This window comes from Taudactylus pleione, unplaced genomic scaffold (assembly GCF_031769625.1).
Source record: "Taudactylus pleione unplaced genomic scaffold, aTauple2 ptg000122l, whole genome shotgun sequence".
Classification (NCBI taxonomy): domain Eukaryota; kingdom Metazoa; phylum Chordata; class Amphibia; order Anura; family Myobatrachidae; genus Taudactylus; species Taudactylus pleione.
Window position 1 is genome coordinate 13540026 of NW_028284524.1, and position 144179 is coordinate 13684204.

Genomic DNA, 144179 nt, shown 5'->3' on the forward strand with positions numbered 1-144179 from the left:
TTTAACTGCAGACTTTCAGATTTAATTTGAGGGTAATTACATCCAAATCGGGTGAACGGTGTAGGAATTACAACAGTTTCAATATGTGCCTCCCACTTTTTAAGGGGCCAAAGTAATGGGACTATCAACTCAAAAGCTATTTCATGGACAGGTGTGGGCTATTCACTCGTTATTTCATTATCAATTAAGCAGGTAAAAGGTCTGGAGTTGATTCTAGGTGTGACATTTCCATTTGGAATCATTTGCTGTCAACTCTCAATATGAGATCCAAAGAGCTGTCACTATCAGTGAAGCAAGCCATCATTAGGCTGAAAAATCAAAACAAACCCATCAGAGATAGCAAAAACATTAGGTGTGGCCAAATCAACTGTTTGGAACATTCTTAAAAAGAAAGAATGCACCGGAGAGCTCAGCAACACCAAAAGACCCAGAAGACCACGGAAAACAACTGTGGTGGATGACAAAATAATTATTTCCCTGGTGAAGAAAAACCCCTTCACAACAGTTGGCCAAATCAAGAACACTCTCCAGGAGGTAGATGTATATGTGTAAAAGTCAACAATCAAGAGAAGACTTCACAAGAGTGAATATAGAGGGTTCACCACAAGATGCAAACCATTGGTGAGCCACAAAAACAGGAAGACCAGATTAGAGTTTGCCAAACAACATTTAAAAAAGCCATTACAGTTCTGGAACAACATCCTATGGACAGATGAGACAAAGGTCAACTTGAACCAGAGTGATGGGAAGAGAAGGAAAGGAACTGCTCATGATCCAAAACATACCACCTCATCAGTGAAGCATGGTGGTGGTAGTGTCATGGCGTGGGCATGTATGGCTGCCAATGGAACTGGTTCCCTTGTATTTATTGATGATGTGACTGCTGACAAAAGCAGCAGAATGAATTCTGAAGTGTTTCGGGCAATATTATATGCTCATATTCAGTCAAATGGTTCAGAAATCATTGGACAGCGCTTCACAGTGCAGATGGACAATGACCCGAAGCATGCTGCAAAAGCAACCAAAGAGTTTTTTAAGGCTAAAAAGTGGAATGTTATGCAATGGCCAAGTCAATCCCCTGACCTGAATCCGATTGAGCATGCATTTCACTTGATGAAGACAAAACTGAAGGGAAAATGCCCCGAGAACAAGCAGGAACTGAAGACATTTGCAGTAGAGGCCTGGCAGAGGATGTTTTTCAGCCTAATGATGGCTTGCTTCACTGATAGTGACAGCTCTTTGGATCTCATATTGAGAGTCGACAGCAACTGATTCCAAACGCAAATGTCACACCTAGAATCAACTCCAGACGTTTTGCCTGCTTAATTGATAATGAAATAACGAGTGAATAGCCCACACCTGTCCATGAAATAGCTTTTGAGTTGATAGTCCCATTACTTTTGGCCCCTTAAAAAGTGGGAGGCACATATAGAAACCGTTGTAATTCCTACACCGTTCACCTGATTTGGATGTAATTACCCTCAAATTAAATCTGAAAGTCTGCAGTTAAAGCACATCTTGTTTGTTTCATTTCAAAGCCATTGTGGTGGTGAATAGAGGCCAAAATATGAAAATTCCGTCAATGTCCCAATATTTATGGACCTGTGTGTGTGTGTGTGTGTGTGTGTGTGTATATATATATATATATATATATATATATATATATATATATATATATATATATACACACACACACAGTTTTTTAGTATAGAGTATATCAAAAGGTAAGGGGTTTAGTGGACAGCTAATTTTTATTAGTCAATCTAATTAAATATAATAAGAGATAAGGTAAGAACTTACCTTTGTTTATCACTATTTCTACGAAGTCCATAGGGTTCCACAGGGTACCTTGGGGTATAGGTGATGACATCAGGCATCGGGCACCACAGAGTAGAGTTTCTTCATCCTCCCAGGATGCACTGGGGTCCCTCTCCTATACCCCGCCCCCGAGCCTCAGGCACCTCAGTTACGTTACAAGCCATAGGCCAAAGGAGGAGAAAGAGAGAGAGAAGAAAGTCTGTACACACAAGGAATCACATTCTCACCAGAAGGAGACGGAAAAACCGGTGACCTGAGCAAGCCCATCTGCAGTACAGGTGCGACAGGGCGGAAGTCCTGTGGAACCCTATGGACTTCGTAGAAATAGAGATAACAAGGGTAAGTTCTTACCATATCTCTTATTTTCTACTGCAAGGTCCATAGGATATCCACAGGATACCTTGGGGATGTCCCAAAGCAGTATCCTTTAAGGGTGGGGACGCTCCTGCGCTGTAAGGAGAATCCGCCGCCCGAAGAAAGCATCCTGAGAGGCGTAGGTGTCAAAAGCATAATACTGTACGAACATATGGACAGATGACCACGTGGCTGCCTTGCAAAGCTGAACCGCTGAGGCGCCACGTCAAGCTGCCCACGAAGGACCCACAGACCTAGTGGAATGAGCCCTGACCGAAGATAGAACGGGAAGACCTTCATGAGCATAAGCTTCAGAAATAGCCAGGCGAATCCATCCTGCCAACGTTTGCTTAGTGGCAGGCCAAGCCTTCTTCCGGAAGCCATAAAGGACAAACAACGAGTCCGACTTCCGAAAAGAAGCAATGCGGTCAACATAGAGTTTTAAGGCCTGCCCCACATCCAAGGTGGCCTCACCAACCGAAAGGTCCGGTGAATTAAAGGCCGGTACAATAATTTCCTCGTTGATATGGAAACTAGTTACCACCTTCGGAAGAAATCGAGGACGGGTGCGAAGCACAGCCCTGTTCCTATGAAAAATAAGAAATGGAGGTCTGCATGACAGAGCTCCCAATTCCAAAACCCTTCTGGCCGAGGCAATTGCCAGAAAGAAAACTGTCTTAAGCGGAAGCCATTTCAAATGTATTGAGCCCAGTGGTTCAAATGGCGGTCCTTGAAGAGCCCTTAGCACCATAGCCAGATCCCAAGGTGCCACAGATGGAACAGAGGGAGGCTGAATACGCAGTATACCTTACATAAAGGTGCAGACATCAGGGAGCGTAGCAATCCTACGATGAACCAGACTGACAGGGCAGACACCTGCACCTTCAGAGAGGCAAGGCGAAGACCATGATCTAAGCCTGCCTGTAGGAAAGCCATACTCTGGATAGCCGCAACACCCAAGGAGCATAGCCTCTAGGGCGACACCACTGAAAGAAAGTATGCCACACACGATGGTAAATTCTTGCAGAAGGTTTCCGAGCTCTTAGCATAGTTTGCACTACAGAGCCGGAAAAAACCCTGGACCTCAAGAGGGCAGTCTCAATAGCCATGCCGTCAAAGACAGCCGATCCAGGTACGGATAAAGACAAGGGCCCTGAGATAACAGGTCCGGACGTTGAGGCAACAGCATCGGAGTGTCCACTGAGAGACTCCGAAGGTCTGAGTACCAGAGCCGTCTGGGCCACGCTGGAGCTATCAGCAGGAGCATGCCACCTTCTTGCTTGAATTTTTGTAGCACTCAAGGAAGAAGGGAAACGGAGGGAAGAGGTACGCATACTGGACCGACAGAGCGTACATTAGACAAGCCTTTGAGTCTCTTGTCCTTGGCCCGAACACCGGCAGTTTGTTGTTGTGTCAGGAGGCCATGAGATCTATCTCTGGAAGGCCCCACCTGTTCACTGCTGAAACACCTCCTGGTGAAGAGACCACTCTCCTGGATGCACGTCTTGACGACTGAGAAAGTCTGCTTCCCAGTTGAGGACTCCTAGTATGAACACTGCTGATATGGCAGGGAGATTTCCTTCAGCCCAAGCCAGAATGCGGAACACCTCTGTCAGAGCCGCCTGATTGCGGGTCCCTCCTTGGCGGTTTATGTAAGCCACCGCAGTGTTGTTGTCTGACTGTACCTGCACCGGTTTTCCATGCAGGACCGGTCTTGCTTGCTGGAGAGCCTTGAACACTGCCCGAAGTTCCAATATGTTTATTGGAAGAACAGCCTCTGCTGGCGTCTACCTTCCCCGAAAGAAGTGAGGACCAGTCACTGCTCCCCGGCCTCGGAGACTTACGTCTGTCGTCTGAAGGACCCAGTCCGCAATCCAAATGGGGCGCCCCTGATTCAGGTGAGCAGTCTGTAGCCACCAGGCCAGAGACCGACGTTCCTCCAGTGACAGCACCATTGTTTGTGACTGTATCCGTTGGGGCAACCCATTCCACTTGGAGAGAGTTAACCTCTGCAGAGGCCTGGAGTGGAACTGGGCAAACTCCATCATGTCGAATATTGACACCATGGAACCCAGCGACTCTGCAGGCAAATGCGAATCTTTGCATGTAATGCTGAGATCTTGTCCTCTGTCACAAAGATCCTCTGATGTTGCGAGTCCAACAGAGCTCCGAGATGGATCATCCTCTGTGATGGAACCAGGGAGGATTTCTTCCAATTTATCAGCCAGCCATGAGTCTGCAACACCGAGACCGTCAGTTGCAGATGGTGCTGAAGTATCTCTGGAGACTCTGCCAACAGCAGGAGGTCGTCCAGATAGGGTAACAAGCAAACCCCCTGCATCCGCAGGTGAGCTGCCATAACTTTGGTAAACACACGAGGTGCCTTGGACAGACCAAAAGGCAGCGCTTGAAACTGGAAATGGTCGTTGACCACTGCAAACCTGAGGAAGCGCTGGTGCGCTGAGGCAATGGGGATATGCAGGTAAGCATCCTGAATATCCAGTGATACCAAGTATTGGCCGGGAGGACCCATTTTGCTTCTGTACTAGAAAAAGATTGGAGTAATACCCCAATCACCTCAGAGAAAGGAACCGGCGCTATGACCCCAGCCTGGAGCATAGTGTGCAATACCCTCCGGAAGTCCAAGGCCTTGTCCTGATTGAACTGAAGACCCGTGGTGAAAAACCAGCTGGGTGGCCTCCGCCGGAAGGAGAGGGCGTACCCCTGAGAAACTACTTCTCTTACCCAAGTGTCTGAAGTGGTCAGACGCCAGAATTGGGCGAATCAAAGAAATTGACCTCCCACTTTGGGGGCCCCCAAAGAGGCCCGTTCCGTCAGGCCGAAGGCTTGTCATCAGACTTGGGAGCAGGACGTTTTGTACTCCAAGCCTGTTTCTTTGGCTTTGCAGTCCTCTTGACTCCTGCCTGTCTCAGAAAGGGCTGTACCTTGGACTTACCCTGGGTTATATAAGGCCGAAAGGACGAAGGACACGAAGCTGATGTGACCGTAGCCGATGGCAGACATGCAGACTTCGCTGCCGCTATAGTGGCCACAATTTTGTCCAGATCAGGTCCAAATAGGACGTCCATTAAAAGGCAAGCATTCCAAACCCCGCTTTGAATCTGCATCCGCCTTCCAAGACCGCAACCATAAGGTGCAGCCAGCTGCCACTGCTGCCGAGGAGATCCTGGAAGCAAGAAGACCGATATCTAAGGCCATCTCATTAATACAAGTGGCTGAATCTCTTGAGTTACCCACTAACTCCACCTGTTCAGGTGACGAGTCAGTGTTCAGAGACGCCTCCAAGGTATCAGCCCAGCGCTCCATGGCACTAGACACCCAGCCGGCCTGGATGCCCCCCAGCAAGGGAATAAATGGACTTCAGGCATATTTCCACCTTACGATCCATGGCATCCTTTAAGCAGGACATGGATGGCATGGGCAGTGTAACACTCTTCACAAGGCGTGTGATGAGAATCCACCTGAGGGGTTTCCCATTTTGAGAAATAATTGTCTGCAAAGGGGTATGCAACAGCCAAACGTCTTTGCGGCTGGTAACGCCTACCCAGATAGGGGAAAAACAGTGGTATCACCCTTAATATCCTTAAAGATGCCTGGGGAACCCCTGTATGGGAGACAACACCATTGAGTGCTGTGAGAAGCCCATCTACGGTAACGCAGGGGGCGTCACCAGCTGGCCCACCAGGGTAGTAAGTGCCTTAGCAAAACAGGCCCATGGTGGCTCCTGCACAGGTGCAGTGACAGAAATCGGGCGTGACATTAAAATGCACGCCTTACATAGCCCCTCTGCATTTCCATCACCCTCCGCCAATTGTACCTGACATATGGTACACTTTGGCCTCAGAGGAAAATTGCGCTATCAGACATTCTGGGGTAGTGAACAGCGCTGTATGTGACACACCTCACCAAACAATCTGCACAGTGAGGTAATAACGCCCTGCAACACCGCACCGCAAGGGCTTTTAGCAGAGAAGACAGGGATAGGTAAAACGGCAGTACTAGCATTAAGTCACATACAATGCAGGATAACCCTGCACTATTAGCACTGGACTACACAGGACACAGAGCCTGGTAGGAAACAGCGCTGCATACACAGACCTGTGCCATCAGAGGAAAGGTATGCAGGGGGGACCTGGACCGCTTGGCACCGCATCCAGCGACGTTTGCCATGTGTTAGATAAAATGCCCGCCGAGGAGCAGAAGGAGGCCGGCCCGGGGGAGGAGCAGCTGCACTGGCTCAGACCGCTGTGGAGAGGCCGTGTGCAGCGGGGGAGGTCGCCAGCTGCTATGCAGGGAAGGCGCACTCCCCTGGCCTGCATTTAACCCCCAGGATGCCAGAGCATTTTCTCACCGCCGCGGACAGCTGTCCCAGGGGGTAAGTGGAAGGGCAGAATCAGTACCTGGCTCCACGCTGCTACCAGTCCCCAAGGAGCCCCCTGCTTGGGGACTCAGGACTGTGTTACCAGCGCGGGACCCTGCCGCTTACCTGCGTCCCCGTAGATCCGGCCACAGTCCATGGTAACCGGGGTCACCAACCAGCATCTCCGGATTAGTACCGGCGGGGTGGAGGAGTGACAGCATGGACGTCAGTACTGACTGTCCATGCTGTACACTCTTAGTGTGCAGCCACAGCTTCTCAAGGAAAAACTTCAGGGGCCTTGACAGACCACCCCCCCCCCCACACACACACCCCCCTGTAGCAGTGCATCTGACTCCGTGCCGGCCACCAACGAAAACTGAGGTGCCTGAGGCTCGGGGGTGGGGTATAGGAGAGGGACCCCAGTGCTTCCTGGGAGGATCAAGAAACTTAACTCTATGGTGCCCGATATCATCACCTATACCCCAAAGGTATCCTGTGGATACCCTATGGACCCTGCAGTAGAAATTTGTGTATAGACACACATTCCTGCAGTCTCTGGTTTACGCTCTGTCTCCTTCATTAGGAATATACAGCTGATTCAATTAGCCAGAAGAAGCCAGCAGCTTCTGGGACGGGTGTCTGTTGCAGATTTCTGTGCAGGTGTGAGCAGATCTCAAGTACTTTAATGGGCCGATATACTATCTGTGCAGCATGAGCTGCCGGCGGCTAATTGAATCTGGCAGAGCTGCCAAATTTAGTAAGTCAGAGAACAAATTAAGCATCGTAAAACGTATTTACAAGTAACCTAGCAAAAGGCCATGTGCTCCTCCTCAGGGAGTACTTATTTCCATCGTCAGTTCATAGGTTCTGGATGTTGGATTACATTTTTACACTTTATTGATTATGTGACAGAAACATCAATATCTCATGACCCAAATATGTGCATTCAGACTCCCAGACAAGTTCACTACCCCACCTGCATAATCTAATTACATAGAATGTCATTATCCTTATAGAGCACCAAACCTACATTGGCTCCTCTCATCCTCCTCTTCTGTCTTTTCCCAGTTATATATTAAAATATATATATTTTTGAAAGTAATAGGATTAAGATATTTGGTTGGACAACCCCACCCAGTGATCTACCAGGAGAGTAAGGGCCACTTAATCCTGCTTCAGTTGTCCCCCTAATACACTTTACAATATCTCCTAAACTTTCTCTTTCCTGTCAACCAAGTACAGTATTACTACGTGATAATCAAAACTTTCTGCGAACCTTGTATAAGACAGTTCATCTCCAAGTCTATTGGTTTGTTGTTGCACTTGAAACATTGTAAAGTCACAGGAAATACAGAGCAGACTTATGTTTTTATGTATAACTAATACTATGTAATACAGATTTTACTAAACATGCATTAAAAAATAAAATAAAAAGCCAATGGCCCCAAACCAGTATTTATTAAAACCTGTAACATGTGAAGAAACAGTAGATTTTGTATATGGTTTGAAAGTAGTCTTTTGCCAAAACAGTTTAGTGCATTGTTGTTTGTTTTTAAAAACTGCTTCATACTTAAAAATAAAAAAATAATAATTTTCTTAATCTTTATTATCTGTTTAGACACAGCTAGAAGCATAGGAAGAAGTCTAGAGAAAAGGCAGGCAGTGGATGATGCATTTAGGGTCAGGCTGAGCTCATTACACCTATAACACTGCTCCAGATGGAACGGTAAGGGTAATAAACTTATTATTTTGTAAACAGTAAGAATCAGAATAGATATCCATAACTCAGACCCGAAGAGTCAACTCTTGATCAACAAGAATCCCATGTTTCCTTATGGTCTTGTACTCTGTAGTGGCCTTCCTAATGCTGGTGTAACAGCCTGGATCCTTTGCTAGATGGCACGTTACACCCACCATTCCTCATAGCAGAGTCCTCATCAATGAGAGATATCTGGAACTATCATTTGAAAATTGATAGTTTACTCTTTCACTGTTCAATATGCCTTCATTTCCAGTCATGTGCTGTGCACGCTGGAGTAGCTGCGTCACATCACCTTCACGGGTGGTCACTGGGGAGGAAGGGGTATTCCCCTAGGGTCAGTGACTTGACCTTCTTGCAGGTTCTTAACCAGCTGAGCCAGCCAGCGTTTGGTTGTGGTGTCATCCTTCAGTACCTGGGCGAATGTTGTGTCTTTCAGCTGGTCAGGGAGACACTGCCTCAGCGCCTCACGGGCTCTGTAACACAGCACGGACTGGTCAATTTTTCATATTGCTTATAAAGAAGTAATAACAGATTGTTTAGTACTTAAAGAATGCAGTGGTTGTAGAGACTGAGATCGTAGTACGACAAACACTTAAAATAAAGTTTTGGCTTTTAAAAACGATGGAAATATGTACTGGCTGGTAGTCTCTGTAATGGTAATGTCCAGTGTAAAATATTCACCCCCACTGGAACAGTGTTTCCCAACCTCAGTCCTCAAGGCACACCAACAGTCCATGTTTTTGTGATATCCATGCTTGAGCACAGATGGTTAAATCAAAATATCTAAGGTACTAATTAAGACACCTGTGCTTCACTGTGGCTATCCTTAAAACCTGGACTGTTAGTGTGCCTTGAGGACCGTGGTTAGGAACCCCTGCTCTGGAACTTTCACATTTTCATTTATTGAAAAAAAGAATTTACTTAGAAATTACCACTGATAAACACAAAATACTTAGTATTGTAAGTAAAATATTAAATGGGGCAGTCATTGACATCTTTTACTTTAGGACATTGTCCTAATGAGATATAAATCTTCTCTTACATGTATGTGCTAGGTCTCTTGCAGGTTGAGTTGAGTTAGATTTTTTTTTTTCAAGATTGGTTTATATCCTACAGAATTCACTATGAAAGAGAGGAGATTCCACATAACATTATGTTCCCAATGGGTGTGCATCAAAGATCTACTGTAAAAAGGCAGACAATTTCTAGATAGACACCAGATGTTAGACAGTCAATAGGTTGACAGGCACAAAAGGTCAACATATAAGACGGTCGGCCGGTACAAATGGTCGACAGGATCAAAAAGTCAACTCTTTTTTTTTTTTTATCTAACCCTAATCTTCACCCTAACCCTCCCTCCTGGTGCCTAACCCAAACTGACGGGTTAAGGTTCCAAACCTAACCCACCAGTAAGTGGCAAACCCTACAAAAAAAAAAATTATATTATATCAAATATATATATATTTGACCATTTTTGTGTCGACTTTTTGTTCCTGTCAACCTATTGACTGTCTAACATCCGGTGTCTATCTAGACCAGGGATGAGGAACCTCAGGCCCGGGGGCCATATAATTTACATTTGGTCAGGCCCCCTGAGCTTTTTTTTTTGCTAACCTAATCTGGCTATCAGGGTGCCTTTGCGTTTAATTGAATCGTATCCAACGAATGTGAAAGGGAGTGGATAATAGTTACAAAACACTGTATGTGGACAATACTATGCAATTTAGATTGTTAGAAAATGCTATTCTGAAAGGTACTGCTTTACTCTAATGTCTTTCAGGGTTATCCATGGCAGGCTTAACTAGCGTACTAAAAGGCATATTAAAAGCCAAAATATGAGTCAAGGACATCCACTGTCCTGTTTTGCCTTTCCTGCATTGTAAACCATTATATGCTGAGTCCTCCCTGTCTCATGTCTTCCCCATCTCCATCAACATTGTATGTCCTTGCTCAGTTTCTATGAATGTTATACAGACTGTCCGACACTGTGTAGTGCCATATGAATAAACAATGATGTTAAACACAGCTTACATGGAGGGAAAATAGCCAGCATTAAACGCAGCAGGTATACTCACAGGGGGTCACTTATAAATAAAATGACTGTCAGTAAACACTGCCTGTACTATTTTTTTATAAAAATACAGAGTATAGACAATGCATTTAACATTTTTTTTTTACTTGATTCAAGCAATGTCACCATACAGTAAAAGCAGGGCAAAATACAGTTATATGATAAAACACGAACAACAACGTATCCTTAAGACAAAGAGCCCCTTAAAACAAATATTTTTTTTTAGGAAACACTACATAGGATATTGGTAAGAGATTAATGCTCAGTTATTACAATCTATTTCTCACTTCAATCACCTGCAGAAAATGGTAATCATATTATTTACCAGCTAATACATTTGGGACAGACTGAAACTCTTTTAGTTAGATGGATTCCAAACTAGTAATAAACCAGCCCCCCAAGCTTTTATTGCATTCCCCAGTCACCGTGACATGTGTATACGAATATGATGCATAAATAATAATGGGCCTGATGCAGAGGTGGACGCAGTGCAGAAGTTTGTGCATTTGAGAGTGATTTTTTTTTTTTTTGCTAGTGCGCAAATGCAAAGAGTTTAGAAAACCCTTACTGCACGCACGCAAACCTAGGTGTGTGATGGTGTACACAGTTGCGTACGACGTCACTATAATTAGAAACAGCATCTGAAATTCATAAGAGTTTCAGCGAGGAGACTGGGAGGTATATTTACTAAAGTGAGAGTTTTTAGAATTGGAGATGTTGCCCATAGCAACTAATCAGATTCTACTTAACATTTAACTAGCACATTCTAGAAGATAATAGCTAGAATCTGGTTGCTATGGGCAACATCTCCACTTCTAAAAACTCTCACTTTAGTAAATTTACCCCTGGGAGTTGACCTCAAGTGGATGCATAAAGGAGTATCACAGGCGTGATTCGGCATATGGCTGCGTTCTCTTTTGCAGCACCGTAGCCACAGCAGCCATATTTTAAGAAAGTTAAAAGGAAGATACTGCACGTGGATATGACGTTCCGGTGCGTCGGTGGTGGAGCGGTTGGATTCATCAGCGGACCTGAGCAAAATGGGCGTCACTGGGTATGTTCAGTCCTTCTCATGTTACTGCACAGGGAAAATGCTTAAACTGGTATTTGCATATTTTCACAGTTGCAAATCTGTAAGGAATTGCATCCGCTTGTGAATAGTGTCCACCTCTGAATCAGGTCCAGTGTTTCTCGTACAATGTATAACAAAAATAAAAGCATGTACAAAAGAATACAAAACAAGTAAAGGCTGTACCGTGGGTTGTCAGAGAGACGGAGGTAACAGCGGACAACGTGTTTCAGCAACCTAGCGGATGGCTCTTTTGAAAGCTGCAGCACCATTTTGCCCTACACGATAGAGGACAGAGATTAGTACCCTGTACTTTACAGGAGACAATGAATCAAAAGCAGTATAAGAACGGAGTGAGAGGTAACACTACTACTGCATTCCTAAATGGTAGATGCATATGTAATAAGCAAGAGTGCACACAAAGATATAAATGAGTAAAAGGAATAGGCTCTGCAGTCATTACATGATGGTCTCAGTAAGAAAAGCTTTCATTAAAAATAATTGTGTTGCAAATAAAACCTAAAAACATTTCTGTTGTTTTGACAGCATATTTACAGTACATACTAGCATTGAATAAATGTATTAATTAATTTTTGCAACTATAACCTTACCAAAATCATAGCCACATGGGAGAATCGCTCGTAGGTCTGACATATGTATGCCAAGCCAGTGTCGTCCAGAAGAATCTTCTGGAGAATAAATGTGGCAACCTTGAAAGTAAAAGATTACATTTATAAAGAAGTGATAAGCAGCATAAAGCAACAGGCTCTATCTAGATATCCTAGCATTAGGCTTCCAGTTTAGTCTATTATTTCTAAATAATCAGTTATGGTATAGCAAACCTTAGTTAAGACTTTCTTCTTCAGGTTCCATAGGGTCCACAGGAACTACCTTGTAGTTGGAGTAATCCATTGAACCAAACAGCTATAGCTTTCAAGCTCCCAGCATGCATAGGGCCTCCTCCCTATATACCCCTCCCCCAGCCACAGGCATTCAGTTTGTGAACAAGCCTAACGGCAAGAGACGGAGAAGGAAGTACAATATACACAAGAAACCCTCTCAAAAAAACAAAGAGGTAATCAGTGGCACACAAAGAAAATAACAGATTCCAACTGAGGCCAGGTGCATCAGGGTGGGTGCCTTGCGGACCCTATGAACCTTGAAGAAAAATAGTTAACTAAGGTATGTTATATTACAACTCTTATTTTCTTCTTCAGGGTCCATAGGAACTACCTTAGAGATTTCCTAAAGCAGTTCCCAAAAGGGTGGGGACGCTCTTGAGCAGAAAGGAGAATCCGCCGCCCAAAGGAAGCATCCCGGAAAGCAAAAGTGTCAAATGCATACAATTTGATGAAAGAGTGGACCGAAGATCAAGTCGCCGCCTTGCACAATTGTTCTGCAGAGACCCAATATCTAAACGCCGACGATGGTCCTACAGACGGAGTAGAATGTGATGTCATCGTGTTTGGGACAGGGAGATCAGCCTGAGTATAAGCATGAGAAATAGTCATACGCAGCCACCAAGCCAGAGTCTGCTTGTAAGCTGTCCAGCCTCGTTTATGAAAACCATACAACACAAAATATGCATCTGATTTCCTGATTTAGTTGGTACGATCCACGTAGATACAAAGAGCTCGAACCACATCCAGTGACACTTCACCTACAGAAAGGCCAGAAGACTGAAAGGCTGGGACTACAATTTCTTCATTTATATGAAAAAGAGATACCACTTTTAGAAAATGTAACCCTCCCTTGTAGGGAGGACAGCTCTATTCTGCTGAAAAAAATCTAAAATGAAAAGTGACATGAAAGTGCTGCCAAATCAGAAACTCTGCAAGCTGAGTAGATAGAGGAGAAAAAGGGTCTTCGCTGTGAACCATTTGAGGTCCACTGCGTCTAAGGGTTCAAAGGGCGGAGCCTGCAGTGCCCTGAGAACTAAGGATAAATCCCATGGTGCCACTGGAGGGACAAACTGAGGTTTCAGATGGAGAACACCCAATTCTGCGCTGGAACTAAACTGACAATGCAGAAACCTGAGCTCTCAAGGTAGCCAGACTAAATGAGTCATCTGCACAAGGGAGGGGCGAACTTCTGGCGACATGCGGATCATTTGAGACTTTATCAGATGATACTGGCCATCCCAATGAGACAGAATCCATTGTTGCATGGTCCTAGAATGGAACTGGGCATAAGCCACCATGTCAAAGGTGGATACCATGGACCCCAATACCTGTATTGCTAAGTAAACTGATACTTTCTTATTGCGGAGCAGTTTGCATACCCGTACTTGTAGGGCAGCAATCTTGTACACTGGTAAAAGAATTCTTTGTCCCAGAGAATCCATCAGCGCCTCCAAATGTACCATCTGCTGAGTTGGAGAAAGAAGACTTATCCAGAAGATTATCCAGTTGTGCTCTTGCAGGCAGGAAATGGTCATTTGGAGATGGTGTTTTAAAACCTCTGGACATTGGGGGTCATTCAGACCCACTCGCGAGCGGCAGTACGCTCGCAAGTGGGTCGATGTTCCCCACTGCGCATGCGCACGACGGATGGAGCTCCGTCGTGCGCATGAGCGAGACCCGGGGAGCGACGGGCTTCCCATCGATCCGGGTCTCGCACCAAAGGGGGCGTGTTGTAGATGTTGATTGACAGCACGCCCCCTTTGGTGGGCTTGCCTGCCAGACGGAGGCGTTCCCATGGGAGCGCCTACCGTCTCACTAGTGATGTCAGTGGGTCAGATCACTCCAGGGCTTGTGGCAGGGAGACCCTACCGCAGGGTCTCCGTCGCAAGTCCGATGGTCGCGATGGTCAAGACCATCGCGACCATCTTTTTGGACGCTCGTATATGCTGTGGGTGGTGACCCACAACTATACGAGGGTCCAGGAGGATGCTCCATTTTCATGGAGGAGGGCCCTGATTCAGAGCGAGCGCTCTGGTCAGAGCGTCCGGCTCTGAATCAGGCCCATTGTGCCAATATCAGGAGGTATGGTATGGTATGTATCCTGACTCCTTGTCACCCGAGATGAGCTGCCATGACTGCCATAATCTTGGTGAATACCTGAGGTGCTGTAGACAGACCAAAGGGCAGAGCCTGAAATTGATAATGTTGCTGACCTACCGCAAACCTCAAACTTTTGGTGGGAATGTGCAATGGGTACATGCAGATACACATCCTGTAAGTCTAGGGAAACCATTAAATCTCCAGGCTCCATTGCTAGCATAATTGACCGTAGGGTTTCCATACGGAATTTGGGCACATGGATGAATTTGACTTTAAATTCAGAATAGGACGATTAGAACGATTTTGTTTCAGAATCAGAAATTTGAATAATAACCCCTACCCCTTCCCTGTTGCGTCACAAGAATGGGGATTATAACCCCTGACCTCAGGCGGGACCAAAGAGCTTCTTGGAGGGGCAAAGCCTTGACTGGGTCTGAAGGAAGATTTGTACAAAAAAAAAAAAAAAAAAACTTCTGAGGGGGGTACCTCAGGAACGTGAGGGCGTACCCATGGAACAACACTTCTCGAACCCAAGCATCCATAGTTGTCTGATGCCAGGAGTAAGAAAACTGGAGAAGTCGGCCTCCTACCTTGAGATCCCCAGGGAAAGGCCCGCTCCATCAGGCAGCGGGCTTACCGTCCGACTTGGAAGCTGGACATTTGACTGACCAGGATTTCCTGGTCTGCGATTTCTAGCGGGAAAGGTCCTGTCTAGAGAAAGACTGTCCCTTCACCCTCTCTGGTAGCATTTGGCATACTATCTTTCAGAGACATCGTCCATTCTTCCATAGCCTTGGCCACCCAGGCTATAGCCATATCCGGCCTGGTAATAGCTCAAGATAATGAAAAACATTATTTTAAATAGTTTTGTATCTGTAACCTCCTTAAGTGAGGATGCGGCAGGAAAAAGAAATGTAGAACTCCGCATCAATCTTGTCACATGAGCATCTACCGTTGGAAGAACTTCCCATTTGCTACACTCACCCAGTAAAAATGGGTACAGAGAAGTTAAATTCTTTGTCTCATAGAAACTCCTATCTGGAGTATTCCATGCTTCAGACATGAGATCCGTCAGTTGTTCAGACTGAGGGAAATAATCCTTTTCCACCTTCTGATGCCTAAAGACCGGAGTCTTAGATTTAGGCAGAACCTCCTCTTCCTCTATACTTATGACAGACCTAACTGCTCTCACCAGAGAGGGGACATCTACAAAGGATTAGTGGTCTTCCTCAAACGAGTAAGAACCGGAACTCTCAGTATCACAGTGTGATGACGATGCAGCGTGAGGATCCTGTGGAAATGCCTGAAGGGATACCCTCTAATGTTTTTGTTTTACCACAACTGGACTATTCGCTTGCATTGCTTGCTGAGCGGCTAGAGACGGCAGCATACTCTGCCTAGAGTGAGCATAAGCATCAAACCAAAAAGGATTAGTGGGAGACATATACATAGTAGGAAGTAAATGTTGTGGGTATCCCAGAGGGATTCAGCACCACTGCAGGAGCCTGTGAAGCTGCTGCACGGTCCACTAAATTTGACAAAACCTGAGACCAAGAGGCCACCCAAGGTGTACAGGTGCTGGTGTACCGGATTGGAGAAGAGGCTGTTTATAAACAGGCCCTACGCAAACCATCTTTCTGACAAGCCTGCTGAACAGGATCTACATGATACCAGCATTGGAGGCTCAACCTCCTTCTTTTCCGTGCTTTTAGACATAAAAATGTATCACAGGTATATGGTATAAATGCAATGTGACCGTCTTCACAAATAAATGTGAAAGACAATGAAAAACCCCACACACCTGTACAGAGGGATGAGGAGAAACAACAAGAGATATGGTAAGAACTTACCTTTGTTATCTCTGTTTCTACGAAGTCCATAGGGTCCACAGGGTTGACCTTGGGGTATAGCTGGATCTGGATCCACGGGCACCACGCAGTTAAAGCTTTGCTGCTCCCAGGATGCACTTGGGTCCGTCCTCCTCTATACCCCGCCCCGGCCACAGGCACCTCAGTTGGTAAGCAGCTAAGGCCGGAGGAGGAGACTAAACAGAGAGAAGGAAGACTGGAACACACAAGAAACCATACTCACAGAAATGGGAGACAGAAAACCGGTGACCAGCCACACAGCCCATTTGAAGCCAGGTGCGTCAGGGCGGGCGCCCTGTGGACCCTATGGACTTCGTAGAAACAGAGATAACAAAGGTAAGTTCTTACCATATCTCTTGTTTTCTACTTCAGGGTCCATAGGGGGTCCACAGGGTTGACCTTGGGGATGTCCCAAAGCAGTTCAACTAAGGGCGGGGACGCTCCTGTGCTGAAAGGAGTACCCGGCGCCCAAAGGATGCATCCTGAGAGGCGAAGGTGTCAAACGCATAAAACCTCAAAAACGTCTGAATTGAAGACCAAGTAGCCGCCTTACACAGCTGAACAGCGGAGGCGCCACGTCTAGCAGCCCAAGAGGGACCCACAGAACGAGTGGAATGAGCCTTAACAGAGGCTGGCACAGGTAAACCCTCCTGCGCATAAGCCTCACAAATAACTGAACGAAGCCAACGGGCTAACGTTTGCTTGTTGGCAGGCCAACCCCTCTTGTGAAAACCAAAGAGGACAAACAAAGAATCCGACTTCCTAACCGAAGCAGTCCGGTCCACATAGATTCTAAGTGCCCGGACCACATCCAAGGAAGCCTCACCAGCAGAAAGATCAGGTGACTGAAAAGCTGGCACAACAAGTTCCTGATTAATGTGGAACTTTGAAACCACTTTGGGCAAAAACTCAGGACGCGTGTGGAGCACTGCCCTGTCCTGGTGAAAAATCAGAAAAGGAGGGCGACAGGAAAGCGCCCCCAATTCTGAAACCCTCCTGGCCGAAGCAATTGCCTGGAGAAAAATGGTCTTAAACGTCAGCCACTTGAGCTCCACCGACTCAAGCGGCTCAAAAGGAGGACCCTGCAAGACCCTCAGTACCACCGTCAAGTCCCACGGAGCCACCGGAGGCACGAAGGGAGGCTGGATCCTGAGAACACCTTGGAAAAAGGTGTAAACATCTGGCAGTGTAGCAATCCGTCGCTGAAACCACACGGACAAAGCAGACACATGAACCTTCAGAGAGGCCAGGCGTAAGCCGAGGTCCAAACCCGATTGAAGAAATTCCAAGATTCTGGAAACCCGGAACACCTGCGGATCATAGTTTCTGGATTCACACCATTGAAAATAAGTGCGCCACACCCTGTGGTAAATCCGCGCGGAAGCAGGCTTGCGTGCCCTAAGCATGGTACCAATCACTGAACTGGAGAAACCCCTAGACCTCAAGACGGCTGTCTCAAGAGCCACGCCGTCAAAGACAGCCGACCCAGATCCGGGTAAAGGCAGGGCCCCTGAGACAACAGGTCCCGACGCTGAGGAAGAAGGTACGGAGCGTCGATGGAGAGGCACCTCAGATCGGAGTACCAAGGACGTCTGGGCCACGCCGGAGCCACCAGCACGAGCGTGCCGCCGTCCTGCTTGAATTTCCGCAGAACCCGAGGAAGTAAGGATATCGGAGGAAACAGATACGCCAGGTGAAACGTCCATTTCACCGACAGAGCGTCTACCAGACAGGCGCCTGCGTCTCTTGTCCTTGACCCGTAAACGGGCAACTTGTGATTGTGACGGGAGGCCATCAAGTCCAGCTCCGGCAGCCCCCACCTGTCCACGAGTAGCTGAAACACCTCTGGGTGAAGCGACCATTCCCCGGGATGCACATCGTGACGGCTGAGGAAGTCCGCCTCCCAATTGAGGACTCCGGGAATGAAGACTGCCGAGATCGCTGGAACGTGATACTCCGCCCAAGCAAGAATGCGAGACACCTCCGACATTGCTGCCCGACTGCGAGTTCCCCCTTGGTGGTTGATGTACGCCACCGTGGTGGCGTTGTCGGACTGCACCTGAACCGTCCTTCCGTGAAGAGCGGGGCCGGACGACTGCAGGGCCCTGTACACAGCCCGCAGTTCCAGGATGTTGATGGGGAGAAGTGCTTCTTCCGCGGACCAACGACCCTGAAGCGATAATGAGCCGGTCACTGCCCCCCAACCCCGAAGACTGGCATCCGTCGTGAGCAGGACCCAGTCCGGGATCCAAAAGGGGCGCCCCTCGACCAGATGCGCCGTCTGAAGCCACCAAGCCAAAGACTGCCGAACCTCCGCGGACAACACCAGCATCTGAGAGCGGATCCGGTGAGGTAACCCGTTCCATTCCGATAGAATCAGCCCCTGCAGGGGCCGGGAATGGAACTGGGCAAATTCCACCATGTCGAATGTCGACACCATGGACCCCAGAACTCTCATAGCTGAATGGACCGACAGGCGGCAACTGCTCAGGCAACTGTGTATCCGCAGCTGCAGGGAGGAGACCTTCTCTGGAGTCAGGAAAATCCGCTGCTGACGAGAATCCAGCAGGGCTCCCAAATGAGCCATCCGCTGTGATGGAATCAGGGAGGACTTCTTCCAGTTTATCAACCACCCGTGTGCTTGAAGACAAGCAATGGTCAGGTGGAGATGTCGAAGAAGCACCTCCGGGGAGCTCGCCAGCAGCAGAAGATCGTCCAGGTACGGCAACAGACGTAGACCCTGACCCCGAAGGTGGGCAGCCATAACCGCCATCACCTTGGTGAACACCCTCGGAGCCGTGGAAAGGCCAAAAGGCAACGCCCGAAATTGGTAGTGATGGTTCAGGATAGCAAACCTCAGATACCGCTGATGTGCCGGTGCTATGGGCACATGGAGATAGGCGTCCTGGATATCGAGGGAGACCATATAATCCCCGGGTTCCATCGCCAGAATGATGGAACGTAACGTTTCCATCCTGAACCTGGGAACTCTGAGGTATCTGTTCAGAGACTTCAAATTCAGGATAGGGCGATGAGAACCATTGGTAGAATAGTACCCCGTCCCGCGCTGAGACTGCGGAACGGGAACAATGACCCCTGCTTGTAGCAAGGATTCTATAGCTACCTGAATCTGACCAGCTTTGGTCTTGTCCAGAGAAGGACTCGTACAGAAAAACTGGTGGGGCGGCCTGAACCGAAAAGACAGGGCGTACCCCTGAGAGACTACTTCTCGAACCCAGGCATCCGTGGTGGTATTGTGCCAACACTGGGCGAATTGGAGAAGTCGGCCTCCCACTCTGGGGTCCCCCAGAGAGAGGCCCGTCCCATCAGGCAGCAGGCTTATCCTCCTGCTTGGAAGAAGGGCGCCGAGCACTTCATGCCTGCTTCTTGGGCTTGGGTGCGGCCTTGGTCGCCGAATGTCTCGGGAAGGACTGGCCCTTGGCCTTACCCTGAACCCGAAAGGACCGAAAGGCAGAGCTCCTCACTTTAGCCGGCGCAGAGGCCGAAGGGAGAAAAGCCGACTTGGACTTAGCCAAAGTATCCACTATTCTGTCCAAATCCGGACCAAATAGTAAATCACCATTAAAAGGCAAGGCCTCCAGACCCTTTTTTGAATCTGCATCAGCCCTCCAGGACCTCAGCCACAGGGAGCGCCGAGCAGACACCGCTGCAGCCGACACCCTAGAAGTGAGCAGGCTGGCATCCAAAGACGCTTCCCCAATATAGGAAGCTGCATCCCGCATCTGTCCCACTAACGCTCTCTGGATATCCGGAGCCTCATCAGGAAAGGTATCCTCCAAGGCATTGGCCCATGCCTCAATGGCTTTAGCCACCCAGGAGATAGCCATGGACGGGCGAGCCACCGCCCCGGAAAGAGAATAAATGGACTTTAAACAAGTCTCCACCTTCCTGTCCGTGGGATCCTTCAAAGAGGAGATAGACGGCAATGGCAGCGTCGCGCTTTTGATCAAGCGGGTAACGTGGGAATCCACCGCCGGCGGAGTTTCCCATTTCCTGCAATGAGCTTCAGGAAAAGGATAGTTCGCCGCCAACCTCTTCTGTGGATGGAACCTCTTACTAGGTAATTGCCAGGCCGCCGCCATATGATCCGATAATTGATCAGACAGGGGGAACACAGTTGAGGTCACCTTGGCCTTTTTAAAATTAGGAAACTTCGACCTAGGAGCCGGCGCATCATCCTCAACATGTAGGATAGCCCGCACCGCCCTAACTAAGGCTGGAACATTAATGGAGGACTTAGCTTCCACCTCCTGCCCCATGACATCAGAGTCAGAGTCCTCATGGATTTCTCCATCATCTGAGGACACTTCCAAGTCCGACAACTGCGCAGCTAGTGAACTCACAACCGGACGTTTAGACACCCTTGGTTGCACATCACCTTGCAACATGGACTGAAACGCCGAGGATGAAGCCGCCAGACTCTGTACGGAGCTGGATAGAACATCCACCCAAGGCGGAGGAGCCGTCGGAGCAAAACTCTGCAAAGGCACTACAGACTGACGCGTCCCTGGGGAAGACTGCACATACACAGGCAGTCCCGAGTACGGACCTACAGTCTGGGCCCCGGGGGAAGACCGCAACATTTGTGGAACCCTCGGGGAATGGGGGATGGTGGGCTGCGGTAACGCCCTAGAAGGGACCGCTGATGGGACCGATAACCGGTCCGCAATAGACGCCAGCACCTGTGAAAACATCGCCCAAGGAGGGTCCTGTGATACAGGGGGGTTGGAGGGGCCCGGTACCAGCTGGCACCGCCCGCACAGACCATCCTGAGATAAGTCCTCCCCATCAACTCCAGCAGCACAACGTCTGCAGGAAAATAGCACAGGAGCCACAGAGCGCTCAGTCTCCTCATCAGACATGATACCGTAAATCACAAGAAATAGGTATCACCAGAGGAATTACGGTTTTAACACCCGCGCACTCACCAGTATGCGACACAACAGCCCAGATATGGTACTGTGTAGCACACAACAGTATGTGACTGACCCCACAAATACGTGTTTTATATAAGTGAGGGTCTCAGAAAAACGCCCTTCCCCCACACACCTGCCGGGCCGTAGGAGAAGGAAAGGGATAGTTATAAGCTGACAGTAAGGAGAATAAGTCACAGACAGGCAGCACTAGCAATAGTCACATACAATGCAGAAAAGTTAGTACTCACTGCACCTTCCGCTACAATCAACCGCCCAGATTCAGTGTCTGGGAGGGCTATAGCGCTGTGTACACTGTCCTTTTGCAGGGGAGCGGTACACAGGGGGACCGGTCCACTTGATACCGCCTGGGAGTCTGCAATGTGCCAGTAAAGATGGCCGCCGGAGACCTCAGAGGAGGAGTGGCCGAGAGATAAGAGCAGCTCAGCGACGCCAGACTCCTAGTTGAAAGGCGCGCTGAGCTGAGGGGAGGAGCCGCTAGACAGGGAAGGCTGCCTCCCCTGGCTAGCAATTAACCCCCGGGTTGCCGGTCCCGCTACCAGCCTGATACCCTGGTGGTCTAGCGTACACGCGGGGTATTCCTCAATTGAGGGGGAGCCCGCCGCCGCCGCTAGCGCCTCCGGTCTGTCCCCAGAGACCGGAGGCTCCTGACTGCATTGAAGTATCCGCGGCCCGCCGCATGCGGCGACCCGCGGCTTACCTGATCCCCGTCGCGTCCGGCAGCAGTCAAGGGAGTCCCCAGAGCCCGGCTAGTACAGGGTCTGGGGTCCCGCCGCGATCCCCAGAGCTGTACTGGCGTCGCTGCGCCAGCGGGGAGAAGGAGCGGCAGCGTGGACGTCCTAAAGGACAGTCTGATGCTGCCGCTCTAACAGTGTAAAAAAAGTAGAAAAAAAATAAAAAATTTCTCTTTTAAAATAAAGCTTAGGGGCTGCTCCTGCAGCCCCACTGCGACAGGGTGACCCGACTCCGGCCGGGCACCAACTAAAACTGAGGTGCCTGTGGCCGGGGCGGGGTATAGAGGAGGACGGACCCAAGTGCATCCTGGGAGCAGCAAAGCTTTAACTAGGTGGTGCCCGTGGATCCAGATCCAGCTATACCCCAAGGTCAACCCTGTGGACCCCCTATGGACCCTGAAGTAGAAATAGTGATAGATATATCTGACAGTTTAGAAAACGAAAGACAGTGCCAATACAGCAACTAGCATTAAAGTCACATACAACGCAAATATAATTTCATATGCCAATGCAAATGGGCTCTGAATCAACTGACCAAACCCCCTGGGGCTTTGTAGGATACAAAGCAGTGATTGCGGTGAGTGACAAAATATGTGGGTCCCAGGGACTCTCCACTTTAAAAAAAAAAAAAAAAAAATGGGGTCCTTCATGACCGTTTGTGGGTCCCACAATAATTTATGCTTTAGAGCTCCCCATGTAACTCTCAGACCTCCCCTAACCCCTTACAAATGATGCCACACAGCCATGCCCGGCCTTTAAACATTATGCCGCACATTAATGCTCAGTCTTTACACATTATGCCACGCAGTAATGCCCCTTACAAAATGATGCCACACAGCCATCCTTGGCCTTTACACATTATGCTGCACATTAATGCCCTTTAGTCCCCCTATGCATTGGCCCCAGTAGTAGTCCCCCCCCCCCTATGCATTGCCCCCAGTAGTAATCCCCCTATGCATATCCCCAGTAGCAATCCTCCCTATGCAGTGCCCCCAGTAGTAATCGCCCCTATGCAGTGCCCCCAGTAGTAATCCCCTCTATGCAGTGCCCCCCTATTTGCCCTTTAGTGACCTGGGCCTAATGCCCGGGTCACTCACACCTATTTGTGGGGCAGATACCTTCAATTGGGCCTAATGCCCCCTATGTAGCCCGGGCCTTGTGCCCACCTATATACCCACAGGCCTATTGCCTGAATTTATGCCACGGGCCTAGTGCCCGACAACCCTGATGGTTTAGGGAGGGGTTAACTAACGGTGGCCCATGGCCGCCTACCTGTACGGTGGAAGAGGCTACGGCTCTTTTCCTTTCCACCCCCACAGTCCTCTCCGGTCCTCAGCTTCATTCTTCTGCCGCTGGCCTGTCCTGGCCAGTGGTGCTGCTTCTTCCTTTCTTCCTACTTGATCAAGCCATCTTCTGGCCTCTTGCGCGGCCGTCGGAACTGTTGCCGCGCCGCTCTGCACTTCGGGAGGTCTTCACTCCTCTCCTCCGCCGCTACTGAAGTTTCCCGCTCGGCGGCGTCTAACTCAAGATGCAGCGAGTGGGTGGGGCTATGACGCGGTGAGCCGTGTTTAGCTCGTCGCGTCTGCCTCCTATTGGCTGCTGGACCGCAAGCCGTGTTTGGCTTGAGGCCAGTGCCAAACAACCGCTGCCGCTACTTGGCTTCCGGGCAGCAAGCTCCGCTTATCTTGCGCCTGGAGTCAAGCTTCTCCCGCCGCCACTTTACCGCCGACGCTGGTGGAAGGGTCCAGGCGGTCTCTTCACCAGGTACCCGCCGCGATGGCTTACCCGGTGCTGGGAACAAACGCACTGTCCCAGCGCGGGCACGCCTGCTGTGCGGATGCTGGGATCAGACACTTGATCCCAGCCCGGCTTTCCACAGCAGGAGCCAATGAGAGTCTATCTGACTCTCATTGGCTGCTATAACAGACAGCGCTGTGGCTTTCTCAGGGGGACGCGCTGTGCTGCAGCCAGCTGTCAGGGAGTGGTCACAGCACAGAGCGTCCCCGAGGACCCGGCTACTTTATAAAAGTGAGTCCCCAGTGCTCGATATCGGGTAAAATACGCGCTGTAGTGCGTATTTGCGAACACTGTAGAGCATTGTATACCTGACCAAAGGGAGAGGCGTACAGGGAGACTGACCCACACATCTGAGAATCTACGGCTTTCAGCAGCGCACACTAGGTGAACTGCGAGCATCTCAATACACAAGGTGGTCATAAATAACAAAGTAGACGCGGGAACCCACACAGGAAGTTGCGTCTGGGTTGGGCGAGCGCTCATCTCCCCTAAGCTGCGATTTTGACGGCTGGGTACGCTGACCTCACAGTAGTAGACGCTTATTAGTGCGTCTACTACCCATCCCCGGTGTCAGGCGATAAGGCCCCGGTGGCCTTAGTGAGGCACTCTGACGAGCCCTTCATCCGCAGCAGTCTCAGATGCATCTCCTACACTGAAAGCGAGGAGTGCAGCGCACGATTCCCCGCAAGCGAGGAATCGTCTTACCTTGTCATCTCCTTGGATCCGATTGTAGTCCGGTCCCCAGTGTCGCTGCTAGCTAAGCTTTGCGGAGACCCGCCGAAATCCCAAGGCTGGCGTTTCGGCATCAGCGGAGGTAGGAGTCGTGGTACATGCGTCCCTTTGGATGCTTAGTACTAACTCTACTCAGTAGTATATAAAAAGGAAGGTAAATCAAAAAGTGAAAAAAGCCTAGGACTGCCTAAGCTGTCCTGCTGTTACAAGAGGTGCGTCTGGACACTTGCCGAGAACCAAACAAAAAAACAATGCCTGTGGCTGGGTATATATAGGGAGGAGGCCCTATGCATGCTGGGAGCTTGAAAGCTGTAGCTGTTTGGTGCAATGGATTACTCAAACTACATACCCCCAAGGTAGTTCCTGTGGACCCTATGGAACCTGAAGAAGAAAATAAGTTTTATGTTAGTAAACAAATATATTGCACACATCTCAGTCTAAGTTCTACACAGTAGGGAGACTGGAAGACGCCAAGCATTGGAAATAAGAATTCATAAAAGCCATGACTTCCTAATTAGTGGAAAGTAACAATTATTCGCAACAGGAAAGGAAGTGAAAATCAGCGTACAGTTTTAGAGAGTTCACTTCCAGACTCCATAATCCGCAGGCACAGCGGTATAATTTCTGTGGTTAGGAGGAAATTGATGACTTCTTGTTCATCCGTCTTCACTAGGGCTCCTGTTTACACACAGCAAATAGGGACATAACTATTAAACCTGGATATAGCGCACAGAAGATCAAACCACCCAAGGGGGTTTAAGAATAAAATTAGGTCAGACAAAAAACCTGAGAACAAAGAAAGCAATAAATAGGATTTAACTCAAATGCTTAACTTTTATGCCCATTTGTGAAGGATAAAATTAGCAAACTTGTACTATATATGTATACAAAAAAAGCCACACGCATATGCATATTTCTCTGCATCCGACACTCGCTTCTGCTTGCAACTGGAGAAATGAGACTAGGGTTGTGGGTGAGATCATCTGCTTTTTATTTTGTCACATTGATACTGTGAGTTTAATTACCTATATGTCCAATACAAAAGTATAGTGACATTTTGATTATATATTTAATAAATACCTTTTATTTAATTTTTATGCCATATATGTATATCACTACCATCCGATATATGTAACTCACGTTTAGCACTACTACTTGTTTTGCGATTTCTATATTTGCTAGGGAGTGACTATCCCTTTTTTTTTAGTAGCGGCTTGGTTGAACCATTCATTTCAGTGCCTGTTCAATACCGTATTGGTATCCATTTTTTAGGGGAAAGAAGGGTCTGTCTAATGTAGACCAGTAAAGTAAGCACATGCTTGCGTAATGGAATATCTTCCATCATTTTCCATTTGGTCGAAAATGCCTGCCACCAGCTACATCTATTGTGGGTGTCTGAGGAGAAGGAGGATTGCAAACACTAAGCAGCAGCTTCGGGGTGCCTTATTCTACCCAGAAGCTTATGTGTTTTCATTGATCATGCCTGAATTCTAGAATTTGAGGCATATTTTAAAAGTAGACAGACACAATAATCACCCAAGCGCAAATGGAATACAGATACTGAAATACCACAATGGGATAGTGAAAGCAAAGTCATTGATTATATGAAAGATCCCCAGGATAAAAGTCCAAAAAACGTCCAAAAAAAAGGGAGGAAAGTTTCTTGTCTTGTTTTTTTGGCGTTTTATCCTGGGGATCTTTCATATAACCAAGGGCTTTACTTTCACTATCCCATTGTGGTAATTCAGTATCTGTATTCCGTTTGCGCTCGGGTGACTATTGTGTCTTTGTCTACAAGTTTTTTGGGGTATTTATAGGGATTACCTACTGACACCCTTCAGCTGCATCTAGTGGAGCGCAGGTTTCTTTACCCCTTATATACCTACATATTTTAAAAGTAATTTTATGCTACATTCATTTATACATGAGAAGGATTATTATATAGGTTTTTTTTTTTTTTTACATAAAACAGAATATGGAACAAACTGTTCTTGTGCTTATGACAGGTAGGGTATGCCTGATGTGTACCAGTCACATTTACTACTGGTACACATATGGATGCATTTTATAATCTAACACCTAAGCATATGGGTTTAAATTTTATCTGCAGCTTTTTGGAGTGTAAATTATGAATGTCATAACTTACACTCTATATCATATTATTAGTATCAGGTCATGTAAGAGGAATACACCTAAACCCTACAAAACACAACATAGCATGAAACCCCTGTAACCTTCTGAGGGATAGTGCATTTTTGTCTATCCCTATACAGGCCATATTTCAAGAATCAGGTCTTATGATTGAACTAAAGAAGCTTTTGATGGTTTTTAAATGGACACAATAAGCAAATATTTAATTGCAATATTTCAAATTAATGCAGTTTTGTAAACTATAATGGAGTGTGGCTCAGCTACACTTGCACCTGTGTAAGTCTTAAACTAGTGGAGCCAGTCATCAGATCTCAAGAAGCCAATGTTTTAAGTACTATGTATTTATAGTGGATCATTTTCTTGGGTTTTGCTTTAATAGTGTGGCTGGTCATATAAAATGTACTTCTTACCAATTACTCCTAGGCTGGTGAGACGTAGATATTCAAAGGGCCGGGTTTTGCTGACTGTGTGAAGGAAAGGATACAGGAACAGGGGAATGTGTGCAGCAAGAAATGCAGACCTGGAACACATTAAATATGGAAAGGAAGTAAAAGGACTAAGATTTTACAAAAGGCAAGACAGTCAGGTCTGGGTTCCCATTATGTGATTGTGTACTTTGCAATATTTGCATATATTGCTTAAACCAGTAATCCTGTGATTTTTTTTTTTTTAATCAGAAGAATCTTAGTAAATATAATTTTCCTCCCTATAATCAAGTGGATATATAGAACACAATATATTCTTTGTGCTCACAATATGCATCCCTTAGAGCGGATGCAATACTTTATTTTCATCTATACTCAATTTCACTGAGTCATTGTGCCTACCCGCTCACCTTTGTCCAATGCTTAGGTATGATGGAGGCAGCAGCAGTCAGTGACTTGTAAGCGCTCAGTCTATATTTTCTTAATATTTCTGTAATCACCAGAAAGCTGTGTGATCACAATTTTTTTTTTTTTTACCAAACTGACCTGTTTATGTATCTTACAACAACGGTCTGCTTGCTCTAAAATATATGTTGAATTGTTTTAGACTTGTGCATCTAAGTAAATAAGAGTACTGCATCACAGTGGCTGACAATCTCTGTATTTGAACTCATTTCTCTGCGGTGTAATTGAACAAGTTATATAGAGAATACCCAGAGGAATGTGGTATTAATCACTCTATTGGATTTACTATAAGTAACAAGTGAAAAATTGACAATTATCTGGAAAAATATTTGCAGGCTCAAATGGCGTTTTTTTAAAACTCTCATTTGTTGCCTTTCCCTATCACATCCCTCACATATTTTCGCCCTCACCATGTCTAGTGCATTGACATGTTTTTAATACAGCAGACTGAATTCTGGAATCTGAATTGTGGCTAATAATTAGCTCAAATTCATTCTGCCTATCAATGTTATATGCATGTTTTGTCCTAGTAAGTCCAAACATGAAATTATTATTTTTTTTAAACTAAAGTGATTATTAGTGTGCCCCAATAGAAGTACTTTCCCTTGTTTACTACTAAATATAATTTGGGTTGCGTTGTTTTTTAAGGCTGCTATTAAGGATTTATAATTCTGCAGTGTCTATAATTTTCCAACCAGTCACATGATGTAGTGAGCAAAGAGGCTGTGAGCACCAGTTGCCGTGTTAAATTCTCCCAATTCCATCTTTACATGACTTGCTGAGAGCTGCGTGAGCCTGGATATGTGTGACTGAGAAGTATACTTTTCTGCTCTTCAGAAATTTTGAAAGAATGAAAAAATAATAAAAATTCAGGTGCATGCTTAAGAATGTATTTAAGTTATTCAGGTCACCTCCTCTCCCTTCGGGATCGCCAACAGTACTCGGCAGGGCTGCCCACTATCCCCTCTAATATTTGCACTGGTCAGAGTCTCTCGCGGTGAGAATCGGTAAATTTAAGTCTATCTTTGGAATCATGGTTAAAGCCTCCGAACATAAAATCACAATAAATGTGGATGACAGCCTCTTCTCAATAGCAAACCCTACTTACTCCCTGACACCGGTCTTTGCAGAGATAGACTAATATTGTCAGTTCTCAGGATATAAAATGAACTCCACAAAAACAGAAGTTCTAGACTTTTACCTTCCTGGTGCAACCAAGACTTCCCTTGGAGACATTCCCCTTCAAAACTCCTAGACATTTCTTCATTTTCTATCAAGTTAATTACCCCCGTGTTCTCAGTCAAATTAACTCCGACCTAGATATGTGGTCTAACCATTTTATCTTCTGGTTAGGTCTCTATGAAAATGAAATGTACTCCCTCGGCTCCTGGTCAGACTCTCCCTATTTAAGTTCCCTCGCACACATCTGGGCAGGTTAGCGTCCTTGTGTACGGCTGAAATTACTTCAAGCTCCTTGCGAGGAGGTGGACTTGGCATACCAAACTAAACTATATTACGCACGCTGCGCAACTCACCCAATGCGTATTATGGTGCAACCCTGGAGCTCACAAAATTTTGTCAGTGATTGAAGCGAACAGACTGGCCTTGACCTCTGTCTCTCTCAATTTCAATGTCCCAAACTCACTCTTTGTCACCAGATAATTGCACACTTGATAATTTGGGATAGTGCTTGTCCCGATCTTTCATAATCTCTACTTCCCCCCCAGATATGTCTTCTAGCTCCTTCAGCCCATGGAAGGCAGGAGGGGTCAGATACATAAATGACCTCACACAAGGTGACACTTTTCCCTCATTCTGTGATACCCAATCCAATTTTGCCATCCCTTCAAAAAACTTTTACCAATTTCTCCAACTTAGATATTTACAATTCAAGGTCAAACAATGTCCATCTCGCAGACCCCTTACAATGATTGAATCACTCTGTCTTAACACCCCAAAAAAGTACTTTGAATTTGGGGGAACAACTTCAAAAACGAGCTAAATAAGGTTCTGGGGGTGCTCTAAGAAGGGGGCTAGTGTTTTTGGGATTACAGGTGCTTGTATGAAAGAGGAATTTCACTTTTATTAAAACTTCACTTTACAAACAATAAAAGATGCTTGCACCCATTTTCAGGTACCCCAAATATGATAGGACTACTTATTTTTCACCAAAAAATACTGTTTTATGCCATTCTTCACCACTTGTGCAAAGACGCTAATTAGAGGCAATTGTACCAACTTAAGTACCCCAAACAGTTTAATTAGGGCTACTCGGCAGGAGCATATCTATAATGGGTGCAGGGTGTGCAGGGAACACGGGCCCCTGGGTCCAGGGGGGCCCTGCACCACACACCCTGCACCCATAATATTACTTATCTCTCCGGAGTCCCACGTCGGTGCGGGGGTCGGGCGCTGTAAAACGACTGGAAAATGGCCGCGGCGGCCATTTTCCCGTCGTTTGCACATGCGCAGTACAGGGAAAATGGCCGCTGCGCCCATTTTCCCGGTGCATACACTATAGACTCTGGGCACACGCTAGTGCCCAGAGTCTACAACTATGGCACTGCCCGCACACAGCTCAGTGCGCTGCCGGCCGCCGAGGAGGGGGCCAGTGTCAGAGACTGCACACGGGCCCCCCTCCTCCCTAGAAACGCCCCTGCTACTCGGGCACTACTACATTAATCCCCAATGTTAGTGCATCTTTTTGGGGGGTTCAGGCGGATTTCCCCAATTCTGACGCCTCTTTCCGCCTGTTCTGACTTCATGTGTCACGGTTTTCACGTCTTTTGGAATTGAATAGGGCGAATAGCGGAGACGCGCACGATAAGTTTCCGCGACCAAAAGACGCGATGTAGGCAAAAAGTTCAGCAGGTGGAACTTTATTGCGGGTGCAAAACTATTTGAATACCGCCCTTAGGCGATCTTTAACGAAAGGTCTGATTTCGCTCCTTTACTCTAATTTGATTGAATCTTCTACTTGTCCCCATGACCCGCATGTATTGGCCTGGGAAACTGACCTGGGAGAAGTGCTAGAGGACAATGACTGGTCATAGATTTGAGAGCATGTTGCTTCTAGCTCTTTTTGCATTAAAATCAAGGAGAACATCTATACACTTTTGTTTCAATGGTAATATGTTCCACCTCGTTTAAAACAAATTTACCCAGATACATTGGGCAGATGCTGGAGAGGTGCTGTGCCAATGAAGACACCTTCTTCCATATCTGGTGGACAAGTCCCAAACTCTCGAACCTCTGGCGAGATTTCATTGACTTAATATCCAACACCCTTCAAATCACCGTTCCATGCAAACTCAAATTCTTTCTTCCACCACTAGGACTCCAGTCAGCCACCCGAAATCAAAATAAATTCTTACGCCTCATAGTCACAGCTACTTGTCAGCTGGCTTTCCTCCAACACTTCAAACGATAATCTGCAGACTGTAGAACACTTACTGGATGGAATATATGGCTAGTATCATTAATATTTCATCTAAATCATTTGATAAAATATGGAACCCTAGGCTCTCATTAAATAACCATCATTCCCCATTTGATTATGGTTGATCTGCCCTACACACTGTATATGATTCCACTCGTCTGAACTTGTTTTTTTCACTCCTCTATTTCTTTGTTCTTTACTCTTTTTTCCTCATTTCTACTATCTTTGGCTTCACGTTATTCCTCCTTGCTCCCCTTTACTGTAAAATTGGTCACTCATTGAAAGCTCGAACTATGATTTCAGTATCTTATCTGTTATGCTAAATTTTGTACTGGAATTCATTCAGATTGTGACCCTTCAATAAGGATGAATTCGAAAAAAAAAAAGTAGAATGTAGAATATAAGAATTCCCTTAATCGTTCATTCACTGGATGATTCACCCTATTTAAGTTGCTATTTTGAAGTTTTAACTGTGCAAGATATCTGCACATGCCGTTCCTACCCACCAACCCGTCACTCTGCCCACTTGTTTTCCCCTCAGGTCGCCTCCTTTCCATCAGTTTGCCCCACAATTGTCATTACACTTACCTGAATAGCTGCTAAGGAAATGCCTGCTCTGTATTTTCTGTGACTGCAAATGGCAGTAAGTTCCTGGGTTTGGCCAGGAGGGCCTGGGGCACATACCCTGTGCCCCCCTTAATTCGACCCTGGCACCAGCGCAATAAGGCTGTTAGATGTGACAGCCTCAGCCAATCAGAATCAGCCTGATTCTTATTGGCTATTGCTGTCACACGTGACAGCCAACAGACAGCTGCAACTTCAGCTAGCCGCAGCTTCAACCAGCAACAGATTCGGCGCAGCTAGCCAATAAGAATTAGCCTGATTCTTATTGGCTGCTACCGGATGTCCACCGCGATCTACTGGTCGAGTGTACGTGGTCAATCATGATCGGCGCTTCGGCCACCCCTGCACTATGGGGCACAGTATTCTCCCCAGGCTGTTTTCTGCGGGTGCATCGCCCGGCAGAAACAGCCTACCGCCCAGCACTTTCCCCCGCCGCCCCCTGCTGTGGAACACTGGCCTCTGAAGTGACCGGAGGCTAAAGAAGCCTCCGATCGCTTCAGAGGCAAGCGTTCCCAGTGATGCAGTGCATGGGTGACGTCATGACATGAGGAGCCTGCCCCACGCGCCTGTTGGATCTAGTTAGATCCAGTCAGAGCGAGGCAGTGGGAGTGGGAGCGCGAGCAAGTTAAGGTAAGTTCTGGGCTTGGACCGGGACCAGTCTTGGGTCACTGCATAAGGGCCACTATTTAAGCCTGGGGGCACTCCATTAGGGACCAGCCTGGGGGCACTGCATAAGGGGCCAGCCTGGGGGCACTGCATAAGGTACACTATTTAAGCCTGGGGGCACTGCATAAGGGGCCAGTCTGGGGGCACTATTTAAGCCTGGGAGCACTACATAAGGGACCAAGTCTGTGGGCACTACTTCAGCCTGGGGGCACTTTATAAAGGGGAAAACTACAAGGGGCACTGTATAAAGGGGAAAACTATAGGGGGCACTGTATAAAGGGCACTTCTGACAGAGAGCCAGTGGGGGAGCAGCCTGAGATCTGTCGGGCTGGAATGGTAAGGGAGATCAACCTTTTCCCGGCAAGCGCATAATTACGATGGCCCCCGCCCGGCTACTTCTTGATGCCACTCGGCTGGAAAAAACTTCTGGTTAGAACACTGGGGCATATTCAATTAGATGAGAGAACAGCAAAAATCCAGCACCTGCGCATTTTTTCCTGCAGGTGTGGGATTTTTGCTATTCAATTAGGCGGTGGGTTTTTCAAGTTTTTTTGCGCACCTCCAGAGCATGACCAGTTTTTCCAAAAATCCATATTTTTAGAAAAAATGGTTGGGAAATGCCCTGGGACCCTGGAGGCACCCCTCCTAATTATTAATTAAGCAATCGGAAACTCACCCTGCACAGCGCTGCCTCCCACTCCGGTCCTTCTCTCCAGCGTTGCAGACAGCTTCCAGGGACTGGCAAGGCACAGGACAGGTATGTACTACTCTCCTTCACTACCCTCTCCTCACAATACACTACCCCCGCTACCCTGCATTTCCCTACCCGCACACAGTACACTCCCCTGCACCCACTGCACTACCTCCGCTACCATGCGCTCCTCTCCCTGCACCACACTACACGTACCTTCTCTGGCTGGCTTCATTCTTCTGCAGGGGAGCTCATGAGTCAGTCCGCTGTTGGGGGATGCAGCAGCCGGGCTCAGATGGCAGTAGACGCCTGGAGCAGGTGAGGTTTTTTTTTTTTTTTTTTCACGTACCGCCGGGATTCATTGGATACTGCGAATATCTTGTGTGCACATACACACGGTAATACAAAACTGGATTTTTTTTGCGGTCAAAACATGACGGCCAGTTGGATATGCCCCATAGGCTTTAATCTGTGTTTGAAAAATTGCATTTTATCTAACATTGAACCCAAATGTTGGTTATACCTGCGGGGGTGGGTTGCCCGCAAACCTTTTTGCAGGGACCACAATGTGTCGGGACCCCCTCTATGGTTCCAGCAGCCAAGCTAGTAATCCCCAGTACTGGTTATGCTAAAATCAGGGGGGAACCCCATGCCATCTTCCACTGATTTTGGGGTAACCTGCACTGGGCTGAAAGCAACAGTGGTGGTTAAATATTGGGGGCCGTATTGCACACATTTAAAAACAATTACATTTTTTCAAATTATTTTACACTGCAGACATTGTCCACCTGCTTCTGTGACCGATCATTCAGAACTTTCCCCCTTCTCTGAAACATATTGATTTCTGCCTCTCGTTGGACTGACCAATTTTGTCCGTTTCTGAACGTGTCGTTCCTTGTAGAGCCAGCTTAAGATGACAGTGTGTACAGACTGCCGACTGCTGAAGTGGGCAGTGTTATGAGGGCTGTTCGTATATATACACAAGGGGTTCAGGTTGAGGGGAAAAGAAATGAAGGAGGGAGTTAAAGGGGGTAAGAGGACTCTAGTTCCCGTTTCTTGCACAAAAGAATGAACATTCTGTTTGAAAACTGGTTGGTAGGGCTTATCTGTCATCTCTGCTTTCTGTACATTCTGTCCTTAGAGACCGGATACACCCATATTGTTAATGAAGGTCCTCCAAGTTATTGTAATTAAGTCTGGCTTGAATGGGGATAGTGACCCCATTTATTGATCTGGGTCACATAATAGGAATTATTTATATCCAATATTGTGTGACTTGAAATATGCAGTTAGATATTGTGTTTTGATGCATGTTTTATTAAGAGACAGTAGTAGTAGTATTTGCTAATACCTATTTTATTTTGTGCATTAATATTCAAGCAAATGATATCATGTTGTGACTAGTATTGTATAGCTCCTTCCTTAGTTGTATGTTACATATACTATCACTGATATTAGATAATATCAATTCCAATGGTGCCCTCTCTGAATGTTATTCATAGTACACCATATTTTCTGCTCAGTATTAAAAGGTATTATTATTATACTGTACAAGCTACAAGTGGATTACTGAAGATTTCACGCAAATCGAGTTTTGTCACAGAAGCATTATATGATGGGAGGTCTTTGTCATGTGGAAGTATTTTGATGCATGTGCCGAGGGGAGCCAATTTCATTTGTACTGGGTCCCAATTCCTGATGGGAGCCCTAGACAGATGTTTATTTTTGTTTATCTGCAAAATGACAAAGGTGTTCTACTGATACAATTGTGTCCAATGTACATGAAATTAGATAATTCTACTCTATGACAAAAACATTGCCTGAAAAGCACAGTAGACTGAAAGACAAACCAAAACACAAAACTACGCAGACCAGGAAAACCCTTAAGAAGAGTACGGAATAACTTGCATGCTGAAGAGGTCAGTCTTGATTCTCTGCAACAACTTTTAAGGGGGGTATCCACTATGCGACCTGAAATGGGCGAAAAGTGACACGTTTGTCCGCCCAAACTGCACTTTTCGTGATCGCGCCCAGCACTTTGGTCGTGGTTAGCATCAATTGAATAGTGTCCCGCGATCTCCTGTCACTTTAGACGGGAGCACGGGCGTGCTAAAACAATTGAAAACCGCCCTAAAGATTAAGAAAATAAGAATTAATTTATCTTGCCTTTATTGCTAATTTCACAGACATCTAATGCGTACCTGGTCTCTGGGTGTGACGCAACACATTGCAGCAGGGCCAATGCATTGCACACTCTATTGGACTGATGGGCAGTAAGGGTAGGTGGGTTGATTGATGGGTAAATATTTACAATTTCCTGCAAACAAAAAAAAAAAAATATATATATATATATATATTTAAAAGTACAAATAAAACCTTTGCATAATTTATAAAACCCATCCCCCGTTCTTTTTCATGAAAAGTGGATTCATTTGTTAAGTAGATACATCTTCCGTAGATTCTGCGCTAGACACCAGTGCTTGTATCCTGACTGCAGATCTGTCTATATTTTACAGACAGGGTAATTCAAGAGACTGCACAAACGCGGTCCTCAAGGCACCCCAACAGTTCAGGAGATATCCATGTTTGAGCACAGGTGGTCAAATCAATTTGGCTGATGTACTAATTAAGCCAAAAAGAGAGGGTGAGTCCGCACTAGTAGTGCATCAAGCAAAAAGATTTTTATAGTTATATCATTAAGAACCAACATATTGGTTTATCACTAGGGAAATCCTGGATAACTCTTGGTTGGACATGCACCCATAGGATTTGTGCTACACACATAAAGGGGTATTTTTGCTCACGGCAATTAGGAAAGACAAATTATGCCTATTCTGGGGCACCTTTTAGAAAAATATTAGCGCTGCCTTTTCTCTTCTCCTACCCCAGTTTGACTAGATAGGACCCTGTTGGTCACATAACAATAAACGCAATTGACGGTTGTCTATACATTGAAGTGTTGATTTGTCCTCAATTTTTCAGACCTTTCTTGCTGACAAGTTTGTGGATTAGAACTGCACCCATTGTATATTATGTGTGTTATATTTCCCTAACTAGTTATGATCACTGAATTCATGATTCAGGGATAAAGATGATGCATCAGAATATATATCTATCTTCGCGGAATGGGTATGAAATACCGCCAGCCGCACGGCCGGCGTTTCGATTCCCGTCAGCGACAGCCCGACAGGAGCAGAGTGCGACGCAGCGGAAGCCCGACAGTGCTGGAAATCCCGATCGTGGATAGGTAAGTATCCACTAACCTAACCCCCCTAACCCTCCTTAGGGGTGCCTAACCCTAACTTCCCCCTCTAAGTGCCTAACCCTAACCACCACCTTCCCCGCTACCTAAACCTAAGTCCCCCTGGGGGGTGCCTAACCCTAAGTCCCCCCCGGGAGCCCTAAACCTAACCCTCCCCCCCGCGGCTGTCCGCTCGCGGCGCACGGCATCACTACGATCGTGATGCCGGGCGCCGGTCTCCCGGCGTCTGGGAAATGCGGGCGTCTACATCTAGACACCCGGCATTTCACCCATGCCGGGATAAGACAGTCGGGAAGCCGGCTGCCGGTATATAGGCAGTCGGCTTCCCGATTGCTTCCCATCTTCGCCATATGTATTATTTTCTGATATAATTAATTAAGAATTACGGTGCATACACGCGTAACGATTTTTTGAACGATTTAACTATAACGACGTCGTTATCGTTCAATCGTTGAAAAAATCGTTCAGTTTCTGAGTTATAACTATGAACGATTATCGTTCATGCGCGTTCCCGTTTGTAGTTCATTCTGACTGACCAACTGAAAGATTTTCATTAAGGGAAGTTACAAAAATCGTTTGTAGTTCAAACAATCGTTCATTACACTTTAAAAAAATCTGACAGAAAATTGTTCATAAAATCGTTGTGTGTGTATGCAGCTTTAGACTACGTATTTGAAGTACCGTAATTGATCTTCATTTCAGTTGGGATCACCTAACTGATTTCCTTGATCTTAATTGGATTGAAAACGCTATTGCTTTGTACATTTCTGTGATTGATCCTTACTTTATTTGTGATCACCTGATTGATTACCATTATGCCGAGTGGATTGATTTTTGTGTGTCTTTCATGTACTTTGTTCGCTTTATACTCTGTACATTTCTATGATTGATCTTTACTTCATTTGTGATCACCTAATTGACTATTGTTATACCGAGTGTATTTATCTTTGTGTTTTTTTATGTATTTTGTTCGCTTTGTATAGTCTACCTATAGGGTAGAACTCCTTTTAAAGGTTATTTAATAAATGTTAAGTTTTATATTTACTCATCATATCAACATCATATTTACAATACTTTTCTAAACGGTGCCCCAGAATAGGCATAATTTGTCTTTCCTTTTTGCCTTGAGCAAAAATACCCCTTTATGTAATAATTAAGCCACTTGTGGTCAAGCATAGATATCCACAAAACCCAGACTGTTACGGTGCCCTTTAGGACCGCTTTTGGGAACTTCTGATCTATGACATCCCAACTGTTGAGATCTACAAACTCATTTTGTGTGTGAACAGGTTTTGAATGACACAAACATTTTGCTAATTTACAACGGTATCAAAAGTGACCAAAAAACACATTTACAATTAAACAAACCTGTAATAGTGCTGCAATGGTACCAAAAGAATGCCACAACATGGGTGCGAGGTCGGGGACAGATTCACGTTTTTTGCTAAGCTCCAACAAGGCATTCTCACGAGTTTCTGGGCTTGACAATTCATTAATCCACTGATAAATCTTCTCTCTGTCAACTTGGGCTAGTGCTGCTGGCACAGGCTACATATATAACAGGAAAAGAAAAGTAATTAATATAATACATTTTGAAGTTTTGAAATAGATACAATAAAACCTGCAGTTTACCTCTTAAAAGGAAAAACAAAAATCAGCCTGCTGCGGACTATGACAAGGAATGACAACAAACTTTAGAGAACAATTGAAATCAAGGGCTACGACAGTGTTTTTCTCCAACTCCAGTCCTCAGGGACCCCAAACAGGGCTTGTTATACAGACCATCTAATTAGGACACAGGTGTAATAATTACAGGTTGATATCTTACAAGATCCATATGTGATGCTAATTATCAGACTTTGGATACTGAGGAGACCTGGGTTTCCTGAAGACTGAAGTTGGGAAACACTGGGCTTAGTACATAGTAACACAATTCCCCTCTACGTGTTTCTACCTGTGCCCGACCTCCCCTACCCTATGGCAGGCAGTCTCCCTTTGTCTGGCCTCGACTCCTCTGTGGGGGTCTCCCTGTCCCTGGCCTCCACTTCCCTATGTGCGTCTCGTATCCAGGCCTCCCCTCCTCTATGTGGGTCAACATGTCCCCGGCCTCCCCCGAGTAGGGGGGCATAGCTGCGGCCTAGCTGTCATTGTTTCCCGCACTCACCGCGGCCGTGGCCAGGCTGTGCATGTTCGGAGCCCCAGCCTCTGTATTCCGTCCTCCTGCGCTGCTACCCGTCACTGACTGATTGACTGTACCGTACCCCGACCCTAACCCCGCCTCCAGCTCCCACAACACTCAGAGCCCCGCCCCCAACTACGTAATCCACAGGCGTGACCTATGACCCCAGCACAGGAAAGGCGGAACACATTCAATATTTCCCGCCCCGCCAACGCCGCCGGTCACCGTATAAACGTCACCACGCAGCGGGGTCACCAGAACTATGTACATAAAGCAGATTTAGAAATAGTCTGTATATGCGTCATTGCAGAGCGCGGCGCGGTGACGTCAGACGCCGGTGACGTTGTCCCTCTGACTGACGCAGATTGTCTGCGAGGAGGCTTTCCCAGGTTCCCGCCAAATCGTGCGGTGTGTGACAGCAGCGGGCGGAGGGAGCCCGCACACGGTGAGTGCCTGGGCATTCTAGAGAGCCACACCGATAACACCAGCGTGAGGGCCCGCGGCCGGGTGCCTACCTGTCACTGTGCCCGCACACTACAATTCAAGCTTGGAGTCCCGTCCTCTGGTGTCCTCGCTGACTCTCCTGGGCCACAGGCTGTGACCTATAGCCGTGCATAATAGGTTGGAATGGCATGCTGGTATTTGTACTTCCATAGTAGCTGGTGGGCCACAGGCTGGGACTTGTAGTGCTACAGAACAGGTAGGAATGGCAGACTGGAGCTTATGTTTCCCTAGCAGTTGATGTGATCAGCAGCAGGGATCTCTTAGTTCCGCAGAACAATCTGAATTACAGTACATGCTGAGTATTGTAGTTCTACAGCAGCCTATTGTAGTTTCACAAAACTGTCTGGTGCTTGTAGTGCCACAGATTCCGTGGTCATGGGTATTCAATTATGTAATATATCCAGTTTATTGCTTTCATTATTATACAATACACACCAATGTCGGTTACATCTGTGTATTTCTCATATTTGGCTCAGGTGTAATATGTAAACGTTCTGCCTCAGATCTCCAGCTATAGACATGTATACCAACTCATGCTCTGTGATGTGTAGTGTTGAGGTTTTATTTTTTGCTGGGTATTTAAATGGAATCAAACGTTTATTATAAATTTTAAGGGGCCTATCCATTAGCAGATAAATTTGAACGATTTATCGTTCAGTCTACTCTAGTATATCTGCTAATGGATAGGCTCTGAACGATGAAAATACGCACTCCCGCGGCTGACAAATTGGGTCTTTTTGTCTCCAACATTTTGGTCAATTATTGTTTATCGCTGACAGATATTAGAAATATCTGTCGCTTTAAACGAATGATTTTTTTTAAAAATGGATAGAAACAACAAAAAATCCACTCCTAGAATGATGTCATGCAATGTCTTTCGTCGTTTGCAAAAATCTGTCACAGCAGCCCCAGGAATTTTCAAAAGATAAATCTTTCGCCGTTTGTCTTTCAGAAAAATCTGCTAATGGATAGGCCCTTAGGCTTATTTTATGACATGTTAACAATATTGATATATTTAGCAACTTATTTTTACCAGAAACTGTAACATATTTATGTACATATTTTGCAATATGCTACATAAAAATCCCAGTGCTTAGTGATAAGGCTAGAAGAAGCACAGTATTGTAGCGTTCACTCTAGGTGCAGGGTGTTGATTATTTAAAGGGCAAAATTGTATATGTGATGTATGGATATAGCTGTAGCGATTCATGTCTAACATGTGTCCTTCAAAATTTAAATATGCCCTCCTCACTGATCAGCACCCTGCACCTAGAGTGAACACTATATGTTGTTCTCTAACCTATAATTCCTGGGTGTTTCCTCATATACAATCACTAAACCTTGTCCCAGTGCTCCCTGCTTTTACACTCTGTGTTAAGAAAGTCCAGAAACTGGGATTGCAGCGTGCATGGTGTCTATGATGGTGAACACGGCATTCCGAGGAAGGACACAATTGTACTGACAGACTACAGAAGGGTCAGATGTTTTAGGTCTCTGAATATTAAACTAGGGGATAATGGGGCAGATGTATGATGCTCTGGAAAGTGATAAAGTACAGACTGATAAACAACCAGCCAATCCTTTCCCAAATATCATGTTACAGACTGTGTTTGAAAAATGACAGTTAGGAGCTGAGTGGCTGGTCGTTTATCACTCTGTACTTTATCACTTTCCAGAGCTTCATACATCCGCCCATATATATTCTTTCTAGGGTTCAGACTTCGGTAAAATATATTTCATGGGTTTACTCTCTAACATCTGTACTTGTGGTTTCAAAGTTTTGCAGGGAAAAAGTCATTACTTGTAAAGCAAAGTTGAATTTTCACAGTATAGATCTATTTTTCTAGTAAGCAGTCTTATGAACACACTGGAATCTTTCTCTGTACACTAGTAAAATCTAATAGATACATTTTATTCTAAAGTGTTTTTTTTTTCCCCCTAAACTTTTCTTTATCGCTATTATGAACTGCTCAGGTTGCTTTGATATTTGATGTGAATGTATATTGAGTTGTGTAATTTGTTATGTTTGTATGCATTTGATGATGAAGTTATTTGATATACAATGCTTTGTTTTTCTTTCAAAATTTAGATTGTCTATTGTCTGGGTGAAATCTACTTTTTATAGCAATGGCTTCATTGTGCCTGCGGGGTACAATTCGGATACACTGCCTTAATATGGGAACATCAAAATGGAAGGAGGGCAGCTGTGAAGTTGTTGAAAAGGACAACAAGTTCAGCCTGGTTGTGAATTTCAATGCTGGTGGGGTACCAGCTAAGTTTCAGGTTAGAGTCTTGTGTTTATAGGATGAATATATTCCATCACACTGTATATACGTTTAACTTCTTAAAGCAAGTGTGAACTCTGAATGCAACAACGGTGCATCAGTCCAATAGTATGTGATGTACTGGCTTGTGTTAAGGGCTCATGACCACAGTGTTTGCAGTACCCTGTGCTGTTTATCTTTGCCATCTTCAGATTACTCTAATGCCATGTACAACTTTTTATTCATATCACAGTTTTTGTTTTGTTCCCTAGATTGTAGCTTTGTGTCATACCCCATAGCAAAGTTTATATAAACGCATGGCACAGAAGATAACTAGAAAGAAAAGGTGCACACAAAGCATTAAAGTCTAAATGAAATACTTGCAAGAAGTGTCAGTGGTATATTGTAACCATCCAAGTTTAATTTGTATAATTCTCTGCCATATAATTGTGCTGGATATGAATCAATGAACATAAACTCTGTAAAATTTGGGATGCAGCACATTACCACAATGAAAACTGAGCTCCTGATGTTTTATCACAATGTCACTTTAATAGTTCTGATTTTAATGTGTATGGAAGTGCCAGTTTAAGAGGTGATTGTAATCGCCTCTAATATTGGTAACTTTTTGTAAACTACAACAACCCCTCTCTTTATGTAGACTGTTAAAATGTTATTAGGCTGACTTCATTTTCTGTATACTTCTACATGGGTTGGGGATGAAGCAGCAAATTATTTCTATCTCCGGTTAATAGTGATTCCTCTGAGTGTCATAGTTTGCACATATGCAGCAAATTTCTCCGATGCTGGAACACAGAACATTGCCACAGAATTTCTAGGGCAGTGTGGCAGGTTTCCACCTGGTCAGTGTGTGTGTGTGTGTGTGTATATATATATATATATATATATATATGTGTGTGTGCTAATTCTAGTGCCTGTCACAACCTGTGCAGTTCCACTTCCCTGCCTGCGATATTGCTCTGGTGTTTCTAGCATGCTCAGCTGATGCAACAAACTACTTAGATACAGACCAGAGTGTGCTAGAGCAGAGAGGAACTGCACGGGTTGTGACAGGTGCAGGGTGCTCGAATAAATATATATTTGATATTATAGGTAATTTTATTTTTATTATGGCGGTACTGTATCGATCAAGATTCTATACTGGGCCTCTAATTAGGGATGGTATACTATACAGAATACTAAAGATGGCTATCGATGGTTTGCAAACCATCGATAGTCTGACAAGTGGCTTTGCCATCGCCGACGGTCACTGTTGCTGCGCACACTACGGCAGCTCCCCAACCTGCGGTTTCACACAATGGTTTCTATTGATGTTTGAACCCATCAATGGTACAGCTGTCAATGGCCATTACTACAGTATACCATAAAAATTGCTATTTCTTCTTCGGGGTCTATAGGGATCCACAAGGATACCATGGGGAATATTATGGTTGGAAGACCAGGCACCAAACAGTTAAAAACTGGCTCCCAGAATGCCCCAGGTCCTACTCCCATATATACTCCGCCCCTAGCCATAGGACTTCAGTTTGTTCGTTTTGGTGTGGTAGGATTCAGACGCACCTTTTGTACAGGGGACTGCTTAGGCAGTCCTAAGTTTTCATTTTATGATTTATTTTACTTTTGTTTTCTTGAGTTGGCAGTACGAAGCATCTGCATAAAGACGCATGGGCTGCGACTCAATCTACCTCCGCTGGGCTGCAACATCAGAAATTGTGCTAGTGATTTCGGCAGGTCGTGGCTGAGCTTAGCTAGCAGCAATGCTGCGACCTGGACTGCACCGGATGCTCGGAGATGTCGGGTAAGGCTATTCCTTGCTTGCGGGGAATCGAGTGCCCCAGTCCTTGCTTCTGGAGTAGAGACGCACCAGAAGCCGCTGCTGTAAGTACAAGGGATTGTCCGCATCCTACTACACCAGCCGGGGCCTTATCGTCTGACGCCGGGTATCGGCAACAGACTCTTATCTGCTGCCACGAGGCCAACTACTCGGTTGGTTAATGCAGACGCAGTAAATAGGTTTCCTGATAAATATGTTTCGCCGTCTGGGTTGTCCCGCTGGCTCTTCATGTGTATAAGACGCTTACGGTCCACGCTCAGTGCACCTGGTAGTTGTAGTCTCAGGAGGGTCTGGCAGTCTCCCTGTATACCTCTCCTTTGGTTAAGGTATAAGGTGCTCTATATCCTACCAATACTTTGCGTTGCTGTAGTTGATTTTGAGCTCATTGTTGTGTCGTGGCAGCAGTCCACATACCAGCGTACCCGATTGGTTAATGCAGCTTAGATGGAGGTAGGCGTTCCCCCGGCAGCTACTCCCCGACCTAGACGCATTCTTGATGTCTGGGTCGCTCCGCCTACCCTCCACGTGTAGAAGACTCTCATGGTCTATGGTGTGCATCTGGTAGCTGTTGGTCTCAGGAGGGTCTGTCAATTTATATTTTATTTTAGACCTATATATATATTTCACTGTTCTGTCCCTCTTGCTTTTAGGATGATTTTAAGACAATACTTAATAGTTATTTTATCGAATCAACTTTTTCTGTGTGCCCAACAATACAACCCCGTTCTTTCATCCCCTAACGTCATGATTCAGTTTGGTTGTCTAGGGCTGCACCCCCATACTCAGATATACGATTGATTTGACTTTATTTGGGGCCTTACGATTACACACAAAATTACTTTCCCCTTTTTACCTGTCCTTTTCATGAAAGCATCATCAGAGGAGTCTGATGCACAGGATTCTTCTCCAGAGTCTACTTCTGGAGAGGAGGATCATCCATCTACTGTGGATGTTACTACTTTGGTGAGGGCGGTTAAATCAGTCCTAGATATATAAGATTATGAACCCACTCATAGTAAGAAGCCTCTTGTGTTTAATCACCAACGAAAGGTGATCAAACAGTGTTTCCTGAGTCTGAACGGCTCACTGAGCTTATTGAAAGCATGGGGAAACCCTGATAAGCGATTTTATGTTAAGAGAATAAAATCATTGTACCCATCCCACCTTCGGTATGCGCTAAGACGGAGATACCTCCTACTGTGGATGCTCATGTAATGCATCGAATGAAGAAGGCTACATTGCCTATTCCATCAGCTTCTTTGAAAGATTCAGCAGACAAAAAGATTGAATCTGGTCTTAAAGTTATTTTTTTTATTTTTTTTCTCTTCATCTGGAGTGGTTACCCGTCCGGCTATAGCTGGAGCCTGGGTAGCTAAAGCATTTGAAGAATGAATTGGGGCATTGGCAAATTCCTACCAAATGCTACCAGAGAACAGATGATTAATATCTTCCATATACAGGAAGCCGCTTCCTATCCAAATGCTACTAGAGGACAGAGAGAATATCTCACATATACAGGAAGCAGTTTCCTATCTGGGATGAACTGCAGTAGATGCTGGAATTTTAGCTTCTAAGGCATCAGCAGCATCCATAGTGGCACGTAGAGCCCTGTGGTTAAGATCTTGGAAAGCTTATATAGCATACACCCTCGGCCTGATGGAGCGGGCCTCCTCCTGGGAGATCCCAGGGTGGGGGGCTGACTTCTTCAGTTTGTGGATTGTTGGCATCAAACTACAGCTGCCTAGGTCCAAAAAGTGGTCTCTCAGGGCTATGCCCTCACTTTCAGGAGACACCCCAGAGGTTTTTTCCACAAAGCTCCATCGGATGTGGGCAGGGCATTGGCTATTCAGGAAGCGATTCACTACCTGCTGCAGTCTCTCCAGTCCCTATTTCTCAACAGGGAAGGGTTATTACTCAAATCTATTTATGGTCCAGAAACCAAATGGAGCATATCTCCCTATATTGAATCTAAAAACCCTCAACAGGTTTATCCATGTTCCCAAATTCCGCATGGAAACTCTCCGGTCAATTTTTTTTTGGCTATAGAGCCGGGAGATTGCATGGTTTCCCTGGATATTCAGGATGCATATCCAAAATTCGACCATATCTCACACAAGACACTGCAAAAACTGTAATCCATGCACTTATTATTTCCCGCCTTGACTATTGCAATAGTCTCCTTACTGGTCTTCCCAAAAACAGGCTATCGCCATTACAATCAATTATGAATGCAGCTGCAAGGCTTATCTTCCTTGCCAAACGTTCATCGTCTGCTGCCCCGCTTTGTCAGTCCCTCCATTGGTTGCCGGTTTTCTACCGTATTCAATACAAAATACTCTTACTTACACTTAAGGCTATTAACCAAACCACACCAACATACATCTCTTCACTCATCTCAAAATATCGCCCTACCCGACCTCTCCGCTCAGCACAAGATCTGCGTCTCTCATCCCCATGCATTACTTGCTCCCACTCACGGTTACAGGACTTTCTTAGGGCTGCACCCACTCTATGGAATGCCTTACCACGCAAAATACGACTTTCGTCTAGTCTCCAATCCTTCAAGCGATCCCTGAAAACTCACCTCTTCAGGCAAGCTTATCAGATCCCAGAACCGCCCTCACAACCTTCATAGTTACCATATCTAATTACATCCCCTTTTACAGTCCACACATAACCTCACACATTGTCTTTCTCTCACATCCTCATGACATTTGGCCGACATTCCTGTGTGACTGGATCATGCAGCCAACCAAGAAACTGCATTGTGGCTGGACCAAGATGCAATATATAGCACCTATCCTTGTGTATCAATGCCTATTTCCCTATAGATTGTAAGCTTGCGAGCAGGGCCTTCCTACCTATATATCTGTTATTACCCAGTTTTTTTCTATCAATGTTGACAATTGTAAAGTGCAACGGAATATGCTGCGCTATATAAGAAACTGTAAATAAATAAAAATAAATGCATATCTACATGTTCCAATTATCCCATTCCACCAGCAATTTTTAAGGTTTGCTGTCATTCAACAACATTACCAATTTCATTCTCTACCCTTTGGCCTTTCTACAGCTCCCCGGTATTTACCAAAATTATGGCAGTCATGACTGCCTACCTCAGGCATCGGGGAGTCAAAATACTGCCATATCTGTACGACTTTCTGATATTGGTGCAGACTCCGGGGGTGTTGCAACACCATCTTTAGCTGACCATAGTCTGCCTACAAAGGCACGGCTGGTTCATCAATTGGAAGAAATCATCATTTTCTCCAACACAGCAGATGATTCATCTGGGAGCATTACTAGATTCTCTGGCACAAAGGGTGTTTCTGCCAGAGGACAAGATTGTGGCATTATCAATGCTGATACGCAGGCAAAGAGGATCCATTCTGTCAGCAATGCAGATACTGGGATCAATGGTATCGACCTTCAACATGGTAGGATATGCTCAGTTCCATTCCAGGCCTCTGCAAAGGTTGATTCTCACCAGGTGGAACGGACAGTATCATTAAATATGGCCCCAGATGATCTTTCTCACTTCAAAGGTTCGTCACTCCCTCTTGTGGCTAAAAAAGGAGCATCTAAACAAAGGTCGTCCGGTCTGGATTCCAAAATGGGTACTCCTCACAATGGACGCCAGTCTCCGCGGATGGGGGGCAGTTACAGGTCATCACACCTTTCAAGGGAGATGGACAGATCAAGAAGGTCATCTACCAATAAACATTCTGGAACTGCGAGCAGTATACAGAGCACTTGTCAGGGCACAGGACCAGCTACAGGGCAGGCCTGTCCAGATCCAGTCCGACAATGCGACGACAGTAACCTACCTCAATCATCAGGGAGGCACAAGAAGTCATGCAGCCATGAAAGAAGTGACAAGGGTTCTCATTTGGGCTGAACGTTGTCTTCCGGCCATCTCTGCAGTATTCATTCCAGGAATACTCAATTGGGAAGCAGACTTCCTAAGTTGCCAGGACATACACGCCGTAGAGTGGCTCTCCATCCCGGGTTATAAACAAATGGGTCTCTGGATCTGGACACCTTGTGGTTGTGAGGTCTCACTGGTAGACCCCATCAGCAGCCTTTGTGGACACACTGTCAGTAAGATGGGACTTCAGAAGTCTCAGTAAAATCAAGCAGGAAGGTGGAACGGTAATACTGGTACCTCCAGCTTGGCCCAGACGTCACTGGTTCACCGACATACAGAATCTGAGTCCATATTCTCTTCCCCCTGTGGCAGGATCTGCTAACACAGGGCCCCTGCCGGCATCCTGACTCGTCCTGTCTAGCTTTGACGGCGTTGCTTTTGAAACTTCCATCCTAAAAACAAAGGGATTTTCCAGTTCAGTAATTCAGACAATGCTTAGGGCAAGGAAGCCTGCTTCTACCCACATCTATTACAGAGTTTGGTTAATGGTGTTCCCATAAGGAATATGATCCTTAGGTATTCAGAATTTACAGTATTCTGGCTTTTCTGCAGGCAGGATTAGTCTCCCCCTGGCTACTTTAAGAGTGCAGGTTTCTGCACTCTTAACCAGTCTTGTTTCAGAAGTTTGCTTCAATACCGGATGTTAGAATTTTTTTCCAAGGAGTTCTGCCAGTTCAGTCTCCTTTTGTTCCACCGGTAGCACCGTCTGATTTGTATTTGGTGGTTAAGTGGTTACAAGCATCTCCATTTGAACCTCTAGACTCTGTAGATTTGAAGTGGTTCACAGCAAAGACACTTTTTCTCTCCTCTGTATCTCATCTGCTCGCAGTGTCTGATTTGTCAGCGCTCTCTTGTCGCTCCCCATTTTTGATTTTTCACCAGGCTAGAGCTGTTCTTTGTACAAGGGAGAGTTACCTTCCTAAGGGTAGTGTCCTGTTTTCATGTAATAAAGAAATTGTTCCAGCTTTTCAGGCTTCAGACTTTTCTGTAGGTGAAGCCTCCCTGGATGTACTTCGTGCTCTCCGTGTTTATGTGGAACGTACGAATTCTGTTAGAAAATCAGATTTTCTTTTTGCATTTGTTTTTCACAAATGAGGATGGCCAGTTAGTAAACAGACTGGCGAGATGGCTACGCAGGTGTATACACAGGCTGATCTTCTTCCTGTCCCAAGCACGGTGATAGCGCAGTCTACTCTGTCTGTAGGGCCATCGCAGGCATTCAGAAGTGGTGCCTCTGCTGAACAATTATGCAAGGTTGCCACATTTGTCTTCTGTCCACACTTTTCTTAGGTTCTATGCCTTTGATTCTTTTGCCTCTCAGGATGCTTCCTTTTGGGCGACTAGTTCTCCTTTCTGCTCAGGAGCGTCCCCCACCCTACAGTTACTGCTTTAGGACATCCCCATGGTTACCCTGTGGATAATTTAGAAAATTTAGAGTTATGGTAGACTTACCTGGAAACTTTTTCTTCAATGTCCACAGGGCACCCACCCTGACGCACCTGGCTTCATTGGGAATCTTTTTTTTTCGGTCTCAGATTCCCTCATCTGTTGTAAGTGTGTTTCTGGTGTACGATTGTTCTTCCTTCTCCTATTTCCTTCTTCTGCCTTTGGGCTTGCTAACTAAACTGAAGTCCTATGGCTAGAGGTGGGGTATATATGGAGGAGGACCTGGGGCATTCTGGGAGCCAATGTTTTTAACTGTTTGGTGCCTGGTCTTCCAACCATTATAATCCCCATGGTATTCCTGTGGATCCTATGGACCTCAAAGAAAGTTATGCAGGTAAGTTTACCTTAACTCTAAAAAATTTTTTATGGTATACAGTGTTTAAAACATTTTTTTTTATATAAGTGTTGGATAAGTCTTAAAAAGATGTTAATTTATTTTGATTTTTTTTTTTAATGATTCACTTAGGTCAAGAACAACAATTGAGGTTTTTTTTTGGAAAAAATATTTGCCTACTAAGTGGTTATTAGGAGGATTCTCATTGGTTCTAATGCTGGGCATTCACTATACAATTTATCTCAGATAACCATCCAATCTGGCTGGTTGGGAGCAAATGACAATCGACCATTTGCTCACAAACACTGGAAAACAGAGAAAAATGGTTGTTTAGGCAAATTGGTTAGAACACGAATTTAACCAGTTTGGACAATTGCTTTTTGTCCGTTTTTCAGTGTTTAAAACCAAATAATCGACTGTCAATTGCTCCCTTACATTACAGGTTGAGTCTCCCATATCCAAATATTCTGGAATATGAAATATTCTGAATTACAGAATTTTTTTGGCTTGACAGATCATGAAACTTTTGATTTTTGATGGTTCAATGTACACAAGCAAACTTTGTCTAAGGCACAAATTATTAAAAATATTGTATAAAATTACCTTGTCTGTGTGTGTATAGGGTGTATATGAAACATAACTGAATTTTATATATGTACACAAACTTTGTTTGAGCCACAAAATTATTGAAAATATTGTATAAAATTACCTGCAGGCTATGTGTATATTTGGGTCCCATTCCCAAGATATTTCCTTATGATATGCAAATATTCCAAAATAAGGAATATTCCGTTATCCAAAATGTTTGGGACCAGGGGTATTTTGGATATCGGAGACTCAACCAGTACCAGCTTTTCATTCCAACCAGCCAGATTGGACAGATATCTGACAGATAATTGTATAGTGTATGTCCAGCATTAGACATGGGCCCAAATCTAATAGCCTGTGAGATTTTTGTGATGCAACCAGTTTAAAATGGGTTTGCCTTAAAATAAATTTGCAATCAAGTGTAGTCAAAACGAAAAACCTGCTGATTTACAAATATTGGCTACATGGCTGAAATCTCATTGCTGTCAGAATATTGCAGGTTATAACATTTGGGCCCTGTCTCTTAAAAAAAATAAAAAAAATAAAAAAAAATAAAATATTGAGTGGAATGTATAAGGCCCACAAACAGCACAGTTGCTAAACTGATGTGGTACAATTTGGGTCTCCGAACCTCTGACATTAATTTTAAACATTTCTTGTCAACGCAGAAATGAATTGTTAGCAGTACTATTCAATAGACTTTAAATCTGTATTTACTCTAGAAGTAACATGGATTGGGAAAAAAAAAACGTATTTTTAATTTTTTTTCAATTCAGCTTAATCAGAACATTAAAAATGTTGTTCTGAGATCGTCTGGGACGAAGCAGAGCCGAATATTGCTCACCCTAAAAGATTCTAGTTCTCTAACTATTGATAAGGTTCCATGCAAGGATGCTCAGGATCTAAAGCACTTCCTAGATACTGTTCGCCTTGAGAAAACTCAAACGGGTAAGTGAGTGAATCTTAAAGCCTGCTTGAACAAGTAACAATGAGCGGGAGTTTTTTGTATGGTATGGATAATGTTCTTAATAAAGGGTTGCTGCAAAGATGGGAAAACATTTTTACATATGTGATTACATTTTCTGGTCCATTGATGAGAAAATTGTTTAACCTTTTACAAATACTAAGACATATTCCAGTATTATGATATTTGATCCAATATTTTTTGTGCTCTTTCTCTGCTACTTGATTAGCTACATAAGATATGTAAAAAAAAAAAAAAATTAGTGCACTTAGCATTCAGAGACCGTACAAGGAATAAATATTGAACATGCTTAAAAAAAACAAAATTGTAAACCTATATTTTCTATGCATGTACAATCAGTGAAAAAGTGCAGTGTGTTTTTAAATCCTATTTTTTTTTTTTTTTTTAAACTGGGTATAATTAACAATCCCAGTCCTCACCTAAAGTGTAAGAAATCTGATCATGATGCAAAAAAAAAATCCACATACCAGTATTTAGCTTCTCTATATTTATGAAAATATTGATCAAGGCACTTTATTAATATAACTTATACATTTCTATAATCAATAAATATTTATTTAGTTAATATATAAAATATTTTTATTAAAGCTGCATGTCCTCAAAAAATGGGATTTGTGATTACCCACTACCTAAAACCTCAGAAAGCAATATATATCAAGAGGACTGCGCTAGTAGGAAATCTGACAATTGTGAGATGACAGAAAAATGAAATTTAGCAATCACAGCTCCGTTATTCACAAGTGAATTGTTTTAATTGCTCTCAATTAATAATAAAATGACATGATGATCTTGCATATCAAATACACATAAATAATCAATACACAATAAGTACCAAAATGATTGATTAATATAAAATTAGAAAAAAATAATATAAGATATACCATATATACATTCTTTAAGTCCATACAAGAATAAATATTGAGCTGCTTCACGTATATTGCAATGATAATTAGAGAAAAATGTTGTGTGTGTGCACACACATCAATTCATGTTGCAATATGATTATTGATATGGTGGTAATAATAAATCCGGTTAAAAGTTCCACATTAAGTATCCAGTAAGACTGGTTAGTGAATGGACAGGGCTGAATAGTGACTATGGGAATATCCAAAGTACCTGTGGTGTTGTAATAAAACAAGTGTCTTGATACACTGAAAGAAGCTGGGGGTGGATCTGGCTCTCACGTCTCCAGAAGCAATCGCCAACGCTGCATCAGCAGGTCCTCAGTCTCCCGCGATTGCCAGCTGAGCATGCCGTGTTTTCCGGAATAAAGCCTGTACTGTGATCAAATAAGCTGATAAAGGTGCTCACTTTCTAATACAACCGCTTGGTATATGAGAGTCCAATCTTTAAGCTTGTCACATCCAAAATTGTAGACAACCAGGGGTTCCTCTGACTCGTTTTGCCCCTAGAATTGGATATATATTAGATATATATTGCTTTCTGTTGTCTATATTTATTCAACAAAAAACAAAACCTAAAGAAGCTGTGTTGATCACTGGATTCAGCTTTATTTATCTGGGCTTCATAGGTCTGATCTTTTGGGTGAGTTAACTGGGGTGGCCGCTCCTGAGAATATAGGTAACTGATAATAGGCAACTACCAAGAAATTTGAAAATTAACACTTGCCAGAGTGCTGATCGCTAATGATTACATTTCTAAGGTCATTGCATGTGTCATTTCTCCTTTGGATTGCACGAACCTGATTGAGCCCAACTCATCTGAGAATTGTTCTCCTTTTCTATGATGGTGGTAGCACTTTTTGGTGACCAAATAATGTGCAATTGAGTAATAGTCACTGGTTCCATTAGTCTCCTTTGATTTAGGCACATGGTACTTTGATTTCTAAATTCCTCTAGTTGAATAATGACAAATTAAAATCTGTTCTGTCATAATGTTAGATTAATCAAGGTTTAAGGCTTGGTGAGGATTAGGTGAGTGCTAATTATGTCCTAATATGTAAAATTACAGATTTCAGGGGCGCACTTCAGTTTTCATGACTGTTCTGTGCCTTATGTGGTAGTTCCATTGAGGGGTTTAGAGAACTGTTAAACTGGTAATATTGTTTTTCCAGTGAAACCAGCTCAAGGATCGGCAAGCTTTGGTGGAATATTGGGGAGCAGAAGTGCTCAGATGGAAACCATCCGACCCTTGGCTAACAACCAAAACCAAGTATGCAAAGTAATTTATATTTTGTTGCGAATGCTAAATATACAAACAAGCGTAAATATTGTACTTACCTGTGACTTGCCACCTACCTCTCTTGTGTTGTAGTAGAGACTATTGGCAAATTTCTGTATAAAGTTAAACACAATAGGCTTGATCCAATTAGGTGTGAATTGCTAGTAGCGAGTTTGTTTCTTTAAACTCGCTCACTTCGCTGCAAAGCGCGCTCCCGAGAACTCTCCAATCCAATTAAAAATGCCTATTTGCACTACTCGCAGCGGAGGGATGCGAATTAACTGCCAAATGAGGTGAAAATGTGGGAAGACCATCCTGGACCCCCCCAAAATGGATAATTTCGTTAGCAGGACCGTATATAAGGCTGGCTGTGGTCATTAGGAAGTTACTGTAGGTTTTGAAATAATGTCAAATGGCTGATTTGTTTTTTTTTACTTAATGCAAGAAAATGATGAACTTTTTTTGTTTAATCTTAAACGAATTAACTGAAAGATGCAAAAAAAAAAAACTAGGAAAAAGGGTGATTTTGGGGTACTTTGAGGGCACCTTGAAAAATTAGAAGAAAAATTATAAAACCAATTATTTTTCAACTAAAACATTATTGTAATTTGGGGTGCCTAAACTAACAAAAAAGTTGATTTTGGTGTAATTTGAGAACTTTATTTTTTTTTTTTACTTCAAAAAATGACATGTAATTATTAGACTAAATAAGCTATTTAGAAACTTCCAATTGCCTAATTGGTCATTGGGGGGGGGGGTGTCCCAAGGGGTTCAGCACAGTGTCCCCACATTTTAACCTTTAAAAGATTTTCCTTTCCCTCTCTCCCTCAGGGAGGTGCGAGTGGTAAACTTGCTAATTCAGTCTGACCGGTGCGAGTTGCTAATTGGATTGCAAAATGAATTCGCTTTTCCAGCATGATAGAGCACGTTGCCTTAGGGCAAAAGTCATAACTAATACCGTTTTTACACCGAAATTCCGGGTCTGACCCGGAGTTGGAACAGAGTTCCAACCTGGATCAGACCTGGAATTTCCCCAGCACTGACCCAGGATATTCCTGAGTTGGCGCCGTTCACACCGGAGCAGGGTCTGCATTGACCCGGCTTTTCCGGCGTTGAAGTGGACGCTTGGAGATGACTTAATCTCCAAGAGCCACTGAAGCCGGACTAATCGGCCGGCATGCAGCGCGCTCCAGGTCATCGTGACCCTGAGCGTGCCGTTCACACTGCAGGGTTTCACGGATTATTCTTGTGTTAAACCCTGCAATTTACCTGGGTTGGATTGCCGGGTCACTCGACCCGGCAATCCAACACTTTACCATTTTACACCAAGGAGCTACCTGGGTTAACCCTGCAATAAAACCGGGTTTTTGCTCTGGTGTAAAAGGGATATTAGTGGCTCGGAAAACAAAACATCAAAATTTTGGGTCCATGGCCAGGAAACTCCCCAGATCTTAATCCCATTGAGAACATGTGGTCAATCCTTAGGAGGTGGCTGGACAAACACAAACCCATAAATTCTGACACACTCCAAGCATTGATTACACAAAAATGGCCAGCTATCAGTCATTATGTGGCCCAGAAGTTGATTGACAGCATGCCAGGGCGAATTGCAGAGATCTATAAAAAAGAAGGGTCAACACTGCAAATATTGACTCTTTGCATAAACTTAATGTAATTGCCAATAAAGCCTTTGACACTTATGAAATGCTTGTAATTTTACTTCAGTGTATTATAGCACACGGGTGGGCGCATGTGCCTGGCATCCATTCACCAGTAGTGACTGCTGCACCCGTGGGACACTGCGGCCCGTGGGTGGAGGACAGAACCCACAGGCTTTTTTCAGCGGGTCGCTGCGCTGGTGGGCAGGGTGTGGCGCCCCACTGAAACAGCCAAGCGGGAACGCTACAACTTCTGTCCTGGCTTGCTGCCGGAATGCTACAACTAACAGAAGGGCTCCGATTTACAATTAGTACTGATTAGGTGCAATGAATGCTAAATTGTGAGGTCATTGGCTCACTTGAGTTGATTTTGGCTGTTGGCTAGATGCTAGTTACACTTGTCTTTTTGGAGTTTTAGGTTTTTTTAACCTAAATCGGTAGGTGTCTAGTATTATATAACACTAGAATGGTATGCGGGGCATTATGTATTCGAACATGTGGTTCATGCTCCAACTCTTTAATAGATAGTCATCTGCTATACATATTATGTATGTCTCGTTCTCTGCCTTTTTTGGTTAAGATCAAGTGTAGTATCTGTTTATCAAGTTTATTATCTGATACGCCCCCTTATCTGGGGGCCATATACTGTATTAAATGTGGTTTGTTTTTGTTTGTTTTTAGAAAATGTTTACAGATCATTAGGTGGCATGCTATATATATTGCTCAGTTTCAGCCCCACATGGCTTAGTTAGGTAGGATTCCTTCCCTATTATTCCCTGCTACCATCTCCAAAAGGAGAATCACCATGTCGGGAGCTCCACCTAAATGGATTACACCTGAAAGCAAGTTGGGGAGTCAGTAGGCAGTCACAGCCTACTATGAAAGTGGTGCTGAACTACACTTTGACACATTCCCTGGTACTCAGCACTGTCTGAAGGGTGTTCCATTATCGGTTTAGTTTAGTCACACAAAACAAGATGTTTTTGTTTGAGATATATATATAAATCTCAATCTATATCTCTAACTATCAAACATTGACTTTGTATGATATGTGGCATATGTATAATATGTTATATATTCCTGAGCAATTGAACGGCTGAAATGCATTCTCAAAAAAAAAAAAAAGTGCCCTATCTATCCTCTTCCTAATGAGGTTGGCTTACATTCTGGAAGTCCAAACTTCCTTCCAGAGTGTTGTTCATATCCAACACTCTTATGTCCCGCTGGTCCTTCCTTGGTACTTAAATTTAATTATTTGAAGCATTACAGAGTACTCCTTTTGAGCCACTTGAGTCTGTAGAGTTGCTATACCTCACTCTGAAGTTGTTTCTTTTGACCACTTGCCTCGGCCAGAAGAATATCTGAATTAGCTGCTTTCTCCTGTAAGCCTCCTCTTCTCATATATTGCATTCGGACCGGGGGGTCCTACGTACAAAACCACCTTTTCTCCCGAAGTGGTCTCTGCTTCCATATTAACCAGGTCATTGTTCTTCCAGTGTTCAAGTAGATTTGAGTTTCTGCTGAGAGTTCATCCCTGGAGTGTTTGAGGTTGTTTTTGCTGTACGCATTTATTTGGACCGTACATCATCTTTGAGGCATACGGTTTCTTTATTGGTGTTGATGCACCAGAGCGAGGCTAGCCAGCTTCAAAAGGTTCCATCGGTAGATGGGTTACTTCTGCTATTCGTAAGGCATATATTTGTCTTTGAATATTTCCGTTCCGGCTTCTATTGGGGCCCACTCCTCCCCCCCCTTAAATTGGCTTGCTTTTGAGAGGGGGGCATCCCCCAGAGGGATGAAAAAGGAAATACGATTTTTACTCACCTTTAAAATCTCTTACTTGGAGTCCATTTGGGGGATGCTGGGATCCCCTCCTTGTTTGGTTTCATGCTAGTTACCTGTGGGTGCTTGGTTTTCTCAGTTCTTCAATGGGTCTTGCTTATTCAGGGTCCATAGGGCTCAACAGGGAGACAATGGATTGTAGGTGGGACCTTGGAGAACAGGACATCAACAGCAAAACTTTTCGATCCCAAGATGCGCTCCGGTCCTTCAAACCCACCTCCCCCCCTCCTATACTCCGTTTCGATGGGGTCGCACAGGAGCTGAGTCACCAAGCTAATTTTTATGATTTTATTTCTAGTGTGTTAAACTGAGCAACAGCCTAAGGCTATCCCTTGGACGTCTGCTCTGCTGCTCAATCACCCCTCAACGGAGCCGTGACTCCAAGCCCGGCTAGGTACTCCCACTAGGCTTTTGGGGGGGGACTAGCTAGCAAGCTCACCAGACTGAAGCCCAGAATCCAGGGGACAGGTAAGGTGGACCCCCTCGTTTCCACCTACAGTACATCCGGAAAGTATTCACAGCACTTCACTTTTTCCACATTTTATGTTACAACCTTATTCCAAAATGGAATAAATTCATTTTTATTCTCAAAATTCTACACACAATACCCCATAATAACCATGTGTAAAAAAAAAAAAATGTGTTTGAGATTTTTGCAAATGTAATGTTTTCTTTAAAAAAACTAAAATCACATGTACAGTACCTTGCAAATTTATTCACCCCCTTGGATTTTTACCTTTTTTGTTACATTGCAACCTGTAAAAAAAAATTTCTTACATCTGAATTTTATGTGATCTGCACAAAATAGTCTAATTTGGTGAAGTGAAATGAGAAAAAAATATATAAAAAAAATCTTAATAAACAAAATTCTGAAAATTTGCATGTGCATATGTAATCACTCCCTTTGCTATGAAGCCCCTCAAAAGTTCTGGTGCAACCAATTACCTTCAGAAGTCACATAATTAGTGAAATGAAGTCCACCTGTGTGAAATCTAAGTGTCACATGATCTGTCATTATAAACACACCTTTTCTGAAAGGCCCCAGAGGCTGCAACACCACTAAGCAAGAGGCATCACACCATGAAGACCAAGGAGCTCTCCAAACAAACCGGGTACAAAGTTGTTGAGAAGTACAATTCTGTGTTGGGTAATAAAAATAAAATCCAAATCTTTGATCCCCCGGAGCACCATCAAATGGAAAGAACATGGTACCACAACAAACCTGCCAAGAGAGGGCCGCCCACCAAAACTCTTAACTGGGCAAGGAGGGCATTAATCAGAGAGGCAGCACAGAGACCAAAGGTAACCCTGAAGCAGCTGCAGAGTTCCACAGCAGAGACTGGTGTATCTGTGCATGTGACCACAAGCTGGGCTTTATGGAAGAGTGGGCAGAAAAAGGCATGTGGGCGACTCCACAAATGTATGGAGGAAGGTGCTCTGGTCAGATGAGACTAAAATTTAACTTTTCGGCCACCAAGGAAAACGCTATGTTTGGCGCAAACTCAACACATCCCATCACCCCAAGAACACCATCCCACAGTAAAACATGGTGGTGGCAGCATCATGCTGTGAGGATGCTTTTCAGAAGCAGGGACTACGAAACTGATTCGAGTCGAGAGAAAGATGGCTGGTGCTAAATACAGGGATGATATTGAGCAAAACCTGTTTCAGTCTGCCTGTGATTTGTGACCGAGATGGATGTTCACCTTCCAGCAGGACAATGACCCGAAGCATACTGCTAAAGCAACACTCCAGTGGTTTAAGGGGAAACCTTTAAGTGTGTTGGAATGGCCTAGTCAAATCCCAGATCTCAATCCAATTGAGAATCTGTGGTCAGACTTGAAGATTGCTGTTAACAAGCGGAAACCATCCAACATGAAGGAACTGGAGCAGTTTTGCCTTGAGGAATGGGCAAAAATCCCAGGGACAAGATGTGGCAAGCTCATAGAGACTTATCCAAATCGACTTCTGGCTGTAATTGCCGCAAAAGGTGGCTCGACAAAGTACTGACTTTAGGGGGTTGAAAAGTTATGCACGCTGAAGTTTTCTGTTATGTTGTCCTAAATGTTTGATTCACAATATTAAAAAAAAAAAAAAAAAAAACTTCAGTTGTAGGCATGTTCTGTGAATGAAATGATGCACACCTTCAAACAATCCATTTTAATTCCTGGTTGTAAGGCAACAAAACATAAAAATGCAATTGGGAGTGAATACGTTTGCATGGCACTGTACATAAGTATTCACAGCCTTTGCTCAATACTTTGTTGATGCACCTTTGGCAGCAAATACAGCCTCAAGTCTTTTTTAATATGGTGCCACAAGCTTGGCACACCTATCTTTGGGCAGTTTCACCCATTCCTCTTTGCAGCACCTCTCAAGCTCCATCAGGTTGAATGGGAGGCGTTGGTGCACAGCCATTTTCAGATTATGTATTTTCAGATTTCTCCAGAGATGTTCAATCGGATTCAAGTCTGGTCTCTGGCTGGGCCACTCAAGGACTTTCACAGAGTTGTCTTCTGTTCTTAGGTTTTATGCCTTTGATACATTTGCCTCTCATGATGCTTCCTTCGGGCATAGGGTTCTCCCTATCAGCTCAGGAGCATTCCTGTCCTTGAACAACTGCTTTGGGACATCCCCATTGTCTCCCTGTGGAGCCCTATGGACCCTGAAGAAGAGTTATGGTAAAACTTGCTTTGGTTATCTTTCTTCGATTCCATAGGGACCAAAGGCAAACCCGCCTTGATGCTCCCGGGTTTCTTCTCTTGGTCACTTTTTCCTTCTCTGGGTGAGAATGTGATTCTTCAGTGTGCCAGTTTTCCTTTTCTCCTCTCCTGCTCCTGCCTTGGGCTTGTTAACAAAACTGAGTTGCCCTCAGGCTTTTGGCAGGGTATAGGGGGAAGGACCGGAGCATCCTGGTATTGAAAAGCTTTGCTGTTGGTGTCCGATCTTCCAAGGTCCCACATACACCCTATTGTCTCCCTGTGGACCCTTTTGGACTTCGAAGAAAGCGTTAATTAAAGGTAAGTTTTTACCATAACTCCTTTTTCTCTGGCTTTGTTAAACCTAGACTGAGGTTCTAGTGGAAGGGGAGGCGCTATAAAGGGGGTGGGAGCTAGTCTTAATTAGTGCCCAACTCCACATCTCACTATGCATAACCCAGAGGTAATGGCATCCCCCAGATGGACTCCAAGGAAAAGAGTAAAAATTTTACTTTTAATCTATTCAGTCGCACCTAATTTGGCATCAGTTGTAATTGAGTGTCTGGTAATGCTGCTGCCAGAATTATTATGACCAGGCATGCTTATGTAAGATGGCTGAAACTTACATCAAATATAGATTTTATTGTTTTTTTTTATTAACATTTAGTACCGAGTTAGAGCATTCTATATAGAAAGAAAAATCTGCGCTTTTTAATCTGTGCTGGGACACCAGAAAAATCAAACATATGAAATAAATGATATAAATTTAATAGGCTGAATATCAGCACAAATTATCACATAAATACATAGAGTTGATCAGACTCTATTCAAAACTAATAAGTTTTGTACAAACGATGGGTAACAATAAGTAACTTTACAGTGTTTTATGGACACTAGTAGAAATTATTTGTATCCGTGTGTAAAGAGATACAAGTATATTAAAAAACTATATTCACAATGACCAGACAATCACATCAATGTGGATAATGAACCGGCAAGAAAGAATCACCTGTGTGGCAAATTAACAATTTAAAGGGAAACCGTCTCGTAAATGGCACCAGTCATAAGGATTATTAATAAGCAAAAAGTTATAATAATAATATCCCAAATGCTGGTAACCCATCAAATGTCAGATATCCTCAATCACCGGAGCAGGAGGTATAGTCCTCTCCAGATATCTTCAATCACCGGAGCACTGTAGAAGGGAACGGTAAGCGGTGTGAATGAACCGCAATAGAACACCTGCTGGGCGCTTCTGGATGGTAGCGGCGTTCAGGATGGCCGCAGCAGCCGGCTGCTATCCGTCCCAAGGAAACGGCATGAAGATAATTGCAGTCAGTTACTGGGACCAGAGCAGCAATTAGTCAGGCAGGGTCAGCCGTTCAAGACCAGGAGACCGGCACACAGGTAGTCAGATAAGGACAGCTCCCGTCTCCAAATAGTAGAAAATTGGCAGCAATGTAGCCAGTATACTTGTCAGCCTTCTAATGAAATAAACCAATGGGACAGATACTGACTCCAACACCAGTTCAGTTATACAGAGGGAAACAGCAACGCGTTTCGGCTACTGCTGTAGCCTTTTTCAAGCCAGATAAAGGCTACAGCTGTAGCCGAAACGCGTTCCTTCTACAGTGCTTCGGTGATTGAAGATATCTGGAGAGGACTATACCTCCTGCTCCGGTGATTGAAGATATCTGACATTTGATGGGTTACCAGCATTTGGGATATTATTATTATATCTTTTTGCATATTTAATAATCCTTATGACTGGTGCCATTTACGAGACTGTTTCCCTTTAAATTGTTAATTTGCCACACAGGTGATTCTTTCTTGCCGGTTCATTATCCACATTGATGTGATTGTCTGGTCATTGTGAATATAGTTTTTTAATATACTTATATCTCTTTACACACGGATACAAATAATTTCTACTAGTGTCCATAAAACACTGTATATTGTTACTTATTGTTACCCATCGTTTGTACAAAACTGTGTTTATATTAGTTTTGAATAGTCTGATCAACTCTATGTATTTACAGTCCGGTCCATAAATATTGGGACATTGACAGAATTTTCAGATTTTAGCCTCTATTCACCACCACAATGGTTTTGAAATGAAACAAACAAGATGTGCTTTAACTACAGACTTTCAGATTTCATTTAAGGGTAATTACATCCAAATCGGGTGAACGGTGTAGGAATTACAACAGTTTCAATATGTGCCTCCCACTTTTTAAGGGGCCAAAAGTAATGGGACTATCAACTCAAAAGCTGTTTCATGGACAGGTGTGGGCTATTCCCTCGTAATTTCATTATCAATTAAGCAGGTAAAGGGTCTGGAGTTGATTCTAGGTGTGACATTTGCATTTGGAATCAGTTGCTGTCAACTCTCAATATGAGATCCAAAGAGCTGTCACTATCAGTGAAGCAAGCCATCATTAGGCTGAAAAATCAAAACAAACCCATCAGAGATAGCAAAAACATTAGGTGTGGCCAAATCAACGGTTTGGAACATTTTTAAAAAAGAACGCATCGGAGAGCTCAGCAACACCAAAAGACCCGGAAGACCACAGAAAACAACTGTGGTGGATGACAGAAGAATTATTTCCCTGGTGAAGAAAAACCCCTTCACAAAAGTTGGCCAAATCAAGAACACTCTCCAGGAGGTAGGTGTATATGTATCAAAGTCAACAATCAAGAGAAGACTTCACAAGGGTGAATATAGAGGGTTGACTACAAGATGCAAACCATTGGTGAGCCACAAAAACAGGAAGACCAGATTAGAGTTTGCCAAACAACATCTAAAAAAGCCATTACAGTTCTGGAACAACATCCTATGGACAGATGAGACAAAGATCAACTTGTACCAGAGTGATGGGAAGAGAAGGAAAGGAACTGCTCATGATCCAAAACATACCACCTCATCAGTGAAGCATGGTGGTGGTAGTGTCATGGCGTGGGCATGTATGGCTGCCAATGGAACTGGTTCCTTTGTATTTATTGATGATGTGACTGCTGACAAAAGCAGCCTAATGAATTGTGAAGTGTTTCGGGCAATATTATATGCTCATATTCAGTCAAATGCTTCAGAACTCATTGGACGGTGCTTCACAGTGCAGATGGACAATGACCCGAAGCATACTGCAAAAGCAACCAAAGAGTTTTTTAAGGCTAAAAAGTGGAATGTTATGCAATGGCCAAGTCAATCCCCTGACCTGAATCCGATTGAGCATGCATTTCACCTGATGAAGACAAAACTGAAGGGAAAATGCCCCGAGAACAAGCAGGAACTGAAGACATTTGCAGTGGAGGCCTGGCAGAGCATCACCAGGGATGAAACCCAGCATCTGGTGATGTCTATGCGTTCCAGACTTCAGCCTGTAATTGCCTGCAAAGGATTTGCAACAAAGTATTAAAAAGTGAGTTAGATTTAAGATTGTTTAGTTTGTCCCATTACTTTTGGCCCCTTAAAAAGTGGGAGGCACATATAGAAACCGTTGTAATTCCTACACCGTTCACCTGATTTGGATGTAATTACCCTCAAATTAAATCTGAAAGTCTGCAGTTAAAGCACATCTTGTTTGTTTCATTTCAAAGCCATTGTGGTGGTGAATAGAAGCCAAAATATGAAAATTCTGTCAATGTCCCAATATTTATGGACCTGACTGTATGTGATTTGTGCTGATATTCAGCCTATTAAATTTATATCATTTATTTCATATGTTTTGATTTTTCTGGTGTCCCAGCACAGATTAAAAAGCGCAGATTTTTCTTTCTTTATCCAATATATAAGGTTGACAATCACCTTATTTTTTGTGCTGCATTTTCTTCTGATTTCCCTGTCTGTATTTAGCGCTAGGTATTTTTCTGAGAGCATTCTATATGTCTAAATGTACCTCAATGAAACATTCTGGATGAACTTATTCTTCTTTCGTCTGACCTTGGGGACACTGCAGACCCTGGATTTAGCTGGATGATTGAGGAGCAGGCACTATATAGATAAGCCTATTGGAGCTGAAGCCTCCAGCAGTGGAAGGTTCCTGTGGGCAATGAAAAATCTCAACCCAGTCCTTCATCCTGTTGCAGGGATTAGACTTTCCACGTCTCCACTGACTGTTTTCCCTGCTTTCCTTTGGAATTTTCAAGATCCCCTGTTTCTGTGTAATCTAGTTTGACAATGACCCAAAACGACAGTTATAGATCCCTGGAAAAATTGGCATGAGGTTACTCAAACTAACGGTTTTCATTGCTCTTCCTCTTCAATGTCTGCCACTGCGAGATTTTTCAGTTGTCCCAGAAAGGATTTTATCAACTTACTAGGGTTTTTTTTTTTGTTTTGTTTTTTTGTTTTAAACTACATTGCACTTTTATGTTTTAAGACTCCTATCAAGAGAGTAAGCTTTGATGGTAAAGATGAAACACCAGTGAAAAAACAGATGAGCAGCAATGGAAGAACTCTAGTCAAAACATCACCAAGCAGCGTGACCCCAATTCGTGGTGGGAATGCACCATCAACCTCTACTCCACACAGGAGCGGCTTGATGGAAACCAGGTATTAAGCCTACACACCTACATTGCTGCTTTTATAAAGTAGTCTCGGTAAAAAGCGAATCCACCCAAGTTCCTTTTAAACATTCACAAACTTGTGTGGGACTCCCAATACAAGTTGTCAATATATGCATTGTTCACAAGAGGCTTCCAAAACACTAGAGAGAATGGCAATAAACTGTTTATTTCAACTTTAAATAAGAATGCAGGTAGCCCATGTTACGACACTGTAGAGCGGTCTGGTCTTGTGCTGCCGGGGTCCCAGAGCAAGTCCCACTGATTATTCCTAACTATTTTAGGGGGAAAAAAAAAATCAAACTTGCTCTGGAGGTGCGAGAAAAAAGATGTAGTGATTTTCTATAGAAATCACCACGTCCCATTTTCAGTCCCCTTTATTGAAGAGCAAAACCCAGCGGCTGCGAGAAAAACCAAGTGCCGCAAGGTTTTTTTAATTTTCACGTCCGCAATTGGATATGCCCCATGGGAAAGGTCTGAACCATGACCTGTTTGCCCTCACTCTTAGACTGGGTACACACGTAAAGATTTTCTGTCCAACCATCCAACTAGTTGAAAATGAAAATCTGGCAAAGTATGAAAGCAAATGACAATCAGCAATTTGCTCCCAAACGCCAGAAAATGGACAAAAACTGTTTGAACAAATTGTTTAGATCAAACATTTAACAAACTTGTCTGAACGACCATTTTCATCTCATTTCTGGCATTTAGGAGCAAATTGCTGATCATCATCATCATACGTTTACCAGATTTTCATTCCAACCAATCAACTAGTTGGATGGTTGGGCAGAATTTTTACGTGTACCCAGCCTTACAACAAAGGCCATGTCTAAAATTCCTAGAGTAATGTGGATTAAGGAAATGGCCCAGTAAAACCTTTCAAACTTATGCCTTGAGTCCATACGTCACATTTCATATTCAAAGGTTTTGTTTGTACGGTTTTATGGCCTCACAATGAATATGGCAAGTTTACTCTGTTTTTTGCTTTAAATAATGTTATAGTTTACAGTTGTTTTTTTGTGTATAATTAAAATGAGTGTCATAAAGTAGAAGGGCTCTCAATATTTTAATGGCAAATAGATTTGACCGCTTCATCACGTCAATTGCATCAAAATAAATCAATGTTTTGGTTTCATGTGGAACCTTTACTCAAGACATACAAAAGAATCTCTTCTACTGTGGATTCTTGAGAGAGGTTCCACATAGAACCAAAACATCTATGTATTCTAAGGTCGGAATTCAATTGTATTCGCGTCCCGCATCTCCCGTTTAAAGTGACAGGAGATCGCGGGCCGCTATACATTTGTCCAAGATGTTTGCGCTGATCGCGCCCATAGAGGTCAGGTTTAGCCGCGTAAAGCAGCTAAACCCGACCAAAGTGCTGGGCGTGATCACGAAAAGTGATGTTTGGGCGCCCAAACATGTAACTTTTCGCAAATTTCAGCTCTCATCCCCCTGGGGATGCGAGCTGAAATGTAGCGCTGGCAGCTCATCGTGCCCGACAAGCAAGAATTGAATAGCTCCGTCGGGCGCGATAGCGGCTATAAAGAATCGAATTCCGCCCTATGATGGAATTGATGTGACAAGACATCTGCTAATTGCTTTTTCTAAAATGGTGAGTGTCCTTTAGAACTTTGCATGTGATGTACTAGTTGGATGGACCTACTGGAACATTTTAAAGGATGCGCCTCGCTGTTGGACTTTTTGGAGTATGCATGTATTGTAAAAATGTATTATTTACACTAATCTGTTTCCTAGCACCAACAAGGCATTAACGGACCCTGCCCGAAAATTTCTTACTAGTAGCCGCAAAAAACAGCAGAACCTGAAGCAGGTGGAAGAAAACCGCCAAGGTACATGTTGTGTTTTTTTTTTTTTTTTTTTTTTGTGTGCGCGCACATTAGGTAATAATGTCTCAGATTAATGTATTCTTCAAGCTTCTAATACCTCCTCCTTTTAATATCTGTCTAGGAACATTAACATTTAGTTAAATCATTTATGCCTTAAACTTCTCTTTGCCCACCCCCAATATGCAATGTTGTGTGGGTGCTGAGTCACTATTGTTGCTGTGTATATGTATGTATATATATTTTAAATCCACAAAAAAAACTGTTGTGCCTGAAGAGATGTTAGTAGAGGTTTGAAACCACTTCCAGTCCATTCCATTCACAAAATAACTTTAACTTGCATCAGGTTTGTAAACTGTTGCTTACAAATTGTTCTCTTGAATCAATGCTCTGTTTCTTTCTAGATGTATATTGACATATTGTTTTCTTTTAATTGTTGATTGTAGGTCTAATGCCACTACAGGCATCATCCTTTTACAGTGCAAGGTTCACCCCAAAGGAGTATTCTATGGGAAATTCATATGCAGAGAGGTATAATCTTAGTTCACTTTTTTTATTATATGGGGGTTTTGTTGTTTTCCATTTTTGTTTACTTTTCTACTGTATGTCCTAAACCAGTGGTTCCCAAGCTGTGCGCCGTTGCTCCCTGGGGTGCCTCGGGACACTTGCAGGGGTGCCTCAGGTTGGTGGTCCACCACCAAATCACATTATTTAAGGCCAATTTAATTTAAATATGGACAAACAGAAACGTAAACCTGTCCACCACCACATAACTTAACCTAAGGATGACAATTTACTTCACTTTACTAAGTATTTTTCTGAATCTCTCAATAACAAACTTAAACTAGGGGTGCCGTGAAAACAATGCTGAAACTCTAGGGTGCCGTGATTAAAAAACTTTGGGAACAACTTTCCTAAGCTATTGTAGATTTTCTCAATTTACTAGGTGTGTGTGTGTGTGTTTAAATATATATTCTTGTCTTGCCCAGTTCAATAGCGCACACAAGTTACATTTCTTTTTTTTTTTTTTTTTTTGTTGTATTGAAAGTTATGAAACCTATTTCGGAACATAAATTTAAACGGGGTCTCTAGACGGGTAAGAATAAAATGTACAAGACTAGGGGCCATTTTCAATTAGAAGCGAAAAGTCAGTTTCCGCGATACTTTATCACCGATGACATTTTCATTTATCCCCGTATTCCATTTCAGTGTCTTTGCCGGTGCGAAAACGCAATGTAATAGGCGAAAAAGTTTTGCCTATGAACACCCTGCGGAAAAAAGTGCCGAAATGGGATTTTGAGGTGCGGAATCCACCCTCTACCCCCTGTATACCCCCCTTGACGCAAATTGTGTACTTTTTTTGCTTTTTTTTTTTTTTTACACACAGTACATCCCAAAAAAGCACTTAAAAAAAAACAAAAAACAAAATGGGGGTACAAATTCAAAAATAGCACAATAAGCTTTGGTGGGGGGTCTGCAAGTATGGGGGAGGTGTTTTTTGGAATGCAGGTGTTTGCTGAAGATGCGTGTTTGGTGCTTTTTAATGCTTGACTTTAGCAACTTTAAAATATGCTTCCACCCATTTTCATGTACCCCAAATTTGATGGAAATATTTTCCCCCCAAAATGTTGCAAAATGCTATTCTTCACTTGCTGAAAGACGCTAAATAGCTCCTATTGAGACCATTTAAAAAACCCAAATACGTTTAGCAGGGCTATTCGGGGGGAGCAATAGTGATCCCCCATGTCAGTGCATCTTTTGGGAGGTGTCAGGCTGATTTCCCCAAAACTGACAGAACTTTTCCCTGATTTAAATTTTGCCAGGTACCGTTTTCGCCGATTTGAATATGGGGATAAGCGGTGACGAGCGTGATACTTTTTCCCACCCAAAACCAGCGATGACGGCGAAAAGTCCGGCAACGGACTTTTCGCTTCTGATTAAATTCAGCCCTAGATCTCCTTATTTTTAACTTTCAGGACACCTGGAACTACTCAACCCCCATCTGCTAAGAGAAGCTTAGTCCTTCCTTCCCAACCTGGTTCTCTCTCAGTGAAAAAGCTCAGACCGAATCAGGACTATACTGGATGGAACAAGCAAAGGGCTTTTTCAACACACCCTCAGCCGCAACAGCTTCAGGGGTAGGTAACGTTGTTCCTTTCTGCACGAAAAGGATGCGGTAAAAGAGCGGTTTCACGTCTAGCAGGCCAGTCGTTTGTTTTGACCAGTTAAGATGTGCTTTTCTGCTTGTTTAGTTGTGGTGGGTGTGTTTGTTTTTTTTTGGTTCCTTTTTTTGTAAGGAGATCTTGTGTTAACTTTGTCCCATCTCCTGCAGACAGCAGGGCCTATACCTACCATTCATCTGTTCAAAAAGAAAATTACATAACATGTTGTTAATGCTGAGTTTGTCTTTCGACTTTGCAGTTAATAAAAAAAATCATTATTTGTTCAATCTCTACAGTTTCTCAAACTTGGGAAATACCTGCTACATGAATGCAATATTGCAGTCCCTGTTTTCACTGCAGCCTTTTGCCAATGATTTGCTTAAACAAGGTATCCCATACAGGAAAATTCCATTGAATGCATTAATCAGGTATGAAGCCCATAAGCAAAATATCTAAACTGTTTTACAGAACATAATTTTTTGTGTAACCTGAAATCACTGTTGTCCTGTGTTACAGACGCTTTGCCTTTCTGCTGGCAAGGAAGGATATGTGCAGTGCTGAAATGAAGAAGGAATTGCTTAAGAAAGTGAAGAGCGCTATCTCTGCGACAGCAGAGCGGTTTTCAGGTTACATGCAAAATGTACGTCCCTTCTGCAGATGTCTATTGAGGAAAACTGGAATCTGAGAATCTCTAATTTTCTTCATCCATCTCCTTTCTTCTCCATGTTCTTGATTATACTCTTTATAATATAGCCTTGACCTAGGATTCCCTACAATGCATAATGGATTTTATACCTACCCCTATAGAATGTAGAAGTCAGGAACTTGTGAAATACTACTTATCTTCTATGCATGCCGGGGATTATAATACCAAATGTTTTTGATCAATCTTTTTAAATTGAAGTTAAACCTTTAAAACCAGAACTTGCAGCAACCATTGGAGGTTGAGAATGCTACATCTTCACTGATGAAATTTGTATGCAAACCTGGAGACAACTACACCGATATGTTTGGACATAGGACCTCATTCAGACCCGGTCGCTTAGTTGCGCTCGCTCTGAGCGATTTTCGCCTGTCTGCACATGCATTTAATTCGCAGTGCGCGAGCCAGTCTTAGCAATCTGTTTTTGGTTGCTCGTAAGCCACTATCAGGTCGCTCCTTTGAGTGACAGTGCCATTTGTGGGTGGTAACTGGGGAAGGTGGTTATAAACGGGGGAGTGGTGTTGCAGACGCAGGTGTGTCAGGCTGCCAAAACGCTATTTAAAGGGCATGCATAATTAGCAAAGTAGCGTCATTGTACACGTCACCTGCATGTATTTCAGCCCGCACTGATCGCTGTGCTTCCAGCGGGTTAAGGCAACCTCAAGGGCTGCGAGCAGCTCCGATGATTCTCGATGGTCCCAATTATTCCTACATTTCCCGGAGATGACGTGTGATGTGAGTGGCGAGGGGTTGTCTTTATACACTTGCGAGCGCACTTTGCCTTAGCTCGATAAAATATAGTGGGCGTCCTTATGCGACGCAGTGCAAGCACTTCATTTAAATATCTGGCCCCTTTTTGCCAGCGAGTGGCTGCAACTTGCGATCAGGTCTGAATGAGTTCCATAGTCTTTTATTTTTATTGCACGTAATTGTTGTGCATGATTATTCTGTAGCTCATGGGTAGGCAATGTGTGGCACTACACGTCCCAGCATACAATGCTGTTTGGGGATTCTTGGATGTGTAGTTCCAAAGCAGCTAGAGTGCTGCATGTTACCTACACCTTCTGTATCCATATGAAATGCAGAATAGAATCCAAGGAAGCAAAATGCACCAGTTCACCTCATTTAAAATTATTCTTCTTAGGATGCCCATGAATTTTTGAGCCAGTGCCTTGACCAGCTGAAGGAAGACCTGGGAAAACTGAATAAAACATGGAAGTCAGAATTATCGTCAGGAGATGAAGTTTCTGTCAGCAAAGCCAGTAACGACATTGCTGCAACTCATATCTATACCTGCCCTGTGATCTGCAATTTTGAGTTTGAGGCTCAGCATTCAATCATCTGTAAAATGTAAGAAGTAGTCTTTCATATCTAAGATGCATAATCAAAGTATTTTTACTTGCCTATGGGGTAGATGTACCAAGCCATGGTGGAAGATAAACTACCAACCAATCCGCTCCTAGCTGCAACTTTACAGGCTGTTTGATATTTAGGAGCTGTTTGGAAGTTTTATCGTGCTCCACTTTATCACTCTCCAAGGCTAAGTACATAAGCCCCTACATGTGAAATGCTTTCTATCTGACCTTAATATAGGGCTGTAAATATAGGCTTCCACTGTGGTGTATAATATTTAAAGCCATAACATTTTTAAGCTATAGACACTGTCCACTTTTGAGCAGGTCCTGTTACTTAAGCAGCCCATGCCTCCTCTGTAATCCTTTTGTATGGAGAGGTCTTAATTTGTCTCCGGTTGCAGCTGTGCTGCTAGGAGAGAGCCGCTATTGCACAAAACTGAGTTTCCAGCCTCTGACTTTATGGTAACTTGAAGCATTTGAGCAGTCTTTAATAAAGCCAGCTGTCAGTCCATGCCCACCCATATCCTAATTGAATGTCTGGGACGGTTTCGCTGTATCAGTGCTGACAGCACTTTGTAGCTTGCTGTCAAACGAGCTGCAGTTAACATTGGACAAGATTTGATGTAGGACAACGAAAAGCTTACCTAAGGCTTTGTGATAGTTGTCATTCAAAATAATTGATTTTTTTTTTTTTGGTATTTAATCACAAATCCAGAAATGTGTTTGTTTCTTTCTGTGTACTTAGGTGTGGTGAAAAGGTCCTCAAGCGGGAACAGTTTAATGATCTTTCCATTGATCTTCCTCGGCGGAAAAAACTTATGCCCTCAAGGTCTATACAGGACTCCCTTGACCTCTTTTTCCGGGTATGTTGTCAGGAATATAATTACATTACTTTTAGATTGTTATTCATTGTCAAATCTACCTTCAGGCTAAAAGTTCGCTGTATATACTGATGCTGTAGCTGGCAAAAACTTTACCTATTTTGTGGATTTTTTTGTCCCATCCTTATGTGGCTTCTGACTTTCGCTACATTTTATTTTCTGCATTTCAGTGTGGTAGAAGCCTGGCATTCAGTAAGGATAGTGTTGAACTGTTGAATGCATTATAATAAAACAGATGTTCTCGGTTGTAAATACCATTAGCTATGTGCCTGCTCTTACTGTCTCTTGAGATATGGTAGTCACAATATCCAACCTTATAGCTCTGACTGCAATATATATATAACCTATAACTGCGTTCATAAGCAGGACTCTCTTCCTCATAAAGTCAGGAACTGACTAACTTTGATAACATTGTAGTAATAATTAAAGCTTGGAGCAGGCTCAACGCTTACAATGAAACTTACTAAGGGGTACAAGAGTTATAGAGGCTTATGCAGAGTAGAACAAAGTCAGTTTGTGCACAGTTCTTGTGTGTTCACACTCACTGTGCATGCTCTGTCGCAAAGCCTACACAATTACAGGTTGATAAAAAAAAAAAAAAAAAAATCTCTTAGGACCATTTTTTTTTTCTTTTAACAAAATTTAAACTATTCTCGTCTTATCATAATAGCCACCTTTTGCAGATAGTTCCCACAAATATGTTGCACTTGTAGTTTGCTCTGCTTTTACTCTGCTGTCCAGTTCATCCCAAGCCAGCTCGTTTGGGTTTAAGTCTGGAAACAGTGCTAGCCATTTCATAATTTGGAAGCCTACCCTCTTGTTTACCTGGAAGGTAGTTTTGGTTTAGCCTGGAGAGAGATTTTCGGTCATTATCTTGCTGTAGTATGAATCCTTGGCCAACTAGATCAGAGGGTATTACATGGTGCTGTGGTATCCTTTTTAGTTTATGGTGCCAGTTGCTGACTTGTGATTCAACAAAATAGCCCCAGACCATCATGCGTCCTCCTCCGTATTTGACAGTTGGTGCCACACCAGTTTATTTACTAGCTTCCAGGCATGTTTAAGCCCAAACAGTCCAAGACCAAATGCCAAAACATTGGGTGTTTTTACTTTTGAAAGCGTTACCCTTTGAAGTTTTGGGCTTAAATGCCAGGAAGCTGTAGCTTTTTATAAGCCGTCGCACTCATTGAGGAAACTTTCGCCAACTTGACTGTGTATAAAATTGCATTGCTACTGTGCGAGAACTCGAGACTTGGAAGAGGGTATGACTGTACCTTGGAACTATATCCTGGTGTCCGTGGAAGCTGCCACGCAGAAATGACCTATGTCAAGACCCCTTTTTCTATCAGGAATAACCTGTCTAGATTTGACAGCATGGCTTTTGGGGCAATGGTCTTGAAAACAAAAGGTTTGTTAAAGCAGATGATTCAGACTTTTATCTAGGTTTTCAAACCAACTTCTAAATTACCACTGGAAAGGCTTATCCTGCATAGTGTCTTGCACACTTTCTTAGTCTTGTCCTGGATGTTGGAATTGTGTCTTGCTGCTCTCTCCACACAGGTTGGTTTTTTTTTTTTTTTCTCCAAAGCACAAGCTGGACTTCCAACCACCTTATGTTCCTTCTATGGCCAAATATGCTTACTCGCTGAAAGTTACTTTTCTGTTTGCCATATCATCAGCAAGGAGTTTATCGTATGACCACTTTGTCTTGTAGTCGCCTTCTCTCATATTCCAAGAAGGTAGAGCTGTTCTTCACACCAAGCCCTCCTTGTCAACCCAGACTTGTATTTAATTTGATCAGAAAACTTTAATTCTGGCTTTTTTGTCGAATCAGTCTGAGGTTGTCCACTTAATCTCTTGGCTGTATATTTAATGTTGATGTTTATTTCCAGGTTTTGGTCCCCACAGGAAAACCCCCCCCATTAATTATTGCCCCAGTCCCCCTCAAAATATTTACCTGACCTGTCTGTAGCAGGAGGAGTTCCCAGCCCCTCTGAGTAAGTCACTGCAGAAAGACAGAGCAATGAGCAGCAGCACTGTCGGGTGGGACGGCCATGTGGCGTGTGGTTGTGTGACCTATATCATGCTGCTGCCTCTCCATAGGTAATTTACCAGGCTACGTTTGAGCCTCCTGGATTAATCCAGTGCTGCCCAGGTCAGATGTTAGAACTGGCAGTGCAGCTGTCAGTCTTGATTTCTCCAGGACCCCTGTGGCGACTGTGCACTGGTGGGCAGGACTCTGCTTTTCCGGTGGCATACTTGAGGACTGCGCACAGCACACTAGTGTTTCGTGGCCCAGTCCTGGGTGGGACCTGAATTTTTTCGCATAGGAGGAAGGCGAAGTTCCTTAGAATTCACATTTGGAGCATTTCTTGTGCTTAGACAAGGATTTCTCTAGACCACAGGTTCTCAAACTTGGTCCTCTGGACCCCAAACAGTGCATGTTTTCCAGGTCTCCTCAAAGAATCAAAAGTGACATAATTAGCTCTACGAATGGATCTTTTAAAATGTGTCTGAGTAATGACTACACCTGTGCACCTGCTGAGTGACCTGTAAAATGTGAACTGTGTGGGGTCCTGAGGACCGAGTTTGAGAACAACTGCTCTAGGCATTAAGAAGTAGGTGCTTTAGCAAGGGCCGTTACATTCGGGACAGCGAGGATCCAAAGGCTCCAGACAGTTCACAATTTCCTTTCCTCTCCAGTTGGTGGATTTACTCTTTGAAGCATGGACTAAACCACAGAGATCTCGCCATGTTAGTAGGACTCTTGAACTTCATAAAATAGATGATCTTTTAGTCATCTAGAGGCCTGCAAACTATTAATTTATGGATTACCTATGGCATTAACACTGCAACTTGTGGAAAACCATTTTTGTCCACTTTAAAAATAAATGTGCCACATAGGGGAATGCCTACACGTCAAGAGTATCGGCTGAGCAGCTTTTTTTGGGCAGTCACCTGGGCCTTAATACAAAAGTTTCATAAGATTTACTGGCTTATTTGTGCTGTTAGGGTTTTTTGATTGGAGATGCAGTGCACTGCAATTTGAGTGTGCCCACTTGTAAAGTTTAGTCAGATACACACTAGATGATATATCTCCAATCTGGCACATCGGCCAGTGTGTACACGCTATGTCGCTGACTAGGCCCGCGTCGTCGGCGACATCGCATGGCCTCTGTTCCATCGCTGCTGGCATCGACAAGTGTTGATGCACTTGCCGATGCCGACACCCTCGCCGGGTCCCACCGCAAACGATATCACGCTGAGTACACATCATTTAGTGTGTTCCCAGCTTTAGTCAATTTTCCCCAATAGGTGGTAAGAAAATGTGAATTCTTTCTACTTTGTCAGTTATTTATATAGCGCACACATTCTACAGCACTTTAATGAGAATATTTGGTCTTTCACATCAGTCCCTGCCCCAATGGAGCTTGCAATCCTATATTCCCTAACACACACTATAGGGTTAATTTTTATTTTTTTGTCAGGAGCCAACTAACCTACCAATATATTTTTGGGTTGCGGGAAGAAACTGGAGGAAACCCACACAAGCACGGGGAGAATATACAAACTCCATAAGTTATTGGGAATCGAACCCATGACCTCCGTGTAATTGTTTGCATTACTGCCTCACAGCACTAACTGTGCTGCAACAGACCAACTGTGCAGCCACACTTGCCTTAAATCTTCTCTGAAGCCATATGGGGAATACTGCATGTCCACCCATTTTGCATAGTGTTTCTCCTTCATCCACTAGGGGACACTGGAGCTTCATGATAGAGGGATATAGACGGTGGGTTGAGTTTTTAGAATGTGCCCGAGTAGAGCCGTTGCACATGGGGCTGTCTCCAGCCCTAATAATAATAAAGTGATGAAAAAAAATATAAAGCGTGAGGACTTGCAGAATGTTGGCTGTGACAGTCTGCCTGCAACGTGGGAGCCGCCAGGGACGCTACCGCCACGGCTACTGCGGCCTGTGTCCGGTCACCCTTTTGAGGGAATACTACAGAAGAGTTCACAGACTCAGTGGGGCCCACCACAGTTGAAATCGGCTTGTGTCCGGATCCCCGCTCCCCCCTCACTGCCCAGCACTCTGGCCGCAACAGCAAGTGAGTATGCACACCTCTCCTGACTATCAGGAGAGGTGTAATTTTAACTGGGCTAGTGACACTGTCGCTCATAAATACAGCCGCTTAACGCGGCTGTTAGTGTGCCACGCCGGTGCTTGATGGGAAGCATCGGCGCTGGCTTCTTGGGGCATGTTTCAGCCGCTGCCCGGCTGTCCCACTGCGTGCCAGTGCTTGTATCGAAAGCACTGGCGCCAGCCTCCTGGAAGTGCAGCGCGCTGTCTCTGCCACGCTATACCGGCCCCGCATGTCATAGGGGTGCCGTAGTACGGCTATTTTGTAGCTGCTGGGCGGCTGTCTGGAATAGGAGCATCGTGCTGGCTTCTTCAGGGGTCAGGAGGAGGAAGCCGCTTACAGTAGATACCAGTAATCCTCTCTATAGAGCTGTATGCTGTTAAGGGGGCAGAGCTTCCTAGCGGCGGCCATAACTATCAGTTATGTCCCTGCTCCTCCTCCTTCACTAACTTGGCAGGTTTGGCGCGCTTTGCTCACAAGGAGTGGCGCCAAAGTGCAGTCCAGACCCAGCATAGTGTCCTGGAGAAGAGTGACTGACGACTCCAGCTGCAAGGGGTGTGTGAGTCATACAGTAGGGTAACATTTACTGCTACCCTATCTATTCTAAATTGGGTAGCATTATTATTGAAATTCTGCTCCTCCCTATTTGCTCCTTCAGTGTACTGTTTCACATTGGCATATTCAGGATTCCGCAGTATACTTTGGAGACTCCTCCAGACATATCGCCCAGGTAGGTGCTAAGATCTCTGCTTCTGCGGTCGCTGCTCGCCGAGCACATTGACTTCATGCCTGGCAAGCGGATGCTGAGTCCAAAAGAGCAGTTGAAGCTCTTCTTTTTACAGGTGATATTTTATTTGGTCCGGAGTTGGACACGTGGATCTCGCTGGCCACTTGGGGTAAGAGTACTTTTCTACCTTCGTCAGCACCTCCTCCACGTCGATTTAAAAGATCTTCCTTTCGTTCCTTTCGAGCTCCAGCGAGATTTCAGGGTCGTCCTCAAGGTTCGTCTTCATCAGGGCGCGCTAGAGGACGTCAAGCGACCAATGCCCGCCGTCCGGATCCCAAGCCTGCAGACAAGCCTGTGGCATGACAGGCTCCCATCTCATCTTGGAAATCCGAAGGTGGGTGCTCGTCTCCAGCATTTCTCGGAGGCTTGGAGGCAGACTTGTCCCGACACTTGGATTCGGAATCTGGTATCTCAGGGATACAAGATCGAGTTTGCCTTCACTCCTCCAATGCGTTTTTTAACAGGTTTTCCTGTCGATCCTTTGAAGCAACTAGTTTTGGGTCAGGTGATTGACAAACTTTTGCTGGCCGAGGTTCTAGTTGCGGTTCCCACTGCACAAAGAAAACTGGTTTTATTCGAACCTCTTTGTGGTTCCGAAGCCGGATGGGTCAGTCAGACCCATTCTAAATCTGAAATTCTTGAACCAGTATCTATCCTTTCACAGGTTCAAGATTGAGTCTCTTCATTCTGGGATTACGGGACTAGAAGCAGGAGAGTTTCTGGTGTCTATAGACATCAGACTCCTGTCTGCATGTTCCGATTTGGGTGCCTCACCAGGCTTTCCTAAGATTTGCCATCAAGGAAACTCATTACCAATTCCAGGCCCTGCCGTTTGGTCTCTCGTCAGCTCCCAGAGTATTCACCAAGGTGATGGCCATCATGGTGTCTCAGCTGTGCTCTCGGGAGGTGACTATTGTCCCGTTCCTGGACTACTTGCTAATCAAGGCTCCGACGGCAGAAGTCCTACGCCAAGTGTCCCTTACACATCAGATTCTCATACAACACGTTTGGATTGTAAACTTAGAGAAGTCTCAGTTGATGCCGTTGCAGAGACTTCAGTTCCTGGGTATGATTCTAGACACTGTTCTGCTTCGTATCTTCATGCCAATGGACAAGGCCATAGCCATACAGGAGCTGGTTCGTTTGGTGCTCAGACCCGGAAAAGCGTCAGTGGATTCACCTCCTGGGGAAGATGGTGGCCTCCTTCGAGGCCATCCAATTCGGCAGATTTCACTCCAGAACTTTACAATTGAACCTTCTGTCTCAATGGTCCGGGTCCCACCTTCAGATGCATCAGCTGGTGCGTCTGTATGCCCTGACCCGCATATTCTTGCTCTGGTGACTCCGGATGTGTTAGCAGGTCAGCAATTCGGAATTTTGAATTGGACCTTGGTCACTACGGACGCCAGCCTACGCGGATGGGGAGCTGTGGTCCTGGACAATCACTTCCAGGGGCGTTGGTCGCGGCAGGAATCCCTCTTATCGATCAACGTTCTCGAACTGCGGGCAGTCTACAGAGCCTTGATACAGGCTGTTTCTCTGCTACGAGGACTTCTGGTTCAGATACAATCCGTCAACGCCACGGCATGCATAAATCGACGAGGGGGAACTTGTAGTCGACTGGCAATGAGAGAGGCCAGCGGCATCCTTCTGTGGTCAGAAAAACACGTCGAGGCCATCTCCGCAGTATTCGTTCCGGGAGTCGTCAACTGGGAAGCGGACTACCTCAGTCGTCAGGATCTTCACCCCGGGGAGTTGTCCCTTCATCCCGAGGTCTTCCTTCAACTAGTTCACCGATGGGGGAGACCACAGATAGATCTGATGGCGTCCCGGACAAATCCTCAACTACCTTTACTGCTCCAGGACCAGGGATCCGGCAGCGGTGGGAGCGGATACTTTACTGATTCCTTGGCCGTACAGCCTTATATACCTGTTCCCACCGTTTCTGCTTCTCCCTCAGGTTCTCAAGGGGATCAAACGAGTCTCGTCCAGTCATCCTAGTGGCTCTGGTTTGGCCTCGTTGGATTTGCTACTCCAATCTTATTCCTTCTGGCAGACGAACCTTGGCCTCTTGCACTGCGGTCGAATCTTGTACAGCAGGGTCCGTTTGTGTACCTGGATTTACGGCGGCTTTGTTTGACGGCGTTGCTATTGAGACCGCCATCCTAAGAAGCCATGGTCTACCTCGGGCGGTTATTCCTACCACGCTTAGGGCTAGGAAACTGGTGACCTAAGAGCATTATCGCATTTGGAAGGCTTATATCTCCTGGTGTGGAGGTCATGAATTTTCCACTTCATCCTTTCATTTACCGCGTCGTTTTCTTCTTTTTCTTCAAAAAGGGCTTGATGAGGGCCTACGTCTGGGATTGCTTAGAGTGCAGATTTCTGCTTTTTCTATTTTTTATTTCTTTTTATTTTTTTCCAGCGTCGCCTAGCTCTGATTCCCGGCAGTTCAGACCTTTTTTCAAGGGGTGCTTAGAATTCAGCTCCCCTTTGTGCCACCCACGGCTCCTTGGGACCTGAACCTCGTTTTAGCCTTCAGTTGTCCATGTTTGAGCCTTTGCAGGACGTGCAATTTTAAGTATTTATTTAACTTGGAAGATGATCCTTTTATTGGTCCTGGCTTCGGCTAGACGAGTGTCGGAACTTGGAGCTTTGTCCTGCTGTTCCCGTTAATTTTTCACGTTCGGGCGGAACTTCGTACCCACCCTTCCTTTTTGCCCAAGGTGGTCTCAGCGTTTCACCTGAACCAGCCGGTTGTGGTGCCAGCCTTGTCTGACTCTTCCGGGGATTCTCACTCCTTGGAAGCTGATCGGGCACTTCGAATTATTGTGTGGCCCATACTGAAGGACTACGTAAATCAGAGGCTCTGTTCGTCCTTTATGACTCCAATCGGCGTGGCTGGCCTGCGTCTAAGCAGACTTTGGCTAGGTGGATTCTTCTGACTATTCGTCAGGCATATGTTGCTTCTGCTCGGCCTTCGCCTGTATCCATCTCTGCGCATTCTACGCGCTCTGTGGCTTCTTCTTGGGCGGCACGTAGAGGTGCCTCGGCTTCGCAGCTTTCTAGAACAGCTACGTGGTCTTCGGTACATACTTTTGTACGTTTCTACAGATTTGACACTTTTGCAGCTTCTGCGTCGAGTTTTGTTCTTGCTGGGCATTCAACACTTCTCCTTCCTCCCATCCCCCCCCTTCCCTTTGCAAGGAGGGTGACTTTGGGACGTCCCCACTGTCATGAAGCTCCAGTGTCTCCTAGTGGATGAAGGAGAAAACTGGACTTTGGTACTTACTGTTAAATCCATTTCTCTGATTCCACAGGGGACACTGGACGCCCGCCCAGTGCTTCTTGCCTGCTTACCAGTTCCTTGTTCTGTTGTAGTTTTGGTCTGTTCTAGTTGTGTGACTGTTTATTCCTGCAGCCTGTTGTATTCCTGCAGTGCGTCAGTATGTTGGACTGAGTTTCTTTTTCTAGTCCTCCTTCTCTGTCGTTCTGTCTGTTCTCCGTCTCCTCTCAGGCTCAGTTCTTTAAAACTGGGGCTGATGGGGCATAGAGGGGGAGGAGCCGTCACATTTTTAGATTTTTGAAGTGCCAGGCTCGACTCAAGCCACAGTCTATACCCCACTCTCATGAAGCTCCAGTGTCCTCTGTGGAATCTGAGAAGTGGAATTAACGGTAAGTACCAAAATCCTGCGCTTAGGTTCATTTTCAGTCTTACATTTTTTAGAAAAGGTTTGTACTGTTCTATGGGGCTTGGCAAGAAAATAACTGGGCTCGCTGTGGATGGGGGATATAGCAGGGAGGACTTTCAATCTTTGTAAGACTTTGAATTATGTGCCGTACTCCTGTCTGCAGCTGTATATATCCCCATCCTCTGTGACTAATTAATTCCTAGAAAAGATTTAATGTATTTACAAAAAATAATAATTTTTCATGAATAATTTACATTGTTGTGCCCTCTTCACAGAAGGAAGACCTTGAATATTCCTGTGAAAAGTGTAATGGGAAGTCCGCTGTTGTAATGCACAAATTCAGCAGGTTGCCCAGGCAAGTGATTTTAATATATGTTGTAATAAGTACACATGTTAAAGTGGCTTGTCATTGTTTCCTGATGTGTTATTTTTTTGTGTGCAGGGTTCTTATCCTTCACCTCAAGCGATACAGTTTCAATGTGGCTCTCTCGCTTAATAACAAAGTTGGCCAACAAGTGATCATTCCTCGGTACCTTACACTGTTATCGCATTGTACAGAGGGCACACGGCCTCCTGTATCTTTGGGCTGCAACGCACCTGCTACACTGTATGTCCCATCTACGAAGTCTTTTTTGTTTTTCACAGTCATTATGTATCGTCTTACACAGTTGGCATTGTTTGTCACACAACCCCCCCCCCCCCCACTCCCCCCCCCTTCTTTTAATGCAGAACCTCCCGACCATTGAAGGCATCACAGATGGTGAACTCTTGTACTTTTGGGAACTCTGCTACACTAAGGTGTGTATGCAAATTTAGTTTCTGATGTGCATTTTAAGACTATTATGTGGAACGTCATCTTATATTAACTGGAGCGAAATCGGTCAGAGACTGGTTAACGGCTCTATCTGTTTATCTCTGGCTGCGCTGGCTCTCAACGCCTCAGTTCATCTGAACAGACGTTCCGACTATTATTGACATCAGGTCTCCAAGCAGCTGCTACACCAATACACCTAAGCATGCATCATTACAACGCTGGATCTGACTGGTATTTAGCCTCCTATACAATTGACTCACCTCTTTGACATTTACAGTTCTACATTTCTAAATGCTGGAGTTTATTGGTTTTGTCAGATAGCTTCTATGAAATGGCTATTGGAGTTGGAACTACAACCTTCTTTTATAGAAATAACATTCAATTCATTATATGTGCACATTAGTGCAGTGGAAAAATAACTTGTATATTTTATTAAGTATCACATGCAGCATTTTTTTTTTACTTGGTTCTGGGATAATTTTTTCAATTTTTTATATTGAATGAAATTATATTTATCTATTCTGCAATGCCATGTAATTTATTATATGAGCGCAGTGCCGTCTATGCAGTGTAGCAAACTAAGAACCACTGTATTAGAGGACCATGTCAACGTTTTTCTTCAATCTAGCCACTTTTTTGTGAAGCAACAGTTGTAGATATAATTTATGCAGGCTTGTAATTATTATTTTTAAAGCTTGGAAATTTAGCTGGTGCTTACAAATGTTACAAATATTACATAGTGACTTGTACTGATATCCTTATAGGTATTGTACTTTTGACTTGCATTCACCAAAAGTCTGTATAAAATAACTTTCTGAAAGTGAAGCTTAGAAGTTTTACTTTACTGTTTAGAAAGCAGAACTTTAAATCTTCAAGCAACTTGCCCATTTGTCTGGAGTCTGAAAGCGAGGACGAGCCCCTGAAAAGGAATGTAGCTTTCAGCCAGAGAACAAGTCACAATTTGGTGAAAGAGCAGCAGCTCGAAGACCAGGACAAGGTGAGAACTACGTATTACCTTTCGTGATCAAGTTTATACTGCAGAGGAAAGGGAGTGTCTTATTTACACCTGTTACACAAGGCAGAGCTCAGATCATTCATTGATGTTATACTGTACAAATATTTTAAGTGAACCAGTTTATCCAGATAATATACAGTTAAGAACTTAATTTGTTCAATAGAAAGTCCCTAAAACTAACTTTACAGTCATGTTTTTGTATCTTAATACAAAATTATATTTTATGTCTACAAAAGAAATCCAGAGTGGAAAGTGCAAAATGTTCAGATCAAGCAGATGGAAGTTTTGAGGAAATGAATGATGAAGAACTAGTGGCCGCTGTCCTGGAAATGAGCAAAAAAGACTTTTCACCATGGATCGCAGGCAAAGATGAGGAGAAACTCGTCAACAGTCCAGACACCGGCTTCGGTGGAGACGATGATCTGCAGGAAACTGCTGAAAGTATGGAAGTGTTAGAGGAAGAGACATCAAATGCTGTAAAAGAATCTGGTATGTATAATGAGAACTAACTGGCCTCAGACACTGAATGCTTATTCTACATGTGCTTATGCTGTTTTCTTGCAGAAGAGGTTGATAATGGGATCTTTATATTTGTGTGAAATCCTATTCTCTGAATAGGATTTCATATTGGGGGAATTTGAGGGTATTGAGCAGGGGTGGCCAGACTTTTGGACTCTGATCTACTTTTAAAGCTAAAAACCTGTCGTGATCTATAAAGTCCGAAAAAGGGGCGTGTGGTCTGTCCTGCCGAAATTCTAGTACCCCAATTCAAATTACGCCACAAAGCAGCACAATCTTATTCACATTACACCACATAGTAGTGCCCCTTATTCATGTTATGACAAACAGTAGTGCCCTTTATACACAATGCCCACAGTAATTGTGCCCACTGTAGTTGTGCCCCCTCCCAGTGTAGAACAGCCCCTACATCCCTGTGCAGTACTATCACCACTACTGCTGCTACTGGAGAGAGACGGGGGATGAGGCTGGAGATTGGTACATTATCTCCTCCTCTGCCCCATCTGCTGCGCATATGCCTGGGCATTGGGGTACCTCACCACTTCTGGGCGCCTGGTATAAACTTAGGCTCCTGCCTCTGTCCTTAATGTTAAGTACTTTCTGCACAACCCACACTAAATCTACACCTTGTCACATAGTGGAATCCTCCTCAAAACGGAGTTTAATTAATCGTTTGGTTCCAAAACACTGCTAGTAAAAGCATTGCCCTTTTAAAATTTTGACATTAACTCAATCGGAAGTGCTCAGTTTGTTTTAGTAAATAAACCCCAAGGACACCTTGGCCATGTTGCCTTACTCATGAGCGGAGCACTCAATCTGATCTCTGCTAGTACTGATCCACAACAAGATGTTGATGTATCCAATGCTAAGTTGAATACGTGTACTCCATTTTTCCTTGGGAGGAAACCTTCGTAAGAACCACAGTTATTTGTGCCCAAGTTGTCTTCATCTAGGATATTCAGGTTAAGTAGAGAGACCACCGAATAGTTGTTTGCTAAAGTTTCATTGGAGGTGGTGCTTACGGTATAAAATCGGGAAGCTGGCTGCCGGAATCCCGACAGCCGGCTTCCCGGCTGCTTTATCCCGGTGTGGGATAAATGACCGGCGTCTCTATCTAGACGCCTGCCATTTCCCCGATGCCGGGAGAGTGGGCGCCGCGAGCGGACAGCTGCTGTGGGGGAGGGTTAGGGCACCCGGGGGGGACTTGGGGTTAGGCACACTCAAAGGGGGGATTAGGGTTAGGCACTTGGTGGGGAGTTTAGGGTTAGGCACCCCTAAGGAGGGTTAGGTTAGTTTATACTTACCTTAGCGACTATCAGGATTTCAGGTGCTGTCGGGCTTCCGCTGCCGGGAACTCTGCTTTTGTCGGCCAGGCGCTGCCGGGAATTTCCGGTGCGTACACAAGAGGAGGTTGGCAGTGACTTGTAGAAACGTGGTCCCTCCAAAAAATAAAACCACGTAGTCTGAAAGGCTGGAGGAGTTGACCTCCCATGGGCAGGGCATCCAGCTTGGCCACTTTTTAGTTGTACTCCTGAGAGATGCTGCTAAATCGGCTTCCATCTTCCTCCTTTTACTCCTCAACTAGTCTGGCCATTGATGTCAAGGCCTATATGGCCACTGGGATCCCTCTGGCCTGAATTTGCAGTTAGAAGATTTACGTGTTACGTAGAAAAAGGGGATTTAGTATCCGCACAAGAGCAGTTCAGTTCTTTACATATTATATTGTGTACCCATACATATTGTCTAATAAGTATATATTTAATTTCATGTGGGAGGTGCACCCTAGAATAAATATCACATGCAAGAAAAAGGGATAGTACAGTATTCTAAAGTGGGGCGCTCAAATAAGCAGTATCTCCTAAAATGTGACCTTTATTACATTAATTAAAAGCGAATTATAAAAACTGAATGTGAAGTGATATGTAACATGTATGTAGTTTTATATTGTCGGTTAATAAACGGAAACCTCAAATATTGGGTATTTACCCCAGTCCTTAGAATGTGGACCTTGAGCTAGAATGCAGCTTTTGGTAATGGGGGTGTATTAATTTCCAAGTTAATTATCAACCTCAATTTATTGGTGGTTACCTCTCCAAACCCTCTATACCTGAAAATGCACTTCTATTTGCTAGTGGCTCTTACATATTCTTAATCCTGCTGGTTACGAGAATGAAATGGTCATGCAACTACACATTGTAACTTTCTACTTCAGGGTCCATAGGGGGTCCACAGGGTTGACCTTGGGGTATAGCTGGATCTGGATCCACGGGCACCACGCAGTTAAAGTTTTTCTGCTCCCAGGATGCACTTGGGTCCGTCCTCCTCTATACCCCGCCCCCAAGCCACAGCACCTCAGTTTTAGCTGGTGCCCGGCCGGAGTCGGGTCACCCTGGAGCAGTGGGGCTGCATAAGCAGCCCCTACGCTTTGTTTTAATTTTTTTTTTAAAAGAAGATTTTATTATTTAATTTTTTTACTATCTTCAGAGCGGCAGCATAAGACTGTCCATATGGACGTCCATGCTGCGACGCCGGTACTGATCCGGGGATCGCAGCGGGACCCCGGAGTCAGTGCTAGCGTGGCTCCGGGACCTCCCACAGACTGCTGCCGGACTCGAGGGGCCAGGTAAGCCGCTTGCAGCGCTGTCAGCGCTGCGCGCGGGGGAAGTTATGCAGTCTTTATGCCCAGTTCCATTCCCGGCCCCTGCAGGGGCTGATTCTTTCAGAATGGAACGGGTTACCTCACCGGATCCACTCTGAGGCTGGTGTTGTCCCCGGAGGTTCGGCAGTCTTTGGCTTGGTGGCTTCAGACAGCTCATCTGGTCGAGGGGTGCCCCTTTTGGATCCCGGACTGGGTCCTGATCACGACGGATGCCAGTCTCCGGGGTTGGGGGGCAGTGACCAGCTCATTATCGCTTCAGGGTCGTTGGTCCGCGGAAGAAGCACTTCTTCCCATCAACATCCTGGAACTGCGGGCAGTATACAGGGCCCTGCAGTCATCCGGCCCCGTTCTTCACAGAAGGGCGGTTCAGGTGCAGTCCGACAACGCCACCACGGTGGCGTATATCAACCACCAAGGAGGAACTAGCCGTCGGGCAGCGATGTCGGAGGTGTCTCGCATTCTTGCTTGGGCGGAGTGTCACATTCCAGAGATCTTGGCAGTCTTCTTTCCCGGAGTCCTCAATTGGGAGGCAGACTTCCTCAGCCGTCACGACGTGCATCCTGGGGAATGGTCACTTCATCCAGAGGTATTTCAGCTACTTGTGGACCGGTGGGGGCTGCCGGAGCTGGACTTGATGGCCTCCCGTCACAATCACAAGTTGCCCGTGTACGGGTCAAGGACAAGGGACGCAGACTCCTGTCTGGTAGACGCGCTGTCGGTGAAATGGACGTTTCTACTTCAGGGTCCATAGGGGGTCCACAGGGTTGACCTTGGGGTATAGGTTGGGAACCAAATCCGGGCACCACGCAGTTAAAGCTTTTAGCTCCCAGGATGCACTTGGGTCCACTCTCCCTATAACCCCGCCCCCCAGCCAGAGGCACCTCAGTTTAAGTTGGTGCCCGGCCGGAGTCGGGTCACCGTTACTGCAGGGGGGCTGCTTAGCAGCCCCTAAGCTTAAAAGAGTTTTATTTTATTATTTTTTTACTACTCTTCAGAGCGGCAGCATCAGACTGTCCAATGGACGTCTGAGCTGCCGCTCCTACACCCCGCCGGCGCTGCAACGCCAGTACAGATCTGGGGATCGCAGCGGGACCCCAGAGTCTGTACTAGCCGGGCTCTGGAGGAATCCCTGGGCTGCTGCCGGATCGACGGGGACAGGTAAGTCGCGTGGTCACCGCTTGCGGTGACCCGCGTGTACATGCAGCCTTATGCCTCCGGTCTCTGGGGACAGACCGGAGGCGCTAGCGGTGGCGGCGGGCTCCCCCTCCATGGAGGCATACCCCGCGTGTCCACAGCCCACCTGGGATGGATTTGTATGTTAATCATCGGTTTACAGGCATTAATACGCCTCCCATCCCGGCCTGGACGAATTTTACGGATCCGTAGGTGGTAACTTTGCCTGAAATCAATGTACTCGTTTTCAGGGCCTGTTGCCCGTCCTACCATGGCCATCGCATGGTGATGCTTTTGTGACGTTTTTCCCCTCCAACACGTCTGAGGTTCAAATATCTTTTTGCCGCTCACAAAATATGCAGTGGTCATATGTGGGATTACCTCATGGGATGCCGGTCTTCTAACTTTCAGGGTTTCGGCGGCGTCTGTATCCGCCGCAGTACCCTATGGCTGCGTTATGGGAAAGCAGAGGTGCACACTCCTTCCAGGGGGAAGTTCTTGTTTGGTCCTGACCTTGACAAGATCGTTGCATCATTGGCAGTATCACTAATGGGGAGATACCGTCTTTAGCTACTCCCACTACATTCGGACTAACTCTAAGTCTTTTTGTCCTCAGGGTCAGCCTAAAGGCCTGTTTTTTCCTAGGCTGTCGGCCTCCACGGGGGCCACCATATCCAGTACCGAGCAGTCCTGGACTTCCGGACGACCCTGTTTCTACACCTGAGGATATACCCTCAGCCTGACGGGACAGGTCTACATCTGGGGAATTTCCAGAGTGAGGTACTGATTCTCAACGGCCTCTCATTGCTCATGCAGCCTCCTCACAGGCATTGTTACACGGGCCCTTCTTCAGAACTGATCAGGGCCTTACAATCCCAGAAAGCTATACAGTCTTTGTGGTAAGCAGAGCTATTTCGGCCAACCTCACTATCTCAGTGAGGGACTGGTTGTTCTACTTTCTTTTTGGGGCGGTGACCGACTGGTCCTCCTTTGCCTATACTCTGTCTCAAATCCCTGAATCAGATTCCAACGGTGCCTTGACTCAGGTGGAATCGTCCATGCTCCATCATCCGATGTTTGGAACCTGGGGATTTTATGGTATATCCGAGTATTCAGGATACGTACCTACGGGTACATACAGAGCCCTCTCATCAGCATGGGTTCAGGTTTGCTGTGCCACAGCAACACTTGTAAGTTTCGGGCTCTGCCTTTTGGGGCTGTCCTCAACTCCACCGGGGTTTACCAGCTTTATGGATTTTCTGACAGTTCACCTGTTCAGTGTATCCGAATGCTCCTTTCTCTGGACGGTCTCCTACTTTTAGCAGGATCACCAAGGTACTTTACCGCCAGGTCAGGATAACCGGGGCTTCTTCTCGTCACAGAAAAGTCCTCCCTGCATCCCTCACAGGGTTTTCTTCATCTGGGAGCACTGCTGGATTCTCAGAATCTGAGAATTTTTCTGGCGTAAGACAAGATCTCCACTCTTCAACTTCGAGTGTGCGGATATCTACGCAGTCGACATATGTCATTACTCTTGGTGATGCGCGGTCTACCAGAGTGTCTACCTTTTGGTAGGGTGGAATGTGCTCAGTTCCATTCCAGGCCTTGCCATAATTGACTCCCCTCCAGATGGATCGAGTTTTTTCCATCGGATCGCTGTTCGAACGATGATACTTTCTACGGAGGCGAGTTGGTCTCTGTCCGGGTGGCTATGGCCATCTCGTCCAGGGTGTTCTTTGCTAAAGACAGTGTCTGGTCCGCATTCATTTCGGGGCAGTTGGACGTCTGTCGCTTCTGCCCTGCCACTTACCTTGTTGATACTTTAAGCTGTCTTGGACTTTCACTCTGGCCTAACCCATTTGTCACGGTAAACCTGAATAGGTTCAGTCCGACAGTGTCACAACAGTGGCTTCCATCTAGGCAACACTGGTAGTTGGGTGGCAATGTTAGGAATGTCACCCATTCTGACATAGTCCAAGGGTCTTCTCCTGGCCAACTCTGCGGTGTTTATTCCCGGAGCTCTCCATTGGGAAGCGGGCTTCCTCAGCCGTCACGGCGTGCATCCCGGGGACTAGTCTCTTCTCCAAGAGAGGTTTCAACTCCTGGTGAGCAGAGGGGGCCTCCCTGAGGGGATTGATCCCCATGGCCTTCTGACTCGATCACACATTACCGGTGTTACAGTCCAGCTCTAGGAGTACTGAAGCTACCTTCAGTGACTCTTTGTCAGTGAAGTGGTCCTTCCACTTTGTGTACCTGTGTCCTCCGGTCTCCCTTCTTCCTCGAGGTCTTCGGAAGTTTAATTCGAGACGGAGGGGCTTTCCTTCTGGGGGCTCCAGGTCGTCCCAGACATCACTGGTACTAAGATTTTCGGAGTCTCCTCCTCGATGCTCCGTTCCTACTGCTTCACTATCTGGACCTGTTGTCTCAGGGTCCTTGTTTTTCCCTGGATCTGGATCGCTTGTCTTTAACTGCGCCCCTACTGTGGTCCTCGGGCTTCCCTGGCTCTGTCTTCATTGAGATGTTTAGAGCAGATAGGCCAGACTTTGCTGGGATCTGCCACGGACTGTGGCATACATAATTCTTATGGTATCGTACCTGTCGATACGATCCTCCGGTGTCCAGGATTTCCAGATATTCTGGCATTCCTTCCAGCTGGCTTGGGTTTCACCCTTGGCCTGGCCTTCCTGACAGTGCGGATCTCTACACTGTCGGTATGGTTAAGATATGGAATTGCTCCGCTCTGGTATCCAGTTCATCCTTTGGAGTGTTTTCTGGATTATGTCTCCACTTGTCCTCCCTAGGGACTCCTGGGGAGTTAGTAGTGGTTCTTTGTTCCCTCCGGGGACAGTCAATGGAACCGCTGGTTGTGATAGCCATTACATGGTCTATTGTTTAAGCTCTCTCTCTCTCTCTCTCTCAGGGTGTTTAAATCAACCAGGAGAGTGTCTGAATGGGGAGCGTTCTCATGTGGCTCCCTCTTCTGGAGGGCATCATGTCAGGGTGTGAGTTGCTCTCGCCCTGTGTTTCTTCTTAAAGTGGTTTTTAGGTTCCATATTATTCTGGAACTTATGGTATGGCCATTCAGTTCCCAGTCCTCTCGGCTGTTGTGGCCTCATGGACTGTGGTCCGGCCTCTTTGGCTTTATGTGATCCGTTCAAGTTCCTTATGGTAAGCGGACTCCTTATTGGTGGTCTGCGGTTTCTGGTTTTAACAGGAAACGATGGCCGGCCTATAATGAAATGTTGACTGGATGGCCTCGTATGTCTTCCTCAGGGGCCTACCCATGGGTGGGCATTTCTGTCGTTGAGGCTTGTTTTTTTCTCGGGCCGTGTAACCCTCGTGGGCGGCTCGTCGTGGCGCCTCGGCTGTTTTGCCTTACTAGGTGTCCACGTGGTCTTCTGTCCATACCTTTTTAAGGTTCTAGGCATTGGTTTCCTTTGCCTCTCAGGATGCTTCCTTTTTGGCGACGGATTCTCCTCTCAGCACAGGAGCGTCCCCACCCTTGGTTGAACTGCTTTGGGACATCCCCAAGGTCAACCCTGTGGACCCCCTATGGACCCTGAAGTAGAAAACAAGAGATATGGTAAGAACTTACCTTTGTTATCTCTGTTTCTACGAAGTCCATAGGGTCCACAGGGCGCCCGCCCTGACGCACCTGGCTTCATATGGGCTGTGTTACTGGTCACCGGCTTCCCGTCTCCTTTTCTGTGAGTATGGTTCTAGAGTGTTCCAGTTTTCTCTCTCTTTTTCTCTCCTCCTCCGGCCTTTGGCTACTTACAATCTGAGGTGCCTCTGGCTGGGGGGCGGGGTTATAGGGAGAGTGGACCCAAGTGCATCCTGGGAGCTAAAAGCTTTAACTGCGTGGTGCCCGGATTTGGTTCCCAACCTATACCCCAAGGTCAACCCTGTGGACCCTATGGACTTCGTAGAAACAGAGATAACAAAGGTAAGTTCTTACCATATCTCTTGTTTTCACCTGGCGTATCTGTGTCCTCCGATATCCCTGCTTCCTCGGGTTCTGTGGAAATTCAAGCAGGACGGCGGCACGCTCGTGCTGGTAGCTCTGGCGTGGCCCAGACGTCCTTGGTACTGCGATCTGAGGTGACTCTCCATCGACGCTCCGTACCTTCTTCCTCAGCGTCAGGACCTATTGTCTCAAGGGCCCTGCCTTTACCCGGATCTGGGTCGGCTGTCTTTGACGGCGTGGCTCTTGAGACAGCCGTCTTAAGGTCTCGGGGTTTCTCCAGTTCGGCCATTGGTACCATGCTTAGGGCACGCAAGCCTGCTTCCGCGTGGATTTACCATAGGGTGTGGCACACTTACTTTCGGTGGTGTGAATCCAGAAGCTATGATCCTCAGGTGTTCCGGGTTTCCAGAATCTTGGAGTTCCTTCAATCAGGTTTGGACCTCGGTTTACGCCTTGCCTCTCTGAAGGTTCATGTGTCTGCTTTGTCCGTGTGGTTTCAATGACTGATTGCTACACTGCCAGATGTTCACACCTTTTTCCAGGGAGTTCTCCGGATCCCGTCTCCCTTCGTGCCTCCGGTGGCTCCTTGGGACTTGGCGGTGGTGCTACGGGTCTTGCAGGGTCCTCCTTTTGAGCCGCTTGAGTCGGTGGACCTCAAGTGGCTGACATTTTAAGATGTTTTTCTCCTGGCAATTGCTTCTGCCAGGAGGGTGTCAGAATTGGGGGCGCTTTCCTGTCGCCCTCCTTTTCTGATTTTTCACCAGGACAGAGCGGTGCTCCGCACTCGTCCTGAGTTTTTGCCCAAAGTGGTTTCCAAGTTCCACATTAATCAGGAACTACTTGTGCCAGCTTTTCAGTCCCCTGATCTTTCCGCTGGGGAGGCTTCCTTAGATGTAGTCCGGGCGCTTAGAATCTATGTGGACCGGACTACTTCGGTTAGAAAATCTGATTCATTGTTTGTCCTTCGGTTTTCACAAGAGGGGTTGGCCTGCCAACAAACACACGTTAGCCCGTTGGCTTCGTTCCGTTATTTGTGAGGCTTATGCACAGGAGGGTTTACCTGTGCCAGCCTCTGTTAAGGCTCATTCCACTTGTTCTGTGGGTCCCTCTTGGGCTGCTAGACGTGTCGCCTCTGCTGTTCAGCTGTGTAAGGCGGCCACTTGGTCTTAAACGCATAGAACCTCAAAAACGTTTGAATTGGACACCTTCGCCTCTCAGGATGCATTCTTCGGGCGCCGGGTGCTCCTTTCAGCACAGGAGCGTCCCCGCCCTTAGTTGAACTGCTTTGGGACATCCCAAGGTCAACCCTGTGGACCCCCTGAAGTAGAAAACAAGAGATATGGTAAGAACTTTTGTTTTCTCTGTTTCTGCGAAGTCCATAGGGTCCACAGGGCGCCCGCCCTGATGCACCTGGCTTCATATGGGCTGTGTGTGGCTGGTCACCGGTTTTCCGTCTCCCATTTCTGTGAGTATTGTTTCTTGTGTTCCAGTCTTCCTTCTCTCTGTTTAGTCTCCTCCTCCGGCCTTGGCTGCTTACCAACTGAGGTGCCTGTGGCTCGGGGGCAGGGTATAGAGGAGGATGGACCCAAGTGCATCCTGGGAGCAGCAAAAGCTTTAACTGCGTGGTGCCCGTGGATTCAGATCCAGCTATACCCCAAGGTCAACCCTGTGGACCCTATGGACTTCGTAGAAACAGATAACAAAGGTAAGTTCTTACCATATCTCTTGTTTTTTCTTCTGTTACAAAGATGCTGCGCTCTGCTGCTTGAATCAGTCTCCACTGCTATTCATTCTGCTGCTCTCAGCAGTGAGTCATCTATTATCCACAAAATGTCAAATCAACTCATTCAGCCCTCTGTGTAGGTACAAATACAGTGCCTTGCAAAAGTATTCACCCATTTGCATTTTTCATGTATTATTGCCTCACAACCTGGAATTAAAATGGATTGTTTGAAGGTGTGCATCATTTCATCTGTGAAGTTGTTTTTTTTTTTTTTTTATATTGTGAATCAAACAACATTTAGGACAACATAATAGAAAATTTCAGCGTGCATAACTATTCACCCCCCTAAAGTCAGTACTTTGTCGAGCCACCTTTTGCGGAAAATACAGCCAGAAGTCGCTTTGGATAAGTTTCTATGAGCTTGCCACATCTTACCCCTGGGATTTTTGCCCTTTCCTTAAGGCAAAACTGCTCCAGCTCCTTTATGTTGGATGGTTTCCACTTGTGAACAGCAATATTCAAATCTGACCACAGATTCTCAATTGGATTGAGGTCTGGGCTTTGATTAGGCCATTCCAACACATTTAAATGTTTCCCCTTAAACAACTCGAGTGTTGATTTAGCAGTATGCTTCAGGTCATTGTCTTGCTGGAAGGTGAGCCTCCGTCCCAGTCTCAAATCACAGGCAGACTGAAACAGGTTTTGCTCAAGAATATCCCTGTATTTAGCACCATCCATTTTTCCCTCAACTCGAATCAGTTTCCCAGTCCCTGCTGCTGAAAAACATCCCCACAGCATGATGCTGTCGCCACCATGTCTCACTGTGGGGATGGTGTTCTTGGGGTGATGAGATGTGTTGGGCTTGCGCTAGACATAGCGTTTTCCTTGGTGGCCGAAAAGTTCAATTTTAGTCTCCTCTGACCAGAGCACTTTCCTCCGTACATTTGGGGAGTCGCCCACATGCCTTTTGGCAAACTTAAATCATGTCTTCTTATTTTTATCACTAAGTAATGGCTTTTTTTCTGGTCACTCTTCCATAAAGCCCAGCTCTGTGGAGTGTACGTCGTATTGTGGTCACATGCACAGATACACCAGTCTCTGCTGTGGAACTTTACAGCTCCTTCACGGTTACCTTTGGTCTCTGTGCTGCCTCTCTGATGTCCTCCTTTCCCAGTCTGTGAGTTTTGGTGGGCGGCCCTCTCTTGGCAGGTTTGTTGTGGTACCATGTTCTATCCATTTAATGATGCTCCGGGGGATCATCAAAGATTTGGATTTTTTTTTTTTTCTACTTCAGGCTCCATAGGGTATCCACAGGATACCTTGGGGTATAGGTGATGACGTCAGGCATCGGGCACCATAGAGTTAAGTTTGTCTCCCAGGATGCACTAGGGTCCCCCTCCTAAACCCTGCCCCCGAGCCTAGGGATCTCAGTTTAGTTTGGTGCCCGGCCGGAGTCGGATGCACCTGTTAGAGGGGGGCCATGAAGAGCCCCTGAAGTTTCTTCAATGCAGCTGTGGCTGCACATCTGGATGTACAGCATGGACAGTCAGTCCTGACGTCCATGCTGTCTTCCCTACACCCCCGCTGGTACCAGAATGCCGGTACTGATCCGGGGATGCTGGTAGGCGTCTGGGGTCACAGCTAGCGGTGACCCCGAATGTTTAGGACCATGGCCGGATTCAAGGGGGACAACAGGTAAGCGGCGGGGTCCCGCGGTGGGTCCCCGCTGATACATGGTCCCGAGTCCCCAGGCAGGGGGCTCCCTGGGGACTGGCTGCAGCGTGGAGCCAGGTTCTAACCTGCGCTTTCCCTACCCTCCTGGGACAGCAGGACTGCGGTAGCGCTGCGGCGTCCCAGGGGTTAAATGCATGCCAGGGGAGCGCGCCTTCCCTGTCTCACAGCCGGCGCCTCCCCCGCTGCACACAGCCCTCTCTGCTCTAGCTGACTGGTCCTGTCGCAGCGCTCCTCCCCCAGGCCGGCCTCCTCTCTGCTCCTCGGTGGCCATCTTTGGAAGAAGCATGGTGAGCGCTGATGAACGGTGGCATCGCGGTCTGGGTCCCCCTGCATACCTCTCCTCCGTTGGATTAAGGTCTGTGTATGCAGCGCTGTCCCCTACCAGACTCTGAGTCTGTGTAGTTGAGGATCAGCGCTGATAGTGCAGGAATTGATTTCTTGCATTGCATGTGACCTATGCTAGCGTCTGCTGCCTGTACTTTCATTTTCTTTCTGTCAAGCATTTTAACTGTCCCTGTTCTTTCTGCTAAAGCCCTTGCGGTGCGGTGCTTGCAGGGTGGTCTCACACTATACTAACGAGTATCAGTTAGAGGGATCACATACTTACCATTATGTCTGAAAGTGATTTTCCTCTCCAGCTTTTATGTACTACATGCAAGGTACCTATAGCGGAGGGGGACGGTAGTGCGGAGGGACTATGTCAACGGTGTTATTCGTTGACTCGACCGATTACGGTCACTGCTCCGGTTCAGGAGCCGCCCTGGGCTTGTTTTGCCAAAGCGCTTACAACTCTCGTGGGCCAGTTAGCTCCGCAGCCTGCCTTCACTCACATGGGTTTGTCCCAGCAGTCAGTGGTGTCGTCACCCATGCAGGGTTTCTCAAGACAATTGATGGTACCCCACAGTCTCCCTATTTCCCCTCCTCAGGTCTCTCATGAGCCTGCGTGGGTTAATTCGTTAAGCTCTGTACAGCAGTTGTCAGAAGTGTTGCAAGGGGAGTCTGTGATGCGGCCGATTGCGTCTGTCTGCTCCTTATGAGGATGACGACGGGACGTCCGACGATGGGGAGATTCTGGATCTTTCTGACCAGGAACCTCCCTGTCCTAAAAAGTCGGACGCTAAGTCTAAGGTGTATATACCTGGCCTTATTCGTGCAGTCCGTACTGCTTTGATACTGGAGGCTCCTCATCCTCAATAACTAAAGTCCAAATACGCCTTTTTCAAGGATGTTAAAGGAGATATCAGTGTTTCCTCATTCGGGGCAATTAGTTGACCATCTAGAGGAAGCGTGGAAACAGCCAGGCAAACTATATCAGCCTCAAAGGCGTTTAGCAGTGGCGTATCCGTTTGCGGACAATTATTTTGCCAAGTGGGAGTCCCCTCCACAGGTGGATTCTCATGTGACACGCCTTGTCTGTAGTGCCACATTACCCATGCCATCCATGTCCTCCCTTAAGGATGCTACGGACCGCAAGGTGGAGATCTGCCTGAAGTTCGTCTATTCCCTTGTGGGGGGGGGGGCAGCGCGGCCAGCTATGGCCATTTGCTGGGTTGCCAGAGCTATGGAGCACAGGGCTGATACGTTGGAGGCGTCCCTCGATTCCGACTGTTCGGCTGAGCAGACGGAATTGATCGGCAATCTCCGGGATTCGGCCACTTATATCAACGAAGCGGCCTTGGATATTAGTACCCTGGCATCTCGAATTTCTTCGTCAGCTGTAGCTGCTCGTCGCACATTGTGGTTGCGATCTTGGAAGGCGGATTCCAAAAAGGGTTTGGAAGCGTTGCCTTTTAACGGAGAAGTTCTCTTTGGTCCGGACCTGGACAAATATGTAGCCACGCTGGCGGCAGCCAAATCTGCATGTCTCCCGTCTGCAGTTTCTTCCGGTTCAGGTAAGTCGTCATTTTCGGCCTTAAAGGGCCCAGGGTTGGCCTAAAGCACAGTCCTTTCCCCGACAGGCTGGCCTCAAGGAATCGGCCAAGCCCCGGAAGCAGGCCTGCAGTACCAGACGTCCGGCTCCTAAGCCAGATGACAAGCCTGCGGCCTGACGGTCCGGGCCTCCCTTTGGGGGATCCCAAAGTGGGAGGCCGCCTGCTGCAGTTCCCCCGGTGTTGGTCGGTCACCACGAAGGACACGTTGGTTCTCGAGGTGGTCTCACACGGGTATGCCCTCTCCTTCCGGCACAGACCCCCGGCTCGATTCTTCACCACGGGTCTACCATCAGACCGGAACAAAGCCACGGAGCTGCGGAAGGTCTTGCACACTATGCTCCAGGCTGGAGTTATAGTGCCTGTTCCATTCTCCCAGAGGGGCCAGGGTTTCTATTCCAATCTCTTTTTGGTGCAGAAACCCAATGGGTCGTTTCGTCCGATTCTCAACCTCAAAGCTCTCAACAAGTCTTTGCGGGTGCCGAAGTTTCGGATGGAGACCCTACGGTCCATCATTCTGGCGCTGGAACCTGGGGACTACATTTTGTCATTGGACATACAGGACGCTTACCTGCATGTCCCTATTCTTTTGCGCCATCAGCAGTTCCTCAGGTTTGCAATCCGCAGCGACCACTTTCAGTTCCGGGCGTTACATTTTGGCCTGGCGACAGCACCACGTGTTTTCACCAAGGTGATGGCGGTCATGGCGGCTTCCCTGCGGCTGCAGGGAGTCCGCATGTTGCCGTACTTGGGCGACCTTCTCTTAGTGGCAGGATCTCCAGAGCTCCTTCTGTGCCACTTGGACCTGACCATTGCGCTACTGCAACGGCACGGCTGGTTGATAAACTGGCAGAAGTCCACCCTGATCCTGATCCCGTCTCAGCGGATTCTGCGTCTCAGAGCCTTATTAGACTCGGGACAGCAAAGGATCTTTGTGACGGGGGAAAAGATCTCTGCCTTACATTCGAGGGTGCGCAGTTGTCTGCAGAGCCGCCGGGTGTCTCTGCACTCGGCAATGAAGTTACTGGGCTCCATGGTGTCTGTGTTCGACATGGTGGAATATGCCCAGTTTCACTCCAGACCTCTGCAGCACCTGATCCTGTCCAAATGGAATGGACTGCCTCAGAGTCTGAAGTCCCAGATGTTGGTGCTCACTCCGGAGGTTTGCCTGTGTCTAGCCTGGTGGTTGCAGACGACCCATCTCAACAGGGGTCGTCCGTTCTGGGTGGCGAATTGGGTCCTGTTAACAACGGACGCCAGTCTTCGGGGCTGGGGAGCGGTCTCTGGTCCACACTTGTTCCAGGGCAGGTGGACTCCGGCAGAAGCAGAGCTTCCAATAAACATCTTGGAACTCCGAGCGGTTTTCAGTGCTCTCCAGCAGGCACATCGGGTTCTCCAAGGTCACCCAGTGCAGGTCCAGTCGGACAACGCTACCACCGTGGCCTACCTAAACCGGCAAGGAGGAACCCGAAGTCGGGCGGCTCTCGTAGAGGTGTCTCTGATCCTGGTATGGGCGGAGCGCAATCTTCCGGCCATATCAGCTGTCTTCATCCCGGGAGTGCTAAACTGGGAGGCGGACTTTCTCAGTCGCCAGGACGTTCATCCAGGGGAATGGTCCCTTTACCCGGACGTTTTCCAACTGCTGGTGGACAGGTGGGGTCTTCCAGAGATCAACCTCATGGCGTCCCGGCACAAGAAGTTGCCGGTTTACGGGTCTCGCACAAGAGACGAAGAGGCGTCGCTGGTGGATGCTCTGTCCGTCCGGTGGACGTTCCGGTTTGCTTACCTCTTTCCTCCAGTGTCCCTCCTTCCTGTTTGAATTTCCGGATTACCCGTGGAAGAAGGGAAGCTCCTGTTGATAGCTTCCACATGGCCCAGACGGCACTGGTTCTCAGACCTTCAGGGTCTGTCCGTGGACAGTCCTCTGCGGTTGCCGCTACGACCGGACCTTCTGTCACAGGGTCCTTGTCTTCACCCGTACATTACTCGGCTGTCTTTGATGGCGTGGCTGTTGAGACGGCCATGTTAAGGTCCAGGTGGTTTTCCAGCTCTGTGGTGCGAACCATGCTAAGAGCCCGGAAACCGTCTTCCGCGAGAATATACCATCGCGTGTGGCATACGTTCTTCCAGTGGTGTCGACCGAGAGGTTATGCACTGCGGGAGTTTCGTCTGTCTCGTGTACTCTCCTTCCTACAAGCGGGACTAGACCACAGGCTTCGCCTTGCTTCTTTGAAGGTGCAGGTTTCTGCCTTGTCTGTCTGGTTTCACCGTAGGATTGCTACAATCCCTGATGTACGCACCTTTATGCAGGGCGTTCTGTGAATTCAGCCGCCTTTTGTTCCACCCGTTGCGCCTTGGGACATGGCTGTGGTCCTGAGAGCTCTCCAAGGACCGCCGTTTGAACCACTGGGCTCAGTGGATCTTAAATGGCTAACAGCTAAGACTGTTTTCCTTCTGGCCATAGCTTCGGCCAGACGTGTTTCTGATCTAGGGGCTCTTGTAGACCCCCTTTCTTGATTTTTAATGGGAACAGGGCAGTGCTACGCACTCGTCCTGATTTTCTTCCCAAAGTTGTTTCCCAGTTTCATGTTAACGAGGAAATAGATGTTCCAGCTTTTAACTCACCTAGCCTTTCAGTGGGTGCGGCCACTTTGGATGTTGTGCGGGCCTTAAGGACTTATGTTGATCGCACTTCTTCATTTAGGAAGTTGGACGCCTTGTTTGTCCTCTATGGCTTCCGTAAAAAGGGTTTGCCTGCTTCAAAGCAAACTTTGGCAGCCTGGATCCGTATGGCTATTTCTGAAGCTTATCTTCATGAAGGCCTGCCGGTTCCTCCTTCTGTGAAGGCTCATTCCACTAGGTCTGTGGGTCATTCGTGGGCAGCTTGACGTGGTGCCTCTGCAGTCCACATCTGCAAGGCTGCTACCTGGTCCTCTGTCCATACCTTTGTGAGGTATTATGCGTTTGACACCTTTGCCTCTCAGGATGCTTCCTTCGGGCGGCGGATTCTCCTTTCAGCACAGGAGCGTCCCCACCCTTAAAGGATACTGCTTTGGGACATCCCCAAGGTATCCTGTGGATACCTTATGGACCCTGAAGTAGAAAATATGAGATATGGTAAGAACTTACCCTTGTTACCTCTATTTCTACGAAGTCCACCTGTGCTGCAGATGGGCTTTACTCTGGTCACCGGTTTTTCCGTCTCCCTCTGGTGAGAATGTGATTCGTGTGTGTGTGTGTGTGTGTCCAGATCTTTCTTCTCTCTCCTTCTCCTCCTCCGGCCTATGGCTTGGTACCTAACTGAGATGCCTTGGCTCGGGGGCGGGGGTATAGGAGTGGGACCCTAGTGCATCCTGGGAGGCTGAAACTTAACTCTATGGTGCCCGATGCCTGACGTCATCACCTACACCCCAAGGTATCCTGTGGAACCCTATGGACTTCGTAGAAATAGAGATAACAAGGGTATCTCATATTATAACCCATATCTCATTTTATAACCCAACTTCTCAACAACTTTGTCCCTGACTTGTTTGGAGAGCTCCTTGGTCTTCATGTGATGCCTCTTGCTTAGTGATGTTGCAGCCTCTGGGGCCTTTCAGAAAAGGTGTGTTTTATACTGACAGATCATGTGACACTTTCACACAAGTTGACTTCATTTCACTAATCATGTGACTCTGAAGGTAATTGGTTGCACCAGAACTTTTGAGGGGGCTTCATAGCAAACTGGGTCATTTACATATGCACATGCCAATTTTCTGAATTTTATTGCGCATGGTCACCATTGCGCTTGGGGGCTGCTTAGGCAGCCCTTAAGCTATTATTTTTATGATTTGATTTGTGTTATCTTTTCAACTAGAGCTCGCAGCAGCAGAATGTCCTAGGGACGTCTGCGCTGCTGCTCAGTCACCCCTCCGGTGCCGCGTCGCCAGTACCGATCTGGGGATCTTGGCGGGCATTCCAGCGCTAGCCAGTGCCCCTGGAGAGGACCCAGACTGCAATCGGACTTTAGGGGACCGATAAGAGGTAACCCGCGTGTTAAGGCAGTCGATGCCTCCGCTCTCAGGGGACAGACCAGAGGTGGCTGAGTGTGGACGCAGGCTCCAGCCAATGTAATCCACTAGACCACCAGGGACATTTTGGTGGGGGAAACCAGTGTCCTAGGGGTTAGTAATCAGCCAGGGAGACAACTTCCCTGTTTAAGCTGCTCCGCAGCTCAGGGCGCCTTTTCTCTGAGGTTTGGATTCCCTGAGCTGTTCTCTTCCGGTCACGCCCACTCTGAGGTCTCCAGCGGGCCCCCCCCCCAAAAAAAATAATTTTATAGATGGCTTTCCTCTGCACGCGCTGAAAGCGCTCGTGCTTCCGGAAAGGGAGCGTGTCCTTGTGGAACACCCCCAATTCACACTTATGAAGGTGCTGGGCTTCGCCCAAGCTCTCCCCTCGTGGCGAATAATTGCCATGTGCAGTAATGCGCCTTACACAGTAATTCCCTTTATAAACACAATATGCCAAACGCAGTAATGTCCTGTATAACACATTATGCCACACGCAGTAATGCCCTGTATAACACATTATGCCACATGCAGTAATGCCCTGTATAACACATTATGCCACATGCAGTAATGCCCTGTATAACACATTATGCCACATGCAGTAATGCCCTGTATAACACATTATGCCACATGCAGTAATGCCCTGTATAACACATTATGCCACATGCAGTAATGCCCTGTATAACACATTATGCCACACGCAGTAATGCCCTGTATAACACATTATGCCACACGCAGTAATGCCCTGTATAACACATTATGCCACACGCAGTAATGCCCTGTATAGCACATTATGCCACACATAGTAATTCCATTTATAATACAATATCCCCAATTCAAATTATGTGACACATTAGTCTCTTATTCATGTTATGACACACAGTGGTGCCCCTTTTACACAATGCCCAAATTAGTGCCCCTTATACTCAAGGCCCATAATACAATGCCCACAGTAGTAGTGCCCTTAATACAATTCTCACAGAAGTGGTGCCCCTTACACAATGGCCCCGGTAGTGGTGCCCTCAGTAGTGCCTGCAGTGGTAGTGCCCACAGTGGTAATGCCCCCAATAGTAGTGCCCCTTATAGTAGTACCCAAAGTAGTAATGCCCAGAGTTGTAATGCCCCCATTAGTAGTGCCTCCAGTAGTAATTCCCCCCTATAGCCGTGCCCCCATTAGTAAGGACCCCTATAGCCATGCCCCCATTAGTAAGGATCCCTATAGTAATGCCACCCTATAGCCATGCCCCCAGTAGTAATGCCCCATAGCCTTTCCCCTAGTAGTAATGCCCCCTATAGCTGTGCCCCCAGTAGTAATCCCCCTATAGTAATGCCCCCTATAGCCATGCTCAGGACATACATGATAAATAGCCATCACATCTGCAGTGTAACATGAGGATTCCCTGAGGAAGGCTAGAGGCCGATACGCGTTAGATGGTGTGTGTGTGTCGCATCACCTGCATCTGAAAAGTGTATACACCAAGCCCCGCTCCCCAATCCACCCAAGTCTCCTCGAAGTTGGTGCGAGTCAAGTGGGCGGAGAACAGCTGAGACCCGGGAGCCATGGAGTCTCGCGACACGAGGCAACCCGGAAGTCTCGCAGAGAGCCGGCCCGGACACTTCTCCAGTCAGTGCTCGCGAATCTTCGCGCACTGATCTAGCGGCGCAGATAGCGAATGGAATCGTTATCTCGCTCACCCGGAGGTGAGCTCTACAGAAGGAAGGGTAAGTTGTGCAATTGGCGGTACGAGATGCTGCCCACCAAGACACCCACCTGACCATGCATATTACTGCATATGATCTAATTGTGGACTGTACTGGGCACCACCTCAAATAAGCACAACATCGGAGTGACACAAGCTTTAGACATATATTTTTCTCCAATATTGCATGCCAATTTTTTTTTTTTTTCTAGTATAACCATTTCATTCCTTACATTTTTTTAATTTGTCATTGGTTGCATATTTAATGTTTATGTACATGTATGAGTGTGTGGGGTTACAGATGATCCACCACTGTAAAACAGCACTCATTAACCTTGATAAAACACGATCGGGAGCTAAATTACTCCCGATTATTACCCATTGTATCTATAATAAACACAACACAATACATTAAGAACTGGTCCCACACAGTCTCTGTTTACAATTACTGTATTACCAATGATCGTGCTGATTTATATGTTGAGCGCGGATCTTTCTATATATAGAAATAGATAGGTAGATACATATATATAGACATACATATATATATACATATATGTCTATATATATATATATATATATAATGTGTGTGTGTGCATATATATATATATATATATATATATGTATGTATATATATATATATATATGTATATATATGTGTGTGTGTGTGTGTGTATATATATATATATATATATGTATGTATATATATAATTTTTTTTTTTATTATTTAGAGACGGCTAACTTTAATTAGACCTCGCGGCTCAGCCAAACAATTAAACACCACCACCCATAACCAGCGTAGCGCGGATTTTCTAATAAACCTCCATTGTCTAGCCTCCGAGTCTAGGTCAGGCAGTGCAGCCACACTTTTTGGTTTTGTGTATTTTGTATATTGGATACAAATTGTGTTTTGTATTTATTTATTTTTTCCGAATTAGAATGTCACCTGATACTGTGTGGCTACCCTATCAGCTCCTATTACTGTGAAAATGGCAGTGTAGCTCATTGGCAGATATGTAATTCAACCATTTTTTTCAGAGCTACATAGGGTATGCAATTGAACAACCTAAAGAGTTTGCTATGCGTGGTTAATTACATACATAACAGATATTGTCTTTTTATATTTTCATATTCCCTGATGTCTAGAAGATTTACCACCCTTATGTCGTGCGTAGTCTTATATTCAAAGCTGTGTGTCCTTTTTGTTACGACCTGGTTTAGCAGTGGCATTTGAGCTCATAAAACATTTTGTGAGGCAAATTATTATCATCATTCTAAATGTTCTTTCAGTGGAGCCAAATATTCTTTTTAGTGAGTTCACATATCCTAATGTATAAAAATGCCCCACTGATGATATAGGTAGAATTCTATTTGGATAAATATATATCTTAATTACTTATGCTGGGCATAGTTTTTTAGATAAAATGCCTGTCAGACCGATAGACATTTTATCTGGCAGGCTGACACCCAGCAGATATTGCGAGCATATACTGTGAGGTATCCCAGTGTATTGGCCCCTGGGGAGGAGTCATTTTCCCGTTCCTTCCCTTTGAAGGAACGGGAAAATCCGTCAGTCGACCGATATTTTAACTTACAAAATATCGCATCGGACGGGCATGCTGGACAATCCTGCATGCCCGACCAATCTTTTGACATTGGTTGGCCGCACACACACTACAATTATCGTGGCGATCTGCCGATATCGCGTGTGGGCATATTTCTTCTTTTTTGATCTTATCTGCACATTCATGCTAAAGTGGACAAAAGCTGATATCAGTTGGCAAGTTTCAATTGGGTCCGCATGGCCCAATCACTGAGCTCAACCTCCATGCTGCTTTGTTTGGTTTGTGTCCAACAGTAATAACACTGTTCTTGATTTGCTGTTCCAGGTGCAGCACAGTATAGTGACATGGCCAAGGACTTCGATGAGAATAAAGAGAACAAGACGCCAGAAGGCTCCCAGAACGAGGCTGAATGGATGCAGTATGACCTGGAGAGAGAGCGTGAGGAGCAGGAGTTGCAGCAGGCTTTGGCTCAGTCTCTCCAGGAGCAGGTAAGATCGACTGGTCATTCAGCCAAATTGCTAAGGGTCAAAATTCCCGACCAGGTTGCAACATGCTTTACTCTCTGGCTAAAGTTAAGGTTCCTGGTGGCTTACGAATTCGAACCAAATTGAACTGAATTGCAGACTAGACTCCACAGATGAGCACGTGTAGATTTTCTGTTCTGTTCAATATCTCCATGGTTTCCCTGGGCTGCTGGGGCAGATTGGTTGTAAATTACTTGTTAGTGTACATGTTCCACTTACAGCACAAGAAGGAAGCTCTCAGGGCATGCTGGTGTTTATGGTTACTTCATAAATATGCACTTTCTCGATTTCACAGATATTGGGTTCAGTGGCGTCCCTCCCCGCAGTGTCATTTGATGTGGGGAGAGATGCCACTGAAAAGGAAGAGTGGCCTCGTGGATAGGGCGTGGCTATGCCGGAAATGGGCATGGCCTTGTGGGCGAACCCCCGTGGTCCATTCATCGTGCTTAATACAGAAGGGCAGGGAGGTTGGGGGCGTGAAGTGACTGCCTCAGTGTCAGGAGCCGAGTGCTGCACATAATTATACAGTGCAGCACCTGTCTCCTGTCACTGAGGGGGGGTCTGCACCTTGGTGCCACCTGGGTGCAGCCCTCACCACCCTTGTGAGGCCACTGATCGAGTGTCGTACCCCCCCCCCCTGTTTGTTTATGTAACAAATAATGTTATGATCTTTAAAATAAAAACATCTTGTTTGTTGCTGTTTATAGGAGGCCCGAGAATTGAAGGAGGATGATGACCTAAAAAGAGCAACAGAGCTGAGTTTACAAGGTGATATAACTTTTGCATGTGTCCTTTAAATCCAAGTTTGCAGGTCTTAATGTAGTAAGTGAAATAATGCATATAATAAAGCGGCAAAACTTTGGATGAAGTATTGTTAAAATAGAAGTGCTAGTGTATGATACAGCAAGAAAACCTACAAGGAATATGAAGTTTCCTATATTGATGTGATGATAAAGCATGGATGTAACTTGTTGTTCTTACGGATTGTTAGAGTTTAACAGCTCGTTACTGGATGAGCTTTCTGATGAGGATTCTGGGAATGAAGAAGTTCTGGACATGGAATATACTGAGGAGGAAACTGAGGAACTAAAAAAAAATGCAGAGGTAAAGGGATCATCAAAGTCTAGATTTCTCTCCGGGCCAACAGATTGGTTTTATTTCTTGTGTTTTTTACTTTGAGTCTGACTGTTTTCAAATACGGTTTTACTAAAGGCAGTTGTCTAGTGGGGGTATGGAAAATCTAAAGTTGTACTTATGTGCATGCTGGAAAAGGGGGCGTGCCCTTAAGACAGTGTAGTTTACCACACCGTAGTACCCTTTATACACATTATGCCACACAATAGTAATGCCCACACTAGTATTGCCCCTATGCACGCAATCAGTACTTACTTGAAGACCCGCTCCTGTACCTGCCGCAGTCCAACAGTACCTTGTGCTATGCACTGTGGGAGAGATGTTGTGACGCCTCTCCAACACCCACTGCGGGAGCTGGAAGGCGGAGCTCAGGAGTGAGCTCCTGCCTCTGGCTGTAGGGATGGAACCGCCGGATGCCCGCTGGTAATAAAATCTCAGCGGCGCCTTCTCCATATGCCTCTCCAGACCTTCAGGCGGGCAGCTCAGTGCTTGAAGTGCCGGCATACCATGCCGTTGTACACTGGCGTACTTCATGCCCTGACTAAGGAGAACTTAAAATGTCATGTGCTACACAGACAGGTGTTTTTAATTTAGGCAACAATCTTTTATGCTGGGTGTTCTTTGTCAGATAAAATGTCTGACAGCCTGAAACCAGCAGATATAGTGGCCATACACTGTGAGATTTCAAAGTGTATAGCCACAAAGTATCTGCTTACCTCCCCTGGGGAGGAAACATTTCCCCGTTCCTCCTCTGAAGAGTCAGGGGAAATGTCGGGTGGTTGCCTGTGGCATTGTATACACTGCCAGTTGTAGCCGATCAATTATTGGATCAGTTGGGCATGTTGGAAGATTTTTTTTCATGGCCGACTGTTAATCAGTGGATTTGAATGATTGCATAATGTTTGCCCTGCATTCCTCTTACCTATAAATTGGATTTTTCTACTTCAGGTTCCTTAGGGTCCATAGGTGACCTTGGGGTATAGGTGGATGACGTAGGCATCGGGCACCATGCAGTTAATTTCTTTCCCCCAGGATGCACTGGTCCCCCTCCATACCCCGCCTCCCGGCCAGGGCATAACTCAGTTTAGTAGCAAGTTAGAGGAGAGTACTGTGAGAGAGAAGGAAGTCTGGAACATACAAGAAGCACATTCTCGCTAGGAAGGAGACAGACTGTAGACCAGACAACACCATAACTACCATACAGGGCGTAAGGGCGGGAGCCCTGTGGACCCTAAGGACCACGTAGAAAGGGAGACAACAGCAGGGGGGCTAGCAAAAGAGCCCCTGAGGTGTCGGCTGACTGGAGTCAGTGGGATTGAGCGGTCGACCCTGACAGTCCAGCGGAAGTCAGGACCGCTTCTCCTACACCCCGTTGGAGCCGCGTCCCGACAGTCGTGAGTCTGGGCAGGGACATGTCTGCTCCCAGGGTTGCAGAGGGGGGAGGGAGGTTAGGTAAAGCATCCAGAGTACAATACTGCGCGCGGTATCCTTAGACAGGAAACGCCACAGGGCAGCCTGTTAGCGCTGGGTAGGGGACGCCCGCTGCCGGTCAGCTGTGGCGCTCGGTCCCCCATACCCCGGCGTCCACTTTGCCACCAGGGACAAATAACTTCCGGGCTCTGTAGGAAGAAGAGCCCGGCGTCTGGCCAGGGGAGATGGCACGCTTGCACAGCAGCCATCCCCTCCCCCCCACTCAGAGCTCCTTTGCCCTGCTCTCACACCATGCTGAAGTGGACTCCTCCTGCAGGCACCACCCCCCAGCAAGCGTTTGGGGGCCATTTTCTGACTCCCAGGCAGCGGTGAATAGCTGGTGTCCTGTGTTCCCCTACATACTTCAATTCCCGGATCTTGTATGTAGTTGCAGCCTTCATTAACCCTTTGGTTTTGAAGTTCATTTGCAGCACTTTCAACCCTTTCAGTCTTCAGTGACTTTAAGGTTGATTTAAAGTGCCAGGTATCGTGGAGTGTTTTTCTCCTGCATAGTTTGTGGGGTCGGGTTAGGTCACAAACAGTTGTGGTGTATACCCCTATTTACACACCTATATCTTCTTTCACCATGTCCAGCGGTGAGGATAATACCTGGGTGTCTATACCCGTCTTGCAGTCTTGTGTGCATTGTGCTGCTGGCAGTGGGGAGACTGATGTGCTGCGTGAGGGTTTATGCGGCATGTGTTATGTCCCTCCAGGTCCCTCTTCAGTCCTATGGACTGCGCAAGAACCCCCGTGGGCTTTGCTCAGGCACTGTAAATGCTTATGGTTCGAATGGCGGTGCCCCCTGTGCTCCCCCAAGTGGGGTCTTCACAGCAGCCGCTGGTTCTGGCTCCTATGCCACAGATCCAGTTGGCACCGCAGGTGGTTAATGTACCACAAGGGTCTCAGGTCAACCTGTCTGCGGGCTCTGACCCTGTTTCACTATCTAGGACCCCTAGGGTGCTGGCAAAAAGGCCTTCTGTGTCTCCTCACCATCCCTATGTGGACGAGCGTGATAGGTCGTCCGAGGACGATGGGGTGCTTCCAGAGTCTGACTCTGAACTATCCCCAAGGGATGAGCAGCACAAGTCCAGTGTTTACATTCCGGGCCTGGTCCGAGCAGTAAAAGAGGGGTTGGTCATTGAGGAGGAGTATGCCCCTCCAGCTGTTAAATCTAAACACCCCTTGTTTAAAAGTTCTACAGCCATTTTACCTCTGTCAGATCAGTTAGTGGATCATCTGGAGGAGGCGTGGAAGACTCCGGCGTTGCAGTTTCAGACACTAAAGTGTCTGGTCAATGCATACCCCTTTCCTGAGGAGTACTTCAAGAAATGGGTTTCACTTCCTGTAGTGGGCTCCCATGTAACACGCTTAGTCAGAAGTGCGACCTCAAATATGACTACCATTGCGTCCTTAAAGGACTCAACTGACCGGAAGGTGGAAAACTGCCTAAAGTCCATTTACTCCTTGTCAGGAGCAGTGGCCAGACCGTCTGCCGCTATAGCTAGGGCCATGGAATCCTGGGCAGATCTGTTGGAAGAGTCCCTGTCTCCTGATGCTTCAGAGGATCAGTTGTTCCTGGTGGGCAAGATACGTGACTAAGCTACCTATATGAATGAGGCAGATCTGGATGTCAGTTTGTTATCCTCCAGAGTGTCAGCCGCAGCTGTCACAGCGCGCAGGTCCTTATGGCTACGGTCCTGCAGGGCGGATGCGGACTCTACGAAGTAACGAAGTTTTACCCTACAACGGGAAAGTATCGCTTGGCCCCGATCTAGACAAGATCATGGACATTTTAGCAGCGGCCAAGTCTGCTAGTCTGCCATGAGCCCCTGTCCCCTCTGGTTCCCGAACTCTATCCTTTCCGCCCCAACAGAGCGCAGAATAGTCTTAAAAGCCAGTTGTTTCCCAAGCAGATGGCTGTCAGGAAGACTGGCAGACCCTAAAAGCAAGCTTGGCGTACAAGGCGTCCAGCCTCTAAACCGGACGACAAGTCCACAGCATGACTGGATGGGCCTCCCTTTGGGGGACCCCACAGTGGGAGGCCGACTTCTTCAGTTTGCCCAGTACTGGCATCAAACCACAACAGATGCCTGGGTAAGAGAGGTGGTCTCTTGGGGTTATGCCCTCTCGTTTCGCAGCTGACCCCCTCACCAATTCTTCCACTTGGACGTCTCCAACAAGGACAAAGCCTTATTGATACAGGAGGCGATATGTTCCCTGCGCAAGGCAGGAGTGATTGTCCCAGTACCAGAGCCCCAGCAGGGCATGGGGTTTTATTCCAACTTGTGTTCGGTGCAAAAGCCCAATGGGACCTACCGCCCTATCCTGAACCTCAAGTGCCTAAACGGGGTCCTCAGGGTTGCTCGTTTCCGGATGGAGACACTACGTACTATCATACTGGCTATGGAACCGGGGCATTTCATGGTATCCCTGAACATCTGGGGTGCCTATCTACATATCCCATTTGCGGCTTCGCATCAACTGTTTCTCAGGTTCGCTGTGCAACAGCAACACTTACAGTTCCAGGCGTTACTCTTTGGCCTCCCCACGGCCCCTTGGGTATTTACAAAAATTATGGCAGTAATGGCGTCCCATCTGCCGCTGCAGGGGATCCGCCTATTACCATATCTGTACGATCTGTTGCTCCTGGCAGGATCTCCAGAGGTACTTCTCCATCACCTCCAGATGGCCATCTCGGTGCTTCAGTCACATGGATGGGTCATAAATTAGGAGAAGTCATCTTTAACTTCGTCGCAGAGGATGCTGCATCTAGGAGCTCTATTAAACTCACAGCAGCAAAGGATCTTCCTGACATCAGACAAGATCTCGGTGTTGCAGACGCGGGTACGCAAATGTCTCCACAGTTGCCGGGTCTCTGCATGCAGCAATGCAATTGCTGGGGTCGATGGTGTCAACGTTCGACGGTGGCGTATGCACAATTTCATTCGAGGCCTCTACAGACATTGATCCATGCCCAATGGGACAGATCACCTCAGAAATTGAAGGCACAGACAATTGTGCTCTCACCTGAAGTCAGGTTGTCTCTGGCTTGGTGGCTGCAAACTCAGCATCTCACCCAGGGCCGCCTCTTTTGGATACTGGACTGGACCCTACTGACAACGGATGCCAGTCTGCGGGGTTGGGGCGCAGTGTCAGGTCCCCAATCCATTCAGGGTAGGTGAAAGCTAGAGGAAACAGTCCTTCCAATCAATATATTGGAACTAAGGGCAGTCTTCCTGGCTCTCACAGGAGCAAGACACAAGGAAGTCCTGTGCAGGGTACGGTCAGGCAAGACCACGAAGGTGGCGTACATCAACCACCAGGGAGGAACTCAAGTCAGGCGGCCATGCGTGAAGTGTCACGCATCCTGACATGGGCAGAAGGTAATCTGCTGGCCATATCGGCGGTATTCATACCCGGAGTCCTCAATTGGGAGGCAGACTTCCTCAGCTATCACGACGTGCATCCAGGGGAGTGGTCTCTTCACCAGGAGATGTTTCAACTCTTGATGGACAGATGGGGCCTTCCGGACGTGGACCTAATGGCCTCCCGACACAATTACAAGCTACCGGTGTGCGGATTGAGGACAAGAGATGTAGGCGCTCTAATAGATACTCTGTCTGTTCGCATACCTTTTTTTTTTTTTTTCCTCCGGTGTCCCTTCTTCCTCGCGTACTCCGAAAGTTCAAGCAGGAAGGAGGCAGGCACCTGCTGGTGGCTCCAGCGTGGCCACTGAGGCACTGGTACTCAGACCTTCAGAGTCTGTCAATAGACACTCGGTGGGTGCTACCTCAGCGTCGGGACATGTTGTCACAGGGTCCCTGCCTTCACCCGGATCTGGGTCGCTTGGCTTTGACGGCATGGCTCTTAAGGTCAAAGGGCTTCTCTGGTGCGGTGGTTAATACCTTGATGAGTCCTCGGAAGCCAGCCTCTGCCAGCATTTGCCACAGAATGTGGCACTCCTACTTTCAGTGGTGCAGCTCTAAAGGATGCAACGGGCATTTAGGATTTCCAGAATACTGGCTTTCCTCCAGGCAGGCCTGGACCTAGGACTTCGCCTGGCTTCACTGAAGGTACAGGTCTCTGCCCTGACTGTGTGGTTTCAGAGATGGTTTGCGACTCTGCAGGATGTGCGCACCTTTTTACAAGGTGTGCTGCGGATTTAGCCACCCTTTGTGCCTCCGGTGGAGCCTTAGGATTTGGCGGTTGTCCTTCGGGTCTTGCAGGGCCTTCCTTTTGAACCACTGGAATCAGTGGATTTGAAATGGCTTACGTTTAAGACAGTCTGCCTTCTGGCCATTGCTTCGGCTAGACGAGTGTCAGATTTGGGGGCCCTTTCGTGTCGCTCTCAATATCTGGTGTTCCACCAGGACAGGGCAGTACTTCGTACTCACCCTGGTTTCCTTCTTAAGGTGGTGACAGGTTTCCACATTAATGAGGAAATTGTGGTTCCGGCTTTTCTTGGGCCGGGTCTTTCAGCAGGTGAGGCCTCTTTGGATGTGGTGCGAGCCCTCAGAATTTATGTGGACCGTTCTCGGTCATACAGAAAGTCAGACTCCCTCTTTTGTCCTTTTTGGGTTCCATAAAAAGGGTTGGCCTGCTACGAAGCAGACTTTGGTACGATGGCTTTGTCTCACTATTTCTGAGGCCTATGCTAGGGAGGACCTTCCAGCTCCGCCTTCTGTATCTGTTCATTCTACGAGGTCTGTTGTGGGCCCTTCGTGGGCAGCTCGGCGTGGTGCCTTGGCTGTACAGCTTTGCAAGGCGGTCACCTGGTCTTCAGTCCAGACTTTGTGAGGTGTATTATTCATTTGATACCTTCACCTCTCAGGATGCTTTGTTTGGGCGGTGGATCCTCCTTTGGGGAATTGCTTTGGGACATCCCCAAGGTCACCTGTGGACCCTAAGGAACCTGAAGTGGAAAACAGGAGATATGGTAAGAACTTACCTTTGTCTCCCTTTTCTACGTGGTCCTTAGGGTCCACAGGGATCCTGCCCTTACGCCCTGTACGCTAGTTATGGTGTTGTCTGGCCTACAGTCTGTCTCCTTCCTAGCGAGAATGTGCTTCTTGTATGTTCCAGACTTCCTTCTCTCTCACAGTACTCTCCTCTGGCCTCTGGCTTGCTACTAAACTGAGTTATGCCCTGGCCGGGAGGCGGGGTATGGAGGGGGACCAGTGTATCCTGGGGGAAAGAAATTAACTGCATGGTGCCTGATGCCTACGTCATCCACCTATACCCCAAGGTCACCTGTGGACCCTAAGGACCTTGTAGAAAGGGAGAGAACAGGGGGAAGTTCTTACCATATTTCCTTTTTTTTTTTTTTTTGTCTTTACATACCATTATAACAAGTGCTAAATATTGAAATGGCAACTTGCATCTAAGTTCTTGTCATTACCCCTCCTTCCTCTGTCGTGTGTCCCATGGGCGCTGTACTTTTCACCCCAAACTTCTAAGACCCAAGGCCATATCCTGCACTCCCTTTTTTAAAACCATCCATGATGCAGTTTTTCCCCTAGATCAGCTCTTTTCTGTGTTTATAGTTGGAGAAATTTGTAGTCTATTTTTATTTATATTTTTCTTTCTTTTTATTACTGCTCTGTATGGTTATGACACAATTCTAAGGTTTTGGAGTGCAGATATTTAATCAATGTAAGTCTGCCTTTGAAGACTTGGCTGGACATCTGGCATTATTAATATGCTAACTATTTTTGGATAAATTGTAGTAGCTGTATGTAGTACCATGCACTTATTAGTTTCTCTTCGGCCTGCAGGTTGGAGAGCTGCTCCATTCGTATCGCCTTGTCAGTGTTGTCAGCCACATTGGAAGCTCCTCCTCTTCTGGTAAAAATAGTTACTTGATTTATCTATCCCGTCTTAAAATTTAAATGCCTAGAATAAACTCTGGAATTGTTTCAGCTACAGAAGAACATATTTTATTTATGTAACATCTTTTTTTTTTGTTTGATTTAGGCCACTATATCAGTGATGTGTATGATATCAAGAAGCAGGCCTGGTTTACCTACAATGACCTGGCTGTGTCAAGAACGCAAGAGACCACTGTTCAGAGCGACAGAGATCGCAGTGGCTACATCTTTTTTTACATGCACAAGTAAGCATTTGTCCATTATGTTTTACCCTTGAGCAAACTTCTCACCTGGGAACTAGAAATGGAGCTTTGTGTGGCAATAGGAGAGTGGGAATGAGAGACCAGTACTTCTCTTGCAGGCTTTGTGCACCAGTTCTGCAATGACTAGTACAGTAGTCTCCAGTCACTGTTCTCTTTATCCCTGATTTGCTCTTCACCATTCTAAAATGCTTTGGTGAACATGTATAATTTTAAATTTTTTCCTTTCCCTCATTGCAGAGAGATATTTGATGAACTTGTTGAAGAGGAGAAAAAATCCCAAACTACAACCATTGAACCAAACAGGTCTGCCAGACCCCCAATGTGACTCCCCTGAAGTACCGGAGCTGTACACTTGTTCTGGACTATGAAATGTATAGTTACTTTGGCTGCGTGAGGTGTATCCTGCCATGAATATATAAAAAGCACATTTATGGACCCTGATGCCAGTTGTATGGCTTGTCTCCCATACAATGCTGGCACCCGTAGCACATTTTTAAAACTGCTACTGAAAGGCCATAGCTACATTTGCAGATGGAATTGCTATCATCCTGTCCCTTCTTTTCGGCAATATGACTTTGATTTCTGAAGGGCCTTGGTGACTTTGGATTAGCAAGCAACTTAATGACACTACGGTTGCAATTCCTTATGCTACCAATGGAGGATGTCTGAGTTTGTTTTTCTTGTTTTTTTTTGTATTTTTTTTTTTGTTTGTTTTTGTTTTTTTCCTCTCCATGCATTTTGGAAGAATTGCTAGCACTGGTACTGTTCAGTAGTTATTGTTGCAGTCTGTTATTTTAATGGACAACAATCTTTTTGCTTTTCGTATTTAAAAAATACATTTATATGAGAGATTTATCTTTTGCTATTACTTTGTAATGAAGCAGTTGCTGTGAGGATGAAAACAAATTCTTTTCCTCCAGACCAGTTGGTTCAAAGCAATAAGATGTGGATGGTGCAGAGGGTTGTGCAAGCTGCTTATCGTAATGTGGCGGCAACATGTCTTGGAAATGTTCGACAATCAGCACGATCTGAAGTCAGCAAAATTACTATTTTAACAGTTTATTTTTATGCATGTTGAGTCTGTCTTGTACTTTATACATCTGGGCATTATGGTTCGATCTGTCTGTTCCTATTGAACTGTCCTCCACTTTTCCAATGCTTCTCATTTTCAGAGTTGGTTAATTATTCATAGTTGCTGATTAAATGCCTTCACCCATGACTTGTTGGCCCAGCACAGATACATGCAGAACATTACTTCTTTGTTAATGCATCATCCCTCCCCCTTTTTTTTTTTTTTCTTTTGCCTGTCAGGCGAAGTATGCCGTGCTATGTTCATATTGCAAACTTCATCTTCCACAATGCAATTTGTATAAATCTTTGTATCATCTTGTGTGTTTTTATTTTTATTGTCTATATTGAGTAAAAATGTATTTGGATTCAGATGTACATATTTGATCATATTTATCTATTTTAGGCTTTGTTTTTATGTTGTCTTCTGTAAGAAACAGACTTATAAAGAGGTACAATTAATTGGTGCATCTGCTGTTTTTACTGTCAAGCTTCAGCATCAAGCACTTCTGCCACTAGAGTTCACAAATACTGTTCCTTTCTAAGGGTTAATTTTCACAGTAGGACATTCTACTTTCTCAATCTGTTTGAGCTATGTTGCCTTCAAGTAAAACTGAACCTAGCAAAAAATCATCTTGGGCAGAGATTCAAAAAAATATTATGTGAGGACCAGTGTTGCATGCTGAGTACTTGGAGCTTATACTATAAAAACGGTCTATGCTCTTAGTCATCATATATAGTTATGTGTATGATTCCAAGTGACCCTTTGTGTTTCCTAGTAGAATCATTGATCCCTTTGTGTTTTCTATGAGCTGTCTGGGATGCTTTGTGCTAGGTGAAGGGTTAGGCTTTGGGGAGGGGTAGGATACTTACCCAACAGATGTCGGAATCCTAACCTTGTCTGGGTGCTGGCGTCAACCAGGAGGAACTCGCAAGCTTGATACATGCCCAGTATTGTAACATTGTCAACCACCATAAGTAGTCTTTACGAAAATATATTCCTATTCTGTAGTAAACATCAAATATTAAGGAACAAACTAAATCTGTTGATAAAATCTGCAGATACTGGATCTCAAGATCATTTAACGTCTCACATTTTCTTTTCTTTCATGTCCAAATAAAGGAAAAAGTTACTTAATTATTGGTTACTTCAGCTGTTCTTGGTTATAAATTTCTCAGTAAATATTAATTGCCATATAGTGACTGAATTGCTCAATCATGGGGGGGGTGCAAGCTGAAATGGTCCACTGGCAGCTGTTCCTGCCCGACGTGAGCAACAATTTACTATCTCCGCAGGGCGTGAAGGTGGGTAGAAACAATTGAATGCTGCTCAAAGTGTTTACTTTAGATTGGGAAAGACACCTATGGATAGGCATTGTGTTTACACTGATAGTTCTTTTTCTTGGAGATCCTCCCTGGCAGCCATAACTCTAGGCTAGTAACCCATTCCCCTAGGTTTAGACAGGAAGTTTTTCTAAAAGGACCATCCACCTGGTGTATATATCCCAGCTCCTCCTCTTCCGCCTTGTCTTTCTGAGTGTCCCTCATTACTTGCTTCTTGTGAAAACTTTTGGGGGACAAGCTAAAGGCTGCAATGGAATATCTTGAAGAACTGAATTATTGGTGAATGTAATCGGTTTTTGTCACTATTCAATGGTAGGCATTACTCTTTGATGTACCTAACAGAACACAGAGCGGGCTAATAACTAGTCAGGACTTCAAGTTATATGCTTATAGAAGTGCAAATTATTTAATTGCCCCCTGAAGAACTCTACTTCCAAAGTAGGTGCCTGTAATTAAAGCATAGTGACACAAACATGTATAAACTACTACTTCGGCTCCAATGTTTTTCACTGATGTCTGAGCCTTCTTAGCCCAACAGGTTGAGACTGCCCTAGTTGAGTGTGCCTTAAGAACTTTCAGGACTTTACTTTATAGTCTAAGATCTCTAATCCATCCTGCAATGGCTTGTTTAGTTGGTCTACAACCTTCCTTTATTTCTGCTGGACAGGTGCTCTGTCTTTTGAAATTCTTGAGCTAGATATTGCTCTTATAAAAGCTAGCGTATGTAAAAAATTTTCCTTCTCATCCTTTGGTTGAGGGGAAAAAAAAAATGATTGTTGCGTGATCAGGTTCAACTGCTATGCGAATTCTCCTTTTGGCTAAAAGACTGGATTTGTTCTCAGTACAACTCTATCTCTAGCATGATATTCAAAATGGTCTCTTCTGTCCATAGGGCTTGTAATTTGCTCACTCTGCTGGCTGATGTGTTTGCAATTAAGAATACCACTTTCCAGGTAAGGTATTTCAGAGAAGCTTCCTGCAAGGACTCAAATGGAAATTACAACAGAGCATTCAATATTAAATTTAGATCCCATGGGGCTATAAATGATCTGTGGATGAATTATTTTTTTGGCTTGACATAGTTAAAAAATAGTCCTTCCTCTGCAAGTCTCCTGTACAGTTAGACGCTTAGCGTGGATATTTGTACCTTTTTATTGTTGGTACAACTTGTCCTTTCATAAAGACATTCCATAAAAACTGCAAGACTTGTGATGTCTCGGCTTTCATAGCATCAAACTTTGATCCTTTCCAGGAAATACATTTTCCAGATTCTATAGTACACTTGTGAGCAAGATTATTTTTCTTGCCTGTAGTAGGACCTGAATGACCTCTTCAGAGTCCTTTTTTGTTTCAGCAACTTCAATACCGTCAAACTGAGGCCTACTAGATTTAAAGGGAGCAGTGGCCTCTGATGCAATAGATCTGACCTGATTGGTAACATCCACTGTTTGTCTATTGCTATTTCCAGAGTATTTAAAAAAAAAAAAAAAAAAAAGCGTTATGGTAAAACATACTTTTCTACTTCAGGGTCCATAGGGGTCCACAGGGTGACCTTGGGGTATAGCTGGATCCTGGATCCTCGGGCACCACGGAGTTAAAGCTTTTAGCTGCTCCCACGATGCACTTGGGTCCAACCTCCCCTATACCCCGCCCCCGAGCCACAGGCACCTCAGTTTTAGATGGTGCCCGGCCGGAGTCGGGTCACCCTGCGGGGTGGGCTGCAGGAGCAGCCCCCTAAAGCTTTTAATTTTTTATTTAACTTAGTTAAATTTATTAATTTTTTACTATTAGTTTTTTCTCTAGAGCAGCAGCGCTGGGCTGTCTGTACAGACGCCCACGCTGCCGCTCCTCCCTGCTGGCGCCGCGACGCCAGCACTGAACTGGGGATCGCGGCGGGGGAAGCCAGTCTCTGTACTAGCCGGACTCTGGCTTCCCCCGGGACTGCTGCCGGAAGACGCCGGGGAGATCAGGTAAGCCGCGCACCGCTGATTAGCGGCGGTGCGCGGGTTCCTTTTAAATGCAGTCCCATGCCCCCGGTCTAGGGGACAGACCGGGGGCGCTAGCGGTGGCGGCGGGCCCCCCCTCCAGCGGAGGCATACCCCGCCAGACCACTAGACCACCAGGGTAATTAAGCGGCAAGCGGGATGCCGCAACCTTGGGGGTTAAATATGCTAGCCAGGGGAGGAAGCCTTCCCTGTCAGCGGCTCCTCCCCTCAGCTCAGCGCGCCTTTCAGCTCGGAGTCTGGCGTCGCTGAGCTGCAGATACTCGGCCACTCCTCTGAGGTCTCCAGCGGCCATTTTCTCTGTGGCAGCGTGGATACTCTCAGGGAGCACGTGGACCGGTCCCCCTGTGTACCTCTCCCCTGCAGAAGGACAGTGTACACAGCGCTATAGCCCTCCCAGACACTGAATCTGGGCAGGTTGATTGTAGTGGAAAGGTGCAGTGAGTATATCTTCCTGCATGGTATGTGACTTTTGCTAGTGCTGCCTGTCTGTGTCTTTTTTCTACTTACTGTCAGCCTGTACCTATCCCTTTCCTTCTCCTACAAGCCCTACAGGTGTGCGGGGGAAGGGTGTTTCTACTGACCTCACCTATATAGATCACGTGTTTGTGAGGTCCGTCACATACAGTTGTGTGCTACACGGTGCCATATTGTGGGCTGTTGTTCAGCACACTGGTGAGTGCGCACGTTTTCTTCCTAAGTCATGTCTGAGGAGGAGATTGAGCACTCCGGGGCTCCGGTATTGTTCTCCTGCAGGCGCTGTTCTGCAGGAGTGGATAGGGAGGATTTGTCACAGGACGGCCTGTGCGGACGGTGCCAGGCGGTCCCTGGTACGTCTAAACCTCCCATTTCGCAGGAGCCACCATGGGCGATGTTTTCCCAGGTGCTGGTGTCCATCGCGGACCGTCTGTCGGTCCCAACTGCCGCCCCAACTAGGGCGTTGCCCCAGCCTGCCATCCCCCGGGTGTCCCACAATTATTGCAGACTCCCCCGGGGTCTTAGCCTGTTGGTCCCTATGCGGGGTTGCCAATGTATATTCAGTCCACCCCTGTGGCACAGCCGGCTGTGGTGCCGTTTCAGGCTCCTGTGACAGCTCCTCCACCCTGGGTGGATGCGCTTTCCCACACTGTCCAAGATTTGGCGGCAGCATCTTCGGCTTTTCAGTCGATGTTGCGCAGTGACGTGCCCTCCAGGGCGTCTAAACGCTCAGTCATGGCACAGGCTGCGCATCTTTCGGATTCTGAGGGGTTCTCGGATGATGGTGAGGTACAGGATGACTCAGCCTCAGATGCCTCAGTCCAGGAGGTAGACACTAAGTCTAACATCAATGTGCGGGCTCTGGTTAAGGCGGTGCGGGCTATTCTTCTGATTGAGGATGAGGCACCCGCTCCCAAGTCAAGGTATCCTAGTTTTAAAAAGGCTAAGGTTACTTCTACAGCGTTCCCCTTGTCTGATCAGTTGACTGATCACATGGCGGTGGCCTTGGAGACGCCCTGAGTAAGCGTTTCCTGCCACAAACGCTTGGCGTCCAATTATCCATTCCCGGAAGCGCATTGTAAGAAATGGGAAACTCCGCCTGCAGTCGATTCCCATGTAACACGCCTCATCAGGAGTGCTACTTTGCCATTGCCGTCTATATCCTCGCTGAAGGATCCTACGGACAGGAAGGTGGAGACTTGTCTAAAGTCTATTTATTCTCTCTCAGGGGCTGTAGCCCGGCCGTCCATGGCCATCTCCTGGGTGGCCAAGGCCATTGAGGGGTGGGCCAACGCCTTGGAGGACACGTTTACGGATGAATCTCCGGACGTCCAGAGGGCGTTGTTAGGACAGATGAGAGATGCCGCCTCCTACATTGGAGAAGCATCTTTGGATGGTAGCCTGTTGACCTCTAGGGTTTCGGCGGCAGCAGTGTCTGCTCGTAGATCCTTGTGGTTGCGGTCTTGGAGAGCAGACGCGGATTCAAAGAAAGGCTTGGAGGCCTTACCTTTTAATGGGGAATTACTATTTGGTCCGGACCTGGACAAAATAGTAGATACCCTGGCAAAATCCAGGTCAGCCTTCCTCCCTTCAGCTACTACACCTGCTAAGGTCCGGAGCTCGGCGTTTCGTTCCTTTCGGGTTCAGGGCAATACAAAGGGTCAGTCCTTCCCGAGGCAGTCCGCACCCAAGACCGCCTCAAAGCCAAAGAAGCAAGCCTGGAGTGCTAGGCGCCCTTCTTCCAAGCCAGAAGATAAGCCTTCTGCGTGATGGGACGGGCCTCCCTCTGGGGGACCCCAGAGTGGGAGGCAGACTTCTTCAATTCGCTCAGTGCTGGCACAATACCACCACGGATGCCTGGGTGCGAGAAGTGGTCTCCCAGGGGTACGCCCTGTCTTTTCGGCACAGGCCGCCTTGCCAGTTTTTTTTGCACAAGTCCTTCTCAGGACAAAACCAAGGCCTTGCAGGTTCAGGAAGCCATAGAGGCCTTGCTGACGGCGGGGGTCATTATACCCGTACCACAGTCTCAACGTGGGATGGGGTATTACTCTACGCTGTTTCTGGTGCAGAAACCCAATGGCTCTCATCGCCCCATCCTCAATTTGAAGTCCCTGAACAGGTTTCTCAGGGTTCCCAAATTCAGGATGGAAACTTTGCGTTCCATCATACTGGCGATGGAACCGGGGGATTATATGGTCTCCCTGGATATCCTGGACGCCTACCTCCATGTGCCTATAGCAACATCGCACCAACGGTTTCTGCGGTTTGCTATTCTCCACAACCACTACCAATTCAGGGCTCTACCCTTTGGTCTCTCCACGGCACCAAGGGTATTTACCAAGGTGATGGCGGTCATGGCGGCTCACCTTCGGAGCCAGGGGATACGGTTGCTACCGTATCTAGACGACCTCCTCTTGCTGGCAAGCTCCCCGGAGGTACTGATCCAGCATCTCCACCTGACGGTCGCTTGTCTACAGGCGCACGGCTGGTTGATCAACTGGAAGAAATCCTCCCTCATCCCATCACAACGGATGGTTCATTTGGGGGCCCTGCTGGACTCTCGTCAGCAACGGATTTTTCTGACTCCAGAGAAGGTCTCCTCCTTACAGCTGCGGATTCACAGTTGTCTGAGCAGTGGCAGAGTGTCGGTGCACTCAGCGATGAGAGTTTTGGGGTCCATGGTGTCGGCATTCGACATGGTGGAGTTTGCCCAGTTCCATTCCAGGCCCCTGCAGGGGCTGATTCTTTCAGAATGGAACGGATTGCCACACAGGATCCGCTCTCAGATGCTGGTGTTGTCCTCGGAGGTGCGTCTGTCCCTAGCCTGGTGGCTGCAGACAGCGCATCTCCTGGAGGGGTGCCCCTTTTTTAATCCCGGAATGGGTTCTGCTCACGACAGATGCCAGTCTCCGGGGTTGGGGGGCGGTGACAGGCTCCTTGTCACTTCAGGGTCGTTGGTCGGCGGAGGAAGCGATTCTTCCCATCAACATCCTGGAACTGCGGGCAGTATACAGAGCCCTGCAGTCGTCCGGCACCGCTCTTCACGGAAGGGCCGTTCAGGTGCAGTCAGACAACTCCACCACGGTGGCGTACATCAATCACCAGGGAGGGACTCGCAGTCGAGCTGCGATGTCGGAGGTGTCCCGCATCCTGGCTTGGGCGGAGCGCTATCTTCCAGCTCTCTCGGCAATTTTCATCCCAGGAGTCCTCAATTGGGAGGCAGACTTCCTCAGCCGTTACGATGTGCATCCCGGGGAATGGTCGCTTCATCCAGAGGTATTCCAACTACTCGTGGACAAGTGGGGGCTGCCAGAACTGGACCTGATGGCGTCCCGTTACAATCACAAGCTGCCTGTGTACGGGTCAAGGACAAGGGACGCAGGCGCAAGTCTGATAGACGCGCTGTCGGTGAAATGGCTGTTTCAACTGGCTTACTTGTTCCCTCCGATATCTCTGCTGCCTCGGGTCCTGCGCAAGTTCAAACAGGACGGAGGCACACTGATCCTGGTGGCCCAGAAGGCCGTGGTACTCCGATCTGCGGAGCCTGTCCATCGACGCTCCGTACCTCCTACCTCAACGGCGGGACCTGTTGTCTCAGGGGCCCTGTCTTCACTCGGATCTGGGTCGACTATCTTTGACGGCGTGGCTCTTGAGACAGCCGTCCTGAGGTCTCGGGGCTTTTCTAGCTCCGTTATTACCACCATGCTGAGGGCGCGCAAGCCTGCTTCCGCGAGGATCTATCACAGAGTGTGGCACACTTACTTTCAGTGGTGTGAGGCCAGAAACTATGATCCCCAGATGTTCCGAGTTTCGCGTATTCTGGCTTTCCTTCAGTCCGGTTTGGACTTAGGATTACGTCTTTCTTCACTGAAGGTACACGTGTCTGGTCTGTCGGTGTGGTTCCAGCGCAGGATCGCTGCTATGCCGGACGTACACACCTTTTTCCAGGGTGTTTTGAGAATCCAGCCTCCCTTTGTGCCACCTGTGGCCCCGTGGGATTTGGTGGTGGTTCTTAGGGCCTTACAGGGTCCTCCTTTTGAGCCCTTGGAGTCAGTGGAGCTCAAGTGGCTAACTTTTAAAACTGTTTTCCTCTTGGCAATTGCTTCTGCCAGGAGGGTTTCAGATTTGGGGGCGCTTTCTTGTCGTCCCCCTTTTCTGATTTTTCATCAGGACAGAGCGGTGCTTCGCACTCGTCCTGATTTCCTGCCTAAGGTGGTTTCCAGGTTCCACATTAATCAGGAAATTGTTGTACCAGCCTTTCAGTCACCTGATCTTTCGGCTGGGGAGACTTCCTTAGACGTTGTAAGGGCACTCCAGGTTTATGTGGACCGGACTAGTTCTGTGAGGAAGTCGGATTCTTTGTTTATCCTCTTTGGTTTTCACAAGAGGGGTTGGCCTGCCAACAAACAGACTCTAGCCCGTTGGCTTCGTTCTGTTATTATTGAGGCTTATATGCAGGAGGGTTTACCTGTTCCAGCCTCGGTTAAGGCTCATTCCACTCGGTCCGTGGGCCCTTCTTGGGCTGCTAGCCGTGGCGCCTCTGCTGTTCAGCTCTGTAAGGCGGCCACCTGGTCTTCCATTCAGACCTTTTTGAGGTTCTATGCGTTTGACACCTTTGCCTCTCAGGATGCATCCTTTGGGCGCCGGGTTCTCCTATCAGCACAGGAGCGTCCCCGCCCTTAGTTGGACTGCTTTGGGACATCCCCAAGGTCACCCTGTGGACCCCTATGGACCCTGAAGTAGAAAACAAGAGATATGGTAAGAACTTACCTTTGTTATCTGTTTCTACGAAGTCCATAGGGTCCACAGGGCACCCGCCCTGACGCACCTGGCTTCATATGGGCTCTGTGACTGGTCACCGGTTTTCCGTCTCCCATTTCTGTGAGTATGGTTGTTGTGTGTTCCAGTCTTCCTTCTCTCTGTTTCGTCTCCTCCTCCGGCCTGGGCTGCTTACCAACTGAGGTGCCTGTGGCTCGGGGGCGGGTTATAGGGGAGGTTGGACCCAAGTGCATCCTGGGAGCAGCTAAAAGCTTTAACTCCGTGGTGCCCGAGGATCCAGGATCCAGCTATACCCCAAGGTCACCCTGTGGACCCTATGGACTTCGTAGAAACAGAGATAACAAAGGTAAGTTCTTACCATATCTCTTGTTTTTTAACTCTCTTGCTTCGAGGTCACTAGGGTCCACAGAAAATACCATGGGGTATGTGGTTGGAGTGATCCAGGCACTGAACAGTTAAGCTTTAGCTCCCAGGTTGCACTGGGTCCTTCTCCATATATACCCCGCCCTGGCTACAGGCAGTTTATTATCAAGCCAAAGCAAGAGAAGGAAAAACAAGATGAGAAGGAAGGACCCTTGTACTCTAGAAACACTCCCCCTAAGAAGAGGGAATCATAGAAAATACAGCAGAAAAGATTACCAAATAACACATGTGCGTTAGGGTGGGTGCTCTGTGGACCCTATGGACCTCGAAGAAAGCGTTAACAAAGGTAATGTTATACCAGTGTTGGCTAACCTTGACACTCCAGCTGTTATGGAACTACATAACCCAGCATGCACTGCTAGTTTTGCTATTAGGGCATGCTAAAACTGTGGCAGGGCATGCTGGGATATATAGTTCCACAACAGCTGGAGTGTCCAGGTTAGCCAACCCTGTGTTATACCATAACTTATTTCTACTTCAGGGTCCATAGGGGGTCCACAGGGTTGACCTTGGGGTATAGCTGGATCCACGGGCACCACGCAGTTAAAGATTTAGCTGCTCCCAGGATGCACTTGGGTCCATCCTCCTCTATACCCCGCCCCCGAGCCACAGGCACCTCTGTTTGAGTTGGTGCCTGGCCGGAGTCGGGTCACCCTGCGCAGGGGGGCTGCAGGAGCAGCCCCAAAAGCTTTTTATTTAAAAAATAAAAAAGAGCCTGTTAGGTGTTTATTTTTAACAAGAGGCTCTTCAGTGCGGCAGCGAAGGGCTGTCTATACAGATGCCCACGCTGCCGCTCTTATTCCCCGCTGGCGCCGCGACTCCGGTATCGCACTGGGGATCGCGGCGGGAGGCCAGAGTCCGTACTAGCCGGACTCTGCTGGGGACAAGGTAAGCCGCCAGTCGCCGATTAGCGGCGGCTCGTGGGTATTGCCAATAATGCAGTCCTTTGCCCCCGGTTCTAGGGGACAGACCAGGGGCTGCTAGCGGTGGCGGCGGGCTCCCCCTCTGTGGAGGAATACCCCATGGGACCACCAGGGTTTTCAACAGCAAGCGGGAAGCTGGCAAGCCCTGGGGTTAATTGCTAGCCAGGGGAGGAAGCCTTCCCTGTTTAGCGGCTCCTCCCCTCAGCTCAGTGCGCCTTTCAGCACGTAGTCTGGCGTCGCTGAGCTGCAGATTCCTCGGCCACTCCTCCTCTGGGGGCCATTTTCTTGTGGCAGCGCAGATACTCTCAGGGAGCACGTGGACCGGTCCCCCTGTGTACCTCTCCCCCGACAAGGACAGTGTACACAGCGCTATAGCCCTCCCAGACACTGAATCTGCGAGGTTGATTGTAGTGGAAAGGTGCAGTGAGTATATCTTCTCTGCTTGGTATGTGACTTTTACTAGTGCTGCCTGTCTGTGCTTATTTCTACTTACTGTCAGCTTATACCTATCCCTTTACTTCTCCTACAAGCCCTACAGGTGTGTGGGGGAGGGGCGTTTCTGCAGACCTCACCTATATTAATCACGTATTTGTGAGGTCCGTCACATACAGTTGTGTGCTACACAGTACCATATTGTAGGCTGTTGTTCAACATACTGGTGAGTGCACTTGATTCTGCTCTGTTGCCAGATTTATTTATTTAATATATTTTGTCATGTCGGACAAGGAGATTGAGCACTCCGTGGCTCCGGTGTTTGTCTCCTGCGGACGCTGTTCTGCAGGAGTGGATAAGGGAGGATTTGTCACAGGATGGCCTGTGCAGACGGTGCCAGGTGCTTCCTGGCCCATCAAAGCCTTCTATACCGCAGGAACCACCATGGGCGATGTTTTCTCAGGTGCTGGTGTCTATTGCGGTCCGTCTGTTGGTCCCGACTGCGGTTCCTACTAGGGCGTTGCCCCAGCCGGCCGTCCCCCATTCCCCGGATGTTCCGCAGTTATTGCGCAGCCACCCTGGGTCTCAGTCTGTTGGTCCTTATGCAGGGTTGCCTGTGTATATACAGGCTTCCCCTGTGACGCAGCAGTCTGTGGCGCCCTTCCAGGCCCCTATGGCGACTCCTCCACCCTGGGTGGATGTGCTCTCCAACTCCGTACAAAATTTGGTGGCCGCATTTTCGGCTTTTCAGTCAATGTTGCAGTCTGACGTGCCTTCTAGGGCGTCAAAACGCACACTTATGGCGCAGGCGGCACATGTATCGGACTCAGAGGGGTCCTCAGATGATGGGGAGGTTTCTGATGACACTGACTCGGACACATCGGTCCAGGATTTGGATACCAGGTCGTCCATTAATGTGCGAGCACTGGTTAGGGCGGTGCGAGCCATTCTTCTAATAGAGGATGAGGCACCAGCTCCTAAGTCGAAATATCCTAGTTTAAAAAAAAAACTAAGGTGGCTTCTGCGGTGTTTCCCCTATCTGATCAGTTGATGGATCATATGGCGGTGGCTTGGCAGGCGGCCAGTAAGAGATTCCTACCTCAGAAGCGGTTTGCTTCTAATTACCCCTTTCCTGAGGCACATTGTAAAAAATGGGAAACTCCACCGCTGGTGGATTCTCACGTCACCCGTTTAATACGGAGAGCTAATTTGCCGTTACCGTCTATATCCTCGCTGAAGGATCCCATGGACAGGAAAGATGAGACTTGCTTAAAGTCCATTTACTTCCTCTCAGGGGCAGTGGCCCGACCGTCCATGGCCATCTCCTGGGTGGCCAAGGCCATTGAGGGATGGGCCAACGCATTGGAGGATACCTTTCCGGACGACGCTTCGGATGTCCAGAGGGCGTTGTTGGGACAGATGAGGGACGCTGCTTCCTACATTGGAGAAGCCTCTTTGGATGCTAGTCTGCTGACTTCTCGGGTATCGGCTGCAGCAGTGTCTGCCCGCCGATCCTTATGGCTGAGGTCCTGGAGAGCGGACTCCGATTCAAAGAAGGGCCTGGAGGCCTTACCTTTCAACGGAGAATTACTATTTGGTCCAGACTTGGATTTAGCCAGGGTATCCACTATTTTGTCCGAGTCAGCTTTCCTCCCTTCAGCGGCAACGCCTGCCAAGGTCCAGAGCTCAGCTTTTCATTCCTTTCGGGTTCAGGGTAAGGCAAAAGGTCAGTCCTTCCTGAGATAGTCGGCAGCTAAGACTGCCTCTAAACCCAAGAAGCAAGCCTGGAGTGCTCGGTGCCCTTCTTCCAAGCAGGAAGATAAACCCGTGGCCTGATGGGACGGGCCTCCCTCTGGGGGACCTCAGAGTGGGAGGCTGACTTCTCCAATTCGCCCAGTGTTGGCACAATACCACCACGGATGCCTGGGTTCAAGAAGTAGTCTCTCAGGGGTATGCCCTGTCTTTTCCGGTCAGGCCGTCCCGCCAATTTTTTTGCACAAGTCCTTCTCTGGACAAGACCAAAGCTTCCCAGATTCAGGTGGCTATACAATCCTTGCTACAAGCAGGGGTCATTGTTCCCGTTCCGCAATCTCAACGCGGGACGGGGTACTATTCTCTTTCTGGTACAGAAGCCCAATGGTTCTCATCGCCCTATCCTGAATTTTTGAAGTCTCTGAACAAATACCTCAGGGTTCCCAGGTTCAGGATGGAAACGTTACGTTCCATCATTCTGGCAATGGAACCTGGGGAATACATGGTCTCCCTGGATATCCAGGACGCCTATCTTTATGTGACCATAGCACCGACATACCAGAGGTATCTGAGGTTTGCTATCCTGCAACATCACTACCAGTTTCGGGCGTTGCCTTTTGGCCTTTCCACGGCTCCGAGGGTGTTCACCAAGGGGATGGCAATTATGGCCGCTCACCTTCGGGGCCAGGGCATACGGCTGCTGCCGCATCTTGAAGATCTTATTCTGCTGGCGGGCTCCCCGGAGGTACTTCTTCGACATCTCCACCTGACCATTGCTTGTCTTCAAGCGCACGGGTGGTTGATAAATTGGAAAAGGTCATCTCTGATCCCATCACAATGGATGGTTAATTTGGGAGCCCTTCTGGATTCTCGTCAGCAAAGGATTTTCCTGACTCCGGAAAAAGTGTCTTCCCTACAACTGCGTATACACAGTTGCCTGAGCAGTGCCAGGTTGTCGGTACACTCGGCCATGAGTCCTAGGGTCCATGGTGTCGGCATTCGACATGGTGGAATTTGCCCAGTTCCATTCCAGGCCCCTGCAGGGGCCGATTCTATCGGAGTGGAACGGGTTGCCTCACCGGATCCGATCCCAGACACTGGTCTTGTCCTCGGAAGTGCGCCAGTCTCTAGCTTGGTGGCGTCAGCCAGCTCATCTCGTCGAGGGTCACCCCTTTTGGATCCCGGACTGGGTTCTGCTCACAACAGATGCCAGTCTCTGGGGTTGGGGGGCAGTGACTGGCTCGTTGTCTCTTCAGGGCCGCTGGTCTTCGGAGGAAGCAGTTCTTCCCATAAACATGCTCGAGCTGCGGGCCGTGTACAGGGCTCTGCTGTCGTCAGGCACCGCTCTTCACGGAAGGGCAGTGCAGGTGCAATCCGACAACGCCACCATGGTGGCGTACATCAATCACCAGGGAGGAACTTTCAGCCGAGCTGCGATTTCAGAGGTGTCTCAGTTCCTGGCTTGGGCGGAGCACCTCCTTCAAGCGATCTTGGCAGTCCTCAATTGGGAGGCAGACTTCCTCAGCCGTCACAATGTGCATCCCGGGGAATGGTCGCTTCACCCAGAGGTGTTTCAACTTCTCGTGGACAGATGGGGACTGCTGGAGTTGGACCTGATGGCCTCCGTTCACAATTACAAGTTACCCGTGTACGGCTCAAGGACAAGGGACGCAGGCGCAAGCCTGGTGGACGTGATGTCGGTGAAATGGACTTTTCACCTAGCGTACCTGTTCCCTCCAATCTCCCTGCTCCCTCGGGTACTAAGAAAAATCAAACAGGACGAGGGCACGTTTCTGCTGGTGGCTCCAGCGTGGCCCAGACGTCCTTGGTACTCCGATCTCAGGAGCTTGTCCGTAGATGCCCCGTTCCTTCTGCCTCAGCATCGGGACCTGCTGTCTCAGGGGCCTTGCCTTTACCCAGATCTGTGTCGGCTTTCTTTGACGGCATGGCTCTTGAGACAGCCGTCTTAAGGTCCCGGGGCTTTTCAAGCTCTGTTATCGGTACCATGCTGAGGGCGCGTAAACCGGCCTCTGCACGGATTTACCACAGAGTGTGGCACACTTATTGTCAGTGGTGTGAGTCCAGAAACTTTGATCCTCAGGTGTTCAGGGTTTCTAGGATTTTGGCATTTCTGCAGTCAGGTCTTGACCTGGGCTTACGTCTTGCTTCCTTGAAGGTTCATGTATCGGTTCTGTCGGTGTGGTTCCAATGTAGAATCGCTACACTGCCTGACGCTCATACCTTTTTCCAGCCTCCCTTTGTGCCTCCAGTGGCTCCGTGGGACTTGGCGGTGGTTCTTCAGGTCCTGCAGGGACCTCCTTTTGAACCTCTTGAGTCGGTTGACCAAGTGGTTAACACTTAAGACTGTGTTTCTCCTGGCAATTGCTTCGGCCAGGAGAGTATCCAAGTTGGGGGCACTTTCTTGTAATCTCCCCCCTTCTTAATTTTTCACCAGGACAGAGCAGTTGCCTAAAGTTGTCTCTAAGTTCCACATCAAGAAAAAAACCTAGCGCCAATAGAATAGAGAAATCTGACAATAATTCAGCAGTCAAATAAGGTTATGTCAACCTTATTAATTGGAGTAGAGCAAAGAGAAAGACTGCGCTCTAGAGTCTATGCCGGGACATCAGTTCAAAACATACAATAGAATAAAAACAGCATTTTATTGTAATAAGGCTATACGCCAATTCAAAAAATGTATACACAATAAATTACATGCAAGAGAGTTGATCAGACTCTCAGTATTAAGACAATAAATATATACACGAATGACACAAAGAGGTATAGTTAACCAATCTATATTGGAGTGTACCAATATAGAAACACTGAAAATGATGATACTAGTGACCCTGGAGATCCTTAGTAGTGAGAAAGGTCTCGTATATAAATGACCAGATAAGGTATGTCCAACCTTCTAAGGAAAGTCTCGTATAGAATTCAATATAGGGAGTATATCAAAGTAATAATAAAGATTCTTTCTCCTGAAGGTACTTTCTCAATATCTCAATGCTGTATATATCGCAGCTGATTGAAACACATTTATAATAAAAATATCAACATTCAGCCTCCTCCAACATATATATATATATATATATATATATATATATATATATACACACGGCTGTGTCTCTGTAAGCACAGCAATAGCCGTGGGGATGTAGAACTAGAGCCGTAGGTAGCAGGATAAGTTAATATAGGCCAGGTATGTACCATCGACGTGAGGTGATACCAGCTACCAGCCCACTCCAGAGTATGCCAAATACCTCATAGCAAATTCTCAGCAGCCGGGACACTGTAAGGTGAAAGACGTGAATGATGTTTTACACCTGTAGATGTTGCGCCAGATGACATCCGTCTCAGTGCGGCGCTGATGCAGACAATGCCAGACCGTGAGGTCCCTCGGCTCTAAATAGCAGCCGGGTGATGGTCGTGTCAGTGAAGTAGCTGTCATACAATGAATACGGAGGTGAGCGTCCCAGCGGCTCAGTTAGTAGATACAATCTCCGCTAATTAAGCAGTAGGACTCCCGATGGACTGGAGGTTGGTCAGAGTAACAGTTGCCAGCTTGTCTTTTTGGAGGCGTGCAGACGGACGCTGAATGTAGATAACAGGTAAGGTCTCCAGGCACCGACAGGGAACGACAACGCGTTTCGGCTACTACTGTAGCCTTTTTCAAGTCAAGTGTTCCCCATTGTCCATTACATGGTATAAATAGCCCTAGAACACAGCTAATTGATTAGTTAATTAGTTCAGTCTGGTCTGTTTTGTCCATAGAGCTCATTAAGAGTTCAATTCTGCAGGTTTGTAGTTACTCCCAGTGGATCTCATACTATCATTAGCAGCTTCTAAAGAACTCAGGTAAAAATTAACCATTAAACCACAAACCGACTAATATGTAGTTCTACTATACCAATAGTTAATACAATAATGAATTGAAATAAACGTATATATACACATATATATATATATATACATATGTATATGTACATACATATACACACATAAAGATAAATTATAATTAATTATTAAATAAATATTAAAAAATATATCGCTACATAAAAAGATAATATAGAAATTATATATTTTAATAATAATATTATATAGTATTAAAGTTAATCTGATGTCCCGGCATAAATATGACTTGAAGAATCAAGGTATTAATAATAAACAACTTATATAAATAAATAGTGATAATAATCATAATAATAATCATAATAATAATAAAAATAGAATCAATAATTAAAATAATTAGAACTAATACAATATAAACCTATTAAAGAAAATAAATAAAACAAAATAGAATAAATAGCAAGAGAGGAAAGATCCTTGGACGGATGTCAAAGAAGAATAATTAAATAGGAATAACTCAATCCTAAAATCAACCTGACCCAAACGAACGTATATAAATTAATACATACATACATACACACATACATGTAAAAACATATATGTGCGTGTATGAATACATGGATAAATACCAATAAGGCAAGTTGGACAGATGATAGCCCACTCATACACAAACAAGGTCTAGTAAATAGACCAAGAACAAATGAACCAAAAACAAGTGGGGAAGGGGGTGGGGGGTAGGCCATGGTCGCTTGGTTGACCAGACAGTACATAGAAATCAGCTACGGTCTAACCCGCACCCACATATAGAACATGTATACATATATATATATATATATATATATATATATAGATGCATGTACATACACAATCACATAAACATACTAATCATAAAATTCAAGTGCTTCGTTGAGGCCATCTGGAGAAAGTGTTTGAAGTCTGAAAATCCACTTGGATTCAGCTTCACATAGTCTCTTGAATCTATCACCACCCCTATTGGTAATTCCTATGTGTTCTATCCTCGCAATCTTGAGACAGGCTGGATTATTCTGATGGACCTCAGAAAAATGTCTGGAAACACTATGTGTCGCCAAACCTTTAATGACATTAAGTCTATGTTCACGAAACCGTTCTTTGAGAGCCCTAGTTGTTCGGCCTACATATTGTAAAGAGCAAGCACAACTAAGTGCATATATAATATAGCTAGATTCACAATTAATGTGACTAGTAATATCAAATTTAATATCTGTTATGGCTGATACAATTTGCTTATTTTTATTAATATGTTTACATGTAAGACATCTCATATGATTGCAGGGAAAACATCCATTTGGTCTCAACGGAAGCCAAGTATTAGTATGTATATTCTCTTTGATATTTCTAGAAAAAGTACTTGGAGCTAAAAAAACTTTTTAAATTCCTATTCTTTTTAAAAATGACAGTGGGTTTTAAGGCAATATTGGATGAGAGAACTGAGTCACACAATAATATTTTATAATTTTTATTAATGATTGACTTAATTTTATTTGATTTATTATTGAATTGAGATATAAAGGCCAAAGGAACATCTTTCTTCATAGATTTAGTGGTAGTTTCTAAGGGTAGAGAGATATCGGCTATATTGTCCAAGGTATTAGTTGGTACAATAGTATTATTAGCATAAGGCCCAGTCTCCTTCAACCTAGACTTATGGGTCATTTCAGCATGAGTTTTAGCATTCTCCACTAGTTCAAGAGGATAACCTCTCATCACAAAATTTTCAGTTAATTTGTCGGCATGAAGATGAAAATCCTCATCTCTCGTACAGTTACGTCTAACTCTCCCCATTTGACTCTTAGGAATATTATCAATCCATGGACGATAATGTCCACTCTGGTAATGAAGATAAGAGCTCAAGTCTACTGGTTTAGTATAGAGAGTAGAGATGATTTTATCATCTGCAACCGACAACGTGACGTCTAGGAAATCAATGGAAGTATGACTAAAGTGCGAGGTGAACCGTAAATTAAAAGTGTTAGTGTTCAAAACTGAGGTGAAATCAGTGGCAGAAAAAATATCCCCATCCCAAATCAAAAATAAATCATCGATGTAACGGCCATAGAACACCAGACCCGCTCCGGCTGATCCATCCCAAATGTATTTATCCTCAAATGTACCCATATATATGTTGGCAAAGCTCGGAGCGAATCTGGTGCCCATGGCCGTTCCATGAATCTGTAAATAGTGGGTGGAGTCAAACATAAAATTATTGTGCGTTAAAATAAGACGAATACAATTCACCAAAAAATCTTGTTGAGCATAGGAAATGGTATTATCTTTGTTGAACATTTCTCCAACTGCCAGAATCCCAGCTTCATGTGGAATATTGGTATAAAGAGCCTGGACATCAAGGGTAAGAAAGGCATACCCTGGGCGCCAGGTAATAGTGCTTAATTTATTTAATTCAGAGGTATCTCGGATATGTGACCTCTGAGTAACCACATACTTTTGTAAAAAATGGTCAACAAAAAATGATAAATTAGAAGTAAGTGAATTAATCCCTGAAATAATAGGACGCCCTGGTGGAGAAATTAAAGACTTGTGAATTTTGGGTAAATAATAAAACACCGGTGTAATAGGGTGATTATTAAACAAAAAATAAAATTCATCTTTATTTATAACACCTCTCTCTTTGGCATCATCCAATAGAATTTTTAGTTCTTTCTGGAACCCTAAAGTGGGATCCTTTCCCAAAATCTGATAGAAACAAGCATCTTGAAGTTGGGTTAGGGCTTCTTTAATATAGTCTTCAGTATTCAGGATGACGACCCCACCGCCCTTATCGGCGGGCTTGATAATAATGGAGTCGTCATCCTGAAGAGTCCTCAAAGCTAATCTCTCACCATATGACAGGTTCCTCTTACCAAGGTCCCTATTTGAGTTAGAGTTACATAAAGTTTGAAAATCTTTAAGAGTATTTTTGTAGAATAATTGTATATTAGAGCTTTTATGGCTAAGTGGGAAAAAATTTGATTTATTTTTAAATTTATTCCTATCTATAGAGGGTAGAGTATCTTTTATATTAAATATTGCAGTTTCTTCATCTCTTGATCCTCCCTCAACTTGTAACATTTCCAAAATAGATAGACATTCTAAGTCACTTGTATCCAGGAGAATGATGCCAAAGAGAGAGGTGTTATAAATAAAGATGAATTTTATTTTTTGTTTAATAATCACCCTATTACACCGGTGTTTTATTATTTACCCAAAATTCACAAGTCTTTAATTTCTCCACCAGGGCGTCCTATTATTTCAGGGATTAATTCACTTCTAATTTATCATTTTTTGTTGACCATTTTTTACAAAAGTATGTGGTTACTCAGAGGTCACATATCCGAGATACCTCTGACTTATTAAATAAATTAAGCACTATTACCTGGCGCCCAGGGTATGCCTTTCTTACCCTTGACGTCCAGGCTCTTTATACCAATATTCCACATGAAGCTGGGATTCTGGCAGTTGGAGAAATGTTCAACAAAGATAATACCATTTCCTATGCTCAACAAGATTTTTTGGTGAATTGTATTCATTTTATTTTAACGCACAATAATTTTATGTTTGACTCCACCCACTATTTACAGATTCATGGAACGGCCATGGGCACCAGATTCGCTCCGAGCTTTGCCAACATATATATGGGTACATTTGAGAATAAATACATTTGGGATGGATCAGCCGGAGCGGGTCTGGTGTTCTATGGCCGTTACATTGATGATTTATTTTTGATTTGGGATGGGGATATTTTTTCTGCCACTGATTTCACCTCAGTTTTGAACACTAACACTTTTAATTTACGGTTCACCTCGCACTTTAGTCATAGTTCCATTGATTTCCTAGACGTCACGTTGTCGGTTGCAGATGATAAAATCATCTCTACTCTCTATACTAAACCAGTAGATCTGAGCTCTTATCTTCATTACCAGAGTGGACATTATCGTCCATGGATTGATAATATTCCTAAGAGTCAAATGGGGAGAGTTAGACGTAACTGTACGAGAGATGAGGATTTTCATCTTCATGCCGACAAATTAACTGAAAATTTTGTGATGAGAGGTTATCCTCTTGAACTAGTGGAGAATGCTAAAACTCATGCTGAAATGACCCATAAGTCTAGGTTGAAGCAGACTGGGCCTTATGCTAATAATACTATTGTACCAACTAATACCTTGGACAATATAGCCGATATCTCTCTACCCTTAGAAACTACCACTAAATCTATGAAGAAAGATGTTCCTTTGGCCTTTATATCTCAATTCAATAATAAATCAAATAAAATTAAGTTAATCATTAATAAAAATTATAAAATATTATTGTGTGACTCAGTTCTCTCATCCAATATTGCCTCAAAACCCACTGTCATTTTTAAAAAGAATAGGAATTTAAAAAGTTTTTTAGCTCCAAGTACTTTTTCTAGAAATATCAAAGAAAATATACATACTAATACTTGGCTTCCGTTGAGACCAAATGGATGTTTTCCCTGCAATCGTATGAGATGTCTTACGTGTAAACATATTAATAAAAATAAGCAAATTGTATCAGCCATAACAGATATTAAATTTGATATTACTAGTCACATTAATTGTGAATCTAGCTATATTATATATGCACTTAGTTGTGCTTGCTCTTTACAATATGTAGGCCGAACAACTAGGGCTCTCAAAGAACGGTTTCGTGAACATAGACTTAATGTCATTAAAGGTTTGGCGACACAGTGTTTCCAGACATTTTTCTGAGGTCCATCAGAATAATCCAGCCTGTCTCAAGATTGCGGGGATAGAACACATAGGAATTACCAATAGGGGTGGTGATAGATTCAAAAGACTATGTGAAGCTGAATCCAAGTGGATTTTCAGACTTCAAACACTTTCTCCAGATGGCCTCAACGAAGCACTTGAATTTTATGATTAGTATGTTTATGTGTTTATGTGATTGTGTATGTACATGCATCTATATATATGTATACATGATCTATATGTGGGTGCGGGTTAGACCGTAGCTGCTTTCTATGTACTGTCTGGTCAACCAAGCGACCATGGCCTACCCCCCACCCCCTTCCCCACTTGTTTTTAGTTCATTTGTTCTTGGTCTATTTACTAGACCTTGTTTGTGTATGAGTGGGCTATCATCTGTCCAACTTGCCTTATTGGTATTTATCCATGTATTCATACACGCACATATATGTTTTTACATGTATGTGTGTATGTATGTATGTATGTATTAATTTATATACGTTCGTTTGGGTCAGGTTGATTTTAGGATTGAGTTATTCCTATTTAATTATTCTTCTTTGACATCCGTCCAAGGATCTTTCCTCTCTTGCTATTTATTCTATTTTGTTTTATTTATTTTCTTTAATAGGTTTATATTGTATTAGTTCTAATTATTTTAATTATTGATTCTATTTTTATTATTATTATTATGATTATTATGATTATTATTATTATCACTATTTATTTATATAAGTTGTTTATTATTAATACCTAGATTCTTCAAGTCATATTTATGCCGAGACATCAGATCAACTTTAATACTATATAATATTATTATTAAAATATATAATTTCTATATTATCTTTTTATGTAGCGATATATTTTTTAATATTTATTTAATAATTAATTATAATTTATCTTTATGTGTGTATATGTATGTACATATATATATATATACATATGTATATGTGTATATATACGTTTATATCAATTCATTATTGTATTAACTATTGGTATAGTAGAACTACATATTAGTCGGTTTGTGGTTTAATGGTTAATTTTTACCTGAGTTCTTTAGAAGCTGCTAATGATAGTATGATATCCACTGGGAGTAACTACAAACCTGCAGAATTGAACTCTTAATGAGCTCTATGGACAAAACAGACCAGACTGAACTAATTAACTAATCAATTAGCTGTGTTCTAGGGCTATTTATACCATGTAATGGACAATGGGGAACACTTGACTTGAAAAAGGCTACAGTAGTAGCCGGTCCATCGGGAGTCCTACTGCTTAATTAGCGGAGATTGTATCTACTAACTGAGCCGCTGGGACGCTCACCTCCTGCTCACCTCCGTATTCATTGTATGACCGCTACTTCACTGACACGACCATCACCCGGCTGCTATTTAGAGCCGAGGGACCTCACGGTCTGGCATTGTCTGCATCAGCGCCGCACTGAGACGGATGTCATCTGGCGCAACATCTACAGGTGTAAAACATCATTCACGTCTTTCACCTTACAGTGTCCCGGCTGCTGAGAATTTGCTATGAGGTATTTGGCATACTCTGGAGTGGGCTGGTAGCTGGTATCACCTCACGTCGATGGTACATACCTGGCCTATATTAACTTATCCTGCTACCTACGGCTCTAGTTCTACATCCCCACGGCTATTGCTGTGCTTACAGAGACACAGCCGTGTGTATATATATATATGTTGGAGGAGGCTGAATGTTGATATTTTTATTATAAATGTGTTTCAATCAGCTGCGATATATACAGCATTGAGATATTGAGAAAGTACCTTCAGGAGAAAGAATCTTTATTATTACTTTGATATACTCCCTATATTGAATTCTATACGAGACTTTCCTTAGAAGGTTGGACATACCTTATCTGGTCATTTATATACGAGACCTTTCTCACTACTAAGGATCTCCAGGGTCACTAGTATCATCATTTTCAGTGTTTCTATATTGGTACACTCCAATATAGATTGGTTAACTATACCTCTTTGTGTCATTCGTGTATATATTTATTGTCTTAATACTGAGAGTCTGATCAACTCTCTTGCATGTAATTTATTGTGTATACAATTTTTGAATTGGCGTATAGCCTTATTACAATAAAATGCTGTTTTTATTCTATTGTATGTTTTGAACTGATGTCCCGGCATAGACTCTAGAGCGCAGTCTTTCTCTTTGCTCTAAGTTCCACATCAATCAGGAACTGGTGGTGCTAGCTTTTCAGTCACCTGATCTTTCAGCTGGTGAGGCTTCGTTGGACGTTGTCCGTGCTCTAAGAATTTTATGTTGATCGGACTGCTTCTGTTAGAATGTCCGATTCATTGTTTGTCCTCTTTGGTTTTCATAAGAGGGGTTGGCCTGCCAACAAACAAACCTTAGCCCGTTGGCTTTGTTCTGTTATTAGGGAGGCTTATGTACAGGAAGGTTTACCTGTTACAGCCTCTGTTAAGGCTCATTCCACTCGGTCTGTGGGTCCTTCTTGGGCTGCTAGACGTGGTGCCTCCGCTGTTCAGCTGTGCAAGGCAGCCACTTGGTCTTCCATTCAGACGTTTTTGAGGTTTTATGCGTTTGACACCTTTGCCTCTCAGGATGCATCCTTTGGGCGCAGGATTCTCCTTTCTGCACAAGAGCGTCCCTGCCCTTAGTTGAACTGCTTTGGGACATCCCCAAGGTCAACCCTGTGGACCCCCTATGGACCCTGAAGTAGAAAACAAGAGATATGGTAAGAACTTACCTTTGTTATCTCTGTTTCTACGCAGTCCATAGGGTCCACAGTGCGCCCGCCCTGACGCACCTGGCTTCAAAAGGGCTGTGTTGCTAGTCACCGGTTTTCCGTCTCCCTTTTCTGTGAGTATGGTTTTTCTTGTATGTTCCAGTCTTCCTTCTCCTCTGTTTAGTCTCTTCCTCTGGTCTGGGCTGCTTACCAACTGCGGTGCCTGTGGCTCGGGGGCGGGGTGGACACAAGTGCATCCTGGGAGCAGCAAAGCTTTAACTGCGTGGTGCCCGTGGATCCAGATCCAGCTATACCCCAAGGTCAACCCTGTGGACCCTATGGACTTCGTAGAAACAGAGATAACAAAGGTAAGTTCTTACCATATCTCTTGTTTTTCTTCGGGGTCAGTAGGGTCCACAGAAAATACTTTGGGGATGTCCCAAAGCAGTTCCCTTTAAGGGTGGGGACGCTCCTGTGCTTCCGCTGAAAGGATAATTCTCCGCCCAAAGGAAGCATCCTGAGAAGCAAATGTGTAAAATTTGACAAAGGTGTAGCCGGAAGCCTTGCATATTTGTTCAGCAAAGGCACCTCGACGAACCACCCACAATGGTCCCACAGATCTCGTAGAATCTGCTGTTACCGTGTCTAGAACAACAAATTCTGTTTGTTAGCTGGCCAGCCTCGCTTATGACAGCCATACAACACAAATAAAGAATCTTACTTTCTAATGGAGTTGGTGCGATCTACAAAGATACGTAGTGCAAAGCCGGAACCACAATTTCTTCATTCATATGAAACCGGGATACCACCTTTAGGAAGGTAACCCGCCCTAGTACAAAGAACAGCTCTATCCTGATGGAGTATCAAAAAAGGAGAGCAAAAAGACAGGGCTGCCAATCAGACACTCTACAGGCAGAAGCCATAGCCATTGTATGTGGCTATGCTAGTGCTGTCTAAGTTTTACTTTCTTACTGTCAGCCATATTACTTTCCCTGTACCTGTTCACTCTCTCTCTGTGCCCTAACACAGATGTTGTCAGGGTACACCCTCCCAGTTTAACTCTTTGCAGGGGGTCACATACATTTTATTGCTCTCCTCTTCACTATGTCTTGCAGTGGGAGTGTTATGCCTAATTTGACTCCCGCCCAGCTGTCTTGTAAAAAATGTACAGCGGCTTTAGGGGTGGGAGACATGGTACTGGACAGATTATGTTTGAGGAGCTATGCTTCCCTAGGTCCCTCTACGGTTCCTGTCACGCCGCAGGAGCTGGCGTGGGCCTGCTTTGCACAAGCACGTAACAGCCATTGCGGGACGTTTAGCTGCCCCTCCTGTTTTTTCCCCTCTGGGGTTCACACAGCAGCAGCTTATACCCTCTCAGAGCCTGCTTCAGGCGGCTGCACCCTGCATCCCGGATGGCTTTGACTCTTCCATATGTGAGAGGGAATCCAAGTCTAAGATATATATCCCGGGTCTGATACAAGCTGTCCGTGCGGCCTTGGTCATAGAGGAGGACGATCATCCAGCACCTAAGTCCAGACATGCTCTTTTTAATCCTGTAAACGCGGCTGCAGCTATTTTTCCTTTGTCCGACCAGCTGGTGGACCATCTGGAGGTGACATGGAAATATCTTGGAAAGTGTTACCAGCCGCAGAAGCGCCTGGCCCATCCTTATCCATTTGCTGAGGACTATTTCTCTAAATGGGAAACTTCACTGGCAGTGGATTCCCACTTTACGCGCTTGGTTAAAAGCACGACTCTCCCTATGCCTTCCACATCGACCCTGAAGGATACTACTCATAGGAAGATGGAGGTTTGCCTGAAGTCCATTTATTCCCTTTCAGGTGCCATGTGCAGACCAGCTATGGCTATCTTCTGGGTTGCTCGGGCTATGGAATATTGTGCAAACACCCTGGAGGGGTCCTTGTCTTCAGATGCGACAAGGGAACAGTTGAATCTTGTCGGCAACCTGCGAGATTTGGCTACTTATATAAATGAAGTGGCCTTGGATGTCAGCTTATTGAATGCCAGGATCTCCACGGTGGCTATTGCAGCTCGCCGCTCCCTGTGGCTTCGTTCTTGGAGGGCAGATGCGGACTCCAAGAAGGGCCTGGAGTGTTTACCTTATAATGGTAAGGTCCTTTTCGGCCCAGCTTTGGGCAAAATTGTGGATACACTGGCAGCAGCTAAGTCGGCTTGTCTGTCATCTGCTCTTGCTCCCTCTGGGTCTCGGACTTCGTCCTTTCAGACCTATTGGACCCCAGGTAAGGCCAGAACCCAGTCCTTTCCTAGGCCGTACTCCACCAAGAAATCTACCAAGCCTAAGAAGCAAGCCTGGAGTGCGAGACTTCTAGCTGCCAAGTCTGACGACAAACCCTCAGCCTGACAGGGCGGGCCTCCCCCTGGGGGATCCCAGGGTAGGAGGCCGACTTCTTCAATTTGCCCAGTGTTGCTGTCAGACCATCACAGACACCTGGGTGAGAGAAGTGGTCTCTCGGGGGTACGCCTCCCCATCAGTTCTTCTGCACAGGCCTCCTGTCCAACAAGGGCAAGGCTTAGGCCTTTCAAAAGGCAGTACAATCCATGCTCCAGGGTTGGGGTCATTGTATTGGTCCTGTTATCTCAGAGGGGAATGAGTTATTCCAGCCTTTTTCTGGTTCAAAAACCGAATGGTTCCCACCGACCTATCCTCAATCTCAAGTCCCTGAACAAGATCAGCGGGGTACCTCGGTTGAGGATGGAAACTCTACGTTCCATTATACTAGCTATGGAACCTGGGGATTTGTGGCGTCTCTGGATATTCAGGATGCATACCTGGATATTCCAATTGCTTCTGCTCACCAATGTTTTCTCAGGATTGATGTGTTACAACATTATTTCCAGTTTCAGGCCCTGCCGTTTGGCCTTTCTACTGCACCTTGGGTGTTTACAAAAGTTATGGCGGTAATGGCAGCCCATCTGCGGCTCCAGGGGGTCCGCCTTTTGCCGTACCTGGACGACCTCTTGTTGTTGGCAAGATCTCCAGAGGTACTTCACCACCACCTACAGCTGACAATATTTGTCCTACAGATGCACGGATGGTTGATCAATTGGAAGAAGTCCTCCCTGATCCCATCACAAAGGATGCTCCATCTAGGAGCTCTGCTGGATTCCTAACAGCAAAGTATTTTTCTGACAGCGGGCAAAATCTCTACCTTGCAGAAGCGAGTGCACAGATGCCTCCACTGTCGCCGAGTATCCATACACTCAGCCATGCAGTTACTGGGATCCATGGTGTCGACATTCAACATGGTGGAATATGCCCAGTTTCATTCCCAGCCTCTGCAAAAATTGATCCTCTCCCAGTGGGATGGATTACCACATCTGATAAGGACACAAACGATGGTACTCTCTCCGGAGGTGCATCTAGCTCTGACTTGGTGGCTGCAGTCGGTCCAGCTCACCAGGAACTGCCCCTTTTGGATTCCGGACTGGGTCCTTCTAACAACGGACGTCAGTCTCCGGGGTTGGGGCGCAGTGACGGGTCCACACTCCTTTCTGGGGAGGTGGTCACCAGAAGAGTCTGCTCTACTGATGAACATAATGGAACTTTGGGCAGTCTCCAGGGCCCTACAACAAGCAAGGATCATACTTCACGGAAAGCCCATGCGAGTTCAGTCAGACAACGCCACGGCAGTGGCTTAAATAAACCATCAAGGAGGAACTTGAAGTCCGGCGGCAATGTCAGAGGTGTCACGCATCCTGACATGAGCGGAAGTCCATCTACCTGCCATATCGGCAGTGTTCATTCCAGGAGTCTTCAAGTGGGAAGCAGACTTCCTCAGCTGTCATGACGTGCATCCCAGGGAATGGTCTCTTCAACAAGAGGTGTTTCAGCTCCTGGAGGATAAGTGGGACCTTCCGGACGTGGACCTCGTGGCCTCTTGACAAAATCACAAACTGCCTCTGTATGGGTCTAGGACAAGAGACGCCAAGGCTCTCTTGGTAGACGCTCTGTCAAGTGGACCTTCCAGTTTGCATACCTGTTTCTCCAATCTCCCCCCTTCCTCGAGTATTTCGGAAGTTCAAACAAGAAGAGTGCACTGTCCTGCTGGTGGCCCAGATGTCACTGCTACTCAGATCTTAAGAGTCTCTCAATCAACACTCCATTGCTGTTGCCTCAATGTCTGGACCTGTTGTCTCAGGGTCCTTGCCTTTACCCAGACCTGGGTCGTCTGTCATTGATGGCGTGGCTATTGGGACATCCCTCCTAAGGTCAAAGGGGTTTTCAGGCACTATGGTTAACACCATGCTCAGGGTGCGGAAACCTGCTTCTGTTAGGATTTACCACAGAATGTGGCATACCTACTTTGAATGGTCACCCCAGTGGTTACGATCCCCAAGTGTTTAGGGTATCCAGAGTTTTGGCTTTCCTTCAGGCGGGTTTGGATCTTGGTCTCCGGCTTGCTTCCCTGAAGGTGCATGTCTCTGCCCTTTCAGTGTGGTTCCAGAGAAGGACTGCTCCTCTTCCTGATATATGTACTTTCCTTCAAGGGGTCCTTCGCATTCAGCCTCCCTTTGTCCCTCCTGTGGCTCTTTGGGATTTGGCTGTTGTCCTTTAGGGCCCTCCATTTGAACCCCTGGATTCGGTGGATCTCAAATGGCTCACTGCTATGACAGTTTTTCTTCTGGCTTTTGCTTCTGCCAGAAGAGTGTCAGATTTGGGGGCTCTCTTGTCTTCCCCATTTCTGTTTTTTCACCAGGACAGGGTGTTGCTTCGGACTTGCCCTGGTTTCCTTTCTAAGGTGGTCTCTAGTTTCCACATTAATAAGGACATGATTGTGCTGGCCTTTAATTCCCCAGACTTCACGGCGGGAGAGGCCTCATTGGATGTGGTACGTGCCCTCAGGATTTATGTGGACCATACTAGTTCCCTTTGGAAGTCAGACTCCTTGTTTGTCGTCCTATGGATTCCACAAAAAGGGATGGGCCAGCCAATAAGCAAACTTTGGCTAGGTGGCTTCACATGGCGATCTCTGAGGCTTACACTCATGAGGGCCTTCCAGTGCTGCCCTCTGTTACTGCTCATTCTACTCAGTCTGTGCATCCTTCATGGGCAGCTCGCCGTGGCACCTTGACTGTTCAGCTTTGTAAGGCAACCACGTGGTCCTCTGTCCAGACCTTTTTAAGGTATTATGAATTTGATACCTTTGACTCTCAGGATGCATTCTTTGGGTGGTGGATTCTCCTCTCTGCACAGGAGCTTCCCCACTCTTGGGGGTACTGCTTTGGGACATCCCCAAGGTCACCCTGTGGACCCCCATATGTACCCTGAAGTAGAAAAGGAGAGATGTGGTAAGAACTTACCTTTGTTATCTCTTTCTATGAAGTCCACAGGGCACCCACCCTGATGCATCTGTGCTTAAGATGGGCTTCGCTCTGGTCACAGGTTTTCCGTCTCCTTCTGTGTGAGAATGTGATTCTAGTGTGTTCCAGACATTCTTCCCTCTTTTTTATCCTCAAAAAAGAATAAAAAAAGTATTCCTATCACGGGGCACTCAGGAACAAACACATATGATTGATTTCTAAATCCACATAACCACTAGATATAGCAACATTAGTGAACCATGTTATACCAATTATTTTAAAACTTAACCTTTAATCAACCCTTGGATTGGATACAGCGAAATATATTTTATTTTTATGATTTTAATATATTTAAAAACAATTCAGTCTTAAATCCACCCCACAATTTTTAATATTTATAAATAATTCGGACTAGTAGTAATATGTCTCTCATGAGCGTCTGTAGACAACGGACTTCTATTATATCAAAAGGTATAATATCTCTGGTTATGAATAACCAGAATTAGTTTTGTCAAAACCGGATAATTGGCGAAGACAGAATCTGTTTGCAATTGGAATCTGCGCAATGCTGTCTTGTAAAGGGCCAAGACTCCATCTTAGAAATAAAATCTCACAGCACTATTTTGTAAACAAAAGGTACATAGTCAGCCTTCCTCAAACACAGGCAGACTAGACAGGGAGGCTCCGACAGCACAGCTGGAAGCCTCCTTCCTGTATGAGAATTAAATTCACTGTATAAACACATTTTGCAATTTGCAGTTTAAGAACATCAGAAAAATACATGTGTGCTTGTGTGTGTGTGTGTGTATATGTATATATATATATATATATATATATATATATATCCCTGCAACTCATACACACAATGTTAAACAGAATACAGTCAGTTTTTTTTAGTGATCCTTCCCAAAATCATACTGGCATGGCCACACACACACATAGATGCCCTTCCAGCTTAGTGCTGCTCGCTGAGTGCCCCACCGACCCTCAGACGCACAACGCAATTCAGTGGTGTTTTCCCCGCATAGATACATTTAAAAGCAATGGTCCCGTAACGCAAAAAGGATAATTAAGAAATGAATGTTTTCTGTAACTATGGCTTAGTAAATGACAATTGAACTGTGTGTGGAACCGTACTGACCTACTCTGTTTCCGCAGCATTCCGGTGACATCAATATGAAGATCAGAACATGCGGCTATGAAATATGAATGTTAGAGAGAATATCTATTTGAAATGTTGTTTTCCATAGCAGCTTAGATTTGCATGTTGGGGGATACAAAAGGAGGTTGGAGACCTTTTGTATCCATTTGGAATTGTCCAATAAATGCCCTGTAACAGATTTCTCCAAAGGACTGGTTATTCCAGTCTAATCAATAGAGCCAGCTAGCTGAGAGTAGAAACAGTAGTCTCAGGTAACCAAAAAGGATACTCCCTTTCTGATGACCTCACAGGTAAAAGGGGGCGGGAACATAGCATGCACATCCTGAGAAAACAGTTTAGCAGACACACTTGCAGATTTTAGAAGGAAGAGAGAGGTACACTCCCTGACCAGACAACGGAAGAATGGGTCTCAGTTCCTCTGGGTTGTTATAGCTGAGTATAAAATGTGCAATATTTAGCCTATTTGGGTGTCTGTAACTATGTGGTGTTAATCTGTTATTAGCTTAGCATGGTGTGTGGTTTGTAGTTTTCTAAGGATATTCATGAGTCTGTGTTAGCATACAGTGGATGATATGTTATCTAATCTGTACTCTTCATCTACACTGTAGGGTACAATAGTCTGTTGTTAGCATGCAGGAAAGGGATTGATTGTGGAATTGTTGTGATATTTGTGAATGATTGATGCTGGTTGATTGAGATCCTCTGATGTGTTCTGTGTTGGGGCCCTGCCATGTGTTCTGTGTTGGGGCCTGCCATGTGTTCTGTGTTGGGGCCCTGCCATGTGTTCTGTGTTGGGGCCCTGCCATGTGTTCTGTGTTGGGGCCCTGCCATGTGTTCTGTGTTGGGGCCTTGCCATGTGTTCTGTGTTTGCCTTCCCATTTGTGAATGATTGATGCTGGTTGGAGAGATGAGCTTTGTGTGTGCTGTATACTCATGAATGTGATCATAGGGTGGTGTCAGTGTTGTATCGTGGAGGTTGAATTGATGGCAGCTTTGAATGGTCGTGGGTGGTTGCCGTGTGGTGTTGTGTGAGTCAGATGGGTATGTTGTCTGCGGTTTGTTGGAGATGGCTTGCCTCCATGTGGGGTGAACAAGGGAAATGGTGATTCTGCCCAGTTGTGGTGTTGTGTGGGTCAGATAGGTATATTGTCTTTGTTGTGGTTGTGGTCATTGATGGATGATTTGCGGAGTTGCAGCTTGGTGCAGGATGGAGTTTGCCTAGGGATCATGAGGCTTGCAAACAAAGGAAAAACATGTGCTTCGGCCCTTCCCCCTCCCCACGGTCTAATGACTACTGGATGAGGTCTGTAGTAGGATGGTATTGTTGTATATTGGAATCAGCTTGTGTGGTACATGTTGGAATATTAAATGGTGCAGTGTTTGCCTGATGTGTTGGCATATGATATTCAGCTTGCATATTTAACTAACTATGGCATTATGGGAGATTTCAATGAGGTAGCTTCATAATGGAGTTTGTTTGTAGACCATGCGGTTTGGACAATAGGGCAGGAAGCATTCCCAACCCCCCCCCCTCACACACACTCCATCACCAGCCATCTTGAACATGTGCTCTCAGCAGACATTGATATATCTCTCATTGTATTTTAATATGTCTCTTTCTCTCTCTCTCTCTCTCTCTCTCTCTCATATTGCTCATTGTATTTTGATCTTTAATAACCGTTTCATGTATTTTAACTGTACCTTATGACCTAATGTTTGTACAATTTATTTGCGCTCATTATTAGATCATAGCGTTGTAACATCTGTACTTTTACCTGAATAATAATCTTTAGCGCTTCGGACCGCTATTCAACTGTCTCGGTATTTCATTAATGGTATAATCAAAATAGCGACATCTTGTGGTTTTAGAAGGTATAGGCAGGGTTTTGTCTTAGAGGTTTATAGGCAGGGTTTTGTCTTAGAGGTTTTTAGGCAGGGTTTTGTCTTAGAGGTTCTAGGCAGGTGAATCTTAGAGGTTTATAGGAAGGAATATATTAAAAGGTATTTACAAATTTAACAGTTTCTTAGTTAACACATTTTAGAATCTTAATATTGCAGGCATCATTCATGTATTGAAATGCATACAGCAATCTTCAGTTTAATTATTAATACTATCATCTCATGAATAGTTCTAAAGGCCAGATTATAGGTGCCCACTAATCATTGTCCTA

General features: G+C 45.8%; 2 protein-coding genes and 1 pseudogene across 4 annotated transcripts; 2 read left to right on the forward strand and 1 right to left on the reverse strand.

Annotated features, from left to right (window-relative positions):
• Positions 1 to 7992: 7992 nt before the first annotated feature.
• Positions 7993 to 38551, reverse strand: CNOT9 (CCR4-NOT transcription complex subunit 9). Its single transcript, XM_088472370.1, has 8 exons — positions 38431 to 38551; positions 37635 to 37814; positions 35206 to 35321; positions 27105 to 27214; positions 25112 to 25221; positions 12067 to 12165; positions 11642 to 11733; positions 7993 to 8788 (listed from the first exon to the last, which is right to left on the reverse strand). Exons 1-8 carry the CDS (start codon positions 38452 to 38454, stop codon positions 8620 to 8622), a joined length of 900 nt encoding a protein of 299 aa, XP_088328496.1. The 5' UTR covers positions 38455 to 38551; the 3' UTR covers positions 7993 to 8619.
• A 187-nt stretch (positions 38552 to 38738) lies between these two features.
• Positions 38739 to 113136, forward strand: USP37 (ubiquitin specific peptidase 37). 3 transcript variants are annotated; one of them, XM_088472372.1, is made up of 23 exons: positions 38739 to 39145; positions 41039 to 41232; positions 50141 to 50312; positions 52424 to 52530; positions 63109 to 63281; positions 65051 to 65145; positions 65586 to 65670; positions 67116 to 67277; positions 67598 to 67729; positions 67818 to 67941; positions 69149 to 69354; positions 70105 to 70222; positions 79137 to 79216; positions 79304 to 79468; positions 79591 to 79659; positions 80528 to 80672; positions 80927 to 81179; positions 102032 to 102195; positions 102939 to 102999; positions 103223 to 103335; positions 110613 to 110682; positions 110812 to 110950; positions 111206 to 113136. In XM_088472372.1, exons 2-23 carry the CDS (start codon positions 41077 to 41079, stop codon positions 111291 to 111293), a joined length of 2877 nt encoding a protein of 958 aa, XP_088328498.1. In that variant the 5' UTR covers positions 38739 to 39145; positions 41039 to 41076; the 3' UTR covers positions 111294 to 113136. The 3 variants fall into 3 exon arrangements, with proteins under 3 accessions (XP_088328498.1, XP_088328497.1, XP_088328499.1); XM_088472371.1 differs by having other exon boundaries at positions 38739 to 38890; XM_088472373.1 differs by having other exon boundaries at positions 38740 to 38890; positions 52424 to 52521.
• Positions 54742 to 54844, forward strand: LOC148524080 (U2 spliceosomal RNA; annotated as a pseudogene).
• Positions 113137 to 144179: the final 31043 nt, after the last annotated feature.

What these genes read in the sequence shown, in the direction of transcription:
- CNOT9 (XM_088472370.1), bottom strand. Translation starts at nt 38,454, where the DNA reads ATGCACAGCCTGGCCACGGCCGCG. An exon ending in GAAGTGAACTCTCTAAAACT is followed by an intron (nt 12,166 to 25,111) that starts GTACGCTGATTT and finishes TTTACTTTCAAG; the next exon opens with GTTGCCACATTTATTCTCCA. An exon ending in CGTCTCTCTGACAACCCACG is followed by an intron (nt 8,789 to 11,641) that starts GTACAGCCTTTA and finishes GCTGTGTTACAG; the next exon opens with AGCCCGTGAGGCGCTGAGGC.
- USP37 (XM_088472372.1), top strand. Translation starts at nt 41,077, where the DNA reads ATGGCTTCATTGTGCCTGCGGGGTACAATTCGGATACACTGCCTTAAT. An exon ending in GGGTACCAGCTAAGTTTCAG is followed by an intron (nt 41,233 to 50,140) that starts GTTAGAGTCTTG and finishes TTTTCAATTCAG; the next exon opens with CTTAATCAGAACATTAAAAA. An exon ending in AACAGAGCTGAGTTTACAAG is followed by an intron (nt 103,000 to 103,222) that starts GTGATATAACTT and finishes ACGGATTGTTAG; the next exon opens with AGTTTAACAGCTCGTTACTG.